This window comes from Oryzias latipes, chromosome 13 (assembly GCF_053564925.1).
Source record: "Oryzias latipes strain Hd-rR chromosome 13, Olatipes_Hd-rR_3.1".
In the NCBI taxonomy this organism is placed as follows: domain Eukaryota; kingdom Metazoa; phylum Chordata; class Actinopteri; order Beloniformes; family Adrianichthyidae; genus Oryzias; species Oryzias latipes.
Window position 1 is genome coordinate 36264120 of NC_136249.1, and position 141065 is coordinate 36405184.

The 141065-nt window shown below is 48.1% G+C and overlaps 9 protein-coding genes and 1 long non-coding RNA gene across 12 annotated transcripts in view; 8 read left to right on the forward strand and 2 right to left on the reverse strand.

Moving 5' to 3' along the window:
- Positions 1 to 20093: 20093 nt before the first annotated feature.
- Positions 20094 to 43589, forward strand: ece2b (endothelin converting enzyme 2b). Of its 2 annotated transcripts, none has more exons than XM_023962018.2 (19): positions 20094 to 20333; positions 28060 to 28146; positions 28491 to 28626; positions 29078 to 29293; positions 30937 to 31061; positions 32067 to 32213; positions 32602 to 32667; positions 32868 to 33056; positions 35333 to 35475; positions 36383 to 36497; positions 36606 to 36716; positions 36787 to 36885; positions 36957 to 37034; positions 37114 to 37217; positions 38619 to 38729; positions 40270 to 40337; positions 40779 to 40969; positions 41040 to 41135; positions 41711 to 43589. In XM_023962018.2, exons 1-19 carry the CDS (start codon positions 20301 to 20303, stop codon positions 41885 to 41887), a joined length of 2292 nt encoding a protein of 763 aa, XP_023817786.1. In that variant the 5' UTR covers positions 20094 to 20300; the 3' UTR covers positions 41888 to 43589. The 2 variants fall into 2 exon arrangements, with proteins under 2 accessions (XP_023817786.1, XP_078786043.1); XM_078929917.1 differs by lacking the exon at positions 20094 to 20333 and adding an exon at positions 26851 to 27850.
- On the reverse strand, positions 31488 to 34477 carry LOC144981679 (uncharacterized). The gene is made up of 2 exons (XR_013647240.1): positions 33713 to 34477; positions 31488 to 33575 (listed from the first exon to the last, which is right to left on the reverse strand). It is a non-coding gene; the product is annotated as an uncharacterized LOC144981679 (long non-coding RNA).
- Positions 43590 to 54860: 11271 nt separating the features above from the next.
- spcs2 (signal peptidase complex subunit 2) lies at positions 54861 to 59644 on the forward strand. Its single transcript, XM_023962019.2, has 5 exons — positions 54861 to 55013; positions 58077 to 58160; positions 58282 to 58442; positions 58550 to 58684; positions 58761 to 59644. The coding sequence occupies exons 1-5, from the start codon at positions 54972 to 54974 to the stop codon at positions 58945 to 58947; spliced, it is 609 nt and encodes a 202-aa protein (XP_023817787.1). The 5' UTR covers positions 54861 to 54971; the 3' UTR covers positions 58948 to 59644.
- A 346-nt stretch (positions 59645 to 59990) lies between these two features.
- abcg1 (ATP-binding cassette, sub-family G (WHITE), member 1) lies at positions 59991 to 69929 on the forward strand. Its single transcript, XM_004086595.5, has 15 exons — positions 59991 to 60176; positions 60669 to 60912; positions 63561 to 63678; positions 63748 to 63880; positions 64399 to 64449; positions 64528 to 64673; positions 65914 to 66037; positions 66197 to 66311; positions 66512 to 66645; positions 66760 to 66861; positions 67625 to 67793; positions 67868 to 67968; positions 68548 to 68706; positions 68779 to 68897; positions 69126 to 69929. The coding sequence occupies exons 1-15, from the start codon at positions 60114 to 60116 to the stop codon at positions 69352 to 69354; spliced, it is 2007 nt and encodes a 668-aa protein (XP_004086643.1). The 5' UTR covers positions 59991 to 60113; the 3' UTR covers positions 69355 to 69929.
- A 20131-nt stretch (positions 69930 to 90060) lies between these two features.
- On the forward strand, positions 90061 to 91093 carry LOC101164040 (olfactory receptor 52K2-like). The gene has a single exon (XM_011473257.3). The coding sequence runs from the start codon at positions 90061 to 90063 to the stop codon at positions 90982 to 90984; it is 924 nt and encodes a 307-aa protein (XP_011471559.2). The 3' UTR covers positions 90985 to 91093.
- Positions 91094 to 93922: 2829 nt separating this feature from the next.
- Positions 93923 to 95444, forward strand: LOC101163798 (olfactory receptor 4B13-like). The gene has a single exon (XM_004086606.3). The coding sequence runs from the start codon at positions 94068 to 94070 to the stop codon at positions 95049 to 95051; it is 984 nt and encodes a 327-aa protein (XP_004086654.1). The 5' UTR covers positions 93923 to 94067; the 3' UTR covers positions 95052 to 95444.
- A 9034-nt stretch (positions 95445 to 104478) lies between these two features.
- Positions 104479 to 105514, forward strand: LOC101163557 (olfactory receptor 52K1-like). The gene has a single exon (XM_004086605.3). The coding sequence runs from the start codon at positions 104572 to 104574 to the stop codon at positions 105508 to 105510; it is 939 nt and encodes a 312-aa protein (XP_004086653.1). The 5' UTR covers positions 104479 to 104571; the 3' UTR covers positions 105511 to 105514.
- Positions 105515 to 111378: 5864 nt separating this feature from the next.
- Positions 111379 to 114553, forward strand: LOC111948478 (olfactory receptor 52K1-like). The gene is made up of 2 exons (XM_023961800.2): positions 111379 to 112343; positions 114415 to 114553. The coding sequence occupies exons 1-2, from the start codon at positions 111379 to 111381 to the stop codon at positions 114551 to 114553; spliced, it is 1104 nt and encodes a 367-aa protein (XP_023817568.2).
- A 7522-nt stretch (positions 114554 to 122075) lies between these two features.
- On the forward strand, positions 122076 to 123411 carry or55e1 (odorant receptor, family 55, subfamily E, member 1). The gene has a single exon (XM_004085891.4). The coding sequence runs from the start codon at positions 122221 to 122223 to the stop codon at positions 123193 to 123195; it is 975 nt and encodes a 324-aa protein (XP_004085939.1). The 5' UTR covers positions 122076 to 122220; the 3' UTR covers positions 123196 to 123411.
- Positions 123412 to 137071: 13660 nt separating this feature from the next.
- Positions 137072 to 141065, reverse strand: part of arrb1 (arrestin, beta 1) — a 30193-nt gene continuing 26199 nt past the window's right edge. For both annotated transcript variants that reach the window (XM_023962016.2, XM_078929812.1), the window contains exon 16: positions 137072 to 137924. In XM_023962016.2, the coding sequence (XP_023817784.1) occupies positions 137819 to 137924 (106 nt within the window). In that variant the 3' untranslated portion in view covers positions 137072 to 137818. The remainder of the gene's footprint in view (positions 137925 to 141065) is intronic.

The window sequence follows — 141065 nt, forward strand, 5'->3', positions numbered from 1 at the left end:
TTTGTCCACACTGTGGTTGTGTTTGTCCACACTGAGGTTGTGTTTGTCCACACTGTGGTTGTGTTTGTCCACACTGAGGTTGTGTTTGTCCACTCTGAGGTTGTGTTTGTCCACACTGAGGTTGTGTTTGTCCACTCTGAGGTTGTGTTAGTCCACACTGTGGTTGTGTTTGTCCACACTGTGGTTGTGTTTGTCCACACTGAGGTTGTGTTTGTCCACACTGTGGTTCTGTTTGTCCACACTGTTTGTCCACACTATGGTTGTGTTTGTCCACACTATGGTTGTGTTTGTCCACACTGTGGTTGTGTTTGTCCACACTGTTTGTCCATACTATGGTTGTGTTTGTCCACACTGTGGTTGTGTTTGTCCACACTGAGGTTGTGTTTGTCCACACTGTGGTTGTGTTTGTCCACACTGAGGTTGTGTTTGTCCACACTGAGGTTGTGTTTGTCCACACTGTGGTTGTGTTTGTCCACACTGAGGTTGTGTTTGTCCACTCTGAGGTTGTGTTTGTCCACACTGAGGTTGTGTTTGTCCACACTGAGGTTGTGTTTGTCCACACTGTGGTTGTGTTTGTCCACACTGAGGTTGTGTTTGTCCACACTGTGGTTGTGTTTGTCCACACTATGGTTGTGTTTGTCCACACTATGGTTGTGTTTGCCACACTGAGGTTGTGTTTGTCCACACTGAGGTTGTGTTTGTCCACACTGTGGTTGTGTTTGTCCACACTGTTTGTCCACACTATGGTTGTGTTTGTCCACACTGAGGTTGTGTTTGTCCACACTGTTGTTGTGTTTGTCCACACTGAGGTTGTGTTTGTCCACACTGTTTGTCCACACTGTGGTTGTGTTTGTCCACACTGAGGTTGTGTTTGTCCACACTGTGGTTGTGTATGTCCACACTGAGGTTGTGTTTGTCCACACTGTGGTTGTGTTTGTCCACACTGAGGTTGTGTTTTTCCACTCTGAGGTTGTGTTTGTCCACACTGTGGTTGTGTTTGTACACACTGAGGTTGTGTTTGTCCACACTGTGGTTCTGTTTGTCCACACTGTTTGTCCACACTATGGTTGTGTTTGTCCACACTATGGTTGTGTTTGTCCACACTGAGGTTGTGTTTGTCCACACTGAGGTTGTGTTTGTCCACACTGTTTGTCCACACTATGGTTGTGTTTGTCCACACTGTTTGTCCACACTATGGTTGTGTTTGTCCACACTATGGTTGTGTTTGTCCACACTGAGGTTGTGTTTGTCCACACTGAGGTTGTGTTTGTCCACACTGAGGTTGTGTTTGTCCACACTGTGGTTCTGTTTGTCCACACTATGGTTGTGTTTGTCCACACTATGGTTGTGTTTGTCCACACTGAGGTTGTGTTTGTCCACACTGAGGTTGTGTTTGTCCACACTGTTTGTCCACACTATGGTTGTGTTTGTCCACACTGTTTGTCCACACTGAGGTTGTGTTTGTCCACTCTGAAGTTGTGTTTGTCCACACTGTGGTTGTGTTTGTCCACACTGAGGTTGTGTTTGTCCACACTGTGGTTGTGTTTGTCCACACTGAGGTTGTGTTTTTCCACTCTGAGGTTGTGTTTGTCCACACTGTGGTTGTGTTTGTACACACTGAGGTTGTGTTTGTCCACACTGTGGTTCTGTTTGTCCACACTGTTTGTCCACACTATGGTTGTGTTTGTCCACACTATGGTTGTGTTTGTCCACACTGAGGTTGTGTTTGTCCACACTGAGGTTGTGTTTGTCCACACTGAGGTTGTGTTTGTCCACACTGTTTGTCCACACTATGGTTGTGTTTGTCCACACTATGGTTGTGTTTGTCCACACTGTGGTTGTGTTTGTCCACACTGTTTGTCCACACTATGGTTGTGTTTGTCCACACTATGGTTGTGTTTGTCCACACTGAGGTTGTGTTTGTCCACACTGAGGTTGTGTTTGTCCACACTGTGGTTGTGTTTGTCCACACTGTGGTTGTGTTTGTCCACACTGAGGTTGTGTTTGTCCACTCTGAGGTTGTGTTTGTCCACACTGTGGTTCTGTTTGTCCACACTGTTTGTCCACACTATGGTTGTGTTTGTCCACACTGAGGTTGTGTTTGTCCACACTGTTTGTCCACACTGTGGTTGTGTTTGTCCACACTGAGGTTGTGTTTGTCCACACTGTGGTTGTGTTTGTCCACACTGAGGTTGTGTTTGTCCACACTGTTTGTCCACACTGTGGTTGTGTTTGTCCACACTGAGGTTGTGTTTGTCCACACTGTGGTTGTGTTTGTCCACACTGAGGTTGTGTTTGTCCACACTGTGGTTGTGTTTGTCCACACTATGGTTGTGTTTGTCCACACTATGGTTGTGTTTGTCCACACTGAGGTTGTGTTTGTCCACACTGAGGTTGTGTTTGTCCACACTGTGGTTGTGTTTGTCCACACTGTTTGTCCACACTATGGTTGTGTTTGTCCACACTGAGGTTGTGTTTGTCCACACTGAGGTTGTGTTTGTCCACACTGAGGTTGTGTTTGTCCACACTGAGGTTGTGTTTGTCCACACTGTGGTTCTGTTTGTCCACACTGTTTGTCCACACTATGGTTGTGTTTGTCCACACTATGGTTGTGTTTGTCCACACTGAGGTTGTGTTTGTCCACACTGAGGTTGTGTTTGTCCACACTGTGGTTGTGTTTGTACACACTGAGGTTGTGTTTGTCCACACTGTGGTTCTGTTTGTCCACACTGTTTGTCCACACTATGGTTGTGTTTGTCCACACTATGGTTGTGTTTGTCCACACTGAGGTTGTGTTTGTCCACACTGAGGTTGTGTTTGTCCACACTGAGGTTGTGTTTGTCCACACTGTTTGTCCACACTATGGTTGTGTTTGTCCACACTATGGTTGTGTTTGTCCACACTGTGGTTGTGTTTGTCCACACTGTTTGTCCACACTATGGTTGTGTTTGTCCACACTATGGTTGTGTTTGTCCACACTGAGGTTGTGTTTGTCCACACTGAGGTTGTGTTTGTCCACACTGTGGTTGTGTTTGTCCACACTGTTTGTCCACACTATGGTTGTGTTTGTCCACACTATGGTTGTGTTTGTCCACACTGACGTTGTGTTTGTCCACACTGTGGTTGTGTTTGTCCACACTGAGGTTGTGTTTGTCCACACTGTTTGTCCACACTATGGTTGTGTTTGTCCACACTATGGTTGTGTTTGTCCACACTGTGGTTGTGTTTGTCCACACTGTTTGTCCACACTATGGTTGTGTTTGTCCACACTATGGTTGTGTTTGTCCACACTGAGGTTGTGTTTGTCCACACTGTGGTTGTGTTTGTCCACACTGTTTGTCCACACTATGGTTGTGTTTGTCCACACTATGGTTGTGTTTGTCCACACTGTGGTTGTGTTTGTCCACCCTGTTTGTCCACACTATGGTTGTGTTTGTCCACACTGTGGTTGTGTTTGTCCACACTGAGGTTGTGTTTGTCCACACTGTGGTTGTGTTTGTCCACACTGAGGTTGTGTTTGTCCACTCTGAGGTTGTGTTTGTCCACACTGTGGTTCTGTTTGTCCACACTGTTTGTCCACACTATGGTTGTGTTTGTCCACACTGAGGTTGTGTTTGTCCACACTGTTTGTCCACACTGTGGTTGTGTTTGTCCACACTGAGGTTGTGTTTGTCCACACTGTGGTTGTGTTTGTCCACACTGAGGTTGTGTTTGTCCACACTGTTTGTCCACACTGTGGTTGTGTTTGTCCACACTGAGGTTGTGTTTGTCCACACTGTGGTTGTGTTTGTCCACACTGAGGTTGTGTTTGTCCACACTGTGGTTGTGTTTGTCCACACTATGGTTGTGTTTGTCCACACTATGGTTGTGTTTGTCCACACTGAGGTTGTGTTTGTCCACACTGAGGTTGTGTTTGTCCACACTGTGGTTGTGTTTGTCCACACTGTTTGTCCACACTATGGTTGTGTTTGTCCACACTGAGGTTGTGTTTGTCCACACTGTGGTTGTGTTTGTCCACACTGAGGTTGTGTTTGTCCACACTGTTTGTCCACACTGTGGTTGTGTTTGTCCACACTGAGGTTGTGTTTGTCCACACTGTGGTTGTGTATGTCCACACTGAGGTTGTGTTTGTCCACACTGTGGTTGTGTTTGTCCACACTGTGGTTGTGTTTGTCCACACTGAGGTTGTGTTTGTCCACTCTGAGGTTGTGTTTGTCCACACTGTTTGTCCACACTGTGGTTGTGTTTGTCCACACTGAGGTTGTGTTTGTCCACACTGTGGTTGTGTTTGTCCACACTGAGGTTGTGTTTGTCCACACTGTGGTTGTGTTTGTCCACACTGAGGTTGTGTTTGTCCACTCTGAGGTTGTGTTTGTCCACACTGTGGTTGTGTTTGTCCACACTGTGGTTGTGTTTGTCCACACTGAGGTTGTGTTTGTCCACTCTGAGGTTATGTTTGTCCACACTGTGGTTGTGTTTGTCCACACTGAGGTTGTGTTTGTCCACACTGTGGTTGTGTTTGTCCACACTGAGGTTGTGTTTGTCCACTCTGAGGTTGTGTTTGTCCACACTGTTTGTCCACACTATGGTTGTGTTTGTCCACACTATGGTTGTGTTTGTCCACACTGAGGTTGTGTTTGTCCACACTGAGGTTGTGTTTGTCCACACTGTGGTTGTGTTTGTCCACACTGTTTGTCCACACTATGGTTGTGTTTGTCCACACTATGGTTGTGTTTGTCCACACTATGGTTGTGTTTGTCCACACTGAGGTTGTGTTTGTCCACACTGACGTTGTGTTTGTTCACACTGTGGTTGTGTTTGTCCACACTGAGGTTGTGTTTGTCCACATTGTTTGTCCACACTATGGTTGTGTTTGTCCACACTATGGTTGTGTTTGTCCACACTGTGGTTGTGTTTGTCCACACTGTTTGTCCACACTATGGTTGTGTTTGTCCACACTGAGGTTGTGTTTGTCCACACTGTGGTTGTGTTTGTCCACACTGTTTGTCCACACTATGGTTGTGTTTGTCCACACTATGGTTGTGTTTGTCCACACTGTGGTTGTGTTTGTCCACCCTGTTTGTCCACACTATGGTTGTGTTTGTCCACACTGTGGTTGTGTTTGTCCACACTGAGGTTGTGTTTGTCCACACTGTGGTTGTGTTTGTCCACACTGAGGTTGTGTTTGTCCACTCTGAGGTTGTGTTTGTCCACACTGTGGTTCTGTTTGTCCACACTGTTTGTCCACACTATGGTTGTGTTTGTCCACACTGAGGTTGTGTTTTTCCACACTGTGGTTGTGTTTGTCCACACTGAGGTTGTGTTTGTCCACACTGTTTGTCCACACTGTGGTTGTGTTTGTCCACACTGAGGTTGTGTTTGTCCACACTGTGGTTGTGTTTGTCCACACTGAGGTTGTGTTTGTCCACACTGTTTGTCCACACTGTGGTTGTGTTTGCCCACACTGAGGTTGTGTTTGTCCACACTGTGGTTGTGTTTGTCCACACTGAGGTTGTGTTTGTCCACACTGTGGTTGTGTTTGTCCACACTATGGTTGTGTTTGTCCACACTATGGTTGTGTTTGCCACACTGAGGTTGTGTTTGTCCACACTGAGGTTGTGTTTGTCCACACTGTGGTTGTGTTTGTCCACACTGTTTGTCCACACTATGGTTGTGTTTGTCCACACTGAGGTTGTGTTTGTCCACACTGTTGTTGTGTTTGTCCACACTGAGGTTGTGTTTGTCCACACTGTTTGTCCACACTGTGGTTGTGTTTGTCCACACTGAGGTTGTGTTTGTCCACACTGTGGTTGTGTATGTCCACACTGAGGTTGTGTTTGTCCACACTGTGGTTGTGTTTGTCCACACTGTGGTTGTGTTTGTCCACACTGAGGTTGTGTTTGTCCACTCTGAGGTTGTGTTTGTCCACACTGTTTGTCCACACTGTGGTTGTGTTTGTCCACACTGAGGTTGTGTTTGTCCACACTGTGGTTGTGTTTGTCCACACTGAGGTTGTGTTTGTCCACACTGTGGTTGTGTTTGTCCACACTGAGGTTGTGTTTGTCCACTCTGAGGTTGTGTTTGTCCACACTGTGGTTGTGTTTGTCCACACTGTGGTTGTGTTTGTCCACACTGAGGTTGTGTTTGTCCACTCTGAGGTTGTGTTTGTCCACACTGTTTGTCCACACTGTGGTTGTGTTTGTCCACACTGAGGTTGTGTTTGTCCACACTGTGGTTGTGTTTGTCCACTCTGAGGTTGTGTTTGTCCACACTGAGGTTGTGTTTGTCCACACTGTGGTTGTGTTTGTCCACACTGTTTGTCCACACTATGGTTGTGTTTGTCCACACTGAGGTTGTGTTTGTCCACACTGAGGTTGTGTTTGTCCACACTGAGGTTGTGTTTGTCCACACTGTGGTTCTGTTTGTCCACACTGTTTGTCCACACTATGGTTGTGTTTGTCCACACTATGGTTGTGTTTGTCCACACTGAGGTTGTGTTTGTCCACACTGTTTGTCCACACTATGGTTGTGTTTGTCCACACTGAGGTTGTGTTTGTCCACACTGTTTGTCCACACTATGGTTGTGTTTGTCCACTCTGAGGTTGTGTTTGTCCACACTGTTTGTCCACACTATGGTTGTGTTTGTCCACACTGAGGTTGTGTTTGTCCACACTGAGGTTGTGTTTGTCCACACTGTGGTTGTGTTTGTCCACACTGTTTGTCCACACTATGGTTTTGTTTGTCCACACTATGGTTGTGTTTGTCCACACTGTGGTTGTGTTTGTCCACACTGTTTGTCCACACTATGGTTGTGTTTGTCCACACTGTGGTTGTGTTTGTCCACACTGAGGTTGTGTTTGTCCACACTGTGGTTGTGTTTGTCCACACTGAGGTTGTGTTTGTCCACACTGTGGTTGTGTTTGTCCACACTGTTTGTCCACACTGTGGTTGTGTTTGTCCACACTGAGGTTGTGTTTGTCCACACTGTGGTTGTGTTTGTCCACACTGAGGTTGTGTTTGTCCACACTGTGGTTGTGTTTGTCCACTCTGAGGTTGTGTTTGTCCACACTGAGGTTGTGTTTGTCCACACTGAGGTTGTGTTTGTCCACACTGTGGTTGTGTTTGTCCACACTGTGGTTGTGTTTGTCCACACTGTGGTTGTGTTTGTCCACTCTGAGGTTGTGTTTGTCCACACTGTGGTTGTGTTTGTCCACACTGAGGTTGTGTTTGTCCACACTGTGGTTGTGTTTGTCCACACTGTTTGTCCACACTATGGTTGTGTTTGTCCACACTATGGTTGTGTTTGTCCACACTGTGGTTGTGTTTGTCCACACTGTTTGTCCACACTATGGTTGTGTTTGTCCACACTGTGGTTGTGTTTGTCCACACTGAGGTTGTGTTTGTCCACACTGTGGTTGTGTTTGTCCACACTGAGGTTGTGTTTGTCCACTCTGAGGTTGTGTTTGTCCACACTGAGGTTGTGTTTGTCCACTCTGAGGTTGTGTTAGTCCACACTGTGGTTGTGTTTGTCCACACTGTGGTTGTGTTTGTCCACACTGAGGTTGTGTTTGTCCACACTGTGGTTCTGTTTGTCCACACTGTTTGTCCACACTATGGTTGTGTTTGTCCACACTATGGTTGTGTTTGTCCACACTGTGGTTGTGTTTGTCCACACTGTTTGTCCATACTATGGTTGTGTTTGTCCACACTGTGGTTGTGTTTGTCCACACTGAGGTTGTGTTTGTCCACACTGTGGTTGTGTTTGTCCACACTGAGGTTGTGTTTGTCCACACTGAGGTTGTGTTTGTCCACACTGTGGTTGTGTTTGTCCACACTGAGGTTGTGTTTGTCCACTCTGAGGTTGTGTTTGTCCACACTGTGGTTGTGTTTGTCCACACTGTTTGTCCACACTATGGTTGTGTTTGTCCACACTATGGTTGTGTTTGTCCACACTGAGGTTGTGTTTGTCCACACTGAGGTTGTGTTTGTCCACACTGAGGTTGTGTTTGTCCACACTGTGGTTGTGTTTGTCCACACTATGGTTGTGTTTGTCCACACTATGGTTGTGTTTGCCACACTGAGGTTGTGTTTGTCCACACTGAGGTTGTGTTTGTCCACACTGTGGTTGTGTTTGTCCACACTGTTTGTCCACACTATGGTTGTGTTTGTCCACACTGAGGTTGTGTTTGTCCACACTGTTGTTGTGTTTGTCCACACTGAGGTTGTGTTTGTCCACACTGTTTGTCCACACTGTGGTTGTGTTTGTCCACACTGAGGTTGTGTTTGTCCACACTGTGGTTGTGTATGTCCACACTGAGGTTGTGTTTGTCCACACTGTGGTTGTGTTTGTCCACACTGTGGTTGTGTTTGTCCACACTGAGGTTGTGTTTGTCCACTCTGAGGTTGTGTTTGTCCACACTGTTTGTCCACACTGTGGTTGTGTTTGTCCACACTGAGGTTGTGTTTGTCCACACTGTGGTTGTGTTTGTCCACACTGAGGTTGTGTTTGTCCACACTGTGGTTGTGTTTGTCCACACTGAGGTTGTGTTTGTCCACTCTGAGGTTGTGTTTGTCCACACTGTGGTTGTGTTTGTCCACACTGTGGTTGTGTTTGTCCACACTGAGGTTGTGTTTGTCCACTCTGAGGTTGTGTTTGTCCACACTGTGGTTGTGTTTGTCCACACTGAGGTTGTGTTTGTCCACACTGAGGTTGTGTTTGTCCACACTGAGGTTGTGTTTGTCCACTCTGAGGTTGTGTTTGTCCACACTGAGGTTGTGTTTGTCCACACTGAGGTTGTGTTTGTCCACTCTGAGGTTGTGTTTGTCCACACTGTTTGTCCACACTGTGGTTGTGTTTGTCCACACTGAGGTTGTGTTTGTCCACACTGTGGTTGTGTTTGTCCACTCTGAGGTTGTGTTTGTCCACACTGAGGTTGTGTTTGTCCACACTGTGGTTGTGTTTGTCCACACTGTTTGTCCACACTATGGTTGTGTTTGTCCACACTGAGGTTGTGTTTGTCCACACTGAGGTTGTGTTTGTCCACACTGAGGTTGTGTTTGTCCACACTGTGGTTCTGTTTGTCCACACTGTTTGTCCACACTATGGTTGTGTTTGTCCACACTATGGTTGTGTTTGTCCACACTGAGGTTGTGTTTGTCCACACTGTTTGTCCACACTATGGTTGTGTTTGTCCACACTGAGGTTGTGTTTGTCCACACTGTTTGTCCACACTATGGTTGTGTTTGTCCACTCTGAGGTTGTGTTTGTCCACACTGTTTGTCCACACTATGGTTGTGTTTGTCCACACTGAGGTTGTGTTTGTCCACACTGAGGTTGTGTTTGTCCACACTGTGGTTGTGTTTGTCCACACTGTTTGTCCACACTATGGTTTTGTTTGTCCACACTATGGTTGTGTTTGTCCACACTGTGGTTGTGTTTGTCCACACTGTTTGTCCACACTATGGTTGTGTTTGTCCACACTGTGGTTGTGTTTGTCCACACTGAGGTTGTGTTTGTCCACACTGTGGTTGTGTTTGTCCACACTGAGGTTGTGTTTGTCCACACTGTGGTTGTGTTTGTCCACACTGTTTGTCCACACTGTGGTTGTGTTTGTCCACACTGAGGTTGTGTTTGTCCACACTGTGGTTGTGTTTGTCCACACTGTGGTTGTGTATGTCCACACTGAGGTTGTGTTTGTCCACACTGTGGTTGTGTTTGTCCACACTGTGGTTGTGTTTGTCCACACTGAGGTTGTGTTTGTCCACTCTGAGGTTGTGTTTGTCCACACTGTTTGTCCACACTGTGGTTGTGTTTGTCCACACTGAGGTTGTGTTTGTCCACACTGTGGTTGTGTTTGTCCACACTGAGGTTGTGTTTGTCCACACTATGGTTGTGTTTGTCCACACTGAGGTTGTGTTTGTCCACACTGAGGTTGTGTTTGTCCACACTGAGGTTGTGTTTGTCCACACTGTGGTTCTGTTTGTCCACACTGTTTGTCCACACTATGGTTGTGTTTGTCCACACTATGGTTGTGTTTGTCCACACTGAGGTTGTGTTTGTCCACACTGTTTGTCCACACTATGGTTGTGTTTGTCCACACTGAGGTTGTGTTTGTCCACACTGTTTGTCCACACTATGGTTGTGTTTGTCCACTCTGAGGTTGTGTTTGTCCACACTGTTTGTCCACACTATGGTTGTGTTTGTCCACACTGAGGTTGTGTTTGTCCAAACTGAGGTTGTGTTTGTCCACACTGTGGTTGTGTTTGTCCACACTGTTTGTCCACACTATGGTTTTGTTTGTCCACACTATGGTTGTGTTTGTCCACACTGTGGTTGTGTTTGTCCACACTGTTTGTCCACACTATGGTTGTGTTTGTCCACACTGTGGTTGTGTTTGTCCACACTGAGGTTGTGTTTGTCCACACTGTGGTTGTGTTTGTCCACACTGAGGTTGTGTTTGTCCACACTGTGGTTGTGTTTGTCCACACTGTTTGTCCACACTGTGGTTGTGTTTGTCCACACTGAGGTTGTGTTTGTCCACACTGTGGTTGTGTTTGTCCACACTGAGGTTGTGTTTGTCCACACTGTGGTTGTGTTTGTCCACTCTGAGGTTGTGTTTGTCCACACTGAGGTTGTGTTTGTCCACACTGAGGTTGTGTTTGTCCACACTGTGGTTGTGTTTGTCCACACTGTGGTTGTGTTTGTCCACACTGTGGTTGTGTTTGTCCACTCTGAGGTTGTGTTTGTCCACACTGTGGTTGTGTTTGTCCACACTGAGGTTGTGTTTGTCCACACTGTGGTTGTGTTTGTCCACACTGTTTGTCCACACTATGGTTGTGTTTGTCCACACTATGGTTGTGTTTGTCCACACTGTGGTTGTGTTTGTCCACACTGTTTGTCCACACTATGGTTGTGTTTGTCCACACTGTGGTTGTGTTTGTCCACACTGAGGTTGTGTTTGTCCACACTGTGGTTGTGTTTGTCCACACTGAGGTTGTGTTTGTCCACTCTGAGGTTGTGTTTGTCCACACTGAGGTTGTGTTTGTCCACTCTGAGGTTGTGTTAGTCCACACTGTGGTTGTGTTTGTCCACACTGTGGTTGTGTTTGTCCACACTGAGGTTGTGTTTGTCCACACTGTGGTTCTGTTTGTCCACACTGTTTGTCCACACTATGGTTGTGTTTGTCCACACTATGGTTGTGTTTGTCCACACTGTGGTTGTGTTTGTCCACACTGTTTGTCCATACTATGGTTGTGTTTGTCCACACTGTGGTTGTGTTTGTCCACACTGAGGTTGTGTTTGTCCACACTGTGGTTGTGTTTGTCCACACTGAGGTTGTGTTTGTCCACACTGAGGTTGTGTTTGTCCACACTGTGGTTGTGTTTGTCCACACTGAGGTTGTGTTTGTCCACTCTGAGGTTGTGTTTGTCCACACTGTGGTTGTGTTTGTCCACACTGTTTGTCCACACTATGGTTGTGTTTGTCCACACTATGGTTGTGTTTGTCCACACTGAGGTTGTGTTTGTCCACACTGAGGTTGTGTTTGTCCACACTGAGGTTGTGTTTGTCCACACTGTGGTTGTGTTTGTCCACACTATGGTTGTGTTTGTCCACACTATGGTTGTGTTTGCCACACTGAGGTTGTGTTTGTCCACACTGAGGTTGTGTTTGTCCACACTGTGGTTGTGTTTGTCCACACTGTTTGTCCACACTATGGTTGTGTTTGTCCACACTGAGGTTGTGTTTGTCCACACTGTTGTTGTGTTTGTCCACACTGAGGTTGTGTTTGTCCACACTGTTTGTCCACACTGTGGTTGTGTTTGTCCACACTGAGGTTGTGTTTGTCCACACTGTGGTTGTGTATGTCCACACTGAGGTTGTGTTTGTCCACACTGTGGTTGTGTTTGTCCACACTGTGGTTGTGTTTGTCCACACTGAGGTTGTGTTTGTCCACTCTGAGGTTGTGTTTGTCCACACTGTTTGTCCACACTGTGGTTGTGTTTGTCCACACTGAGGTTGTGTTTGTCCACACTGTGGTTGTGTTTGTCCACACTGAGGTTGTGTTTGTCCACACTGTGGTTGTGTTTGTCCACACTGAGGTTGTGTTTGTCCACTCTGAGGTTGTGTTTGTCCACACTGTGGTTGTGTTTGTCCACACTGTGGTTGTGTTTGTCCACACTGAGGTTGTGTTTGTCCACTCTGAGGTTGTGTTTGTCCACACTGTGGTTGTGTTTGTCCACACTGAGGTTGTGTTTGTCCACACTGAGGTTGTGTTTGTCCACACTGAGGTTGTGTTTGTCCACTCTGAGGTTGTGTTTGTCCACACTGAGGTTGTGTTTGTCCACACTGAGGTTGTGTTTGTCCACTCTGAGGTTGTGTTTGTCCACACTGTTTGTCCACACTGTGGTTGTGTTTGTCCACACTGTGGTTCTGTTTGTCCACACTGTTTGTCCACACTATGGTTGTGTTTGTCCACACTATGGTTGTGTTTGTCCACACTGAGGTTGTGTTTGTCCACACTGTTTGTCCACACTATGGTTGTGTTTGTCCACACTGAGGTTGTGTTTGTCCACACTGTTTGTCCACACTATGGTTGTGTTTGTCCACTCTGAGGTTGTGTTTGTCCACACTGTTTGTCCACACTATGGTTGTGTTTGTCCACACTGAGGTTGTGTTTGTCCACACTGAGGTTGTGTTTGTCCACACTGTGGTTGTGTTTGTCCACACTGTTTGTCCACACTATGGTTTTGTTTGTCCACACTATGGTTGTGTTTGTCCACACTGTGGTTGTGTTTGTCCACACTGTTTGTCCACACTATGGTTGTGTTTGTCCACACTGTGGTTGTGTTTGTCCACACTGTGGTTGTGTTTGTCCACACTGAGGTTGTGTTTGTCCACACTGTGGTTGTGTTTGTCCACTCTGAGGTTGTGTTTGTCCACACTGAGGTTGTGTTTGTCCACACTGTGGTTGTGTTTGTCCACACTGTTTGTCCACACTATGGTTGTGTTTGTCCACACTGAGGTTGTGTTTGTCCACACTGAGGTTGTGTTTGTCCACACTGAGGTTGTGTTTGTCCACACTGTGGTTCTGTTTGTCCACACTGTTTGTCCACACTATGGTTGTGTTTGTCCACACTATGGTTGTGTTTGTCCACACTGAGGTTGTGTTTGTCCACACTGTTTGTCCACACTATGGTTGTGTTTGTCCACACTGAGGTTGTGTTTGTCCACACTGTTTGTCCACACTATGGTTGTGTTTGTCCACTCTGAGGTTGTGTTTGTCCACACTGTTTGTCCACACTATGGTTGTGTTTGTCCACACTGAGGTTGTGTTTGTCCACACTGAGGTTGTGTTTGTCCACACTGTGGTTGTGTTTGTCCACACTGTTTGTCCACACTATGGTTTTGTTTGTCCACACTATGGTTGTGTTTGTCCACACTGTGGTTGTGTTTGTCCACACTGTTTGTCCACACTATGGTTGTGTTTGTCCACACTGTGGTTGTGTTTGTCCACACTGAGGTTGTGTTTGTCCACACTGTGGTTGTGTTTGTCCACACTGAGGTTGTGTTTGTCCACACTGTGGTTGTGTTTGTCCACACTGTTTGTCCACACTGTGGTTGTGTTTGTCCACACTGAGGTTGTGTTTGTCCACACTGTGGTTGTGTTTGTCCACACTGTTTGTCCACACTGTGGTTGTGTTTGTCCACACTGAGGTTGTGTTTGTCCACACTGTGGTTGTGTTTGTCCACACTGAGGTTGTGTTTGTCCACACTGTGGTTGTGTTTGTCCACTCTGAGGTTGTGTTTGTCCACACTGAGGTTGTGTTTGTCCACACTGAGGTTGTGTTTGTCCACACTGTGGTTGTGTTTGTCCACACTGTGGTTGTGTTTGTCCACACTGTGGTTGTGTTTGTCCACTCTGAGGTTGTGTTTGTCCACACTGTGGTTGTGTTTGTCCACACTGAGGTTGTGTTTGTCCACACTGTGGTTGTGTTTGTCCACACTGTTTGTCCACACTATGGTTGTGTTTGTCCACACTATGGTTGTGTTTGTCCACACTGTGGTTGTGTTTGTCCACACTGTTTGTCCACACTATGGTTGTGTTTGTCCACACTGTGGTTGTGTTTGTCCACACTGAGGTTGTGTTTGTCCACACTGTGGTTGTGTTTGTCCACACTGTGGTTGTGTTTGTCCACACTGTGGTTGTGTTTGTCCACACTGAGGTTGTGTTTGTCCACTGTGGTTCTGTTTGTCCACACTGTTTGTCCACACTATGGTTGTGTTTGTCCACACTATGGTTGTGTTTGTCCACACTGTGGTTGTGTTTGTCCACACTGTTTGTCCATACTATGGTTGTGTTTGTCCACACTGTGGTTGTGTTTGTCCACACTGAGGTTGTGTTTGTCCACACTGTGGTTGTGTTTGTCCACACTGAGGTTGTGTTTGTCCACACTGAGGTTGTGTTTGTCCACACTGTGGTTGTGTTTGTCCACACTGAGGTTGTGTTTGTCCACTCTGAGGTTGTGTTTGTCCACACTGTGGTTGTGTTTGTCCACACTGTTTGTCCACACTATGGTTGTGTTTGTCCACACTATGGTTGTGTTTGTCCACACTGTGGTTGTGTTTGTCCACACTGTTTGTCCACACTATGGTTGTGTTTGTCCACACTGTGGTTGTGTTTGTCCACACTGAGGTTGTGTTTGTCCACACTGTGGTTGTGTTTGTCCACACTGAGGTTGTGTTTGTCCACTCTGAGGTTGTGTTTGTCCACACTGTGGTTGTGTTTGTCCACACTGAGGTTGTGTTTGTCCACACTGTGGTTGTGTTTGTCCACACTGTTTGTCCACACTGTGGTTGTGTTTGTCCACACTGAGGTTGTGTTTGTCCACACTGTGGTTGTGTTTGTCCACACTGAGGTTGTGTTTGTCCACACTGTGGTTGTGTTTGTCCACACTGTTTGTCCACACTGTGGTTGTGTTTGTCCACACTGAGGTTGTGTTTGTCCACACTGTGGTTGTGTTTGTCCACACTGTGGTTGTGTTTGTCCACACTGTGGTTGTGTTTGTCCACTCTGAGGTTGTGTTTGTCCACACTGTGGTTGTGTTTGTCCACACTGTGGTTGTGTTTGTCCACACTGAGGTTGTGTTTGTCCACACTGTGGTTGTGTTTGTCCACACTGTTTGTCCACACTATGGTTGTGTTTGTCCACACTATGGTTGTGTTTGTCCACATTGTGGTTGTGTTTGTCCACACTGAGGTTGTGTTTGTCCACACTGTGGTTTTGTTTGTCCACACTGAGGTTGTGTTTGTCCACTCTGAGGTTGTGTTTGTCCACACTATGGTTGTGTTTGTCCACATTGTGGTTGTGTTTGTCCACACTGAGGTTGTGTTTGTCCACACTGAGGTTGTGTTTGTCCACACTGTGGTTGTGTTTGTCCACACTGAGGTTGTGTTTGTCCACACTGTTTGTCCACACTGTGGTTGTGTTTGTCCACACTGAGGTTGTGTTTGTCCACACTGTGGTTGTGTTTGTCCACACTGAGGTTGTGTTTGTCCACACTGTTTGTCCACACTGTGGTTGTGTTTGTCCACACTGAGGTTGTGTTTGTCCACACTGTGGTTGTGTTTGTCCACACTGAGGTTGTGTTTGTCCACACTGTGGTTGTGTTTGTCCACACTATGGTTGTGTTTGTCCACACTATGGTTGTGTTTGTCCACACTGAGGTTGTGTTTGTCCACACTGAAGTTGTGTTTGTCCACACTGTGGTTGTGTTTGTCCACACTGTTTGTCCATACTATGGTTGTGTTTGTCCACACTGTGGTTGTGTTTGTCCACACTGAGGTTGTGTTTGTCCACACTGTGGTTGTGTTTGTCCACACTGAGGTTGTGTTTGTCCACACTGAGGTTGTGTTTGTCCACACTGTGGTTGTGTTTGTCCACACTGAGGTTGTGTTTGTCCACTCTGAGGTTGTGTTTGTCCACTCTGAGGTTGTGTTTGTCCACACTGTGGTTGTGTTTGTCCACACTGTTTGTCCACACTATGGTTGTGTTTGTCCACACTATGGTTGTGTTTGTCCACACTGTGGTTGTGTTTGTCCACACTGTTTGTCCACACTATGGTTGTGTTTGTCCACACTGTGGTTGTGTTTGTCCACACTGAGGTTGTGTTTGTCCACACTGTGGTTGTGTTTGTCCACACTGAGGTTGTGTTTGTCCACTCTGAGGTTGTGTTTGTCCACACTGTGGTTGTGTTTGTCCACACTGAGGTTGTGTTTGTCCACACTGTGGTTGTGTTTGTCCACACTGTTTGTCCACACTGTGGTTGTGTTTGTCCACACTGAGGTTGTGTTTGTCCACACTGTGGTTGTGTTTGTCCACACTGAGGTTGTGTTTGTCCACACTGTGGTTGTGTTTGTCCACACTGTTTGTCCACACTGTGGTTGTGTTTGTCCACACTGAGGTTGTGTTTGTCCACACTGTGGTTGTGTTTGTCCACACTGTGGTTGTGTTTGTCCACACTGTGGTTGTGTTTGTCCACTCTGAGGTTGTGTTTGTCCACACTGTGGTTGTGTTTGTCCACACTGTGGTTGTGTTTGTCCACACTGAGGTTGTGTTTGTCCACACTGTGGTTGTGTTTGTCCACACTGTTTGTCCACACTATGGTTGTGTTTGTCCACACTATGGTTGTGTTTGTCCACATTGTGGTTGTGTTTGTCCACACTGAGGTTGTGTTTGTCCACACTGTGGTTGTGTTTGTCCACACTGAGGTTGTGTTTGTCCACACTGTGGTTGTGTTTGTCCACACTGAGGTTGTGTTTGTCCACACTGTTTGTCCACACTGTGGTTGTGTTTGTCCACACTGAGGTTGTGTTTGTCCACACTGTGGTTGTGTTTGTCCACACTGAGGTTGTGTTTGTCCACACTGTTTGTCCACACTGTGGTTGTGTTTGTCCACACTGAGGTTGTGTTTGTCCACACTGTGGTTGTGTTTGTCCACACTGAGGTTGTGTTTGTCCACACTGTGGTTGTGTTTGTCCACACTATGGTTGTGTTTGTCCACACTATGGTTGTGTTTGTCCACACTGAGGTTGTGTTTGTCCACACTGAAGTTGTGTTTGTCCACACTGTGGTTGTGTTTGTCCACACTGTTTGTCCACACTATGGTTGTGTTTGTCCACACCGAGGTTGTGTTTGTCCACACTGTGGTTGTGTTTGTCCACACTGAGGTTGTGTTTGTCCACACTGTTTGTCCACACTGTGGTTGCGTTTGTCCACACTGAGGTTGTGTTTGTCCACACTGTGGTTGTGTTTGTCCACACTGAGGTTGTGTTTGTCCACACTGTGGTTGTGTTTGTCCACACTGTGGTTGTGTTTGTCCACACTGAGGTTGTGTTTGTCCACTCTGAGGTTGTGTTTGTCCACACTGTGGTTGTGTTTGTCCACACTGAGGTTGTGTTTGTCCACACTGTTTGTCCACACTGTGGTTGTGTTCGTCCACACTGAGGTTGTGTTTGTCCACACTGTGGTTGTGTTTCTCCACTCTGAGGTTGTGTTTGTCCACTCTGAGGTTGTGTTTGTCCACACTGAGGTTGTGTTTGTCCACACTGTGGTTGTGTTTGTCCACACTGTGGTTGTGTTTGTCCACACTGAGGTTGTGTTTGTCCACTCTGAGGTTGTGTTTGTCCACACTGAGGTTGTGTTTGTCCACACTGTTTGTCCACACTGTGGTTGTGTTCGTCCACACTGAGGTTGTGTTTGTCCACACTGTGGTTGTGTTTGTCCACACTGTGGTTGTGTTTGTCCACACTGAGGTTGTGTTTGTCCACTCTGAGGTTGTGTTTGTCCACACTGAGGTTGTGTTTGTCCACACTGTTTGTCCACACTGTGGTTGTGTTCGTCCACACTGAGGTTGTGTTTGTCCACACTGAGGTTGTGTTTGTCCACTCTGAGGTTCTGTATAGAAAACCTTAGTCTTCATGAATTGAGACAGGAGAACCTGCAGGAGCTTTCAGACTGATGTCTGCTGCACTTCCCACATGTGACCACCAGGGGGAGCTGCAGACCAACATTTCAAAGTATCTCAGAATGAGAAATGGTGTTTACTTATGTAGGTCCAAATCTTTACAGTCCCATTCACACACTGATTGAGGCTCCACTGCCGAAGATGGCGCCAACCTTCCCTCAGAGGAAAGGCTTCAGCCTCTGAACCTTTCAACAAATGAGCAGACAAGGCGGGAATCAAACCTGCAATGTTTTAATCAGGGGTCGACCGCCCTGCCACTGCCACCGCCCAGAAGAAACTGCAGCTCCACGTCTTTTCTGCTTTCATGAGCTTTGGTTTCTGAAAGGATTCACACTGACACTTAAGTTCTGCGGTTAGAAACCTGTAGAATTTATTTTGTTTTAGTTAAGTTTATTTTAGTTTTGTTTTAAACTAATTTCATAGCAACAAATGCAAATGTTTTCAATAAATACATTTATTATAATCCGTTTTAAAATCCCATAAATCTAAAAGGCTCCACTCTGGATTTCCTGTTTGACATTTTCATGGTTTCAACTTTCCAAATCTTTTAATCATCTTTGATCGTTTCTGAGACTAAAATCTAACGATTACAGCAAAAATAAAAATGAGACGAAGTTTGTCTAATAAACAGGTTCAGTTCTGATCCGATCTTCCTCTGCAGACCCACATGTTCCGAACCAGTTCGACCTGTCTGAGCCGACTCACCTGTTCCAGGTAACAGGAAGGAGCTGCGATCTGCAGGAAGCAACAGTTCTGAGGAATGCTGCCCTTTGACCCCGCCCCCTCCTGACATCATCCTGCAGTTCTAACACAGGGGTCTGGTTCTGATCCGTCTGACTGAACCGCAAGACTTCACTGATCGTTCATTTACCTTTCCAGAGGTGAACATGATGGCGCCCCAAAGGGGTCCAGCTCCAGGGGCCCCAAACACACAGCAGGGTCCCTCCCCCCAACCGTGACCCAACCCAGCAGAACCTGATGCAGAACCCAGATCCAGGTCTGCTGTCATTTCTTGTTCAACAACTTAGAGTTTGATTCAGTAAATCAACATTTCTGAGTTTCTTGATGCTCTAAATCCAGGACAGAAATGAGGCTTCGGTTCCTGTTTGTGTCTGGAAACCTTTTCAGACCCGTCACTCCTTCAGGTTCTGATCCTTTTCTGGATCTTAAGGGACCTTTTTTTAAGGTTATCAAACATTTCTGCTCTCATTTAGACCAGTGTTTCCAGCCCTGGTCCTCAGTCCTGCATGTTTTCCATGTTGCCCTGCTGATGCACACCTGATCCAGGTGATCATCATGACACACAGGTGTGTCTGAGCAGGTATGGACCGGATCAAAGCAGGACGGGGGTCCCTGAGGACCCGGGTTGGGAAACACTGATTTAGGCACTGGAAATGAACGGACATCTGTCCGTCCCAAAGATACCAGATGTTGATCAGAGGACGAGGGATTACTGCTCATGTCTGCCCAAGTGTCCTTGAGCAAACCAGAGTAACCCAAAGGACTCCCGACTGTCTGTCAGCATTAAACCGTCCGGTTCCACATCAAGATGGACAGAACTGAGGAGAACCCCAACAAACAGAGCAGGAGGTCCAAATGAGAACCGGGTCTGCAGTCTCCTCTCTGGTCCAGGTCCAGTCTATCCAGGAACGAGGATGTTCTGGCTGCAGTCTAATCCCAGCAGATGTTTCTGGGTCTGTCCTGATGGCAGGTGGACCAAAGGAACCAGGTTCTGTATAGACAGAATGAAGCTGAAGGAACCGGGTCCTGAACTTTAAAAAAGAACTGATCTGAATTAAAGTCTGGGTTCTAAAGAACCAGATTTTCTCTCCTCCATAAATAATCTTTAGAGAAAGGAGGATGAGACTAGATAGATAGATAGATAGATAGATAGATAGATAGATAGATAGATAGATAGATAGATAGATAGATAGATAGATAGATAGATAGATAGATAGATAGATAGATAGATAGATAGATAGATAGATAGATAGATAGATAGATAGATAGATAGATAGATAGATAGATAGATAGGAGAAGGTGACGTAGGCGGGTGGTGACGTCAGTCTCTCGGGGTGTGTTTGTTTGTGAGAGGAAGCGGCTGGTCGGTCGGCAATGGGCGGGGCCTGCGCAGACACGCACAGACTGAGGCGCAGACAGCAGAGATCCCGCTGGTGCACGCACACGCACGCGGTGCACGGACGGACGGCAGCTGCGAGGATGGACCCGCCGAGCGGCCGTCGGTAGCGCTCCATTTTCGGGCTCGGAGCTCCAGGATGAGCGTGGCGCTGCAGGATCTCCGGAACGCCGTGAGTACGCGCGCGCGCGCGCACTTCTCTGCGGCGGGCACGTGCGGCAGCCGCAGCCCGCGCGCCCAGGTGTGCTGCCGTGATGCCGGTGAACTGTCAATCACTGCTCACACTCGAGCGCGTGAACTCGTCTCGGGGCTGGAGGAGGGGGGGGGGCCCTCACCGTTGACGTCACTGATCGGTGTTCAGAAACCCAGCAGGTCTGTGGCTTCATCATCATCACCTTCATCCAGACTGCCTCGTGCTCCGGGCAGGAACATCAGCAGGAGAACCCTGGTGTTCTCCGGGATGTCCTCCTGCTGCTCCTCCCAGAACTTCTCCTCAGCTGGAGCTGCTTCCGCCTGCCGCGCGCAGGTTGGACCAGTTAGGGCTGACGGAGGGGGCGTGTCACCTCTGACCAACCGCTGACCTGGTTAGCTCCAGTCTGACTCCTCTCTGTTCACACCGTTTCCCAAACCCAGTTCAGAACCCTGACTGAGGGCCGATCCAGGGAGGTCCAACCGCCGGCTCAAACAGAACCTTCTTACCCAGGACAGCAAACGGTCCCTTCAGTCAGAAACCATAAGGATCACCTGCTGTGGGTGTGGCCTGTGGTCATGTGACCCATCCATAGTTTTTAGCTGATGACATCATCTGTGCTGTTCTAAAAGTGACGGGACAAACGGAACAGATTCATGTTGGACCGCGTCCAGTGGGACGGTTAGGGCTGAAGATGTAACCACCAAAGATCAAAGAACAGCTCACTGAGTGTTGACCCCCCAACGCCAAAGCGATCCGGGCTGCTGGCGCTGTACAACGGACCGCATGGTTGGTGAACTGGCCCGGCTCCTTTTGGTGTTAGCACGGCCTGGCTCTGTTTCTAGATGGTTCCAAAGGCTTGTGTTCCCTCCAGCAGACTTCCCTCTGAGTCTGACGTGGGAACGGCGTGTGGGCGGAGTCATGACTGTGTTCAGGTCAGTCAGATTAACTCAGGAAACAGGTCTAAAGGCGGGGGGGGGGGGGGGGGGGGAACCACCCACCTTCCTTTTTGGAGAATGACCTTAGTGTTTGTTGGACCTCAGGTCAGACGCGACGACCCACTGAATTCAAGAAACTACCCAGGATTCCCTCAGTAGTTAAGAGGGAGGAGCCCAGCGCCAAGCCCCCGTCCAGTAGACGGATGAGGGACATGCAGTGGACCGCCTGAGTCCTTCTGATAGAGGTTGGGTGGGACGTTGCCCACCCCCTGCCGGGTGCAGTGGTGCATCCCGACCAGTTCCGGCTTGGCGAGCCCCGGTCGCCGCGTGCTTTTACGGCGCCCCCTTACCTGGCCCTGAACTTAGGTACCCACTGCCCCCTCTCTCCCGTCTGTGGGAGGGACAGGGACCCCGCTCCCGGTGCAACTGTTAACCGGGGTGCACTAGCGATCTGCGGCAACGTCGGCTACCTGCCGTCCAGTCTTCAAACACGGACGAGGAGTCTGACAGCTGAACAAAATCCCAACCGTGTTTCCTGTGATGACGTATTCATTTATAGAATATAAATACATATATATGTTTATTTCTGCGACGATCACAGATTTTTCTTCTTAAAACTGGACCAAAACAGAGCGTTTCATGGTCATTTTTCCGGATCTGCTAAGCTGTGTCTCATTGTTTACTGACCTCTCCAAGATGGCGTCGCTCTGCTGGCTGGGGTCTGTAGACCTCAGGGGTTCTGTCCGCGTGGCGGTTCTGCTCTTCTGGGTGGATGCACAAACACAGCAGAGCGGTTCTTCTTTCTGGGTCAGAGTTTTGTTCCCATTTTTGTCTTTGAGGAGACATTTTATTTGCTGCAGATCGTCTGCCTGCTGTGATGCGTTCGGGTGCTTTTTGGGAAAATGCAAACTTCTGGTACTGGTGTTCGAACTGTGATTGAAATGTTCTCCTCAGTGTTGATGGCGGGCGTCAATGTCGGCCTCATTTTGGTTGTTTGGCTGAAATTACGAACAATTTAGAAAGTTCGGGGGGGGGGGTCACCGTGGGCCACATCAGCCCAATCAGAGAGTCTGACTCCACTCCCATTGGTTCTGATGTGTTCAGACTCCAAAATGAAGGTTCTGAACCGTCCTCGCAGCAGCCCCACAAACCTGACAGCCATGAGAAACCACGCCCCTTTGATGGAAGCCACGCCCTCTATGTTAAAGTCTAAAGAAAAGGAAACACCTTGTTTTAAAATCAGGAAGATTTTGATTTCAAATTCCTAAACAGAACAGATTAGATCTAAAAATAAAGACTAAATCCAGGAAAAGATTAAAAACAATTTGAACCCGTTTGTGACGGTAAAACGTTCAACTCTTTAATCTGAGGAACTTCAACTTTGTGTGTTTTTGAATGAAAGTCTCTTTTCAAACAAACATCATTGATTAGATGAAGCTCCAAGACGATGATGAAGAGGAGACACGATGAAGAGCATAGGCGTGAAATCAAAAGGTTCTAGTTTCAGTCGTTCATCAATCTGATGTCAGCCTGACGAGTTTCTTCATGAACTGCCCAAGTGTGTGCATGTGTGTGTGTGTGTGGGGGGGGCACTTGTTGGCATGTATGTGTGTGTGTGAGGGGGGGTGCATGTGTGTGTGTAGGAGTGCATGTGTGGGCTGGGCAGAGTTTAGTTTCCTGTCTGCAGCTCTGTGACTTCCTGTCTTAAGACGCCCAGTTTCCATCTGAGCAACAAGACAAACAAGGAGAAGCTGTGAGCAGCCAATCACAGCTTCTCCTTCATTCTGATCCTCACCTTCATCCTCACCTTCATCCTCATCATCATCTTCATCCTCACCTTCATCTTCATCCTCACCTTCATCCTCATCATTACCTTCATCCTCATCCTCATCATCACCTTCATCCTCATCATCACCTTCATCCTCGCCTTCATCCTCACCCTCACCTTCATCCTCCTCATCACCTTCATCCTCCTCATCACTTTCATCCTCATCCTTACCTTCATCCTCATCATCACCTTCATCCTCTTCATCACCTTCATCCTCACCCTCACCTTCATCCTCACCCTCACCTTCATCCTCATCCTCACCTTCATCCTCCTCATCACCTTCATCCTCATCACCACATTAATCCTCACCTTCATCCTCCTCATCACCTTCATCCTCATCATCACCTTCATCCTCCTCCTCACCTTCATCCTCATCTTCATCCTCAACATCGCCTTCATCATCACCTTCATCCTCATCTTCATCCTCATCATTACTTTCATCCTCACCTTCATCCTCATCATCACCTTCATCCTCCTCCTCACCTTCATCCTCATTATCATCCTCAACATCGCCTTCATCATCACCTTCATCCTCACCTTCATCCTCATCATCACCTTCATCCTCACATTCATCCTCCTCATCACCTTCATCCTCATCCTTACCTTCATCCTCATCATCACCTTCATCCTCACCTTCATCCTCACCCTCACCTTCCTCTTCATCTTCATCTTCATCATCACCTTCATCCTCACCTTCATCCTCATCATCACCTTCATCCTCATCCTTACCTTCATCTTCACCTTTATCTTCATCCTCACCTTCATCCTCATCATCACCTTCATCCTCACCTTCATCCTCATCATCATCTTCATCCTCACCTTCATCTTCATCCTCACCTTCATCCTCATCATTACCTTCATCCTCACCTTCATCCTCATCATTACCTTCATCCTCATCCTCATCATCACCTTCATCCTCACCTTCATCCTCATCTTCATTCTCATCATCACCTTCATCCTCACCTTCATCCTCCTCATCACCTTCATCGTCATCCTTACCTTCATCCTCATCATCACCTTCATCCTCACCTTCATCCTCACCCTCACCTTCATCCTCATCCTCACCTGTTCAGACAGCAACGTCTGTCTTTCTGTTCAGCGTTTGTGTTGGAGTTTCCTCTCATCATCTTCATCAGATAATGAAGCTCCTCCTCTCCCACAGTCTCCCTCGCTCATGTGACCTGAAGGTGGCGCTGTGAGGCCTAACAGCGTTTGTTGAGACGTTTGGGTCTCATGATGGCGGCCGTGGTGCAGAGACAGAGCGGTCTGATTGCAGGTTCAGTTTGCTCCCTGACTCCTCCTCGTCCTCATCCTCCTCCTCCTCTTCCTCCTCCTCCTAGCAGACTCTGCGTTCTCAGGTCAGACCATCTATGACCGTCATCTGAAGCAGGAAGAAGCTGTGTTTATCAGTATTTGCCCCGCCCACTTCATCAATCTGCACAAAATTACAGTTCTGTAAATTCCACCCACCTGTCAATCAAAGGATCCCCACCCCCAATGATGCCAAAACTTGAGCTTTAATAAGAAAAATAAAAAACATTGGAAAAAGTGTTTCACAGTGACAGTTGGACAGAACCAGAAACTGAAGAGCTCTGATGGGCAGACGGAAACCATCCCATAATTTAGAAGCAGAGACGGTGAACTCCGGCTGCGGGTCGATCCTTCTGGGACTCTGGAACGTGCTAACGGAACCGCTGAAGGTCCAGGACCCAGTTCTAGCAGATCAGAAGGAATGTCTCAGAACATTTTAGAGAAACTCATCAGGCTTAAGACCTTTGAAGGAGACGTGCTGAGGTCGGACAGAGCTGGACCCAAACAGACAGGTGGTATCAGAACCAAGAACCCAAAGCATTTCTGGTTATTGTGGGAGGTACAGCACCAAAAGGACTGACAGAACCTCCTCTGAGTGTTCAGAGAGCCAACAGACCCGGACTGCTGAGGATCCACGGAACCCACAGCGGTTCCTCAGCAGAACCAAAGGTTTGTTCTGTCGGGAATCTGGTGCCGGGCCAAGATCTTCATGCTCCTCAAAAACCGGATCCTGACGGTTGGAGAACTGCGTCCCACATTGGCGACTCAGTCAGAGGACTGGGATCCAGCAGAACCCGAACCCATCAGTCCGGGATCTCCAGGGCTGCATCGCACCAGAACTCCGGTTCCTCCATCTTCTGAGTGTTGTGAGGTGAGGACTTCTCTGCAGTCGGACTCTGAACAGACTGAAAGTGTTCTGCAGGATCTGGAAACGGGCCAAAGAACCAACAGGATCTGTTCTCCATGTTCCTGGGAGCTGATGGAAACACCACTTAAAGAGAACCATCAGAACCCTTTTAGGTTCTGACTTACCCCCCTCCCCCAGTCATGGACCGTTGAGACCAGCTCGGTTCTGGTTCTAATCAAAGAGGATGTTGTGGAATCTGCTGGAGCTGAAGACGAGGTAGATTTCTGCAATATCTGTCATACTTGCTGCGCCCCCCAGGAGATGCTAGCGCCCCCCCAGGATGAGCTTCAGTGTGGGTCGGCAGGTTACTGTGTTCAGGGCAGCTCCGCGGGGGGGTGGGGGGTGGGAACGGCATGTTCCCCGTGGCTCTGGCTAATTAAAGGCTTTGTTTCCAACAGGAAATGAAACTTCCTGCATGGACAGAGAAAGCACCACAAAGAGTCCCAGAGAAATGCCTGGCTCAACGGCGGGGCAGACGCTGGCTGGTTACTGTTATCGACGTCCGTTTGGTGGTTTTGGTCCTTGGAGGTTTTCACTGAGGAGGAAGAGGAGGCTGGAGGACGTGGGGCGGTCTAACTCCTGGAATGAAGGAGCTTCCTGTTGGTTTGAATCTGTCGGTGATGAAGAGCAGAGGAGACGTGAGAGAAGCTGCTGACCGTCAGACTCTGTCAGCTAAAGCTCTGATTGGCTGCTGCGGTTGCCATAGCAACGGCTCTCCAGTGGCTGACGGTCCTGTGAGTGTGAGACTTTCCTGTGGACAGAGTAGTGCGATCACACCATTGAATTCTGAGGAAAATGTTTGGCCTTTCAGACTCAAAAGAACAAAATAAAAGTTTCTTTTTCATGGTTGAATTCCTGAGGAAAACCGTCCTCCACTGACCATCAACCACAAGTCCATGACAGCGCCCCCTTGTGGCTCAGTTCCAGATCAACCAGCAGTGCGATTGTTGGGCACGTACACGTTTCCGATTCCCTGCTTCTTCTCCAGACAGTTCTGATGTGAGGCACCTGAACCAGGTGTGAGGGGGGGGGGGCTGCAGAGAAGTGGGTTAGCAGAGCTGGAGTCCTGAAGGAACCCGTCCCTCCTGTTGAGGGTCCTCCGGTCCTCAGAGCTCGGTCTCTGACGACCAGAGGGCAGTTGAGTCCAGAGACCAAGTCCAGATCCAGAGCGTCTCCCTGATGAAGCCCACCGGCAGGCGTGATCCAAAAGCAGACGGCGACTCAGGCAGCTCCCATGCCTACCGTTAGCTTGGCCCGTTTGTCTCGTCGCCATGGTAACCACATTCAGGAATGACACGATGAGCAACACAGGGTTTTTCCAGCGTGTGTGGAGGGTTCTGGGCACCTGAGGGATGTTGGGGTCATTCTTCAGGGGGACCCCGGACCCCCTTCACTGTGAAACCAAACAGCTCAGCATCAGAACCAAACAGAACCATGTGGAACCTTTGGGTTCTTTGACCCATTGCCCAAACTAAACTTAAACATCATTCCTTTAAATTAATTTCTTTCAGATAAAAACTGGTTTTAGGGAGTTTTTAATGTAGGATTTAATGCTTTTTTTAGGTTTAGTTGATATCTGAAAAAAGTGTTTTTTAAATCAAACCAAAATAGGAATCAGCGTTTAATGGTTCTGTAAGTGTTTGTTTATTCCTGAAATGACCGTACGGCAGCATCAGCCGGACGTCCCAAGAACTTCTCACACGCTTCACGCCACCCTGACCCCCGCAGAACAATGGTACGGTCCATTTCCATGGTGGTCGTCCCGACCTGTGAGACACACAGCCGCTCCTCTCTACGACCCTCCACGGACCCGGGCGACCCAAACCCCTGCAGAACCCGTATGGGTCAGCACCCATGCAGGGTTTACAGACTGGTTCTGGTTTCCTGGTTCTGGTCGGGCAGAGAGGTTACACTGACTGAAGCGGATCAGAACTGAAAGAAGCTGATTCACTTCAGCTGATTACACACGTGCACGCGCATTCGTCGTGCGCACAGTGACATCACCCTTCACTGGCAGATCGGCACGGACCCCCGTCTCCTGGCAACTGCCCCCCCTCGCCTGTGTGCGTCATTTAATAAGGAGAGCAGGGAGGTCGAGCGACATCAACAAGACTGTGCTGCAGGGAGAGAGAGGAAGGAAACAGAAACTTCCTGCTGGACGCCCCCCCCATGCTCACAGTGAGCGCGCTCAGAACGTCCCTCTGCACCTGCGCTGTCTGCCTCTATCAGCTGATGCAGTACTGGAAGGTGGTCTTTGACCGGACCTGACACATCTACGACACTCAGAACCGTACGGCGCCAGAATCCTCTGAACCGACCATTGAAACCACTGCTGGTGGCGTACCCGGGCCGCGTCACTTTACCCTGACCCAACACGGATCACAACAATCCAACCAGAACACCGAACTCTGGGCTCACAGACCGGCTGTGGTGAACCAGCAGAACAGGCCGAGGAAGAGGCGGAGCTTCAGTTCCTCTGAAATGACCAGCAGAACCGGCGCCATGACTCATGACGGCAGGTTCTTCAGCGGTCCCGACCTACACAGTTCTGCAGGAAATGCGCTTTCTCTGATTTGGATGATGGTGTTCTGATGATGCGGGACGAGTCATGTGACCAAAGGAGTCACGTGTGTGTCTGTCTTGTCAGGGGGGGCTTTAGGGAGAGTGGGAAGGAGCCTGCAGCCCCCCCAGCGAGACCTTGATCTGACATCCGTCTGTCCACAGATGTCCAGCTACAAACGCCAAGCGCTGGAGGAGGAGGAGCTTTCTGACAACCCCGGCGAGGCGGCCTCATCTCCTGACATAGTGGAGGTCAGTGAACGCAGCACACTGGAGGCCCAGGTCAGGGTTCCACTCCTGCAGCCAAACCTTGGGGGGTCTGAGTGATCCGATCGGGGGGGGGGTCACAACAACAAAGAGGAGCAGTGGGGGGGCAGCTTGTTTTGGCAGACAGCATTTGTATGTTGGGGGGGGGGGGTCACTGTAGTTCACTGAGTTTGTGCGTCACAAAGCCCCTCCCTCTCAGAACAGATCCTGGGGGGTTTGGGAAACAACTGCTCGCATAAAGTGAAGGAGGATGGTTTGTATATGATGGAGGGACTTGGTGATGATGGGCTTCTGCATGGTGGGTGGAGCTAACGTCTGCACCTGTTCAGGTGGGCTTCAGGAAGGGCGGAGTGGACTTTCTGGGCAGGAGGACCCAGTTGGAGGTTCTGCTCTCCGTCCTGCTGCTGGCGGCTCTCCTGGCTCTGCTGGTCTGCCTGCTGGTTCTTGGACTTCGCTTCAGCTCAGGTATCTGCATGAGTCCTCCTCTTCCTCCTCCTCTTCTTCCTCCTCCCCTTCTTCCTCCCCTTCCTCCTCTTCCTCCCCTTCCTCCCCTTCCTCCTCTTCCTCCTCTTCCTCCTCTTCTTCCTCTTCTTCCTCTTCCTCTTCTTCCTCCTCCTCTTCCATCTGAATCCTCTCTCTCGTTGGTTTATTCTTTTCCTTTTCTCAGTCGTCTCTCCTTCTTTTCTCATTTCTTTTACTTTCATTCAGTTCTTTTCTTCCGCCTCATCCTTCCATCTCTTGACCAGTTTTCTCCTCCTTTTCTTTCATCTTCTCTCCCCAGCATTTCTTGTTTCTTTTGTTTTCATCTTTCATCTCTTTGTCCTTTTTCTATCATTACTTCTCTTCAAGTCATCTGTGTTTCTTTCATCTTTTTACATATTTCCTGAAGTTTTTCCTTTTGTCTGCTCCTTTGTAGATAGTGGGCGTGGCCTATGCCTTTCGGAGGCGTGTATCACGGTGGCGAGTCAGATAGTGGAAGCGATGGACCGCAGCGTTGACCCCTGCCAGGACTTCTACCAGTTCGCCTGCGGCGGCTGGATGAGGAAGAACCCGCTGCCCGATGGACGCTCCCGCTGGTCCACCTTCAACAGCATCTGGGGGCAGAACCAGGCGCTGCTCAAGCACCTGCTGGGTACAGAGGGTGGAGGCTCATTGGGGTGGAGGCTCATGGGGTGGAGGATCATGATGTGGAGGTTCATGGGGGTGGAGGCTCATGGGGTTGAGGCTCATGGGGTGGAGGTTCATGGGGGTGGAGGCTCATGGGGGTGGAGGCTCATGGGGTTGAGGCTCATGGGGTGGAGGTTCATGGGGGTGGAGGCTCATGGGGTTGAGGCTCATGGGGTGGAGGTTCATGGGGGTGGAGGCTCATGGGGTTGAGGCTCATGGGGTGGAGGTTCATGGGGGTGGAGGCTCATGGGGTTGAGGCTCATGGGGTGGAGGTTCATGGGGGTGGAGGCTCATGGGGGTGGAGGCTCATGGGGTTGAGGCTCATGGGGTGGAGGTTCATGGGGGTGGAGGCTCATGGGGTTGAGGCTCATGGGGTGGAGGTTCATGGGGGTGGAGGCTCATGGGGGGTGGAGGTTCATGGGGGTGGAGGCTCATGGGGTTGAGGCTCATGGGGGTGGAGGCTCATGGGGGTGGAGGCTCATGGGGTGTAGGATCATGATGTGGAGGTTCATGGGGGTGGAGGCTCATGGGGTTGAGGCTCATGGGGTGGAGGTTCATGGGGGTGGAGGCTCATGGGGTTGAGGCTCATGGGGTGGAGGTTCATGGGGGTGGAGGCTCATGGGGGTGGAGGCTCAGGAGGGTGGAGGCTCATGGGGGGTGGAGGCTCAGGAGGGTGGAGGTTCATGGGGGTGGAGGCTCATGGGGTGGAGGTTCATGGGGGTGGAGGTTCATGGGGGGTGGAGGCTCATGGGGTTGAGGCTCATGGGGTGGAGGTTCATGGGGGTGGAGGCTCATGGGGTTGAGGCTCATGGGGTGGAGGTTCATGGGGGTGGAGGCTCATGGGGGTGGAGGCTCATGGGGTTGAGGCTCATGGGGTGGAGGTTCATGGGGGTGGAGGCTCATGGGGTTGAGGCTCATGGGGTGGAGGTTCATGGGGGTGGAGGCTCATGGGGGTGGAGGCTCATGGGGTGTAGGATCATGATGTGGAGGTTCATGGGGGTGGAGGCTCATGGGGTTGAGGCTCATGGGGTGGAGGTTCATGGGGGTGGAGGCTCATGGGGTTGAGGCTCATGGGGTGGAGGTTCATGGGGGTGGAGGCTCATGGGGTGGAGGCTCATGGGGGGTGGAGGCTCAGGAGGGTGGAGGTTCATGGGGGTGGAGGCTCATGGGGTGGAGGTTCATGGGGGTGGAGGTTCATGGGGGGTGGAGGCTCATGGGGGTGGAGGCTCAGGAGGGTGGAGGCTCATGGGGGTGGAGGCTCAGGAGGGTGGAGGTTCATGGGGGTGGAGGCTCATGGGGTGGAGGTTCATGGGGGTGGAGGTTCATGGGGGGTGGAGGCTCATGGGGGTGGAGGCTCAGGAGGGTGGAGGCTCATGGGGGGTGGAGGCTCAGGAGGGTGGAGGTTCATGGGGGTGGAGGCTCATGGGGTGGAGGTTCATGGGGGTGGAGGTTCATGGGGGGTGGAGGCTCATGGGGGTGGAGGTTCATGGGGGTGGAGGTTCATGGGGGGTGGAGGCTCATGGGGGTGGAGGCTCATGGGGGTGGAGGTTCATGGGGGGTGGAAGCTCAGTGGCTCCTCCTCATCGTTCCGTTTGTTGGTTCCCTCAGAGAACGGCACTTTCAATGGCAGCAGTGAAGCAGAGAGGAAGACTCAGTCCTACTACCTGTCCTGCCTCAACACCCAGAGAATCGAAGAGCTGGGGGCCCAGCCCCTCATAGACCTCATCACTAAGGTAACCCCCACTATGTGTCTCCATGGCAACTAAATCCCTCCCATCCAGGACCACCGGCTTGATAACGCCAATAACAAACAATGGCTCTGAGGGGAGTCAGAGGAGGAGGTCTGGTCTTCTGATGGTGGATGAAGGTCAGATGGGGTGGTGGGTGGTGGGGGGGCGGCGTTTACACCATTAAGTCAGTTTCTCTGAGTTCTTCAAACCAAAAGGTTTAATATCAGGGACTGAAAAGACAACCAGAAACTAAAATCCAGTTTTTAATCTGAAGTTAAGACTTCAGATTAAAAACTGGATTCATTTCTAATCCTCTACAGCAGGGGTGTCAAACTCTTTTTCACTGAGGGCCACATCAGCATAGTGGCTGTCTTCGAAGGGCCAGGTATAACTTATACATGTAACTAAATGTAATGAATTCATGTTAAATACTGTTAAATAATTCATTATTTATTTATATAACTGTTTTACATGACAATTGCAGTTACATAGAAACATATGTTTGCTTGTTACTCTAGCAAAAATCCTTTTAAATTTGATTCTGTCAGGTTAGGTGATATTGACAGTGTTTAAGTCCAAATGTATAGTTGCCCAATTCGATATTTCAAGTCTGATTCCCCCTAGATATGAATAGATACACACCATTTTTTTATTTTTATTTTAAGAAATCAAAAGCTTTTATGCTCTCGTGGGCCACATAAAAGGACATGGAGGGCCACATTTGGCCCCCGGGCCTTGAGTTTGAGTGTCTTGAGGGGGGGGTCACGGTTTTGCAGCATTTCCTGTCTGTGCTGGAACCCTGCTCTGAAGGGGAGCTACAGTCACATGACCACTGGAAGTAGATGACTTGAGCTGCCACACAGGTGTGGAGGGTTTATGCGGTGGTCTGAACAGACCAGGTGATGGTCACGGGAACTTCCACACGTTACAACAACACCCTCTAAACGGGTTAACCTGCTGAAACTTGCTGTGTTCTGTGTTGGTTCTGAACACCTGAACTACTTTCAGATCGGCGGCTGGAACATGACCGGGCCCTGGGACAAAGACAACTTCATGGAGGTTCTGAAGGTGGTCTCGGGTCCGTACAGAGCTCAGCCCTTCTTCAGCGTGGGAGTCAGCGCTGATCCCAAAAACTCCAACAGCAATGTTGTACAGGTGAGGCTGAAGAAGGTGACGTCAGGTTCTGAGCTGAAGAAGACAAACGTGAGAATTTGGTCAAAGATGAAAAGGTTTCCAAATCTTCTCCAGGCCTTTAGGCTCCTCCCTACTCTCTGATGCTCCGCCCCACTTCAACTGGTTTGTGCAGCAGACACCATCCTTTGGTCACATCCATCTGTCCCTCCCTCCTCCCTCCATCCAGAATGGAGGGAGGAGGGAGGGATGGATCTACATCAGAGTATCAAAGTGTTCTTTTCAAATCAGAACCACATTGGTTGGTTTTAAGGGTTTTCTTTGAGGTCATCCAACAGGAAGCTTTGAAGAAATCATGTTTACAGACCTTCAGCTTCCAGGTGAAGGTTTGACTCACCAATCTCCTCCACAGGTGGATCAGTCAGGACTCTTCCTGCCATCAAGAGACTATTACCTTAACAAGACGGCCAATGAGAAGGTGAGAATCCCTGAGGAGGAAGTTCTCAGATAAAACCACCTGACGGAACCCAAACGCAGGTTCCAATGAAGAGGTCTGGTAGGACAGTTTGTTGGAGCCAAACCTTTGGTTTAGACTGAAAGGGATGGACGTCAGAGTGATGTCATCACATTATGGCAGTTGTCTGACACCCGTTGACGGTGAGGCTGGTCCGGTTTCAGGTGCTTGCAGCGTACCTGGACTACATGGTGGAGCTGGGGATGCTGCTGGGGGGTGAGAAGAGCTCCACCCTGGTTCAGATGCAGCAGATTCTGGAGTTTGAGACGGCTCTGGCCAACATCACGGTACCACAGGACCAGCGAAGGGACGAGGAGAAGATCTACCACAAAGTCACCATCGCAGAGCTACAGGTGAGAGCAACAGCAAGCTTCAAACTCTCCTGCTGTCCAGAAAGATTTTATGTCTTTAGCCAAAGCTAAACCTTTCCTGAGCCGCAGTTACAGAAACAGCCGTCCGCGCCGTGATCACCTTTAGCAAAGAACCGCTCTTGTTGGGGGCTGCCCAGCTGCTCTAGATGGTTTTTTGGGGGGCCGCTCTGGTTGGTTCTGTGATGCACAGGAATTATCTGACTGAGGTTTCTCCTTTGTTTTTGTTTCACATTAATGATGGACAGAAACGACAGCAAAAACATGTTTGTGTGTTATTCTTGTGTGTTTGTGTGTGTGTCTTTGTCAAACCTCTGCTGCAGCTCTGCGTCCTTCAGGGCTGCAGATGCTTTAGGGGTTACCATGGCAACTGTTGCTATGAGTCTGCATTTCTGTTGGCGGGGGGGTTAGATAACAGGTCATTACATAAACATGGAGGCTGATGCGAACACGGAGCTCAGACTCTGCTGGGTTGAAGCTGTTGCTGTGGCGCAGTCTAAATTTCTACCATGAGAAATGGGACAAAAATATTCACCACATTTTGAGAGAGAAAAAACAGGAATGAAACATAAATCTGTGTCAATAAAGCTTTTTGTCAAAAAAGTGAAGTAATTCTTTCATCTCATTTCAGCATCCCCCACCTTCCTGTCCTCTTTTTTCCTGGTGTCTCCAACCTCAGCATCCTTTCACCATCATCATCATCACTGTTCTTCCTCTCATCTGCGTTGCTGCACTGATCTCCAGAACATCCACCATCTGTTTCCATTTCAGTTCCAGTTTTCTTTATGTTGCAAATATTATATCACAGTCGTCTTAACGAGCTTCGTTAACCGTATAAAACATATAATTAGTTGTATAATACAGGTATTGGATAAGCTAAACCAAACCTGGCATCCCTGCCGAAGACCCTCCTCTCTGTAAGGAACAAACAGCAGAAATCTCAGGGATGTCCACTTATGGTGGATGACAACAATAGAAAAACAATATTAATACGATATAGTATGAATCTCAGCGGGGGGATCAGGCCGCCCGGTTTCTGAAACCATCTTCCCTCATGGAGAAATGGATGTCATGAAAACGTGTTCCACTGATGGATCCAGTGATCCATCCTGGTCCCAACAGAAGCTCAGCATCTTCTTCTCTGCCTCAGAGTCTCTGGCTGCTCTCTCCTCAGTCTGCTGCACCTTTCCTTTGCTCTCACCTGGACCTTCCTCCACCTGCTGCTTGAACCTCCTCCTCCTCTGCTCCCTGGAGCCTCCCTGTTCCTCTGGAGTTGCTCTCATTCACGCACAGATTCTCTGTTTTTGTCTTTTTCCTGCAGGTTTTTAGACTAAAATAGCCCGTTTCCACGTGAAGTTAAAGACATGCACGCCAGAGCGCCCCTGCCGCCACGTCAACTTTCTGCTCTAATCACAGTCACAGAGTGTGTGGGGGAGGGGACCAACCCACAGCTACTGGGGGGGGCAGGTAGAGAGGAAAAGCAGGTAGAGGGGCGGAGCTTCACTACATACACAGACGGCTGCTTCCTAATAAATAAACCAGCAGTTTTCATTCCTAAAATAACACACATTAGTGGGCTTAATGGATTATCTAAGAAATGAAAAACATCATCAGAGTGAGTTTGTTTACCTGCTCTTGACTCTGAGTGTTACTTAAGGTTATGGTTAGTGGATAAAAATCAAAGTTTAGAAAGAAAAGAGAACAACCCTCCACAGACAAAGGTATGCAGGCGGGGTCTGAAATGACCCCCTAGGCACCAAATGGAACTGTTTGAGGAGTCAAATCTTTAGGACCATCTGCCATAAACGTTTGCACCTAGTTAGGGTTAGTCTGTTCATCAGCCTATTGGTGGATTTTATTCCCGCCCTTCTGCCGTTCAGAAGCAACGTTCAGTCTTTTTCTGTCTATTCAGTTAAATGTGATCCATTCTTAGTTTCCACTGATGTCTGATCATGAAGCCAACGGAAATGAGCAAATATTCATAAGTTATGTCTGTGCTGCGTTCAGGTCCAGAAAAATGCTGGGAAAATGTTGGGTTGGGGTTAGGCTGTCGCTCAACAAAACGTTTCCTGAATGTCAAAGCATCATCATCAGCCTTTTTTTGGATGGAGATGAGCGGAGCAGCTCTCCTCCAAACCTGCAGCTCTTTAGCATCTCTGATCTCTTTAGGTGCCCTCAGATCTGATCTGCTGTAAGCGTCTTCCTGGTAGCAGCAAAGACTCATGGGTACTGTCATAACAGATTGCCCTGTCTCGCCGTAGGCGCTGGCTCCAGCTGTGGACTGGCTGGAGTTCCTGACGTCTTCCTTGTCTCCACTGGAGCTGAACGACACCGAGCCGGTGGTCCTGTACGCCCGAGAGTACCTGCAGCAGGTGTCCGAGCTCATTAACAAGACGGACCGCAGGTCAGACGCCGCTACGAGTGATGGCCCATGCTACACACCACACAGATAAAGCATTGGATACCAAGTACTGATCCCGAGATCTGGTCATTTCTTACTGGTGATTTGGTTCTCAAACACATTCTTTGTCATCCTGACACAAACACTGTTCTGGAAACAACTTTAATGTACAAAGTTCAAACCAATCTTTCTAAAATCATCTGCTGTCTTTTTAATGAGGGTTTTAGCACAAAACACTGTAGTTACTCACCAGAAATAATTACAAATGACACATTTCAGTTTGCATTTATTAATTAGTAATTGAGACTTTAATAGAGTAGTTGATACTTAAATTGGTGCAGAGTTATCTGTATTTCAGGAGCTTATGGATGCTCCCATCACGGCCCCCCACACCCCAAAACCCAACAGAAGCAGGATTCTCTTATCGTTGAAATGTTTACGGTCAAACCACCTTCAGTTAAACCTCTAGTAGATCACAGCTCCCGACTATTTCCCCTCATTGGACTGACCAACATGAAGAGGTTCTGCTTTACGGGCTTCCTAAAATAGCTGAAATCTGAGTGATGATGTTTAAGGCGGGAAAACTCCCCAATAGTCACTTTATCCACTTTTCAACAATTTCAAACTTTTCTGTTGAAACTCTGAAAGTTTGAACCCTCAGAGAGAAACAGGTCCAGGATTCTAGAAAGAAAACAACAAGCTGATCCAAGATTTCTGTAGATTTACCAAACAGAAGACATTCTGTACAGGAGACGCGGCACGGAGGAGATTGATTGACAAGGTCAACAGCCAATCAGAACACAGAACAGCTGAACCCGCAGGAATAAAAGAATAAAGCAAACTTGCACTAAAAGAGAGATAGACTGGCCTCATTTTGAAACCTCAGAGTTCTGACCCGGTTCTTTCCCAGCCTGCTGAACAACTACATGATGTGGACCCTGGTTCAGAAGAGCGTGGCCACTCTGGATCAGCGCTTCGAGAACGCTCAGGACAGACTGCTGGAGAGCCTCTACGGAACCAAGAAGGTACTGTTTCACAGCAGCTGGTTCTGAAGACCAGCCTGATGGTTCTGATGGCCTGCTTCTGGCGGCTTTGTGACTGGGTCTCTGGTTGTTCCTGGTGTGCCGCTGCAGTCCTGCACCCCCCGCTGGCAGACCTGTATCGGGAACACCGACGACACGCTGGGCTTCGCTCTGGGGGCGCTCTTCGTCAAGGCGACCTTTGACAAGCTCAGCAAGGAGATCGTAAGCCGGCGGTCTGCTGCCACGGCAGGAAAGTTCTGGTTCCTCCTGTTCACCTGGCTCTCCCTGACAGGCTGAAGAGATGATCAACGAGATCCGGTCAGCCTTCAAACAAGCCCTGGACCGGCTCAGCTGGATGGACGAGCAGACGAGGAAGGCGGCGAAGGAGAAGGTTTGAGAAGCGTTCCTGCGTGTCAGCCATGCAGCACATTGGGGCTCTGAAACCCCATCTTCTGTCTGCAGGCCGACTCCATCTACGACATGATTGGCTTCCCAGAGTTCATCCTGGACCCCAAAGAGCTGGACGACGTCTACGACGGGGTGAGTGAGGCTGGCAGACGTCGCACTCTGCTGCCCCCTGCTGTCCAGCAGCAGCATCTCAGGCTCCGCTCTGTTTCAGTACGAGGTTTCGGACGACAGCTTCTTCCAGAACATGCTCAACTTCTACAACTTCTCAGCGCGAGTGATGGCCGACCAGCTGAGGAAGACTCCCAACAAAGACCAGTAATGCTGACGTGCACGGACACCACATGCACACACAGTCCCAGAAAAGTGCTGATGCTCTGAAACGTAGAGGTGTCTGAAGGAAAGGGGAGAACCTGGAAGGCAAAGCAGGGTTCTCACGGTTCTCTGAGGAGAACCTGTTCTGTGAATCCGTCAGACCTGTCTGGGGGTTCTAGCAGACTAGAAGGAGCTCCATGGAACCCTCTTTGAGGCCGCTCAGTTAGGGGGGTGACGATGACCTCATCACTGCATCACCGCGGTGATGAGGTCATCACGGTGCGGTTCTGATGCGGTTCTGCATTTGGTGCGTGATTGGAACTCTAATCAACACACTAAACACATTCATCTTTGCTGATGATTTACTTTGTCTGCTAGTCCTGTGTTCAGACTTCAAGGGTTTGTGGGGGAAACCTACGCTGCACACCCTCCCTCTACTCACACACACACATCCTCATTCTGCAACAGAAGTTTCCATCTGGCGAGGAAATACGACAAATTTACGGCGTTCTAATTATTCGTTTCCATCACAAGCTGCGTGCGTTCTTGAGACACGGCCGCCCGCCGGGGGATTTTGTGTTGGGGGGGGTATTACTGTTCTCCTTCACTCTGTAACACCAAACATGAATGTGCGCTGTTATATTTAGATGAATATCACTACATGTTTTGTTTGGGAACTATTTTTTGCAGCGTAACGTTACGTTCCTGTATAAACAGAGGCGGAGCCTCCTGCCCCGCGTTCTTCATGGGTGTCAGGCTCACGGCTACCAGAAAGGTGACAAAGTGTCTGCAGTCTGTTTATTACTTTAATATATATAATATTCTGAGAAGATGTCTGTACCAGAGAGCACAGGTGAAGCCTCACATGCAGCTAGAGAATCAACACGCACCCCCAACACACGCATGTGCGCTCCTTCCTCCTACACACGCAGCGCACTGACACACACATGACACTGATTGCCTGGGTCAGATGTGCTCAGAACCTGGATGTAGAGAACCTGGTCTCTGGCTCTATCCCACGATAAATCCACCATCAAACTTTAAGTTTCCTGCAGCCACAGAAACTGCCGTTTGGGCTACGGGTGTTCCTGGGTTCTGCTCAGACCCAGACTGGTACAAACCAACTTGGGATGTGAGGATGAGCGGAGGCCTTAGCTGAAGATTTTCCTCTGAATTAAGGTTGATGCCAAAATGATCAACCGTAATCAGAAACCCCCAAACCCAGAAAGGTCTGGATCTGTAATCAAAGTCCCGGGACGTGGAGACGGGACTCAGTGCTGCTGGGGGGGGTTTGGCCTGAGGTTTGTGACGCCCATTGATGGCTGGAAGCCCAGAAGGTTTGGATGGTTTAAACCTGATACTGAATGACCCTTCCTCGTCTCCTTCTCTCCTCTCCTCCTGCAGGTGGAGTATGACTCCTCCCACCGTTAATGCCTACTACATGCCCACTAAGAACGGCATCGTCTTCCCTGCAGGGATCCTTCAAGCCCCCTTCTACGCCCACGACCACCCCAAGTCTGTTCACCTCCACATCCCTGCTCTGTGCTCCTTCTTTCTCTCTTTTTGTCTCTCACTTTAAGAGTTCGCTCCTGAACAAGTACAACTGTTATGTGAAGAAACAGGTTCACTGAAAACCAAAAACGGGCTTTTCTGTGAAAATCTGCCGTCAGTAAATAAAGAAATAACAAAACAAGTGATAAAACGTCAGGAGAACATCAGTTGATCTTCCCCCAAAACACGAGGATCATTTTCTCTTTTAGGTCCTTTATTGAAATACTTGGAAGAATTATTGACATATCTCAGGACTTTTGTCACTTTTTCACATTTTCCTACTTTTGTGCACATCAAGGCTGACAGAGGGATCATCATATGCAGTCAAAACACACATGTGATGCGTAGTCATCTGCATATTTTTAGAACATGCCTTGCAGGTTCTGAAAGCGGGCGACCATCAAATGCGTCTCGTTTGTTTCATTTGTGGTAAGAAAAACCTGAAGGACTTTCCGCTGAACAAACATTAGTTTTTATTGATTTGAAATTATTTCAAATCAATGATATAGAAATAATACACAACAACAATACAATCATCAGTTATACGTTCATACAATGACGAATTAGGACATTTAAAAATATTAATAAATATTGCTTAAAGGGAGTGGAAGGAAGCGAACTTCTACCGTAACCATTTCATTAAATGATTTATCATCATCCGGTTCATAACTTTATCAGAATGAATTAAGAATCATAAAGTATCAATAAAGCAAATGAAAAAGAGGAATTACTTAAAATATTATGTAAAAAAGAACTTTTAGAAATCAACATGGCAAATGCAGATCAGTTATTCAAAATATATGCAGATTATGTTACTTAGAAAAGTCATGTATATGATTAATAAAAATAATACTATATCAGTAAAATAAACATTAAACTGCTTCAAAAAATGTTCATAGCAAAATTTGATCAAAAGTTAAAATATGTGCAAAATTATGTTTCATTAGGAAAAATCATGAATCAATTTTTCAATTTTTGGAGCAAGTGAAGTAATATCAATAAAAATCAATCAATTTAACCATGTCCAATAATTGATTAAACCTTTATTTTATTATTTTCTATTCTTTTTTATAATAAGGAAATGCTGTAAAGTCAAAATAAAAACGGGTCCATAAACATGAACAAAGCTCCTCTGACCATAGACGGATTAGAAACCAACTTTTCCTTTCAGCTTCATCTGATTCACGGTAGCTTCTTCACTTTTATGGACATTTGGTAGAAAAGCCAAACTGAGATTGGGCTCAAAAACAACCGTTTTCCTGAAGCTGCTGCTCTGATGGAAACCACAAATCCTGAACTGGATGTGGATCTCATCAGATTTGTCTAAACCATCTTTTTAATGGAAACAGTTCTAGTTTGTTCTCCAGATGGTTCTAACTTCACGTTAGTTGAGGACGCTCTGCGACTTCTGCTTGTTGACTTTTCTTGGTTGCTCAAAGCTCCTCCTCTTTGGACTCTCCTCTGGTTTTTAGTGTAACCCTTCTATCCATGTTTGTGCCATCAGGGCCTTGAACTTTGGCGGCATCGGGGTGGTGATGGGTCACGAGCTGACGCACGCCTTTGACGATCAGGGTGAGTCTGTGCTGCCTCCTGAACATCCTGGCCGATAGCGCCCCCTGCTGGTGTCAGTCATGTCTCAGCTCTTTGGTTACCAGAACCGCTGCTGTTACCAGGTAGTGCTGGTGGACTGAGAGGTCCTTAAGGTCACAACACTGACAGATCTGAGGACCGGAGCGAGCCACTGCCACAAGCTACAACCTAGCTACACAAGCTAACAGCGTAGCGTCCAAACAGTTTTATCCCTGACATTGAAAATGTGACTTTATTCTGCTCAAACTGTCTTGTTAGTTTGAAACCAAAGAGCATCGGTGTTCTGCGGGTTCCCCTAGTTTAGGGGCGAGAGCACCACGAGTCTGTTACGTTTCCTAAAAGCAGATTGTTGGGTCTCTGAAGACCTTCTGAGCGTTTATCTGTTCGTCCTTGTAAAGCACCGAAGACGTTTGCGTCTTTCAGGCCGCGAGTACGACAAAGAGGGTAACCTGAGGCCGTGGTGGCAGAACTCCTCTGTGGAGGCATTTCGAGTGAGAACGGAGTGCATGATGGAGCAGTACAACCGCTACACCGTCAACGGAGAACACGTCAACGGAAAGCAGACTCTCGGGGAAAACATCGCAGACAACGGGGGCCTTAAAGCAGCGTACCATGTTAGTGTCATGTCATCAGGCGTGCAGTAAGTACACACTGTTATCAAGACTCACCTGTTTTCACCTTCAGGCCTACCAGTCATGGATCCAAAGAAATGGACAGGAGAAAAGACTTCCTGCTGTCAATCTGACCAACGACCAGCTCTTCTTCGTGGGATTTGCTCAGGTGAGAAAACTGGTGTCCCTCAGAGATCCAGTTTATTTTTTATGAGGATTATTTTATAGATGCTAGAGTTTGATTCCTTGAACTGGAGCTGCAAAGACACTGACCTTGTTGGGACGTCTCTTCTGTGTTCGTCAATAAAAACAAACGGTGAAGATGTGGACGACTTGTCCGTCATCTGAAAGCTTAGGGGCTCAGCGGTGTAAACGCAGAGTTCCTTTCCTAGAGAACATCAGCTTGGAAAAGCAGAATGACCAAGACAGAGTAGAGGTCAGGTATGGCATATACCTTCTCTCTGGGTAGCGGGCCAGGTACGGCCGCTCAGTCGCCCTGCATGGATGTGCGTTTGGATGGGTGAGTGGGACAGCGAAGCGCTTTGAAGCAGTAAAAACCCGCCGTTTACCGTCTTTACACTCCACATTTTGACGTTGGTTTGTCTTCACAGCTTCAGATCAACACTGAGCAGCAACACCAATGTACAAAGTGTGAATCGGTCTTCCAGATGAAGTCATTTATCTCCCTGAAAACAGACAAACACGACCCTTTTGCCGACTTCCTCGGGCTTTGTCCCTCCTCAGGTGTGGTGCTCTGTCCGGACCCCAGAGAGCGCTCACGAAGGCCTGATGACTGACCCGCACAGTCCGCCCAGATACAGAGTCATCGGCACGTTGGCCAACTCTCCAGACTTCAGCCGCCACTTCGGCTGTCCGGAGGGCACGCCCATGAACTCAGGAAAGCCCTGTGAGGTCTGGTAGATGCACAGAGGGCGGGGTCCGGGGGTCAAGCCGACGGGTCTGGGTCATCTCATTACTGGAGGCGGTGTCTCGGACCTTCAGCCAGCCCCTCTTCCTTTCTGGACACCAAGAAGACTCCTCGAACTGATGAAGATGATGAAGACGACGTTGAAACCCGCTTTATTGCTGATTGATATTGATGAGCGTCAGTTCAGGTGTGTCTGTTTGGGGGGGGGGGCTGATAACGACATCACTGTGATGAGCTCATGCCACCTCACCTGTGACATATGTGAAGCAGGTGTTCACTGACTGGCTGGTAGGCGCAGAGGAATCAAACTCACAAACACTAAGAAATGAAGTCTGGAGGACTTTCTGAATGGATAATTGAATTGGTTTAATCAGAATGTTAGTTTTTTTCACTTTGAAACCATCTTTTCTTCTCATTCATCCTATTGATGCCCATTTGAAACCAGCGAAAAAGAGAAATGATGGATTCCAATGAAAATGCTGATTCTGCAGAGATATTTTTAGAATTACTGACAGCCCGTTAGCTTGTCTTTGAGACCTTTAAAACTGTTTATTGGGTTTTTGGATCATTCTTTCTGCGTAACAAGTGAACCGTTATGAAGCAGGAAGTAATAAGATAAGATATTCCTTTATTAGTCCCACGATGGGGAAATGTCCAGCAGTACAGGAACAGAGAGCAATATATATAATGTTCCAGCCGGTCCAGTAAACAGAAACCAAACTGACCCCACGGGACGCTAACAGTGCAGCGTGTGACCCTGAAACGGAGTTATGATGCCTTGAAGCCCCAAAATCTACCGGATGTTTTGCTGCTGATCTTTAGTATTTCACAGCTGCAGATTTTCCATGAAAGCAGCAGAAGTCTAACCCAACGCCAGCCGCCGACACCTTCAGCCAAAGTCAAACTGATCAGGACACATTTAGGAGCCGAGACGATCATGGGACCACGAAGCAGAGATGTTAGGAATGTCAGGAGAGAGAAGAGGTTTAAATGTCTTTCTAATCTGTGTTAAGGCAATCAGAAACCATTCAGTCCAGCTTGTGCAGAAGCGTTAACCAGCTGCTGGAACACCAGTCCAAGAAGATGTGATGCATTCAGGGGCCTCAGGATGAAGATCCCTCTGTTCTGTTGCTGTGCGTGTGTATTTGGTGTGTTTGTGCGCTTCGCCTCTCGATGACATCACTGTTTGGTATCATGCAGCTTCCGTGTCCTTTGTCCAGAAGAGCTGCTTCCTGCCAAAGACGTGTGTGTGCGTGCACGTGTGTGTGTGTGTTGTGGTCTGCTGAAGGTTTCTATATGTGAGGGCGTCGTGCATCGTACAGACGTTGGCCCAACCCTCCCTGTGATTGGTGGATTGTAAGAGCTGGGTTTCGTTCAGGTACCTGCAGGTGTTCGGTCTCCCAGCGGTCCCTGAATGCTTCAGCAAACCCTCTGTGGTTCGATGTAAAATCAGTCCTGACATGGACAGATGAAGGGGTGCAAATGTACCGGGTCCTTTTCTGTGTAAAGTAGACAAAGGCAGAACCGAGTGGTGTCAAATAAATGCAGCGTGCTAGAACTCTCTATCCTGAAGGGGGCGCCGATTCTCCAGCAGTGCAGCCTCAGAGCTGTGAGGATGTCATGGAGGTTTCATCATTTTCAGTTTGCTGTTAAAAATCTTGATGCAGAAAAATAATAAACAGTGAAGCCGCTGAACCTTCGTCTTCTGTTCTGTTTAATTCCATTCAGTTTGATTTCTATAGTATTAAAACAACAGTCGTCTCAATGGGCTTCAAACTGGTAGTTGTACAGTAAACATAAAATCCTAACGATCATGAAGTCATACATTATGTCAGACAGCCAGGACTCCTTGGAAAAGAGATTCTTAATCTCAATGGGACAATTCCTGGGTAAATAAAGGTTAAATCAAATAAAAATGATCAGATACGGTTGTGTTTTTCACGTACTAGAACCTAAGAAGTCAATTAACAATACAGACACTGTGAACTTCATTGAGCTAATGAAGTCATACAATTCAATAGGTAAAGGTTAAGCTAAACTAGCTAAACAGACTAAACTTAGGCTCTTAGACCCTCCTTCTCGTTAAGGAGTTGATGAAAACTGGGTTTTTCAAAGGTTTTTGTGGCATTTTTCTGATGATGGAGGACATAAATGTAGAAAATTAGGATTAACTGTTTGGACCAAACCAAAGAACTCAGTCCGTCTGCAGATGAACATTGGTGTGAACACAGACTGTCCACGAACCGAAGGCAGGAGGTGCTGCAGCTCCGTGTGTTTGGAGAGCACAACGGCCACAATGTGAATCTGAAGAACCACAAAGACGTTCAGAGTTCTGCACCCACCACTTGGTCTTCTTCATCTTCCTCACCATCAGAGTCATCCTCACGTCCCCCCCCTGTGCTGTCGGGCTGGACTCTGTCATGCTGTGACTCTGCAGTCGTGGGTGGATGTTACCACGAAGAACATAAGAGGGGAAGATGTTCCATGAAGATGGATCAGATAGAAAACATCGTAACCAGTTTGTTTGAAGTGTTTTTGAGGGTTGAGGAGTCTAGGACAGTGGTCCCCAAATCCAGGCCTGGGGGGGCCGCTGTCCCACACAGGAGCAGGTACGTATCAAGAAGGTAAGTATTCACTGTAGAAAACATCATTTTTATGTTTTTATTGAATGTTTATTTGAACATCTATGAACATTTCTGTAAACGTGCCAGTGTTAGCTACAATGTTAGTTTTTAACCTTAGTCCCGGGCAAGTCTTAGACGTAACCCTAACCCATTTCAGCTTCATATGTTCCCTTATTGGAGCAGGTGCAACACATGAAGGATTGTCTGGATTGTACATTTTAAAGTAACTATTTTAAAGTATTTATCATTTTCAGAATTCCAAAGATTGTAGGTTTCCAAGACAGAGCAGTGGTGGTGGGAAACTGGTTTCTTGGTAAATCTTTCCAAAGCCTTTTTGTGTAAAGAGTTGATCTGTTTGAGAGTAGAGTCCCTAGTGAGTGTCCAGATTGTGAAACAGTCATTCATGTGTGAAACACCATGGCGTGCAAAAGTATCCCCAACTTCAGACACATCGTCACAGATGGTCTGATGTGTCTGAAGTTATTCAAGAGTCTGACCTGGACATGGTTTTGAAAAGTAAGGGAGGAGTCAAGAATCACTCCAAGACATTTATATTCTTGAACCAATTCAAGCTCCTCGTTTCCCAAAAAACAAACATTGGAGTTGGTCTGTAGGTTGGGTTGTTTGGAGAAGGTCATACATACGGTCTTCTTGGTATTTAGAAAGAGACTTTGAGAGCCAGTCTTGGACTTGCACCACGGCTGAAGTAAGAGTGTGGCCAGCTTCATGTGAACTTTCAGCAGGTGTAAATATTACTGCATCATCAGCATACATTTGTATGTGGATGTTGTTGCTCTGGTAGATCATTAATGTCTGATGAGAACAGCACTGGCTCGAGTTTGGATCCTCTCCATAGGGGGATTTGAAACAGCTGACCACTACATATTGTTTTCCAAATAAAGGGTCACGTGTCTTCAAGACGATAATTACTTTGCTTTCCGGGACACTTTTCCGCTCTCCATTAAAATATAAACAGTAGTTTGTCAGCAGAGCTCCAACCTGAAGTTGTTACATCGATTTAGTTCAGTCGCCGCTGTACAACAATAGATGTTTAAAGTTTCAAACTGCAGCTGAAGATGTTGTGGTTTTTGTAAAGCTTAGACGTTAATAAATAAATGTCTGTAATCTGGTGATAACTACCATGACAATAAACAGAGAGGGAGCAGGAAAACTGAATTTTATATAGAAGAATTTTTCATAATTTTAGCATGTTTTTGTGTCTTTTTGTGTTTTATGTTGTGTTTTCTTAAAGGTTCTTTTTTGTCTGCCTTTTTTTATTTTATTGAACATTTGCAGAATATTGTGACGGAGGTTTAGGGCCACCAAAGAAAGAAAAAAAAAGTAAAAGTAAGAGAGAGAAAACAATCGTAATTTTATGAGATTAAAGTGGAAGTGAGTTTCCAGAGCAGCAAGTGAATCCGCACAGCAGCAGATCCACTAAACCCACTGAACAGGTGAGCTGAATGTTTATTGATAACATTCCCAATTTGTTTGATTTACGATTTATCAATGTTTTATTTATTGATGGGTGGTTTGCAGGATCTCTGCAGCCATGATGAAGACGTCTGTATCCCTGCAGGCAGATTCAATCCTTTCTTCCTCCTCCAAAGATCTTCACGTCTGTGTGACGCTTCCGTCTGAGGAGCAGCCCTTTTTGGGATTGTCAACGTTCTAATGCGAATAGAAGCGACTATTATCATTCATCTTTATTGTTTTATGTTGAAACGGGACGTTTCATCTGGAGGAGGGGCGTATGGAACACTGTTTACATCGGCATTGGTGTTCGGATGACGTGAGGTGACAAATGAACTTTTTTTATTTTATATTGAAAAGAAACAATTGAGGTTAACAATTTGTGACAATTGTATACAATTATCCAAAGTATGGAAAAGTAAAAAAAAGTACAGGACATGTACAAACAACAGATGCAAGATAGAATAAAATAATTTTTTTTTTTTTTTTTTTTTTTTTTTTTTAACTTGTCCTGTCCAACAGCTGGGCAGGCAGATGAGAGCTGAGGGCCTCTTGGGTTGGACATATTTTACTTTAACAAGAGGGGTTATTAATCTACAGACAAACCAAAGGTATGTCTGAATAAACCCCTTTTGTAATTGAGGCCAAACTTTATTCATTTCAAACATGTCTGAAAATCTTTGGTGTTGGACCGGACGGAAAAGGAAAGAAGGGAAGAAGAGGGAGGGATGTCAGAGGGGGGGGGAAGGAGGGTGATAATAGGAGGGGAAAGGGGGATAAGACCATGAAGCAGCATAAAGCAGACAGGTTTACTGGTTGTTAATCATTATGGTAAGGTTCAAATGTAAAAAAAAAACAAAAAAAAGGGCGGAGCCTGTTCACACACACTCAAATGTTATAAACACACCTGTTAGTTGCAAAAATGTCCACCTGTCGACATGTACACAAAACAGATAGTGTTCACACGCATACTTATGCCTTAAAACCAACTAGTGTGAAATATTTCAGTCATTCAGTCTGTTGAGCTAACACCTGTGCTCAGGTGAGTGTTTATGTTCTTCTAAAATGGATGGTGGAACGTGAAAAGAAGGAGGGAGAGTGCCCAGCCATCCCCACTCCAAGACCCCCACCGCACCAGCAGCGGCAGCCGGAATCCCCCCAACGCCACACGGGAACCGGCAGGGAACAACCGCCGCCCGGGCGAGCAAGCCCGCCACCCAGCCCAGGGCCAGCAGGACCGCCGCAAGGCCCCCAGAGCCAGAGAGCAGGGAGGCACGGAGGGAAAGAGAGCGCCGCCCCAGCCAAACCAGGAGAGCAGCCCCCCCGCCGCGCCGGGAGAACCCAACGCAGGGCCCCACCGGAGAAGGACGCCCACAGCCCCAGACGAGCACCCCACCACCACCCAGAAGTTCCGGGCATCCCCCCGCCCCAACCCCAGGTACGAGCCAGGACCCCCCAAGGGAGACCCACTCCGCACTCCAGGCAGCCATCCGCCCGGCCCACGGTTGGTCCAGGGAGGAGCGAGGCAGGGGCCCGCCGCCCCCGCCCAGAAGGGGGGAACCCCGGGGAAAAAAGAGGGCCCACAAGGGGTGTTGTAAATATGGCCCGACCAGGCTCGGCCACAGTTGGAAATTTGGCGGGGCCCAGCACTCAGGAGCAAGTACCAGAACCCACCCCCCAGGGACCAGACACCCCCGGCTCAGATGTAATGTGAACCCCCCCACCGCGCGGAGAGAGCACCGCCGGGCCCAGGAAGCCGGCACCCCGGGGACACAGCCGCCGTTGCAAAGGGGCCCGTTCCCCCCACCAGGGATGAGGCAGGGGACAGATGGTCCTAGGTCCCACCTTCCTTGCAAAATGTGTGTGCGTGTATGTGTGTTTGAGAGAGTGTGTGTGTGCATGTGTGTGTGTTTATGTTGGGATGTATATATTGAGGGGGGAGGGGTGTGTGTACTAAGGGGGGTGCAGTTAAAATTGGCGGGTAGGGCACTAAGGGGACGTCTCCTGATTACTCACAGTGACGTCCCCTCACCCTCCCCACCAAGGGGCCCTAAATGTCTAAGGTGCGGTTAAAATTGGCGGGTAGGGTGCTAGGAGGACATCTGCTGCTTGCTGGCAGTGATGTCCAAGCACCCCCCCTACCAAGGGCCCTACATGTCTAAGGTGCAAATAAAACCGAAAGAGGGGGGGCCCACTCCATACGGCAACCACAGGAGGGGGGGGGGGTCACTGCCTAGTAAACCCCCCCCCCCCCCCAAGGCTCTTCTAAATAAAATAAATTTTATTTAAAAAAAATAAAATTATTACAATAATACAGAATTAAAAAGAACTTAAATAAAAGAAATTCAAATTAAAAATAAATAAATAAAAAAGGGGGTTTACATGGACATTTTAATGATTCTTAACTTAGGTTGTTATCAAAAAGCTGCAAACTACATACAATACTTTGAAGTTCCATAGCAAATTTGTTTTCCATGAAGTTTACAAATGAAAAAAAAAGAGCAGAGTTCTTTATGAAACGTAAAAAAATATTGGTTTGATTTTAAGAAATCGACATTGATGCAAATAGAATTTACCCAAAATAATTACAACGTTTAAAATAAGTTCTGTGTTTCTGTTTTTTCTAAAATAAACCCAAAAATAATGTCTTTTATAGAAAAGTCTGCTAAACGTGGAATCTTGGGGAAAAGCCAATAATGTAAATTATTCCAAAAGACATTAGAATAAAAACATTTAAAGAAAAGATGCTCAGTTGTTTCAATCTCCACATGACAAAAAAAACAACAGTTTTCAGGAATTCCAAACCCTTTTCTTAGTAATGTAAATACCTGGAAAGGTTTTAAAGTGGAGGGATGGGGGGGGGGGGGGTAAATATTTAGTTCGTATTTGTTTCTTTTCTGAATAATTACAAATATTGGGTTTTAAAATTTGCATTTGAGAGGTAAGGAAAGGACGTTTCACTAAAATATTCTCCGATAGGTGACAGATGAACTTCAGGTTATGTGAATGAAAAGCAGAATAAAGCTGCAGCGGTCCTCTACACCCAAATGTGTCTCTGAGCTCCTTATTTTACAGATGAAACCAATGAGTTCTATCACTAGAGGAGACACGCCCGTTTTAGAAGCCTGACCGACGGTGGCGGAGCGCGACGCCATCTTGGTGAGGTCGACGACGCCCACATGACAATGATTTCCATTACTTTTAGAGGTGTCTAAGTAGCTTTTATATACTATATATATTTTTACATTTATAAATATTTATACATATATGTAAATATATTATATTTATATATATAATATATATATATATAGATACATCATTTGTTGTTGTTAAAGAAGAGAAACAGTCAGCCTTAGAAGCTCAAACTTTAATGAAAATGCATTGTTGCAGGACTTCTTACAAATAAAATAATTATTACTAAGAATAAAAAAAAAATAATTTGTAAACATTTAGGAGTTTTAGACCTCTTTGACATGTAATTTAAATTATTTAGAAAAACCCAACAATAAGTCAATAATAATAATAATAATAATAATAGTAATAATAAATCAATAGAAAGTCAATATAAACAATAAATAATAACAATACATAAATAATAAGTCTATTAATAATAATAATAATAATAATAATAATAATAATAATAATAGTAATAATAGTAAAATATTCAAAAGAAGTCCAAAAGTGAACAATAGATTTACCCTAAAAAACAACAACAACAACACAGAAAAACAATAGATTTATACTGATTCATGTGAGTGATCAGTTTGTTGATCATGTTCTGAACATATCCAGACTGTATTACTAGTTGGTACCACAGTGATCCATCTGGGTTAGCTCTTTTATTGCTAAGATCCACTTTTTCCTGAAGTCTGAATCCTTTGGAAACCTGCAGGAAAAGTTCAGTCACTGAGTCAGAAATGTATAAATCTATATTACTATAATAGCCTAGTATGCTGTATACAAGTTTAGCAAAATAAAATGTACATTTATGTCAAAAGCAAATTATACATACATCATGCAGCATATTGATAACAGCCCTGCACCATCATGAATGTCAACATGTGTTCTATTAATGAAGCCCCTGCAGCATTAAAAGAAAAAAATTATAATACTTACCTGTGAAATGATACACCTACCTCCTTCATGGACTCAGTTCTCTGATTTTGGCAGTTGAAACCCAAACAATGAACTGGTAGTATGCAAAAAATGTGTTCAAATGCTGCACTGACACTGAACCCCGGAAAGCCGGTGTGGTTACCGGATGTTCTCGGGTTGCCGGATGTTCTCGGGGTCCTTCAAATGAGTTATATCACTAGAGGAGACATCACGTGGTTCCTCATGGGAGGAGAGCACCGCCATCTTGGTGAGGTCAAGTTTTGAAGACCAAACCACTTTTTATAACATTTAATAAAGAGCTCTGTTTTTGCTTTCAATCACTTCATTATATGAAAAAGAAGAATGTCTTGAAATTGCTTAGTTTTGTTCAGAAATACAAACTTCACGAGTACCCCTAACTTAACTAGTATTAGACTATTTAGATTTTTTCTATGTTCCTTTATTTTATTTTGCTTATGTTTTTTTTATTTGTGTGTTATGTTCATTGTTTCTTTTTTTTCCCCTCTTTTGTTTATTTTCTATGTCAATGTGTTATATTTGGCAATGGTGACTGATCTTCCAGGCAATATTAATTACATCGTTATTGTTCGTTGTTAACGTTAATGTCATTGTTAATGTATGATACCGCAATTGTCAATAAAGTTTTTAAAAAAACTTATCGACGTTAACTCATTGGTCGTGGCAACTTACAGCCAATCAAATAGTGTGACGTCATCATTGATCGAAGGACCCTGAAGGACCCCGAGAACATCCGGTACCCACACCGGCTATGCTGATAATAATCTGATTTTGAGTCGCCAAAAGGTTCAGAATCTCTTTGTTTTTTTAAACCTATCCGGAAATAAAGCTTCACAAAAGGCTCCACATCTTTCATCTTTAAGCTAGACTCAGATAAACGCATAACTTTGGTGTTTTTTCCTCGTAAATCTATGACTTTCTTTCTCGTAAAATATAATACAAAAATGCAACTTTTCTAACAATACACTATAAGAATTCAACACAGTTCTGAATACAGAAATCAATTGTTTTCTTTTTGGCCTGCCTTGTTTTTTTTTTTTTTTTTTATAAACTTTATTATTCAACACAAATAGAACAAATATGTATGATAGATAGATAGATAGATAGATAGATAGATAGATAGATAGATAGATAGATAGATAGATAGATAGATAGATAGATAGATAGATAGATAGATAGATAGATAGATAGATAGATAGATAGATAGATATTCTTTATTGATCCCACATTGGGGAAATTCAATTGTCACAGCAGTTCCAAAGAGAAGAGAAAAGAAAAGTGACAGCTATGTGCAAAAGTGAGGGGTGTTCCCAAATGTGCAAGTATTCAAATACAAAAAATGTGCAAAAATAGAAAAAAGTAAGTAAGTAATAAATTATGTACACTATTACAACATAACACATGTTATGCCTAATAATAAAATTAAATAAATAAAGTAAAGACACAGAATGTACAGATGGGCTATGGATGTATGATTACCGGTTTGTACATCATATTTAAACTGCATTGTACAGTCTCACAGCTGTTGGGATGAATGACTTGCGGAACCGTTCCTTCCTGCATGGGGGGTGTAACGTCTGCCACTGAAAGAGCTGTTCAGCGCCTCCACTGTCTGATGTAGTGGGTGAGAGGTGTTGTCCATGATGGATGTTAACTTGGCCAACATCCTCCTTTCACCCACTTCCTCCACAGAGTCCAGTGGACACCCCAGGACAGAACTGGCCCTCCTGACCAGCTTGTTAAGTCTCTTCCTGTCCCGGTCTGTGCTGCCTGCTCCCCAACAGGCCACGGCGTAGTGGATAACAGAGGCTACCACAGAGTCATAAAATGTCCTTAAGAGAGGCCTGCACACTCCAAAGGACCTCAGTCTCCTCAGAAGGTGGAGGCCACTTTGGCCCTTCTTATACAGGGTATCGGTGTTTTGAGTCCAGTCCAGTTTCTTGTTGAGGTGAACACCCAGGTACTTAAAACTGTCCACTACCTCAATGTCCGAGCCCTGGATGCTCACCGGTGTGAATTGTGGTGTTCTCCTCCGGAAATCAATCACCATCTCCTTCGTTTTACTGGTGTTCAAGCACAGGTGATTACGCTCACACCAGTCCACAAAGTCCTTGATGACTGACCTGTACTCCAGCTCGTCCCCCCCCCGACACACAGCCGACAATGGCCGAGTCGTCAGAGAACTTCTGGAGGTGACAACTGCCAGTGTTGTATGTAAAGTCTGAGGTATAAAGGGTGAAGAGGAACGGTGACAGCACCATCCCCTGAGGAGCACCAGTGCTGGAGACCACCACCACCTCCAACACACAGTTGTGTAGCCTCACATACTGTGGTCTGTTGGTGAGGTAGTTGGTCGTCCATGCAGTCAGTCGTCCGTCCACTCCAGCCCCTTCCAGCTTCTCTCTCAGCAGCGCTGGCCGGATGGTGTTGAAGGCGCTGGAGAAGTCAGAGAACATGACCCTCACAGCGGTTCCAGCGTCCTCCAGATGAGTCAACGCCCGGTGCAGCAGGTAGATGACAGCGTCATCCACCCCGATGTTCGGCCTGTAGGCAAACTGCAGCGGGTCCGTTGCTGTGCTGACCACTGAGCGAAGGTGGCTGAGGATGAGCCTCTCCATGGTCTTCATCAGGTGGGAGGTCAGGGCTACTGGTCTGTAGTGGTTCAGCTCCTTAGCGTGTGCCATCTTAGGAACTGGAACCACACAGGAGGTCTTCCACAGGACTGGGACCGTCTCCAGACTCAGGCTCAGGTTGAAGATGTAAGTGACCTCCTCACAGAGCTGGTCAGCACAGTCCCTGAGCAGTCCAGGTCCGATGCCGTCTGGACCTGCAGCTTTCCTGGTCTTAAGTCGCCTCAGTTCTCTCCTCACTGGATCAGAAGTGAGGCAAAGGGGGGGTGGAGGTGGGGGGCAGAGATGGTACGGCTGTGGATGGGGGTGGTGTGCAGTGATGAGAGTGATTGGGGGTGGGGGTTGGTTTAGCTGCTGGGCTGGAGATGTGTGAAGTGGAGGGGGGAGGGCTGGAGTCAAACCTGTTGAAGAACAGATTCAACTCGTTGGCCAAGCCCTGGTCTTCATCAGATGACAGGAACAATAGTCATAACAACAATAATGTCAGGGGATGGTACATGTATTACAAAAAGATTACAGATGCTGTGCATTAAAAATATTCAGAGACAGACAGTTTTCATAAACATGTATGGCCTTTTTGTTTAAACTATTAGAAATAGTATGTAAATAAGATTCTAATTCTTTAATTATTAAAGGGGAAAAAAGTTGTGATGAAGAAAACTTTGATTTATGAATATGAAATTTACCAAATATTATAATTAGATTGATTGCCAATTTTACATTTGATCTTATATTTTTTCGTGTAGGCCAAATATGATATGTTCAAATTTCATCTGATATTGTGAATCTAATTTATAATTTATAAAACGTGCACAATCTTTCCAAAGGTTTTTAGTAATATTACAATTCCAATATAGGTGACTGATTGTTTCTGGGTGTTCTTTACAAAAGGTACAGTTGGGGTCAATAGTCTTCTTATATCTGATCATGTATTGATTATTATGGGATAGATTCTATGTAGGAGTTTGTAGGAGACGTCTCTCATCTTGTTGATAATTAATAATTTCTGATACAGGGTCCAAACATTTTTCCAGGGCAAGTCAGGAATATTTTTCTCCAAAAAAAAAACAGCAGAGGAACAGAAATGACATTTTGCTGAAACACGTATGATCTTGTTATTTTTTCGGGCACAGTTGAAACAAGATTTTCCAATAGTGGTGTCACTTAGAGACATGAAGGGAATATTTGCATCAAGTACAGTATTTTTAAAGAGTTCACAGATTTCATTAGTGACAGCATCAAAAACAATGGCATACTCTTTAGGAGGAACAGCAAGGTTGTATTTAAGGTTAAATTCTTCATATCTAAGTAATTGACCATTGTGGTTAAAGAGCTGAGCCACCAGTAGGATATTATTGTCAAACCAATTATTGTAAAATAAAGATTTGTTCTTGTAAAGGATACGTTATTCCAAATAAAAAACTTATGAGGGGAAAAATTGTGTTTATAGATAAGTGCCCATGAAAGAAGAGTTTGTCTGTGAAAAGCAGAGAGTTTCACTGGAATTTTGTCGATATTATAATGACAAAGCAGAAGAAAATGGAGAAAACCTACGTTAGCAAACATGTGATGAGGGAAAATATTCCAAATGGAGAGTGGATTTTTTAAATATGACTTAATCCAGTTTATTTTAAAAGTATTATTTAAAGTAATAAAATCAAGAAAATTTAGGCCTCCTTTTTCATAGGAGTTCATTAATACAGATTTTTAAAAATAATGAATACGGTTTTTCCAGATGAAGTTTAGTAGCATTTGATCAATAGATTTAAGAGTCTGATTGTCCAGGTGCAGAGAAAGAGCGGATAAGTAAGTCTAGAAATCCCTTCTTTTTTTTTTTTTTTTTTTTTTTTTTTTTTTTTTTTTTTTTTTTATTGAACAATTGCAACTTACAAAACAAAATCCCTTCTGCTTTGGAGAGTCAATCCTTCCTCTCAGACTCAGGTCTCTCTGCAGCCATTGGTTAAAACGTTTCTTGGCTTTATCAATGAGGGGAGTGAAATTTAATGAGCATCTTCCTAAATTATTTTGGGAAATAATAATGCCTAAATATGTTACATATTATTTTAAAGGAATGTTGCAGATGGATTCTAAAGCTATTTTGGCCTGCCTTGTCGCAGGAAACGTGACAGCGCGATGACGTAGAGGCGTTTCTCGGTTTTAGCCAATCATATTCCTCCAGATCACAACTTCCGGTTCTATACTAGCAAAAAAACAAGATGGCTGCTGCACGTAACGGAAAGAGCGGGCTTCTGGAAAAGGTAAGGTTTAAAGTTGACCGTTTCTCCTCCTTTTAAACACGAAAGTTTCACGTTGCCGCGTTGGTCGGACTCCGGTCTTCCGGTTTTCCCGGTTCTTGATTAAATGTGAAGGTTCTTGCGGCTCCGCTGGCGGCTAATGCTAACGGCTCTGGAGTTCAGCTCATCACCATTGGAGGGGGGGGGGGGTCTCGGAACGGTACAGAGATGATGAAGCCGTGCGTGTGCGCGTGTCAGGCCTGCCTGTTTCCGGTGGTTCTCATCACCAACCCCTGTTCTGTGAATATCTCCTTTTATCTACGTGAACTGAAGGAGGGGGGCGTGGGCTGGATCTGTCCGCGCGGGGTAGATTCTGACCCGGGTCAGATTCAGGCACGCGCCGCGCAGATGTTTTCATTATTCATCCCAAACCGTAAAGTATGCACCTATGCGCCACGCAGTCCCGCGGGCCGTGAACGCACCACGATCAGGAGCACAGACCCACAAAGTGACTCGTGTAACATCCCATCTATGACTCATTTAAATGACTACTAACATTGTTTCTAATATTTTATTCAAGGGAGATTTAATGCAGAGAAAATGTATTTAGTTAACTAATAATTATGGCTAAATATTTCATTCACATGTGTAATTATATGAACATTTTATGTTTTTCACAAAGAAATGATTTTGTATGTAAACAGTGTTGAATCTGCACTAACTAAACGTGGTCACTTTAGAGACTTTAACAGGATCCTCAACCTTTATTATTGTAGTTTTATATTGCTATTATTATAGCTTTGCTGACATTTTGGTGCATTCTCCTGGCAAACGGGAAAATGTTGTCATTTGAACATAGTGTCAATGTTTGTGCAATATTTGTTAATAAAGTTCCTTTGGAGAAAAACAAAACAAAAACCTGAGCGTGAGGCTTCATCATCACCTGTGCATCAGGTGAAGCAGAACGAACAGAAAGCAGCTTGTTTATGCCTGAACTATGACCTCTGCATTTCCAGAGTACTTGGGTGTCAGAAATGAGTCTGGCGTTTTATTAAGATTATAATTCAAAATATCCGTGAGACGCTTGAATGAACTTTGGTGAAACTCCAGCAGAAAATGAAGGATTTGTCCTGTTTTGAATGAAACTACAGGGCTCGACATAGCCATTTGTCCGCTGGCCCGGTCCTGTTTTTCGAGCAGTGCGGACCACAAGACTTTACTTTTCACTTGTCCGCTCGGGCCACTAAAATATCTAACGGTTTATATATTCTTCACCTTTTTCAATAAAGTTAATTTTGCGAAAACGTGTAGATTTACCTCGTCTTCATAATTTAGTTTTTCTGCTAGTCCTGTGTTCAGACTTCAAGGGTTTCTATGGGAAACCTTTCATCACTTCTCCTTCTCTCCCGCCTGCACGCGCGCGGCTTTCACTGCCGAGCACCACGCGGCACGCGCTCACTACTTTTTTTTTTCAAACTTTATTGAATGTAACAATTCAATACAAAACAATGTTAAACAGCAACAACGAAGGCACAAGCCAGTGGGTTATTATTACATTTGATTATAAATCCGACACCGTCACTGAAGAGAGACTGAAGCATGTCAGAGATGTGGAAGACATGGCAGGAATAGATAGGAATATGTTGGATGGAGTAGTGGGTATAATTAGTAGTATGGACAGCAAGATATTTAATGAATGCATTGAAGATGAAACTGTATCCACTAAGCTTTAAGCTGAATGTCAAAGAATCAAAGGCAACTCCAAATACCTGAATCTCAGACTCAAATGCAGTAGAATGTTAAACTACTTAATTTTGTTTTTCTTTACAACACTGTAAGCAGTAAGTATTTCTAGTTAGCTGAATGATCTCAGTTAGACCTGCACAATATGAGGAAAACTCGCGATATGCGATATCAGAGATTAAAATTGCGATAACGATATAATTTGCGGTATATAAACAAACAGCAAAATAACCAAATAACCATTCCCAGTTTAAAAATTATACTCCAAATGACCCACGTTGACATAGGTTACAAACATCTAACATAATAGGGCTCCATCTGATTGGTCAACAATGTGAAGGCGTCCATCCGATTGGTCAAATGCATTAAGGGATTTATTTGATTCGTTAAATGGTTCAAGCTGCCATTAGATTGTTTTAACACATTTAAGGTTTATGATTTATTGCGATATTTGCCGTTAGAAGCAGCATGAAATCTTCTGAACTAGTGTTTCCTACTACACTGCAGTGCTCTCTTCAAAACATCTGAAACAGACTAGAGCAGATTTAAGTTTGATATGGTCTATTTTCAGTCATTGAAAAGTGTAGAAATAAGTGATGTCACCAGAATGCACCATATTAAAAGTTTCTGGGGGGGCATGCCCCCGGACCCCCCTAAAGTTGCAAGCACCTGCGGAGCGGCGGGTCCCGCTATGCGCGGTTTCGGGCCAGTAACTTTCAGGCAGGGCCAGTAAGTTTCAAAAACTACTGGCCCTGTGGGCCAGTGCAAATTTCTGGGCTATGTCAACCCCTGAACTAGAGACGTTTTTCTGCTGTGGATGCTGAGGGATCAGGATCAGGATGGATCACTGGATCCATCAGAGGAACAGATCATGGATGTTCTGGAGATCCAAAGAGGGAAGCAGGTGGAGACGTTTGAGAGGAGGAACAGTGATGATGATGATGATGATGATGATGATGATGATGATGAAAGGATGCTACCAGAAAAGAGGAGGAAGACCAAAGAGGAGGTTAATGGATGGAGGAGGATGAGTCCCCCCCCCCTCTAAAGGGAGCAGCTGGAAGACAGGCAGATGTGTGATCATTCTGGGGTCATGTAGCGTTGGGATCTTGTACGGCTGGGATCTTGTACGGTTGGGATCATGTAGGGCTGGCGTGAGCAGCAGCTGGGGTCACACGTGAAGGGGATCACGGATCTTCTGGGTCACTGAGTAATCTTTGATCCTAACGTTTACTGCAGTCGTGTCGGAGTGTTTATCTGGAAACTCTGAGGGTGAATGAATTTGGGTTTTCCTGCTGACTTTCACAATAAAAGCTGAAATAACAGAAACTGTTTGTGTTTCAGTGGAGGATCGATGAGAAGCCGGTGAAGATCGACAAATGGGACGGCGCCGCCGTAAAGAACTCTCTGGACGATGCAGCTAAGAAGGTCTGATGTGTTGTTGCTGAAGCAAGACGTTGATCGTCGATCAGGTTGATCGGACCTTGTTTGTCTGAAGCTCCTCCCACTCCGGGAGAATAACTATCTGCCTCTGCTGCGCCCCCTTCAGGTGCTGCTGGAGAAGTACGGTTACGTGGAGAACTTCCAGCTGGTGGACGGCCGTCTGCTCATCTGCACCGTCTCCTGTCTGTTTGCCATGCTGGCGCTGGTCTGGGACTACCTCCACCCGTTCCCCGAGTCCAGACCGGTGCTGGCATGCTGCGTGGTCTTATATCCTTCAGAGCGCCGCCGCTTCACGGGCCTGATCTTTGATCCAAAGGAATGAAAAGTTTTCATTTGTGAAGCCTGAGGCTCCGCCCTTAACTCCGCCTCCTTACGTACTTCATCATGATGGGCGTCCTGACCCTCTACACCTCCTACAAGGAGAAGAACATCTTCCTGGTGGCCTTGCAGAGAGATCCTGCCGGCATGGACCCTGACCACGTCTGGCAGCTGGCCTCCTCCCTCAAACGGTCAGAACCCGGTTCTGCTGGGAACCGTTTACACGGAGGAGTCCAACATGGCTGACGTGCTCGTGTCTTCCTGCAGGTTTGACGATCAGTACAGCCTGAGGGTGTCCTTCACCGACGGGAAGACGAGACGCTCGCGCGAGGCCGACTTCACCAAGTCGGTGTCGGCGTTCTTCGACCAGAACGGGACTCTGGTGATGGATCAGTTCGAGAAGAGCGTTTCCAGGCTGCACGACGCGCTGGCCTCCGACAAGAAGACCAAATGAGAGCAGCAGCGCGCGGAGGCCGGCTCACTGCGGCCTCCTTCGCCTCCATGGTTCCTTGGCTTCAGTTTGACCTCCAGAAACATCGGATCCGTCTATCCAGAACCTGAAGCTGCAGATGAACTGAAACCAAAGAACCGTCATGATGAAGACCTCCAGATGTTCTTCCTCCAGAAGAACTTTCAGGGACTTTCAGGCTGAAGCTGACGCTTTGGGTTGACCTCCCTGTGGGGTCATCGTTTCACAGGTGGGAGGAGCTATAGAGGAAGTGGGTGTGGTCATCAGATCTGTCCGGTTAAGGCATTTAATAAAGCAAGTTTAAATAGAAAAAGTATCTTAAAAACCAGTTTTTGTGTTAAGATTTCTGTTGGACCCCCCCCCCCCTCCATAGACAGGAAGTGGACTTTATTTTGAAATAAAGTGGGAGTTTCCAGCAGAGCGGCGCTTCACGTGTGAGCCGCTGCAGTTCACATGTTCTGCCAGCAGGCGGCGCCAGCCGCTGCCCTGACACCAACGTTTAGGCTTTTACTTTGAAAGTCTTTCGAACTGAAACGTATCGGGGATGTTAGATATTTCTAAATTAAAGTTAAAAATGAACAGTTTGTTTACTCATATTTCCACTTCAAAGCTGATGTCGGTTAAAGAAAAAACATTTTTTATGGCTTGAAAGATAAAAAGTAAAGGACTTGAAATGAAAAAAGACTGTCTGCTGCTTTTGCTTCCAAAAAAAGAATTCTGGAGGCAGGAGAACCACAACATGGCAGTTAAATGTTCTTAATGGTTCTATCAATCCACTCATTCAAAGAGGTCAAAGGTGACATGAAGACATTTGGAGGAAGCGTTCAAAATGTTATGGATGTTCAGAACCAGGGCTGCTCCAGAGTTCGGATCCGTGTTCTTGCTGTTCTGCAGCGTTTTACCTTCGGACCCCCCCCAGTGGTGGTTCTTGGGCTCCGTGTCTGGATCTTGAGCAGAGCAGCTGCAGCGTCTTTAACCTGTTTGAACTTCATCCAGACAAAACTTAAGGGGCGGGATCACAAACCAGCTGAGCAGCGGCAGGAGGCGGGGCTAAGTCCCACACAGGGATCAGTGCTGGGCGGAGCCTGGGCTCAGTGGCTGCAGCCGTGAGTCTGCAGTCACACGGCGTGAGGAGGAGACGGCGAGCTGCCATGGCCTGTCTGATGGCGGCCTGGTCCGTGCTCAACCCCAGCGAGACCAACGCCATCCTCATGGTGAGTTCCGCCGTTAGCGGTCAGCCTGTGGCAGCGGCAGAGAGGTTCTGATCCGGCAGAAACCTGTTCATGGTGATGAGCTGCTTCGGTTCCCTGCAGTCGTTCAGAACGTCACACCCGAGAGCTGCAGGTGTGAAACCGTCCGCTGACGCACAGCCCTTGAGCACAGATGTTCCGCTGATGCTGAGGTCAAAGTTCTTCTGGACTGGTTCTGGTTTGCAGACTCCAGGCTTCACAGCTGCAGGGATTCTGCCCGATTCTGTTCGGATCACGTAGAGCGCTGGTCCGGTCTGGATCTCAGGACTCAGACTGTGTTCAGTTGGTTCTGTGTGGGGAGTTTCTTCTCCCACGCTGTGGGGAGGTGTCACGGCGACAGACCGCCTTGTGGTCGTTTGGGTTCTTCATGGTTCTTCAGAACCGCTGCTCCTCTTTTTGTCTCCAGAAGGAGGAGCGACCCGCTGTAACCCCCATCTTCTTGAATCTGTCCCTCAGAACACCAACGGGCCCCCGGACCTGATGCTGGACCCGCGGACGGTGGGCGTCTGCCTGGACGAGGTGGTGAGGTGGCCGACCGGAACCACGCAGACGCCGCCGCTGACGGGACACCTGAAGAGGGCGGACAACAGCCTGACCGAGGCCCAGAGGTTCTCCTCGTTACCACGGAGACCAGCGGTCAACATCGAGTTCCGAGATGTGTCGTACTCCATCAGGGAGGGGCCCTGGTGGAGGAAGAAAGGTACGCTCTCCCCGGGAGCCGTCCCCCTCCGTGGGTGAGAGCACCGGGTCACGAGGAAGTGGCTTCAGAGTGCGATCAGGTCCAGAGGAGATCCAGACTCTGGTTCAGAGAGGAGGGTCGGGTTCTGGAAGCTCCCCGCTAGAACTTCTCTGCAGATGTAGGAGGTTGTAGCGGCAGCGTCCCGCTCTGACGGGAATCCTGGGAAAATGGGGAGTTCAGAGAAGAAGGACGGATTGTTCTGAAGGTTCTTATCAGAGCCGAGGCTGGAAGGTTCTGTGGTGAAGGCTGAGGCGCTGAAGACGCTCCAGGATGGGGAACACATACAGTCAGGAGGATCCAGGCCCGTTTCATCCTCACTCGGACCTCAGCAGAACCTCTGCGACGGTCTGGAGAAGGATCCAGACCAACGTGGGAGCAGCAGGGACGGGGATCCAGGGAAGGCTGGTGTTTGGGTTCTGCTGGATTATCAGACGCTAATCTGTTAATCTGAGTCAGCGTGTTCTGCTGGAAATAGCAGCAGGTCAGATTAGGAGACGTCCATGAGAACCGCGGTTCAGATCCAGGTCTGCAGGATGGGTGGCTGCTGTTCTGCTGACAGGCTCCGCCCACTTATGTTGGTCTTGATGACTTGTTCAGAAAGAACAACACTCGGATGATGAGAGGTTTTAGATGAATTCAGTATTTATGGAGTTTCTGAAAAAAGGCAGGAAAATGTTGGAAGTGGGCGTGGCCAGATGGACGGTGAACATCAGGTGGACTGAAGGTTCAGGAACTTAATTACAGCTTCATATTTCAAAGAGGAAACCAGTTCATTCATCTGATTCACTAAACAGGTTTGGACTCCGATGAGAACAACAGATCCTGATCTGTTCTCTCAAAGTCTACGATGACGAACAGAACCTGAAAACCCGGAGTCAGGTTCCCGCCTTTATGCACAAAGAAAGAACGCTGCAGAAACGCCTCCGGTTCTCAGGAACACCAGTCTTTCTTTAAAGAACACAAAACCACACCGGAACACTTAGAAAAAAATCACTAAACATGACGGAAACAAGTAGAAAGAAAAAAACGCAGTTTAAAAGGAAGCAAAGGAAGTAGAACCCTTATCAGTATGCACACATATACATATACATATAGTGGTACAAATACAGGGGAGGGGGCGGTACAACAAATGACTAATCTCTGGGAATATCTCTCAGAATATCATAAACTGTTACGGCTTCATGTCAAATGATTCATCTTCTGGATTTTAGGTCTAACTTTGTTGTTAATGAAGGTGAAGCTGGGCTGATGTTTCTGTATTTGTTTTTGGGAATTTACCGAGTCCCACAGTAAACAAGCAGAACTCTGCCCCCTGCTGGCGGTTCCAGGGCAGAACTCTGCCCCCTGCTGGCGGTTCCAGGGCAGAACTCTGCCCCCTGCTGGCGGTTCCAGGGCAGAACTCTGCCCCCTGCTGGCGGTTCCAGGGCAGAACTCTGCCCCCTGCTGGCGGTTCCAGGGCAGAACTCTGCCCCCTGCTGGCGGTTCCGGGGCAGAACTCTGCCCCTGCTGGCGGTTCCAGGGCAGAACTCTGCCCCCTGCTGGCGGTTCCAGGGCAGAACTCTGCCCCCTGCTGGCGGTTCCGGGGCAGAACTCTGCCCCCTGCTGGCGGTTCCAGGGCAGAACTCTGCCCCCTGCTGGCGGTTCCGGGGCAGAACTCTGCCCCCTGCTGGCGGTTCCAGGGCAGAACTTCTCGTAGACGATCCAGTTCATTTTATTGTAAAAACCTGATTTCAAACTAGATAATGTTCTAAAGACAGACCTAAGTGGAACCAACAACCCAGAACACAGCAGACCACCACCTACTGCACAGAGGTCAGTCGGGTCTTCATGGTGTCAGAAGAACCCACTTCTCCTCCAGAGAAGGAGGTTCTGAACAGAGGAAACCAAAGCAGTTCTTGTGGAGAACCAGGAGGTTTAGAGAAGGAGAACTTTCTTCCAGAACCACATTCTCTGTTAAACTGCAGAGTTCTGCAGACCCGACCCACATCGGCCCAAAAGACCAAACTTGATCCAGGAGAAAAGAGGCAGAGAAAGGATAGTTAATGCTCCATCCATCCATCATCCATATGTCCATCATCCATCATCCATTCCTCTAAATATACGTTGGACAGCTCAGACTAATGTCTGCAGAATAAGGAAACAGAAAAGTCTTAGTGGTCCTTCAGGAGTTGATCTGCTTCCATGAGGTGCATGCAGGTTACCATCGGTTACCATCGGTCACTCTGGAATAAGTCTGCTTCATCCTATTAAATCTTCTAATCTGATTAGCCAGAGTTTGTTGTATCTTTACTTTCACCTTCGCCATTCTCTCGCTCATTTGTCATCAACTTCTCCTCAAATCTCTTCATAGCAGTTAGCAGGAACTTTTGTGTGTGTGCGCGTGTTTGTGCGTGTATTACCATCACCCAGAACATCTCAGGACGTTCTTTTAGGTTCTAGTTGTGTTCCGCAGGCGGTTGGTTTTTAGTTTGGTTCTTTGTGAGAACTTTAGCCTGACCCGCTCTGGAACTCTGGGAACTCTCCTGCCGCAGGTCCTCAGAGCCTGACTGAAACCAGAGGTTCTGCAGAGCGGCGGGGAACCTCAGCTTCGGTTGTTTCTGCCGTTTTAGGTTTCAAAACTCTGCTCAACGGGATCTCCGGGAAATTCACCAGTGGGGACCTGGTGGCCATCATGGGGCCCTCGGGGGCCGGGAAGTCCACCCTCATGAACATCCTGGCTGGGTACAGGTGGGTCCCATCCGCCTGAGACAGTTTCATGGTGACAGAGGAGCTTCATCGGTTTCTCTGGACCTGCAGGGAGACGGGCATGAAGGGGCAGATCCTGATCAACGGTCAGCCCCGAGACCTGCGCTCCTTCAGGAAGGTGTCCTGCTACATCATGCAGGACGACATGCTGCTGCCCCACCTGACCGTGCACGAGGCCATGATGGTACGCTGTGACCCCCAGGAGGCGAGGCCTTCGCCTATGCCCACTAGAACCCATAACTCCGCCCCCCTCCACACACACACATTCTTATGAACGTGGTGAAATGAGGACACAGCATCTAGATAGCTAGATGATGACTTTATTAATCCCACAATGGGGACATTTCATAAAAATGACATTCATATTAAATAATTAAGAATATTAACTTCTGCTTTACAATTATTATTGAAATTATTATCGAAAATGAGATTCATAATAAATAAATAAATATTAAATACTACTACTCATAATAATAACAATAATAATAATAAAATATATACAAAAATATGTGGTCAACTGCAAATGCTCGATTCCTTATGCAACCCACCGTTGTCAGATTTTTTTTGTCTGCCCTTCGTCCCAGCATGCCTCACTCTGCCCTTCGTCCCAGCATTCCTCACTCTCTCACCAATCCTTTTGATCCCCCCCCAATAAGAACTGGTCCCCAGTAGTGCTGAATACGGGTCTCTGTGTGTCTGCAGGTCTCTGCCAACCTGAAGCTGCAGGAGAAGGTGGAGGCTAGAAGAGAGATGGTGAGCTTCAAACCCCAAACCCATCTCCTCATTTTCAGTCTGGAAATCCAGCCTGATGGTTCTGGTCGTGTTCATCAGGTCCAGGAGATCCTGCGCGCTCTGGGTCTCCTGGACTGCTCCCAAACCAGGACGTCCCGCCTGTCGGGGGGTCAGAGGAAGAGGCTGGCCATCGCCCTGGAGCTGGTCAACAATCCTCCAGTCATGTTCTTTGATGAACCTACAAGGTGAGAAGACCTGAGGAAGTTCTGGAACGTTACTGCACAGCTTCACAAAGCAGGCAGGAAGTTCCTCTGCATTCAGACCCTTCAGAATAAAAGACTTCCAACTCGAACACGAACATTTTCCATAAGAAGCCTCAAAGACTGTGTGGTGGACTCAGATCTTCATGAACATTCAGGCAGAGATGAAGGCAGTTTGGACTCTTCATCTTCCTCGGCTCCTCCACAGTTTTTCTCACGATTCTATCCAGAGATGTTTCTGTCTTCTGGGTCAGAGCAGAACACCAGGCACCACAGAGGTTCTGGAACCAAATCATTTCCATCCAAAACTGATCCAAAGTGTTTTCAAATGTTGGAATCGGTCCAGAACCAACTAGAACCTGTTGGCATCTGAAGTCCTAAATGGGTCGGGTCCACAAGTTTCTGCAGGGATTCAGAACTTTACTTTATGCAATGTTTTTTTAAAGGTCTCTCCAGTTTGGTCCTCAGAACTGGAACGGGTTAAGTAACCCAAACCCTCAGAGGGATGTTCTGATGGATCCATTCAGATCCACGAAAACTTTATTTTGTTAGTCAAAGTTTTCACATCCAAATATCATCTGTAAGAAAAGCTTATGATGTGTGTGTGTGTGTGTGCATGCGTGTACCTCTGTATGTGTGTGTACCGGTGTGTCTACCTGTACATGCGTGTGTGTACCTCTGTGTGTGTGTACCTGTGCATGCGTGTACCTCTGTATGTGTGTGTACCGGTGTGTGTGTACCTGTGCATGCGTGTACCTCTGTATGTGTGTGTACCGGTGTGTGTGTACCTGTGCATGCGTGTACCTCTGTATGTGTGTGTACCGGTGTGTCTACCTGTGCATGCGTGTGTGTACCTCTGTGTGTGTGTGTACCGGTGTGTGTGTACCTATGCATGCTTTTGTGTACCTGTGTGTGTGTACCTTTTATGTGTGTTGTGTGTACCTTTGTGTGTGTGTGTGTGTGTGTACCTTTTATGTGTGTTGTGTGTACCCGTGTGTGTGTGTGTGTGCGTGTGTTTACCTCTACGTGTGTACCTCTGTGTGTACCTGTGTGAATGTGTACCTGTGTGTGTTTGTTTGTGTGTATCTGTGTGTGCATGTGTTTACCTCTGTGTGTGTATCTGTATTCATGTGTACCTGTGTGTGCGTGTGTACCTGTGTGTATTTTTGTGTGCGTGCGTGTGTTTACCTCTGTGTGTGTGCGTGTGTACCTGTCTGCGTGACAGCGGTCTGGACAGCTCGTCCTGCTTCCAGGTGGTGTCTCTGCTCAAAGCTCTGGCCCGGGGGGGTCGGACGGTCGTCTGCACCATTCACCAGCCCAGCGCCAAACTCTTCGAGCTCTTCGATAAGGTGACCTCATCAGACACGTTTCCATGGAAACATGCCACCACTCTCTCTGGCTGAGTGTGACGTGTTGATCTGGTTCTGGGCTTCTGTTCTTGCCGGGCTGGTGCTGTTCCGGGCCCGACAGAACCCTCCGAACATGAAGAGTGTGTCTGTGTGTTGCAGCTCTATGTGCTGAGTCAGGGTCAGTGCATCTACAGGGGGAGGGTGTCCCGCCTGGTTCCGTACCTGCAGGGGCTGGGCCTGAGCTGCCCCACCTACCACAACCCTGCTGACTTTGGTGAGCTCCACCAACACTGTCCCGGGGAGGGGGGCACAAAGACCCCCCATCCTCTAAACAGCAGAACGGTCTATGTGGTCTATATCTACAGTGGGTTGGAGTCTAAATGTAAACATTTCCTTCATTCTCACAAATGTGTTCAGAAGTACGGGAAGCAGCGCTTTACTGAGTTTAAGCTGCTCTTGTCTGCTGCTCTGCAGTCATGGAGGTGGCGTCGGGGGAGTACGGGGACCAGATGGTGAGACTGGTGAAGGCAGTTCAGGACAGCAAATGGGAGGAGCATCAGACGGACGCAGACGGAGACCCTAAACTCCTGTGGCAGCGCGTGGAGGAGGTAGAAATCCAACAGACCCAAACGTCTGAACGGCGGGGCTGTTGGTTCAAGGACAGAACCACGCGGTCCGGTTCTGTCCCTGAACGTTCTCTAAGCAGAGCTGCTGTTCTTCAGGAGAGCTCCTCGTCTGACGGCTGCCACAGCTTCTCTGCCAGCTGCCTGACCCAGTTCAGCATCCTGTTCCAGAGGACCTTCCTCAGCATCCTCAGAGACTCGGTGAGCAGCCTGCCTCCTCCTCAGGTTCTCCTCCGCTTCGGTGGTACCTCACCTCCTCAGGTTGTCCGCTGCACCAGCTCCATCTTTGTTCTGTGTCGGCTGTCGTTCACGGGTCTGAGTCCGTTCATGTCTTTGTTTCCTCCTGTCAGCTCTTTGGTCTGAGTTGGGACTCAGTGTCGGTCGTAGTCTTCTGGTTAGTCCACGTCTTTTGGTTTCCTTCTTCATGTGTGGCGTTTTTCAAATGTGAACTGGATCTTTGGCTCAGACGTAGAAAGACGTGGCTTTTTGGATCTTTTCAGAAATGGCGTTTCGCCCTCGCATGGTGTCTGTTGGTATCGGTGTTCCGCCGCTTTGCTGCGGTTCACCTTTGGTAGCCGAGTAGCAGATTTTGGTTTTGTTGTCCTTTCTGTGTTTGGTTAAGCAGTGTGTTCTGCGTCCTGATTGGCCGCTGACCCGTCAGTCCGTGTCCTCCCTGTCAGTTTGCTGAATCTCCCTAAATCTTTGATCAGATCTGGACTGATTCTTCTCCAAAGGTTCTAACTTTGAGAGAAAACAGTCGCCCGTGTGCAGTCCGTGGTTTGAACCCTTCTACTTCATGGATTTAGTTTATTGCGTGTTTATTTTAGAAGGTGACTCTGTGAACCAAAGTCCTCATGATGGATGAGAGAACGTCTGTCAGTTCAAACCATGAGGCCAGTGTAGCTTGTTGCCCCCAGGGGGCGCCCTACAGGGAATGTGGCTGAGGCTTTGACTGGTTGATCAGGTCCTGACTCACCTGAGGATCTCGTCCCACATCGGGATCGGCGTCCTGATTGGTCTGCTGTACCTGGGCATCGGAAACGAGGCCAAGAAGGTTCTGAGCAACTCGGGGTTCCTCTTCTTCTCCATGCTGTTCCTCATGTTCGCCGCTCTCATGCCCACCGTCCTAACGTGTAAGTCTGCGTGTTCTCCCCCGGCATCTCCGAGGGGGCGGGGCTCTGATGTTCACCTGTGTTTGTGATGGCAGTTCCTCTGGAGATGGGCGTCTTTCTGCGGGAACATCTGAACTACTGGTACAGTCTGAAGGCTTACTACCTGGCCAAGACAATGGCGGACATGCCCTTTCAGGTGAGGCGTTCCACACACCTGAGTGAAGGAACCAAAACCCAAAGTGACAAAACCATAAACTAAAGAATGACCCGTTCACCGTTCACGGCGGTTTTTCTCTTCGGTGTTTAGTTATGGTGTTCCTCAGGGCTCTGTCTTTGAACCACGACTGTTTTCATTTTTCATTTTTTTAAAAGGTTCCATTTCTGTCAGCCAATGCAAAACAAAAGGTCATATTTTACAAAAACACAAGTTTGTGTTTTTAAGTGACTGAAAAAAAGGATTAAACCAAACAGGAAATTCTTCCCTTTGGGGATAAATGTTTTATTGTAAAGAAAAAGTTGAAAAAAATCCAAGTTCTGTTAATATTTTGATTCAATGGAAAGTAAGAAAATCTCTGGATAAACTGCAGCTGATTTAAAGAAACAAAGTATTTCAGATGTCGGAGGAGCAGTGAATGCAGCACGACTGGAGTCTGGGTGGATGACGGGGATCCGATCTGTGATGTCCCCGTGTCTGAGCCGCTGACGGACGCCTGTTTGTGTGAGTCTCCGCTCAGCACACAGACTCACAGCTGGGGTGTGGTTGTGGGCGGGGCAGGTGGCGTTCCCCCTGGTGTACTGCAGCATCGTGTACTGGATGACGGCTCAGCCTCCGGACGCCGCGCGCTTCTTCCTCTTCCTGTCTCTGGGGGTCCTGACGTCTCTGGTGGCGCAGAGTCTGGGTCTGCTGATCGGAGCCGCCTCCACCTCCCTGCAGGTCTGCGCCCCCCCCACACACACACAGCTCCTGTTTGCTCTCAGACTCGCTCAGGTGGGTTTGTTCCTGCAGGTGGCCACGTTTGTGGGTCCGGTCACAGCCATCCCGGTTCTGTTGTTCTCTGGGTTCTTCGTCAGCTTCGACACCATCCCCTGGTACCTGCAGTGGATCTCCTACGTCTCCTATGTCAGGTGGGGGCGCTGTTTGACAGAAAACACAGATGGATCCTCTGGGACTGGACGTTCCAGTTCTTGTTTTGGGCCCAGAGACCCAGAGAAGCAGTCTGGTTCTCCTCATCTGGACCAGATCTCTGGTTTCTCTGTGGAGCCCTGCTTGTCCCAGACGGGTACTGAAGCTCTGACGCTCTGTCAGCAGGGGGCGCTGCTGCTCACACCGCTCAACCTGCTGCTGCGTTTCAGGTACGGCTTCGAGGGCGTCATCCTGTCCATCTACGGGTTGGACCGGGCCGACCTTCACTGCGATGAGAACGACACCTGTCACTTCCAGAAGTCGGACGCCATCCTAAAGGAGCTGGACATGCTGGACGCCAAACTCTACCTGGACTTCCTCATCCTCGCCATCTTCTTCCTGTCTCTGCGGCTCATCGCTTACTTCGTCCTGCGCTACAGGCTCCGATCTGAGCGGTAGACCGGACCAGCAGCTCCAGTGGACACGGTTTCATGAGATGGTGGATCAGGACCAGAGCTGGTCTCTGGTTTCCTGAAGCTGTCTCTGTGCCACGACTTAAAAGTCTGCAGGAAAACGTAATCCTGCTTTTCAGAATAAAAGCCTGGCTATCAGATCCACCTGTTTCAGTCAAAACGTCTGAAATAATAACAGCAGAAGATGAAGACCTCCTCCACCATAATACTTGCTCCATCCAGGGGCAGCACCTCCTTCTTAAAGCTGGTTTCAAACCCAAACTACCTGGAGCCAGGTCAGTTCACCAGGTAACCACTGGGGGGTTGTTCCACGTGAAGTCCGCCTCCATTCAATATGATGTGAAACATCCTCAAACTAGAAAAGTGAATCAAAACAAACATCTTTGGAAAGTTACTTCATGCAGAAAAGAACCGCAGTAGAACAGGAAGAACCTTCACTTTCAAAATAAAAGAAGTCTGTATTTAACAGAGTCTTCACTGGAAAGCCACTCTGCATAGCATGGTGACCGACTCATGAATGTTATGATGATGATGCTGCTAATAAAGTTATAAACAGTGAAATTCTTGTTTATTATTTTATTTTGAAAATACCAGTATAATGACGACTGACTTTTATTTTGTAGTGTCCACACTTCAAAAGTTAGAGGAGGCTGAAGTTGGCGTTCTGAGCCTCCAGTTTTTAGCCATAAAGTGAAATTTTTTTTTTTTTTTTTATTGATGCAGAACAAAAGTGACATACAGCAAAAGAACAAGGAACAATAAACTGTACATCAAATGTTCAAAATAAACGCCAGGGGATATACAAGCAAAAAAATAAACTTACACTAAATTATACAGCTGAGCTAGGTGATACGTTTTAATAGCTTTTTTGTTTGTACTGGGGGAAATGGAATGTAACTAACATCTAACTTGGGCTAGAAAATCAAGAAAATAAGGAGCTTTATTGCTGAATTTAGATTTGTGAAAATAATACTTGGTTAATAAAATTAGAAGATTTATTAAATAAAATTGAGATAAAAATGTCTTATCATAATTAATGTAACCAAATAAGATGTTTTTCCAGGTTAAATTAAAATGTGGATAAATTTGAGTTTTTATCAAATTTGTTATTTTGTCCCATATTTCTTCAGTGGACTTGCAGGTCCAAAAGAAATGCACCAACGTTTCCTCAGACTGAGAACAGAAAGAACAGTTTTTATCAATATCCCTGTTTAGCCTTTGCATATACTGATTTGTTGGATAAAACCTATGAATGATCTTGAACGAAACCTCTTTCACTTTGTTGTTTAGAAGATATTTGTTTGGCAGAAGCCAAACCTTTTCCCAACACATTTGACCATGAAGTGAAGTCCAGAAAGTTCTGGCCGGGGATTCAGTCTTTAGCTCCTGCTGGAACAGTCTTCGGATGGTTTTGTTTTGATTTGTCAAAGCAGAGAAGCAGAGTTTTCCGACAGCAGTGTCTGTCACGTGAAGCTGTGGTTGGGGAGCAGATGGAGTTCCTTTATAAAGATAGGTGAGGTTGAGGGAAACGGCATCAAAAACAACTGAAAAGTCCTTCATAGAAACAGGGATCTGGTAGAACTGAAGGAATTCGATGTAAGTGTAAAGTTGACCTTGTTGATTGAATAATTGACTAACTAGTCTGATATTATTATCAAACCACTGTTGGATAAAGATAGTTTTGTTTTTGTAAAGAATATATCTATTGTTCCAAATGTAAAACCTGTGAGGAGAAAAATTATGTTTATAAATCATGGACCAAGCAAGTAACATCTGTTTATGAAATGAAGACAGTTTGATGGACGCTTTGTCGGGTTTGTATGAGCAGAGCAGGAAAAAGTCGAGGCCACCAACCTGGGAGAAAATATAATTGGGAATGAAGTTCCAGAGAGTTCGGATTTTTCAAAAATTTTCTTATCCAATTAATTTTAAAAGTCATATTTAGGGTACTGAAATCCAGGAAGTTCAGACCCCCACTAGTGTAATCATTCATTAGAACAGATTTCCTTATATGATGAGTTTGGTTTTTCCAGACAAAGTCGCATAGCAGTTTATCAACAGTTTTGCTAACGATGTTACTGACATAAAGAGACTGAGCGGCATAAATGACTCTGGAGAGCCCTTCAGCCTTGGAGAGGAGAATTTGACCTTTAATGGAAAGGTCACGCAAGAAGAGCCAGAGGTTAAACCTCTTTTTCATTTTATCAATAATTGGAAAAAAGTTAGTATTACCTCTATCATTTTCAGTTTTTGATATTATTATGCCAAGATATGTGACTGATGTCTTTACAGGAATATTAAAGAGTGAATCCGAATCACAAGATTTAATTGGGAGGAGTTGACGTTTTTTCAGATTTAATGAAAGACCGGATGCTTTGGAAAGGGACTTAATTATATTTATTGCTAATGGAATTTGTGAGCTGTCTTTAAGAAAGAGAGTGGTATCATCGGCGAGCTGACTTACGACAATAGATCTAGCAGCGATGGAGATCCCTCGTAATGGACTGGATTTAATGTGGTCACAGAGAAGCTGAGCTACAAGAAGAAATAGATATGGAGATATGGGACAACCCTGTCTAATCCCACGTTTTATATCAAACCAGGTGATGAACCATGTTTAAGTTTAATAGAGCAGGTGGCATTGTTGTAAAGAGTTTGAATAACTTTGAAAGAGTTGTAGTTAAGCAGCTTTACTGCCACCTACAGGACAACAGCCACTTTGAAGACTTTCAGTCGGGGTTTAGACCTCACCACAGTACGGAAACTGCACTAGTTAGAGTCTCTAATGACTTGTTATTGGCCTCAGAAAAGGGACTACTTTCTATTCTGGTCCTGTTGGACCTCAGTGCTGCCTTTGACACTATCGACCACGGTATTTTACTCCATAGATTAGAGCAGGACATAGGGATCAGAGGATCTGCTCTCCAGTGGTTTAAATCCTATCTGTCTGATAGGTATCAGTTCGTTAATGTAAATGGCCATTCCTCTCAGTGCACTCGAGTCAACTATGGAGTCCCACAGGGCTCAGTCTTGGGACCGATCCTGTTTACGCTTTATATGTTACCCCTAGGAAACATAATCAGGAAACACAGCATTAATTTTCATTGTTATGCCGACGATACGCAGTTGTATTTATCCATGAAGCCTGACCAGAATGACCAGATAGAGAAACTGAACGCCTGCATCAGTGACATCAAGACCTGGATGACAATTAATTACCTCCTCTTGAACCCAGAAAAAACTGAGGTCATTATACTTGGTCCTAAAAACCTCAGAGATGCTCTGTCTGCTCAGATAGTCTCCCTGGATGGCATAAGTATAGCCTCCAATTCCACAGTTAGAAACCTTGGGGTCTTATCTGACCAGGATTTATCATTTAAGGCTCACATATCTCAGGCGTGTAGAACTGCCTTTTTTCACCTGCGGAATATTGCTAAGATCAGAAATCTACTTTCTAAGAGTGATGCTGAAAAACTCATCCATGCATTTGTTACGTCGAGGCTGGATTACTGTAACTCTTTGTTAGCAGCGTGTCCTAAGAGTTCCTTAAGAAGTCTCCAGCTTGTTCAGAACGCAGCTGCTAGATTGTTAGCTGGAACCAGCAGAAGAGATCACATCACTCCTGTGTTAGTTTCACTCCATTGGCTCCCAGTTGATTCTAGAATCAAGTTCAAGATCCTCCTGTTAACCTATAAGGCCTTACATGGAATGGCCCCGTCCTATATTAAGGACCTCATAGTCCCTTACCAACCAATCAGAACACTTCACTCACTAAATGCAGGACTGCTTGTGGTTCCTAGAATTAGTAAAAGTACGGTTGGAGGTAGAGCGTTTAGCCACCAAGCCCCTGTCTTATGGAATAAACTCCCAGCTCATGGAAGAGAGGCCGACTCAGTTTCTACATTCAAAGCTAGACTGAAAACATTCATCTTTGGACAGGATTATTGTCAGACTAGTTAGTATTCAGAGATTATTTAACTTAATGTTAGTTTGTTTAAATTAAACTTAATAATAACTATTTCTTTTAAAAGGCTGCTAGAAGTTGAAGCTGGGGTAACTATGGTGCACTGGGGTTCTGTCCTCTTTCCTGTTTTTACTTCTACCCTTCCTCTCTTCTATTCTTGATCATTATTCATCATTTAGTTCTCCATGCCTCTGTTTGGTACAGTGCGATTCATGTATTGTCCCTCTTTTCCTCTCCCCTCCTGGGGAGTGGGAGTGCTTCCAGACTCCAGTTGGCTCATCCGTGCTCCAGTTCCTGACCGTTTACCTCGTCTCTGCTCCTGCTCCTACACCTGGCTGTGGTTCCTGTCTCCGGCTCGACTCGCGCCTTTGACTGTCCCGATAACCACGGCTGGATGAAGCTCGTCTGCTGGACTTTTATATATGTAGTTGTAGATTTAGATAAGTTAATTCTTCTCTAAGAGTTCTGGTAAATCGCCTGTCCGTCCTGGGGGAGGATCCCTCCTTCATGGGGACACCCCTGAGGTTTCGTCGTTTTTTCCGGAATCCGGTTTTTTTGGGAGTTTTTCCTTACCGCGAAGGGGGGTCTAAGGGCAGGGATGCCAGTATAGCTTAGTCAGTTTGTTAGTTCATTTTAGTATTTTTCTATTGAACTCTTTGTATTCGTGATCCTTTTGATTTCATGTTTTACTTCGAAGCCCATCGAGACGACTGTTGTTGTGATTTTGGGCTATACAAATAAAATTGAATTGAATTGAACTTTGCAGAAGTAGTCACCAAAACCAAATTTTTGTAAGGAGCGATACAGGAAGTTATGTTCTACTGTATCAAAGGCCTTAAAAAAGTCCAGAAATAGCATAAAAGAGTCATGTGCAATTAGATAAGAGTAATCGAGTATGTCCAAAACTAAACGAATGTTGTTTGTGATATGTCTGTTGGGTAAAAAACCTGATTGTGATTCATCTATTACTGAGTTAAGAACAGATTTAATTCATTTAGCAAAAACTAAAGCTAAAATGTTATAATCATTATTAAAAACACAGATGGGTCTCCAATTATCAATATAGAGTCAATCTTTGTGTGGTTTTGGGATAAGAGTAATAAGTCCTTGGGTCAGACTCCAGGGTCAGCTGTCATTAGAAATACTTTCGTTGTAAACTTCCAGTAAAAAGGGCGCCATCTGCTGGTAGAATAAAGTATAAAATTCAGAAGTTAATCCATCAGTTCCTGGAGATTTCTTTGTTTTTAACATCTTGATGACGTCACAGACTTCTCCACGACTCACTGGATCATCACAAAGTTCTTTCTCAGAGTCTTTCATTGTTCTGGTTTTGTTTAAAGAATTCAAAAACATTTCAGCCTCTATTTCAGAATATTGTGATGAATACAGATTCTCATAAAATGATGAACAATAGTTGGAGATTATTTTAGCATCACTACAATTTATGTCATTAAATTTTAACTCGTTAATAGTGTTTATTTGTCCTTGATGCTTCTCCATTCTAAAAAAATAAGAGGAGTTTTGTTCTCCCTGCTGGAGCCATTGTTTTCTGGATGTAATAAAAGCTCCTTCTGCTTTTCTTTGATAAACTTGATCCAAGTCTTCCTGTAGTTTGATCATTTGTAGTTTCTGCTCATCTGACAGCTGTCTGGAGGTTTTTGTGATAGTACTGAGATGCCTGTCATGCTTTCTTAGTTTAGCTAAGTTGCCACCAAATGTTCTTAAAAACTTGGCTGATTCATATTTAAACAACTCCCAGTTAACGGAGAAAGAGTTCTCCAATTTGGCTTTATTAAAAAATGTTGAAAGAAGATCTTTAATTTTTGTTTGCACTTCTGTCATTTTGAGCAGCGAGTTGTTTAATTTCCAATAATGAGATTTACTGACATTTTGTGAGGGACATAACAATATCTATACAGACAGCTTGATGGTCACTTAGATGTTGACTGAAATATCCTTATCCTGTAAATGACTAGAAATGAACCAACAGTCTGATGGAGAAAAGGCTGTTCTACATTTATGACTCCGTGTAGAAGATGGTATCTGAGGATGTTTGAGTCTCCAGACATCCACCAGTTTAAACTGTTCCATAAAAGATTTGAAAAATATATTTTTGCGATTATGATTCGAGGGGGGCCACCGATCAATCTGAGGGTTTAAAGTCATATTAAAATCTCCCCCCACAATAATTGCAGAGTTTGGAAATTTCTGAAGCCATTTTTTCAATGTACTCTCAATTATAAGAAATAGTTGTTTATTTTCTGTGTTCGAGTTGTAGCCGTATATATTGAAAATAATTATGATATTATTATTGTAATCAATAACTTGCCCAACAAAGTGCCCTTTAGCATCAGATTCTGTAAGCAGAACATTCCCGTTATATTTATGTTTTAGGGTTAAAACTGCTGCTGATTTTTCAGAGTGATGAGAAAACCATAAACCGTTCCCCCCCCCCACCCCCCACTGTGTTTTCCAGACATTTACATCAGAACAAACAGAATGAGATTCCTGACAAAAGAAAAGATCTGCATTCAGCTGCTTAAGAAATAAAAATATAGCTTTTCGTTTGATATTACTTCTTAACCCCCTGGCGTTGAGGGAAACAATAGACAATGAAATATTTAGAACAAGAAAAAATCCTCTCAAACACTAAGAAAAGAAACGTATCCTCTGAGCTTAACCTGCACAGCAGTAAATGCTCAACAATGTTTTGTGAATACTGAAGGTATTCAAAACATTTCCGAAAGAGGAAAAACTGAACTAAGCCCACGTCAAAAGATTCTGGTTTTGTGTTTCCAAGTGGGCCTCGGTAAATTAGAAGTTCAGTCAGATCCATCCTGTTTCTGTTTTAGTGAGTTAACAACAATGTCAGAGGATCACATGACCACCAGTGACCTGATGACCTGACCTCTTGACCGTTGATGAAGGCTCTGAAGCTCGTTTTCCCTCCTCTCTGGCTTTTTGGATGAGGGGCCACACTTTCAGCCGGGCTTCTCTGACAGCTGTGGAAAGATCCTCGGCAAAGCGGAGCTTCTTCTCTGTTTTTAGCGGCTCTCCAGACGGCATCTCTGTAGGATCTTTGGGAGAACCGGATGATGATCTCTGGGGCGTGTGCTGCTGGGATTGGGTTTCCCAGGGCGATGTGTGACATCAATGGCAGAGAAAACCTGCTGCAAGTCTTCTACAGTGATGCTCTGACAGATCTCAGTGACCTTCACATCTTCATCAGTGACACCAAAGAGTTTCAGGTTCCTCCTCCTCGAATATGACTCCAGATCCAGAACCTGGACCTGAAGAGCTGCCATGGTTTTGTCTTCATTCTTCAAACGTTGGTCAACATCTTTCAAAGACTTTTGTGTGTCTTTTATTTCGTTGCATGCAAATTCTAAGCTTCTTCTTATCCCTTCAATCTTCAGCGTGTTTTCATCTGTCTTCTTTGAGTTTTCATTTATTAGCCTTTCCAATGAGTCGGCTCGCTTGTTTATCAGCTCAGATAAAACAGCAATGACTTCATTTGAATCAGAAGAGCTTTGTCCAGCTGCCAGCAAAGCTTTTTTTGCAGCTGGGGGCCTACTTGGAGTTTTAGGAAGAGGAGGGAAAGCTTCCATGTCTGAAGTTGGTGACGGTTTGGTGTAGTCATGACACGTGGTGGTCTTCAGGACTGCAGCTTTTTCGCTTTTTTGCATTCTCTTTCTTTCTCGACTGAACATCAAGATAAAAAATAAAAAGATCCTTCTCTTCCAGAAAAATTTTGAGCTGTTTTCTTGGTCTTTTGGATGAAATAGATGTTATGTCCCATAACTTTTGCAGGAGCTCAGAAGCTACGTACCTACGCAGACGCCATCTTGGCCGTTCTCCCGCCATAAAGTGAAATTTTTTTTTTTTTCTACTTTATTGACAAACAACAACAAAACAATACAATAACAATGTGAATGTCACAGGGGAAATTGCAATGTGTACATATTACAGAAAATATAAGAAATAAAACAAAAAGTATATAAGTATATACACACACATATACAACATAAGACAAAAAGAATCATTATTTCAAAAATCTTTGGGGTTTAATAAATTTTAAATTTTTCAAAAATTAAAGTAGTTCTAATTGCTTTTTGGTTTTGCAGATGTTTGACAGTGGTACAATACTGATTTATTTCACTCAAAAACTGCTGGAATTTAGGTTTGGAGTTTGACCATTTGGCTTTATGGATATGAAATTTTGCCAATAATAAAAATAATTGTGTAATGAAAATACAATCTTTGTCTACTTTGACATTAAGGTAACCCAGAATAATGTCTTTATCTAAAAATGTAACAGTTTGTTTAGTTATATTTCCAATATAGCTTCCAACTTCAATCCAAAACAGATTTGTATGTCTGCAGTCCACAAACAGATGATAAATAGTTTCCTCCTGAGTTCCACAGAATGAACAAGACAGGTCCATGTCCACAACAAATCTACTCAAAGTTTTTTTGGTAGGATATATACAATGCAGTATTCTGAAAGACACCTCTTTTATTTTGTTATTTAGACAGTATTTATTACTAATAGTCCAAGCATATGTCCAGTTTATGTCCACAAATTTGGACTCCCAATAAAACCTCCCAGCAGGTAAGGTTGAGGTATGTAAAAGATTTCTTATTTGCTTATTGGAAACTGAATGAACACAAATATCCACATTGTCCAAAAAAATTGTCTGGGTTCTTAATTGACTTGTGTTATAAATCCCTTTAAACAGTTGAAGTAGACTGGTTGGAACGGCATCTAACACTATGGCATATTCTCTGGGTGGAACAGGAATACTGAATTATAAAAGAAATTCTTCATACGTCAGAAGATGTCCATGAGGATTGAAAAGTTGTCTGATTAAAACAATATCATTATCATACCATCTAGGGAAAAAAAGTGATTTATTCTTGTATTGTACATTACTGTTATTCCAAATAAAACAAGTCGTTGGAGAAAAATTATGCTTATAAACGAGTTTCCAGGCCAGCAGGGCTTGTTTGTAAAAGTTTGAAAGTTTTGTGGGTAATTTTTCAATTTTATAATTACATTTTAGCAAGAATTTAAGGCCTCCCATTGTGTCAAATATATATTTGGGAAATGCATTCCAGATATTGTCTTCCTCTTTCAATAACTGACTTAGCCACTTTATTTTAAAAGAGTTGTTTAAAGTTTCAAAGGTTAATACATCCATGCCCCCATGTTTTCTGGTGTTACATAAAACATTTTTCCTTAAGTAATGACATTTTTTCCTCCAAATCAAATCAAATAATGTTTTGTTTAATAGGTTCCAGATGTGTTTTGGCATTTCTAAAGACAGAGACACATAGACAGATCTAGAGATTCCCTCAGCTTTAGATAACAGAATTCTACCGTTCAGAGAAAGATCTCTCATTAACCACATGTTATATCTTTTGATAATTTGTTCAGTTATTGGCTTGAAATTAACTTCACTGCGATTTTTTTCATTTTTATCAATAATTATACCAAGATATGTAAGCGAAGATTTAACTGGAATACCGTTGATTTCTGGTGAAGCACAATCTTTTAGTGGAAACAGGACAGATTAGTTAAGGTTCATTTCTAAACCAGAGACTCCAGAAAAGTCCTTGATTCCTTTAATTGCATTTGTTATTTCATGTTTATTGGCCAAAAAAATTGTTGTGTCATCTGCTAGTTGAGAGAGTTTAAATTCTCTCCCCAAAGCTGTAATACCACCAAATGGACATTTTCAATATGAAGGGCCATAACCTGAGCAACTAGTAAAAAGAGAAAAGGGCTGAGAGGACATCCCTGCCTTATCCCTCTGTTAATGTCAAATCTGGGAGTTGTGCCATGTGCCAGTTTAATGGAGCTGTTGCATCCATTGTATAGAACCTCAATTGCCTTTAAAAATCTTTTACCAAATCCAAATTCTTTAATAACTCGAATCATGAAACTGTGACTAATTGTGTCAAATGCCTTGTAGAAGTCAACAAATAAGATAAAACTATCATCTTTAATATATTCATTATAATCAATCATGTCAAGTATTAATCTGATGTTGTTGGCAATATTTCTACCAGGCATGAAACCAGATTGTTCTTCATCAATTATGTTATCCATTCCTGGTTTCAATCTTTTGGCAAAAATAAGAGCAAATATTTTAGCATCATTGTTTAACAGACTAATTGGTCTCCAGTTTTCTGTGCATAATTTATCTTTTTGTGGTTTGGGGATGAGTTTGATGAGGCTTGTCTGAGAGTTGGGGGCAATATACCAATGTCTAAAGCTTCTTCAAATACATTTGATAGAAAAGGGGTCAATTTAGCAATAAAGAATTTATAAAACTCACTTGTTAGTCCATCATTACCTGGACTTTTATTATCTTTAAGAGATTTAATACAGTCTTCAACTTCCTCTGTCTTAATTTTCTGGTCACAAGTCTTTTCAAAAGTTTCACTGACTTTTCCAATCTTATCTTTAATATTGTTAAAAAATAATTCAATATCTTCTTCTCTAAAGCAATCTTTGGTGTAAAGTCTCTGATAGAATTTTGCAACATATTGAGAAACCTTTTTTGTATCTTCACTTATTGAATTGCCAATTTTAATTTGACGTATACAGGAAATTTCGAAATTTCTTTTTTCTAAGTTGAAAAAATATTTAGTACATTTTTCACCTTGTTCTAACCATTTTCTTCTGGATCTAACAAATGCTCCTCGTGCTTTTTCTTCATATACTTTATTCAATTCTGATTGCAAAGAAATGAGTAAGTTTTGTTCTAGATCAGATAAATTCGTTTTTTCATTGATAATCATTATTTTTCTTATTAGTTCTGACTCACTTTTTTGTTTTGCTTTAGCAATTTTATTCCCAAATGATATTGCCAAAGATCTTATTTCATACTTCATTAACTCCCAACTATTTGAATATTTTTTTAATGTAAAGGCTTGTTTCCAGTATTTATCAATTAGTTTTTCTACTCCATCAGTAAATTCTTTATTGTTTAATAGTAAATTATTCAATTTCCAATAGTCTCCGTTGCATTTGGGTGCATCAGTTTCCATATTAATTTTAATGGACACTGTATTGTGGTCTGAAAAAACATTGGGTATAATCTCAACGGAATCAACTGTTTTTTCTATGTCATTAGAAATTAGCCAAAAATCAATGCGGGAACACTGAGATCTGTCCTTATTGCTCCAAGTAAATATTTTCTTATAAGGATGTTTATGTCTCCAAATGTCAATCAAATCAAGTCTATTACATATGTTTTTCAACTCTTTTGCGTCTTCTTTCCTGGGTGGAAATCTATCAAGGTGGCCATTCATTACAGCATTAAAATCTCCTCCCCATAAAATCTTAGTGGTGGGATACTTTTGTAGGAGTGTCTTAATTTTTTTTTCCAATGTTAAAAAGATTGTATTGTTGTTTGTTGGATTATTGGAGGCATATGTATTAATTAAAATAAAATAAAATTGGTCAAAATTCACTACAAGAATAATCCATCTCCCATTTTTGTCAATTAAATGCTCAAGAGTGCGGCCTTTAAATTTGCCCTGTAAAATGATTACCCCTGCTGACCTGTTGCTACCAAAAGAAAACCAGACATTTTTACCCCATTGACTTCTCCAAAACTCCCTATCTGCTTCAGAAGCGTGTGTCTCTTGAATGAAATAAAAGTCTGCATTTTTATTTTGGCAATATAAAAAAACACATTTTCTTTTCAGTTGGTCTCTGATACCCCTGGCATTCACCGTTAGAACAGATAATGACATGAACTATAAGAACAAGAAAAAAGAGAAAATTAACTTAGGAACTTCCTGGTTTTGTTCAGGAACCGCTGCACATATTCAATATGCCTTAAACTTTGAGTCTGTTTTATACTGTCATACTGACCTTTACAAACATATTTCAGCTTAACTCAGTATTTCCTTGCCGTTTACGAAAGCCCTGTTTCCAATGAAATAGGCTTTCTCTCCTTTCTTCCTGGCTGCCTCCACTGCTGGCCAAAGGCGGCTGCGAGCTTCTTTATAAGCAGATGTGAGATCTTCCTGGAGACGAAGATGATGATCCAGTAGGTAGACGTTCTTTTTAGAACTTTTCCACAGGAGATCTCTGGCCGATCTGGACAGGAACCTGATGATTATGGGCCGGGGACGTTGATTGGTTCCATTTCCACTGGGCTTTCCGACTCTGTGTGCGATGTCGATTGCTGAAACCACCACTGCAGAGTCTTTGGTTGGTAACATCTCTTTAAAAATGTCTTGGACTCTTGATTTGACATCCTCTGGATTTCTTTCAGGGACACCAGACAGGCGTAGATTCACTCTTCTGCTGTAGCGATCTGCATCATTCATTTTGGTTTCCATCTCTCCAACCTTCTTTTCCAGCTCTTCACGTTGCTTTTTCAGGCTCTCATTTAGTTTTTTCAAGTCCATGACCTCCTGATGGCAAAACTCAAGCGACTTCTTTAAATTGTCAATTTGGACAGTATTGTAATGCACAGCTTCGTCAGTTTTGTCTGCTCGTTCGTTAATTTTTTCGGTAACTGCTTTGATGATGGTGGACTGAAGCTCAGACAAAGTCGGCTCCGTTGCAGCGCTTTTCTCAGGATTATTTTGCTTTTCTTCTCCTCTCACCTTCTTGGGGGGATGTTTCATAGGTGTATTTGGCATTGAAGAGCATTCTTCATCATCCTTCATGTGACATGCATAGGAATGGGTCTCTCTGATGTTTCGTTTTTCCTTAGAAGCATCCACTTCCATATTTTCCAAAGAGCTGCTGCGGTTGAGAGAGCCGCGGATATCTTTTGATTTCTTCATCATTATTAGTTTGGATTTCGAAATATTAATTTGAAAAAACTTCACGGAAAAACTTTTTCTGTTGTTTCAAGGCAAAGGGTCGGCGAAAAAAAACAGTTTGTGCAGCGAATTCCAAGTTTTAAGAACTCACAGAAGTTTCTTACATGCGGTCACTGTCGCGGTCGCCATCTTGGCCACAGAGGTCTGGTCTTCGCCATAAAGTGAAATCTATCACACATGAGCACTTCCTGTGATGTCACAGGAAGTGCTGCACCTGCTGGTGGACCTCACAGGAAGTGCTCCTAGTTTAGACATTCTGCTGCCCTCTGGTGGCTGACAGCAGCAGAGGTTGAACTGTTCTGAGCATGCTCAGTGCAGCTGTAAGTTGCCTGTGAAGAGACATGAGGTGGGAGTCCCCCCTCCCGCGGCCACCGGTGAAACACCGCCACTCATCCCCTCACCCGGCGGAGGCCAGCCCTCTTCAGGAAACATCAGGAACCAGGAGAGGATCAACGATCTGAAAAGATCCGAGTGGAAGCAGTTTTCAGATTTGGTCTGTTTGTCTCGTGTCCAGCAGGTGGAGCTGTTCTGCAGAATCTGCTCACCTGAGGAGTGTCATTCTGCCCGGGTCAGAGGTCATCCGTCTCAGTGTTACACAGAAACAACCTGAGGCCTAAAACAATCAGACAAAAACAACTTTTGGTGAAACTTCATCAATTCGGGTCCTGAGAAAAACCAATTCAAAGAAAACTTTATAAGAAATGTCCGGTCAAGGAAATCTCCCCTTTTCAGTTCAGGAAAGAAAAGCAGCAAAACTGATTAGCTGTTTCTGTTTCCACTTCCTGTCAGCCGATGAGGACTTCCTGTCTGGAGATGTCTTCCTCACTTTCATCTTCATCTCAGAGTCTCTTGTGGGTCCCTCAGCTGCTGCCTGATGCTCGGCTGGAAGCCAATGAAAAAGGCGATGAAGACGAGGTTCAGCTGTCTGGAGGAGGAGCTTCAGAGGAAGGAGGCGCAGAGCTTTGACTCCTCCAGGAGCTGATGGTTCCTGTCTTCGTGGTTCGGGTAGGTGGGTGTGGCCTCTGGACGTTGGCTCGCTCCCCCTCAGTAACGGCCAAGTTCCTGGACGTCAGCAGGAACGTGAAGACCCAGAGCTTCCCAAACAGGCTGGATGGGGGAGGAGCTCCTGCACAGATCCTTCAGGCGCCGTGGAGGATGGCGCTCCAACATCAGCATCTGCATTCAAAACGTCATCACTCTCACGGGCCCACACCATGACACCATCGCCACCCTGCTCTGACATCGCCCACAGAAAGCCCGACCGTCTCCAGCTCCAGCTGGACGGGTTTTCCCGCCCTTTTCTTCTTAAAACAGACGCAGACGGGTCCTGCTGACAGGAAGTCATCTCATTACAGATTTTCTTAATGGTTACACACAATTACAAAAACCGGGTTCCATTTCTTAGAATAGAATCCCAATTATCCAAACAGCAGTCAATCAGCAGAATTCCTAGATTGTTGGCAAAAGGATTTTTTTATTCAAAACATACACATGTTTGTGAAAATGCTGTTCGTTTTCCTTTAACAGCACAGTATTGCAGACAGACACACGTCTGTGATGCAGAAAAAACACGACTGTAAAAAAACTCATTTTAGGAAATCACGTGTCAGATGTTCGGCCAGACATTTTTATGTCATGGAACATTTCCTTACAGCAGGGGCCCCCAAATCCAGGCCTGGGGGGCCGGTGTCCCACATGTTCTCCAACCAACCTGCCATTGAAGCTCCTCATTGGCTGAACACACCTGATCCAGGTCATCAGCAGCAGGTAAGGCAGCGGTTCAGGAAAACCAGCAGGACACCGGCCCTCCAGGCCTGGATTTGGGGGCCCCTGCTTTACACAGTGACAAATCCCCCCCTGCACAGGAGCAGCTTCTATTTGATCACATGCCTGCTCCATGGTCTGAATGAGGGGGGGGGGGGGGGTCATAGGGCCGTCCACCGCCATGCTGGAAACACTCTTCCATTGGATTCAGGAAGGGGGGGGGGGGGGGGGTATGGGGGAAGGTAGCGATCACGGAACCAGTTCTGTGCCAGATCGGCTGATGGACAGAGACATTGTCCCAAACGACATTTACTGCATCTGGTCCGTTTGGTTTAATGCCGTGACACCTGTCAAGAAATGCAAGTACTAGATTTACATTATAGGGCCCCAGATTTACATTGTGGGGGGGGAACCCCATTTTGTGTGGTAGCAGCGCAGAGGGTGGTGTTACCCCCTTCGTTGCCCTGGGACATTGGTGATTGCGTGTTTAAATGAGCTCATGTGTGCTTCCACACCTTGTGGATGTGAGGATCCAGTCTGTTCTTTTGTGTGGTCGTCGGCCATCCGGGGCTTTGTAATGACCAGGGGCCTCATTTCTAAAGGTTGCGTACGCACAAAAGAAGGCGTACGCCACTCTCAATAGTTTTTTTTTTTTTAACTTGTCCTGTCCAACAGCTAGGCAAACAGATGAGAGCTGAGGGCCTCTTGTGTTGGACATATTTTATTTTAACAAGAGGGGTTATTCATCTTCAGACAAACCAGAGGTGTGACTGAATAAACCCCTTTTGTAATTGAGGCCAAACTTTATGAATTTCAATCATGTTTGAAAATCTTTGGTGTTGGACCGGACGGAAAAGGAAAGAGGGGAAGAAGAGAGAGGGACGTTAGAGAGAGGGGGGGGTAGGGGGTGATAATAGGAGGGGAAGGGGGATAAGACCATGAAGCAGCATACAGCAACAAGTTTACTGGTTGTTTATCATTACGGTACGGTTCAAATGTAGTACAGAAAGGGCGGGGCCTGTCCACACACACACTCAAATGTTATAAACACACCTGCTAGCTGCAAAAATGTCCACATGTCAACATGCACACAAAACAGATAGTGTTCACGAACGCATACCTATGCCTTTAAATCAACTAGTGTGAAATCTTTCATTCATTCAATCATGCAAACTATTAGTGCAAAGGTGAGCTAACACCAGTGCTCAGGTGAGTGTTTATGTTCTTCTAAAATGGATGGTGGAATGTGAAAAGAAGGAGGAGGAGCGCCCAGCCACCCCCACACCCAGACCCCCGCCGCAGCAGCAGCGGCAGCCAGAATTCCCCCAACGCCATACGGGAACAGGCAGGGAACAACCGCCCCCCGGGCGACCAAGACCGCCACCCAGGCCAGGGCCAGCAGGACCGCCGCGAGGCCCCCAGAGCCAGAGAGCAGGGAGGCGCGGAGGGAAAGAGAGCGCAGCCCCAGCCCAGCCAGGAAAGCAGCCCCCCCGCCGCGCCGGGAGAGCCCAACGCAGGGCCCCACCGGAGAGGGACGCCCACAGCCCCAGACGAGCACCCCACCACCACCCAGGAGTTCCGGGCATCCCCCCGCCCCGACCCCAGGTACGAGCCAGGACCCCCCAAGGGAGACCCGCTCCGCACTCCAGGCAGCCACCCACCCGGCCCACGGTTGGTCCAGGTAGGAGCAAGGCAGGGGACCGCCGCCCCCGCCCAGGAGGGGGGAACCCCGGGGAAAAAAGGGCGGCCCACAAGGGGTGTTATAAATATGGCCCGACCAGGCTCGGCCATGTTGGAAGTTTGGCGGGGCCCAGCGCCCAGGGGCAAGGACCAGGACCCACCCCCCAGTGACACGAACACCCCCGGCTCAGGTGTAATATGAACCCCCCACCGTGCGGAGAGAGCACCGCCGGGCCCAGGGAGCCGGCACCCAAGGGACACGGCCGCCATCGTCAAGGGGCCCGCACCCCCCACCAGGGAAGGGGTAGGGGACAGATGGACCCAGGTCCCACCTTCCTTGTAAAATGTGTGTGCGTGTATGGGTGTTTGAGAGGGTGTTAGTGTGCATGTGTGTGTGTTTATGTTTGAGTGTATATATTGAAGGGGGAGGGGTGTGTGTACTAAGGGGGGTGCAGTTAAAATTGGCGAGTAGGGCACTAAGGGGACATCTCCTGATTACTCACAGTGATGTCCCCTCACCCTCCCCACCAAGGGGCCCTAAATGTCTAAGGTGCGGTTAAAATTGGCGGGAAGGGTGCCAGGAGGACATCTGCTGCTTGCTTGCAGTGATGTCCAAGCACCCCCCCTACCAAGGACCCTATATGTCTAAGGTGCAAATAAAACCGAAAGAGGGGGGGCCCACTCCATACGGCAACCATAGGAGGGGGGCCACGCCCAAGTAGCCCCCCCCCCCCCCCCCCCCCCCCCAAGGCGCATCGCAGGCTAGACCCCCCACCCCCTCACCCTAATATGAGGTTATATGAGGAAGGGGGTAAGTTGGGGACAGCTGGTAGACTGTCCCCCGGTGGTCAAACAGCCGTCCCCCAGCCCACCCCCAGCAAAGGGGCCAGGGCCACCCAGCCCAGGGGCTCCACCCCCGGAGGCGCCGACACCCCAGGCCCGGCACCACCCACCCCACACTGAGAGAGAGGAGCCAGAAAGCGTCGCCCCCCCCGGAGCAAGCCCAGGCCCCCACCCCCAGACGCCGGCCCTAGAGGAGCTCTGGTCAGGCCTCGACGGGACCGAGGAGGCCAACCGGCCGAGGCAACCACTGATTGCCTCAGCGGAGACCCCGACCCGTTAGCCCCCCCGACCCGTACCAATAATGGGCCCCCCCAGAACGCCCCCCCACAGGACAGGGCCGACAAGCCCCCCACCCCACCCCACCCCAGACCCCGCAGCCGAAGCGGGTGACACCCAGAGCGACCGGGGGCCCCGAGAGGGTTGTCCCGTCCCGTCCCGACCCGCCACTCTCAATAGTTGATATTTATAAAAAGCAAACTTGACGGGAAAATGTGCGGTCCTTCACACAAGCTCTGACCCTCATCAAGAGGGGTCAGCTCTGGTGTCCCCCCACCCCACCGTGGCAGACACACTCTGGCGATGCAGCGCTAGACGTTTTTTTGCCTCGACTTTGATGTCCGACCATTTCTTTTTTATTTCAGCCACGGTCTGAGGTTGTGAGGCTACAGCATTTACGGCTGATGAGAGACTGGCGGCACTTATAGGGGAATCCCATTTAAGTGGAGTGGTGACTGACTGAGGCGGAGGGGGGGGCACACCGACGCGCCAGATGCACCGTGTGACACAGGTAAGAGAAAATATTAAAATGAATGCAGTCAAGTCACATGTATGCAGGCTACACAATTACAGATTATTAATATAGAACAATTTTATTTTAGCTGCTGGGTGTTCCAGCGGGGCCAGTGGTTACGATGCTGCAGCTGAGCAGCCGTCTGGACCCAGCGTCTCCACGGCACGCGGCTCTCAACCCTCCAGCAGTGGGCGTTTCCTCACCGATGCAGTCCTTGAAATGCAGAGGGACGTCAGTAGTTCAATCAGAGAGGTGGCCAAGGAATTGGGCGAAATCAAGACTGACTGAAATAAACTGCACGATGAGGGAATTCTTGAATAAATCATATTTTCCACACCTCTTGTTGTTCTTTACAAGCGACGCATCACTTCCAAACGCTGGCGCACAGCAGCAGCAAATGGCTCAAATGCGTGGGGATGGGGTTCAGGGTCGGGGCCTACACAGCAATCGGCGCCAGGGGGTAGAGGCACGTTTTGAAGCTGTGCCACATTGTGTAGCACAGCACATGCCAGCACGATTTGGCACACACTGTCACTTTCACGTGTTTCTTCCATCTGCCGACGGTGTCGCCATTTCTCATTTCACCCGTTTTTGTGTGTACGCCTGGGTCAGAGCTTGAATGAAGGACCGCACATTTTCCCGTTAAGTTTGCTTTTTATAAATATCAACTATTGCGAAGAGAGTGGCGTAAGCCTTCTTTTGTGCGAACGCAACCTTTAGAAATGAGGCCCCTGGAAGTGACCTCACAATCCTCATCTGTGTCTAACGTGTTGAAATGGTTGTTTGGGTTCACAAATCACTGTGTGTAATGTTTGTGTGTGACATTGTGCAAATCGGTGAAGGTGTTTTGCTGCAAGTCCAGATCCTGTACGATCAGAACCAAGGAAATGAGGACTTTCTTAGAATCCTCGAGTTTACTTCTGATGAAGAAACTTCCAGAACCGTGAAGCTGGTAACCTCCCCCAGAGGCTGAGCTGAGCCCTCTGGGGTCGGAGGTCGCCTCATCAGCCACAGTTTCCATCCTCGGAGACAGGCGGACCACAGAGACCAATCAGGAGAACAGAGGTCCAGCTGTCCTCGGAGGAAAGTCGGCTAATGACCTCCCCCCAGACCGGCAACAACAACAGCAGAGCACAAGGGAGCCATTAGAGTCCTTGCTGTTGGTTCTGACCTTCTGTGTTTGTTCTGGATGAAGTTCTTGGGTCAGATTGGGCTCATATGTTCTTTCTTACAAACATGGAGAACCTCACAGAGAAACCACTGTGGTTGGTTCTGTACCGTCGTTCGTTTACAGGTAAACCCAGAACTTCCCCTCCAGAACATCTGGTCGTTGGAACCCAGAGTCCGGTTGGTTTGTCTGTTCTGTGCAGAGGCAGTCCGGATCAGACCATTGCCGGTTCTGGACCAGCATCAAGCTGACTCCTCTGGTCCAGGTTCTGAGCCTCAGTGAGGAGCGGGCTTGTACCCGGTGGTGAGAGGGATGAGGAAATGGACTCCTTCATGCTTGATCTCCTGAACCCTGTGGCCTTTTTCTAAAATCTATCCCTCCACAACACACCCGCCTCCCTGTTATCCAACACATTCAGCCCCCCAGGAGGCCCTTTCAGCTCCAGGACCCCCATCAGCATCCAGACTTTTGGGGGTTCTCCTCGTGGTTCTGCCTCTGATCTTGCCAGGTCGTCTTCCAGAGTCAGAACATTTTCCTTCAGGTTGGAACGTGGAGCTTGCTGCCTTCAGGCACTGAAGAGCTGCAGGACGGGTCCTCTCAGACCCATGACCTGATCACAGTGTTCCTTCGGCTGTGCAGAACGAAGCATCATTACAGCCAGCAGCAGTGGATGCAGTTTGTTTTCACGGACAGGAACAAGGTCTCCTCTGAGTTTAGCATGCCTGCACTGCCTCAGGACGAAGATGTCCAGTGGTCAGACCTCCTGAGCTGCTCCCTAACCCAGCAACAGATCTTCTCGGAGGTTCTCCGAAATGTCTGAGCTTCACCCCGATCTCCAAGAGAGACCCTGACCCCAACTGAGGAAGGACCATGTCCTGCATCTCAGTACACCCACAGGTTAAGGGGCAACATGCATGGACCAGCAGACTGGAATGCTCAACCAAGAGAGTCTCAGTGAGACCTCCACCCACTCAAACATCTTAGACCTCTTCTATGCAGAAGACCCCACCCCGTCCAGGCTCTGAGCGACCCCATCCAAGCCCTATCCACCCCATCCAGGCTATTTAGGGGCAGCTGTGGTGGGGACCTGTAATCGTAAGATCGCAGGTTTGATTCCCCCCTCACCCACCCATGTGCCACGGTGCTGGGCTGGACACTGAACCCCACCGTGCCTCTGGTGGAAGGTTGGCGCCGGTGTTCAAGTGAACGGGACTGTGACTGTGAAGCGCTTTGGGCCTTCGAGGAAGCTAGAAAAGCGCTGCACAGGTAGACACCGTTAGGCATCCAGACCCCATCCACCCCGTTCAGGCTCCAACCGACCCCCCCACACAGAGCCCAAAAGGCCCCATCCCCAGACAGGTTTCCTGTGAGGGGGAGGAGCTCTGCATCCCAGTCTGGCAGCAGGATCCTTTACCTGCAGACGGGACGTCTGGACTCTGCAGCTGCTGGTGTTTTGGGGATTCCTCTGACAGTTGCGTCACGCAGCAGCAGCTGCAGCTGCAGCTGCTGCTGCAGCTGCAGCTGCTGCTGCTTTTAAAGCTGCCGTCCAGCCTCAGTCTGCAGACGATCCTCTGGCCACAGACCTGCAAGAATTTCTCCTTGTGTGCTCCAGATGAAGCAGAACATCCAGATGAACCACACTAAAGTGTCTTACTTCATTCTTGCTGCTTACTTGGACCCGGGCCCCCTCAGGTTCCTGTACTTCAGTCTGGTCCTGGTCCTGCTGCTCCTCATCGTGTTCTGTAACGTCCTCCTCATCGCGGTGATCTGCGTGACCCGGAGCCTGCATGAACCCATGTTCCTGTTCCTCTGCAGCCTGTTTGCCAACGAGCTGCTGGGGAGCTCCGGCCTGTTCCCCTTCCTGCTGCTGCAGATCCTGGCGGACGTCCACCGGGTCTCCGCCCCCCTCTGCTTCCTGCAGGTCTTCATCCTGTACCTGTACGCCAGCGTGCAGCTCAGCAACCTGGCCGTCATGTCCTACGACAGGTATCTGGCCATCTGCTGTCCTCTGCAGTACAAAAGCCTGATGACCTCCAGCAGAACCGGCACTCTCCTGGTTCTGGTGTGGTTCTATCCACTCCTAGCCGTCATGGTTCTGGTGTCGCTGACGTCCAGCTTGCAGCGGTGCGGGAATATCATCCACGGTGTCTTCTGTGACAACTACTCCATCGTGAAGCTGGCCTGCTCGGACACCACCTTCATCAACGTGTACGGCCTCGCCATCCTCTGCCTCCTGGTGGTTTTTCCCGCCCTGCTGATCCTCTACAGCTACTCCAGCATCCTCCGGGTCTGCCTCTGCGGGTCCAGACAGACCCGCCACAAAGCCGTCAGCACCTGCACGCCCCACCTGGCCTCCCTGCTCAACTTTTCCTTCGGGTGTGTGTTCCAGATCGTCCAGAGCCGCTTCGACATGAGCGGCGTTCCCGGCGTGCTGCGCGTCCTCCTGTCCGTGTACTACCTGACCTGCCAGCCGCTCTTCAACCCGGTTCTCTACGGACTCAACCTGACCAAAGTCCGCAGTCTGTGCGGAAGGATGTTCTGTGGAGAGAGCTGATGCTCCCCCAGAGTTTGTTTGGAGAACCTTCTGATAAACGTTCTCCTGTCGGCGTGCAGAGAACGTCCAGGTCTCGTGTTAGTTCCATATCCTTCATAGTGTCTGTGTTGGAAACTGACTTCTTGGGTTCTTTTGTCATCAGACACGGTTGTGTTCGTCTCATCCTGGACATGATTCGATTCGTATCAGGGATGTGACGAACACAACCGTGTCTGATAACCCCACACATTGGACTGTCCGACCCGTTGGTCATTTCGGACTCTGGACGCCTCGAAGGACATCATCCCGCTCATAACACGGTCACTTACAAAAGAAATATATATTAAATCAATTATTAGTGCTTTCATCCTGTCATTTTGAATGCCCAAATCATTGTTTATTTTTATTTTTTTGACAATTTGAGATGCGGCGTGGCACGTTGTCATGGTAACAGGTGCTGTATGAGGACAAACCAGCAGAGGAAAGTGGTTTATCTGCTGATTGATTGATTTCAAGCATTGTAGTCAAAGCAATAAAAGAATTTACACAGATTTATCAAACTCAATACAGAAATGATGAAATGATGAAAAAAATGAAAATAAAACAAAACAAAAAAGTCACTTGAGTCACATTTGCTTATTAAATACAGTGATCATTAACTAAAGTCAAGTAGAGTTTGATTTATTGCTTGAAAAAGAGCGGGAAGAAGTGATCTTATATAACCACCCCCCCCCCCCCCCACTGAGTTCATTCATTTGATAGTTATAGTAATCCGGTTCTGATCCGATAGATTCTGTTCAAGTTACTAAATCCAGTGTCTATTAATGATTTATCATCAGAAAACATTCATTCATGATTTCAGTAAACAGTAACGGTACCGATATGTAATAATCATTGATTATCATCAGAATACATGATAACATTAAACCAGTAATTATTGCTACACATTGCAGATCAATAAAGAAAATCAATAGTTACTGATTGTAATTCAGACATTTCAGTGATCATTATTACACAATGTAATACTTATTGGTTGTAATTAAAAGATCTTTGATTATTTCACCACATTCAAGTTCACACATGGATTTGGAATTATTCAAACACCTGTTGATCCTTTAAACCTCTTATCTTTTTATCGTTAAATCAGAGTTTTCTTGAATATCTGAACATTGTTTGAGCTCATTACTGAACCCGTTCCAAAGTTCAGAACCACACAGACACAGAAACTTTATGTTCCTCCTTCATTTTCTAAGAACTGTTGTTGAATGTTGAATGGTAACGATTTCCCACTGACTCTGTAAAAAGGTTGTTGGTATAAAAATCCACAAAGTCAGACAGTTTTTCTTTATTTCAGAGGAAATTTCACGTCTTCCCGCTTGTTTTTGTCCAGAAGATGAAGTTTGTTTTAAAGAAAGTCCGTCAATAGTTTCTAGACTGCTTTGAATAAAGAAATATTATCTCTGATCAACAAACAAACATTTAGTCGTGAATTCATAGTAAAATGATGCAGAAACACATGTTCTGAGTTAAGGCCGCCCTTCAGGCCGTGTGCACGAAACGTCTTCTTTTGGTGTCCATGATCACTTTCAGTGGACACCCTGTAGCCAATCAGAATCCAGCTTTCCCCCAGGTCATGGTGGTCGTCGCTTTCATCCGGATCATTCCAGAACATCAACAGTCTCCTTTGGCGGCCAACATGTCATGGAGGGGTCATTGGAGGTCATCAGTCTGACTGACACTCATGGACTCTGGCTCCACACAGCCAGCAAGGCCAAGTGGGCCGACGATGTGGACCCCAGATGGGTGTGTCTGCAGTTTTCATGGTGGGCCCCACCTGTGTTTGCCACGATGGCTGTAGTGACCACTGAGTGGGCCAGCCAGACCACTGAGTGGCCACTACAGCCATTGTGGGCAAACACAGGTGGGGCCCACATTGGCTGCCCACTTTTAAACCACATGGGGCCCACTTGGCCTTGCCAATTGGCTCCTTAAAGGGGCTCCTGGCTCCATCCACCAGGATTCTGATGTTCGAGGGACTCCGTGGAATTCCAGAACGTGGACCAGGTTTCATTTCCACACTAGTGTGAGATGAAGTCTAATCTGAAAGTCAACATTTAGAAGAACCACGAGGACATCCAGTCGGTGGGCGTCATGAGATACTAACAATAGAAGAAGGATGTGTCCAAAATCTCTGTATGGTCCATATTTTCTGTTCAGTAACACCACAGACTGGGGGGGGGGGGGGGGGGGGGGGGCGCGTCCATCCCCCAAACTGGGCTGACGGCGTCTTCGTCGTGGTCAGCGTAGGCCGATCATGAGCGCTTCTTTCACAGCTTTATGGGTTCTAGACTCAGCGTTTGTCTGTCGTTGACTCAGTGTTTGGATCACATCAGGCTCACACAGTGAGGCCGTCTCCCTGGAGGGGGCGCTCATGAGCTCACACTTCAGTGGTTGCTAATAAAGTTAGTCTGTTTTGAGCGAACCGACCGTAAAAATGGCGGATGTTCAAACGCGACACCAAGGCTGGAGCTTTGGCGTTGGAAACGTTTCAAAAACAGGAAGAGGAAGACGAGGACTTTTACTCTGAAGTCTCAGACGTCTTTGTGCAGACTGACAGAGGCGGGACTCCAGCGGGGTTCAAACCTCTGTCCAACACTTCCTGGAACCACAGCCAATGGAGCCAGAGCAGTTCACCTGCACACCACCAGGGGGCCGGTACCTGACTCCAATCCATCTGGATTTACTCCAAAACAAGAGTCCAACTTCAGAATAAAAGATTTAAAGTTTGACTTTATTTTTATGGAAACTTTGAATAAACTTTATTGTTTCATTTCACAGATCCAAGCAGAGTTTAAAATGGAGGCGTGGCCTAATTCCTTTGAACCTCTAAGGTCAGTTTATCGTTTAGTTTCTTCTGATTGGTTCCAGGATTTTGTGTTCCATTACCACCCCTCCCCCATCTAAATCCCATCTGGTTTTAGCTCCAGTTCTGACAGGCCGCAGCCCCCCCCCACACACACACAGCTATAAAAGCAGCCGCTGACTTCAGGACTCGTTCCTTTGCTCCGGTTGGAGGTGAGGGTTTAGGGGGTGTGGGGGGCATCATGGAGGCAGGTCTTCCTCTCAGGGCTGCAGAGGTGCTGAACGCCTCTCAGGTGGGGGTCTTCTCTCTGTCCGCGTACCTGGACTTGGGGCTCCTGCGGTACGCCTGCTTCCTGCTGGTTCTGGGCGTGTACCTGCTCATCGTGTTCTGTAACGTCCTCCTCATCGCGGTGATCTGCGTGACCCGGAGCCTGCATGAACCCATGTTCCTGTTCCTCTGCAGCCTGTTTGCCAACGAGCTGCTGGGGAGCTCCGGCCTGTTCCCCTTCCTGCTGCTGCAGATCCTGGCGGACGTCCACCGGGTCTCCGCCCCCCTCTGCTTCCTGCAGGTCTTCATCGTGCACGCTTACGGGGCGGTGGAGCTCTTGAACCTGGCCGTCATGGCGTTCGACCGCTACCTGGCCATCTGCCGGCCGCTGCAGTACCACGCCCGCATGACGTCCAGGCGCGTGGCGGCGCTCCTGGCGTGGACCTGGGGCCTCCCGTTCTTGGCCATGGTGGTCTCTCTGACACTGATTGTGCCTCTGCGTCTGTGCGGCCGCCACATCCACAAGGTCTACTGCGACATGCACTCTGTGGTCAAGCTGGCGTGCTCAGACACCACCGCCGCCAACGCCTACGGCCTGGTGGCCACCTTCAGCACCATCCTGGGCGCGCTGCTCTTCATCCTCTACAGCTACGCCCGGATCCTGGCGGTGTGCTGCTCGGGGTCCAGGCAGACCCGGCAGAAGGCGGTCAGCACCTGCTCGCCTCACCTGGCCTCCGTCCTCAACTTCGCCATCGCCGGCAGCTTCGAGGTTTCCCAAAGCAGGTTCAACATGGCGCACGCGCCGGACGTGCTGCGCGTCTTCCTGTCCGTCTACTTCCTGAGCGCCGTGCCGCTCTTCAACCCGCTCATGTACGGCCTGAAGATGAGGAAGATCAGGAACGCCTGCGTGAGAATCCTGAGCAGGCGACTGGAACGCCATCTTCATCACAAGGAGTGAGGAAGAGGAGAAGAAAGTCTGCTGAGGAAGAGGAGATGAGGGTCTAATGAGGAAGAGGAGATGAGGAAGAGGAGATGAAGGTCTGCTGAGGAAGAGGAGATGAGGGTCTGCTGAGGAAGAGGAGATGAGGGTCTGCTGAAGAAGAGGAGATGAGGGTCTGCTGAGGAAGAGGAGATGAGGGTCTGCTGAAGAAGAGGACATGAGGGTCTGCTGAGGAAGAGGAGATGAGGGTCTGCTGAAGAAGAGGAGATGAAGGTCTGCTGAAGAAGAGGAGATGAAGGTCTGCTGAAGAAGAGGAGATGAGGGTCTGCTGAGGAAGAGGAGATGAGGGTCTGCTGAGGAAGAGGAGATGAGGGTCTGCTGAGGAAGAGGAGATGAGGGTCTGCTGAAGAAGAGGAGATGAAGGTCTGCTGAAGAACAGGAGATGAAGGTCTGCTGAAGAAGAGGAGATGAAGGTCTAATAAGGAAGAGGAGATGAGGAAGAGGAGATGAGGGTCTGCTGAGGAAGAGGAGGTGAGGAAGAGGAGATGAGGGTCTAATGAGGAAGAGGAGATGAAGGTCTGCTGAAGAAGAGGAGATGAGGGTCTAATGAGGAAGAGGAGATGAGGAAGAGGAGATGAGGGTCTGCTGAGGAAGAGGAGATGAGGAAGAGGAGATGAGGGTCTGCTGAAGAAGAGGAGATGAAGGTCTGCTGAGGAAGAGGAGATGAGGGTCTGCTGAGGAAGAGGAGATGAGGGTCTGCTGAAGAAGAGGAGATGAAGGTCTGCTGAAGAAGAGGAGATGAGGGTCTGCTGAGGAAGAGGAGATGAGGGTCTGCTGAGGAAGAGGAGGTGAGGAAGAGGAGATGAGGGTCTGCTGAGGAAGAGGAGATGAGGAAGAGGAGATGAGGGTCTGCTGAAGAAGAGGAGATGAGGGTCTGCTGAAGAAGAGGAGATGAAGGTCTGCTGAAGAAGAGGAGATGAAGGTCTAATAAGGAAGAGGAGATGAGGGTCTGCTGAGGAAGAGGAGGTGAGGAAGAGGAGATGAGGGTCTAATGAGGAAGAGGAGATGAAGGTCTGCTGAAGAAGAGGAGATGAGGGTCTAATGAGGAAGAGGAGATGAGGAAGAGGAGATGAGGGTCTGCTGAGGAAGAGGAGATGAGGAAGAGGAGATGAGGGTCTGCTGAGGAAGAGGAGATGAGGAAGAGGAGATGAAGGTCTGCTGAAGAATAGGAGATGAGGGTCTAATGAGGAAGAGGAGATGAGGAAGAGGAGATGAGGGTCTGCTGAGGAAGAGGAGATGAGGAAGAGGAGATGAGGGTCTAATGAGGAAGAGGAGATGAAGGTCTGCTGAGGAAGAGGAGATGAAGGTCTGCTGAAGAAGAGGAGATGAGGGTCTAATGAGGAAGAGGAGATGAGGAAGAGGAGATGAGGGTCTGCTGAGGAAGAGGAGGTGAGGAAGAGGAGATGAGGGTCTAATGAGGAAGAGATGAGGGTCTGCTGAGGAAGAGGAGATGAAGGTCTGCTGAAGAAGAGGAGATGAGGGTCTAATGAGGAAGAGGAGATGAGGAAGATGAGATGAGGGTCTGCTGAGGAAGAGGAGGTGAGGAAGAGGAGATGAGGGTCTAATGAGGAAGAGGAGATGAAGGTCTGCTGAGGAAGAGGAGGTGAGGAAGAGGAGATGAGGGTCTAATGAGGAAGAGGAGATGAAGGTCTGCTGAAGAAGAGGAGATGAGGGTCTAATGAGGAAGAGGAGATGAGGAAGAGGAGCTGCATCAGGGGGTCTGACGTTTCCATAAAGATGAAGAGTGCTGACCTCAGCAGAAGGTTGGGGAGGAACTCGGACCTTCGTGGTTCCAGCAGAAGAACGGGGGTGTCAGCGTCCTGCCTGAGGATACGCTGACACACCAGCAGGAATCAGACCTGCAATCAGCGGTCGGCCGCTCCACCTCTTTCCCACAGCCTCAACAAGTGAAGGACTTTTTCTAAAACCAGCAGAGAATGTGTTTCAGCAGAACGTAGAGGATGGGATCAGAACCGCCTGGAACACAGACGTCCCTCTGGACTCAAACCTTCTCCTTAAATCTCATTAAATCTGTTCGTCACATTTGTGTTTTCATTTCTGCTTCAGATGTTGGTGATGAGTGAATCTTGGAGGAACGTTCCTCAGATCCTCCAGATCTCCGCTCAAGAGAAACGTTTTTAACTTGCTGTTAAAAAAGGTCAGAGGTCACGGGTCAATAACATTCTAAAACATTTCATTCTGTTTTGGTTTAATCCATGTGTTCACCTTTGACCCCTGTGACCTACTTTTGACAGAGTTGAAATGACAGACGTGTCAAACTAAAACTTGTGTTCATATTTTTGCAAAGTGTCAACAAAATATTCATTTGAGAACTGGACTGAGTGGCCCCGCCCCCCACAAAGTCCCGTAGACTTCTATTCTTCTAATCCTCCTGTTTTCTGTAGTTATTCGTGTTTTGAACTGACCAATCAGATGCCTCAGAAAAAGTAGGTGGAGCCTGTTGGCCTGTTGGTTTGACAGATTTCATGTACCCAATTTCAAGTGGAAGGGGTGTGGCCTTCCAACAAGTTCACTCCTGATAGAATAGAATAGAATAGAATAGAATAGAATAGAATAGAATAGAATAGAATAGAATAGAATAGAATAGAACTGCTGACCTGCCCAGGGTGGACCCCCCCCCCCGCACCCAGCCTGGAACGGCTCCAGCGGGTTAAGAACACGGATGCCTGGTGACGCAGGTGGACAACCTGCTTCCTTTCTGGTTGCAGTCAGAGGTCAGAGGTCAGAGGGGACTAACCCCACCTCTCCACTGACTCCCCGTTGGCTGATTAGCCCCCCAGCTCCACATTCAACTGCACCCCACAGTTTGCAGATGACAAACTGGTGGGGGGCCTGTCACTGGGTTGAGGTCCTATAGGTCAGAAGGTCAGGGGTTAGAAACGACCCAGTGGGGTCAAAGCTGTGGGGGGTTCTGTTCACCGTCTTCTCTGAACCAGTTCCAGACCTGGTTTGTCATGAGTCCACCGTCCTCAGGCGCTCGTTTTCATCATCACATCCTGATCAGCAGTTCAGAGAGGATCTGTCGTCTCCCTCGGTTCCTCCTCTGGAAAATTCAGACGGAGAACTCTGCTGACCCTCTGACCCCTCAGGTCACTGCAAAGGCGGCGGAAGGATCTGAGTCTCAGAACCGCGTCTCGAAGGTCACATGACCCAACCAGTTTCTTCTTTTTGAACTTCTGCCTCAAACTTTCAGGAAGCTTGTGCATCAGCTGTTGCATCATCTGGCTGTGGCGGTAACCTGACGCCGATGGGCGTAATTGGCCGTCAGAAGCCGAGTGTCCGTGCAGACTGCGTCCTCCGAGTCTCATTACTGCGGCCCCGCCGGGGTTCATCAGCTGTGATGGCGCCTCAGCTGAGCGGCGACCTTCAACAACAGACTCCCTGCGGGGCTTTGAGACAAACGCGGTTCTGGAAACTGTGGCCTCATGTGGGATGAAAACCAAGGCAGGATATTTTAGGAATCTGGGTTATGTTAGACGCAGAGAAAACAAAGACGACAAAAAAGAGAAAATGGAGTCTGAACATGAAACAGTGATGATTCTGAAGGAGATCCCAGTCAGACCGATGTGTTTCTATGCCGAGGACTCTTCTCAGAATAAAACACTCAGCACTGGCTGCTCAAATTCTTTTCATTGTTTCTTCCTGTCAGAAAAAAGATTTATACCAAAGTCATTATAGCCCAAACTAAGGAGGCTTCAGGCCTTCCACCGGAGTCACCTGGTCTCCTTCCAGAGGAGTCTGGATTAAGGTTTCTAAACCTCAGACTGCAGCTTCATTCCTGATCTGACAAAAGGTCAAAGCATCAGCAGATCCATAGGGCTTGTTGGCTTCCACGTGAACGTCACAGCTTCCAGCTGAAGCAGCTGGAGGACATGGTCGCCTGTAGCCTGACGGTCAGGGATCAGCTGAGCCACAGGAAGTCTGTTTGATTCCTGCAGTTTCAGATGAACCAACGGCTGAAACGGCTCAAAGGTGGAAACTTCTGTGTTTTCATTTTCTCAGAAACACTAAAGAAGAATGAAGAAGGTTGCAGCTTCTGCTCCTGTTCCAGTTCCAGTTCCAATTCCTGTTCCAGTTCCAGAGGTCAGAATGGTCCCATGGATGTCTAGTATCTTCCCTCTACAGTTGTCTTGGACACAGTCTCCAACAATCTTGGACAAACTTTGGTTAAATGTCTGTACGATTCTAAATGTTGTTTGGAATGGAAGGGTCATTCCAGAGAACGATGGCTTCACTTCCACGTCTTTATGGGGTAAAGCTGTGGTGGATTATATTGTGACCCCCCCACGCAGGTCTAAATAGGTTGTTGAATTTAAAGTCCTCCCTACTTTGGAGCTGGTAAAAAGTAATGAGTCTGATCTGAAGAACCCAATTGACGACAGAAGTAAACTCCCTGATCATGCAGTGCTCTATTTTTTCATTTCAAACCAAACAGACGTTATAAATAAAATGCAAGTTGGTTTCCAAATGAGAAGCCAACCAGAAAAGTGCCTGTTCAGTTTCTGGAGTCAGAAGTCTGTTGTGAGTCTCTACATGAAACTGGTCTTCAGCTTAGGGAAGGTGACCAAACAGGAAATCTGAACCTCTGTTAGGAATGGTTTAGTAAAGTTTTAAACAAAGAAATGGATACAAATAGACTAAAACAGAACTATAAAAGCAATGAAGGAATATGTAAAAGTAAACAACCTTACTGGAATAATGAACTGCAGAGTCTATGGGAACAATTGTGTCATGGTGTCGATGACGTAACAGACCCAGTTGCTGAAACCCAGAAGTAAACTCAGACTCAGGAACTTGGTTGTAAGTTTAATCACTATTAAATGTCCAAGGAATAAGCGTTGAGCTTGGAAGCAAGAGAGTGTGGCATGAAACTCCAGTGGGGAATCCGGAAGAGCGTCTGTGGATCTGCGCCGCCGGGAAGTCAGTGAGCGCGAGGACGCGCAGTGGCGAGCGATCCCGAGCGCAGTGAGGAGGACTGCGTGGCTCGAGTGGCTTGAGGCGTGGAGGAACCAGCGGTACCCGTGGAGGAACAGACCTGAAGGCCTAGAACAAGGCAAGGTTAGGGCGTAGGCACCGGAGAGAGTGTAACGGACTGGCGTGGAATGCTGGGGTGGATCTCCTTAAGAAGGTCTGCAGGTGAAGAGATGATGAAGGGCAGCTGCTTCCAAGCAGGGAGCAGGGAGGGGGAAGCAGCTGACGGCGGCACCGTGACAAATTATGTCTAGCAGAGAAAAAGTGTTTCAAATGTAAAGAAAAGACCAGAAAGGAGTGCTTCTTACTGTGTTTAAAAACTGTCAGAGTGATTTAGATCAACAGTTCAGATGATAGAAAAGACGTTTCAGGAAGGACAAAGCTCTTCAGCTACAGCTGCATTGGCAAAATAATCATTCGCAGCTAATTTAGAGGGAAATCCATCAGCTTGGACCTAAAAGTAGAAGGCCAATTCCACATGAGATTCTAACAGACTCTGGAGAATCTGTCTTTCTAACAGAGCAGCTGTTAAACAAGTGGGAGTCAGATTAGAAGAACTTGTTTGCCTGGAATAGATGTTCCCACCTGTTGAGCCAACCTGAGGAGACGGATCAGGAAGGCCAAGTTGGACTACAAAAGAAAAATAGAGGACCACCTGTCCAACAACAACCCTCTGCAGGTGTGGCAGAGACTACAACACCTGACCAACGTCAGGGGACAGACCAGCACCGAGACACACTCCAGCGCTGCACTAGAGGAAGAGCTGAACGCGTTCTTCTCACGCTCTGAGACCACACCACTGCAGTCTGCAGTCTCATCACCTCATCCTCACTCTGCCTCCAGCTCTGAACCCCTGTCTGTGCAGGACGTGGCACGGATGTTCAGCAGGGTGAACCCCAGGAAAGCGGCTGGACCTGATGGAGTTACTGGGAAGGTTCTGTGGGCCTGCGTCCACCAGCTCTCCCAGGTCTTCACAAAGATCTTTAACCGGTCTCTAGCTCAGACTTCCATCCCTGCTTGCCTGAAGTCATCCATCATCATTCCAATACCCCAAACCTCATCCACAGTCTGCCTCACAGACTACCGTCCAGTTGCACTCACTCCTGTCATCACCAAATGTCTGGAACGGCTGCTCCTGGGACACATCAAAGACTCCCTCCCTCCAACCTTCGACCCCAACCAGTTTGCCTACAAAGCAAACAGATCAACGGAGGATGGCATATCCATCACCTCCACACTGCACTGAGCCACCTGGAACACAGAGACGCCTACGCCAGGATGCTCTTTGTGGACTATAGCTCAGCCTTTAACACAATCATTCCTGACATTCTGGTCAACAAACTGTCTGACCTAGGACTCCACCCACTCACCTGTACCTGGATAAAGGACTTCCTACAAACCGACCACAGACAGTCAAACTTGGCCCCCACTTCTCCTCCACCCAGATACTGATGACAGGCTCCCCACAGGGATGGGTGCTGAGTCCTCTGCTGTACACAGAGACCAGCCCACACCAGCAACACCATAGTGAAGTTTGCAGACGACACTACTGTGGGGGGGCTGATCTCTGGGGACGACGAGACGGCCTACAGAGACAAAGTCCTGAAACTGTCCAGGTGGTGTCAGGCTAATAACCTCATCCTGAACACCACCAAGACCAAGGAGATCATCCTGGACTTCAGGAAGAACGGAACAGATCCACCCCCACTCTACATCAATGGAAACTGTTGGAGAGGGTCCACAGCTTCACCCTCCTGGGCACCACCATCTCTGCTGACCTCACATGGTCCATCAACAGCATGGCCGTCAGCAGGAAGGCCCAGCATGTGAAGCAGGAGCTGCTGGTAACTTTCTACCGCTCAACCATCCAGAGCACCCTGTCCTCCTGCAGCACAGTGTGAAAGTAAAGACGGAGCAGAGGATCATCGGCTGCCCCCTCCCCTCACTGAAGGACATCTACCAGACACGCAGCCTCAGCAGGGTGACCAGCATCATCACTGACTCCACCCATCCTGCTCTCCCTCTGTTTGATCTGCTGCCCTCTGGAAGGAGGTTCAGGTCCATCAGAACCAGGACGAACAGACTCAGGAACAGCTTTTATCCGCAGTCAATCACCATACGGAATACACACACTTCCACCAACTACACTTGTAAAAATGCTAAATCACTGACTACTACACATGTGTGCAATAACTGACTTCTGTGCAATAACACACAATATTCATATGCTGCGCTCATGGCTCATGTTCCAGTTTCTGTTCCAATTCCAGTCCGTGTTTGGTTTGACTCAAACTACCGTTTTGTAATTCTGGTGTAAACTCATTTACCAGATCCAGAGTTTTTAGCCCAATCTGGTTCTGACTCTATTTTCATTTAGACAAGAAGAGATGAACCTGTTTGGAACTTTGAACTCCTGCCCTGAAGATCAACCGAAGGTGAATCCACGGCACACCAAATTCCAAACCAGTGATGGTCTGGAAGCTCTCAGGCAGAAGAAGCTGGAGAAGTTCAGAAAAACATCCAAGAGTCCTCTTCAAAGTTCAGAAAATAAGGTCAGCTCCACCACCTCCTCCAGGAGGATCCAAAGGCGTTCCCAGACCAGCAGAGACTTCATCTCTGAGTCAGGCCTTGACTCCAGTTGGACCTGTCCGTTACGAGTCAGTGGAAAATCTTGAGTGCAAGGAAAAGACCGTCTGGCTCCTCTCAGGGAGGAACAGCAGCTCTTCTCCAAGGTCCTCCAGGAGGTCTGAGCTCTAAAGACCTTCTCTGGTTTTCTGCTGGTCATGTGAACCAAACTCCTGTTTTTCCACAACCTCCCTGCCCCATAAAATCTTCAGAGGGACATGGATGGAGACCTCCGAGTACAGACAACTCTCTGAAAATCTTTACATGATCCTGTGATGTTCATGAGTCCATGAATTGAAGCAAACATGAAGCTGTGGTTTCTCTTGGATCTGCAGGTTCTGGTGTGGACGGAGGCTCAGCAATGATGGCGTTCCAATGGAGCATTTAAGTGCAAAAGACGGTCAGGACTTCTTCCTGGACCTGAAGCCACCTGCTTGTTCTTCACGAAGAGCTGCCAGATGAAACCTGGAACCTCAGAAGGTCCGACTTCCTTTTGGTTTTAGTCCAGAACAGACTTTGACAAACAGCTCAAAGGAAGGAAGTTTGATTATTTACACTTTGATCTAATCTCGTTCTCTAATGAAAACCCAGCGGCCCACCCGGAGCCGTGACCCGTGATCGGTGACCCGTGACCCATGACCCATGACCCGTGACCCATGCGGTGCATGAGGTGCAGTTCACCTGAGCCTCACACCTGGACAGACTCTGAGGATGGAAACATCAGCGGCAGGAAGACGATCCTCATCATTCATGTCAACACTTTCATGCCGAATGGCTTCCCTTAAGAGCTCTAACATTTCCAGATGCTCTCCATGCACGTGCATTCTCCATGCTCTCTTTGTGCACGTGCATTCTCCATGCTCTCTTTGTGCACGTGCATTCTCTGTGCATTCTCCGTGCACGTGCACTCTTCATGCAGCTCCACTGTTTGTGCACTTGGATTCTCCGTGCACATGCACTCTTCATGCACGTGCATTCTCTGTGCATTCTCCGTGCACGTGCACTCTTCATGCAGGGTTCAACATACCTCCTGCAGCTGAGTTTTCAGCCAATAGCAGCTGCAGTCAGAGAAGATAAAGCTTCAGACCTGAGCTGATCAGACTCAGGTGGGGGGAGGAGTCACCTGTGAACACCTTTATCTGGCGAGCTGCAGGTTTCTTAGTTCTCACTTCCATCTCATTACGTTTTTGTGGATGCATTTCCTGCAGTTCGGTTCTGCAGAACTTGTAATTTTTAAAATAATGAATTAAGTCTTTAAACATGGTTTCAGGTTTGTGACCTCCTGCTTTGCTCAGATGATCTCCTCATCATGATTCCGGTTCTGCTGGACCAACCACGGCTCCATCAGGTCATCTGGTGGTTCCCTTTCCGGGGCTCCAGCTCCAGATGACCTCAGTCTTCCATTAATGCATTTTTCCCTCCAGCAGCTGAAATCGAACCTTTATTCTGAAAATCTCTACAGGTTGTAGGAAAATCAGTTCAGAAGTTTGAAACTTTATTTCCAGTCAGTAGTTCAGAGGAATGAAAATCACCGTCTGGATCTTCTTGTTGTTGAGCTTCAGGTCAAAATCTTCAATTCTGTGTTAAATGTGAAAAGTCCTCAGAACCACTTCAGCCTAAAGCTGTCTGCTCCTAATAATGCACAGAAACCGTGCGTGTTGGTGTTTGTAGTGTCTGACTCTCTGCTGGATCCCCGTCTCTCCTCATTCATGTTCTTCCAGCTCCTGTTCCAGCTGGAGCTCCTCCTCTGTGCAGCTGCGGTCCAGATGTGCAGAAGTTCTGGTTCTTGAGTTTGTCCATCAACTGAACTGAACTGGTTCTTTTCTCTGTCTGAAGGCTGGGATTGGATCCATAGGTCAGGATGGAGAACGGGTCTTTCCACACGTACTTCGTGCTGAATGGCTTTGATGAGCTTGGCGTGCTGAGGCCCCTCCTCTTCCTGCCGTTCTCCTTCGCCTTCCTCGTGTCTCTGTTGGCCAACGGCCTGCTGGTGTACGTGGTCTTCTCCCAGAGGAGCCTCCATCAGCCCATGAGCGTCCTGATTGCTGGCATGGCGGTTGTGGAGGTGTGTCTCCCGGTGTTCTTCGTCCCCAACATGCTGCTGAGCTTCCTGTTTGGCTGGAGGGACATCTCTCTGATTGGCTGCCTGACTCAGATGCATTTCATCCACACTTTTGGAGCCTTTCAGACCACCTTCTTGGTGTGGATGGCTTTGGACCGCTACTTCGCCATCTGCAGGCCGCTCTATTACCACCAGCAGATGGCGCTGCAGAGCTTCATCAGGTTCGTGGTCCCGCTGGTGCTGAGAAACGTGGTGGTCATCACGCTGTTGGTGGCTCTGGCAGGAGCGCGCTCCTTCTGCTCTGATGTCATCCATCACTGCGTCTGCGAGCACATGGCCTTGGTGGAGCTGGCCTGCGGAAGCACCGCCCTCAACAGCCTGGCGGGGCTCATGGCCATCTTCCTCATCCCTCTTCTGGACTTCCTCATCATTTCTGCATCGTACATCGTCATCTTCAGCACTGTCCTGAGCTCCGCCCGCTCTGGCGGGAAAGCCCTGCACACCTGCGTCACTCACATCATGGTCCTCAGCCTCAGCCTGACGGTGGCGCTGGTCGCCTTCCTGTCGTACCGGGTCAGAAACAGTCTGCCCACTGCGGTTCGAGTCTTCTTCAGCACCATGTACCTCCTCTTCCCCAGCTGCGTCAACCCGATCATTTACGGGATCAGAACCACCGAGATCCGACAGCACATCATGAAGACGCTAACGCGTCAAACCCGAGTGAGCGGGACCTGTTGACCTTCCAGCCAAAGGTACCAGGATGTGACCCAAAAGGTTCTACAGCTGTTGGTCATGAAGGGCGGAGCTCCACGGGAATCTGCTGCTCCTGGACATAAAGTCACACCGACCGTCTGGTTGGACTTTCTAGAACCAGTCAGACAACCAAAGCGTCAGAACATTAAACCAGCCAGAACCTGCTGGTTGGTCATCAGGCGTGTAGCGGTCAGCCAGCGTGATGCTGCTCCTCCACAGGGTCGGGGTAAAAAGAACCAGAAACCCGAATCCAAATCGGTCCAAACCAGAAAGAAGAAACCAAACTGCCAAGGTGGTTCTGTTTGATAAAGTTTAGTGTTCCAGAGGAAAAGTGGAGCATTTAACCTCAGGAAGAACCAAGACCAAACAGAACCAAGTCAGAATTCAGAAGCCGAACTTGACCCGCAAACAGAATGAACGACCCGGTCCGACCCGAACCTGACAAACAGTAGGAAGCAATCACACAAAGTCAGTGGCGTTCAGCACCAAAGCTCCACAACCACAGCCTCACAACAACACTGTGGGGGTGGGGGACAGTCCAACCCCCCCGGGAGTGAAGACCCCAGGTCCCTGTAGGTCACCTTTGTGCCCCGCACAGGTCGGACCATTCTGGTCCAGTCCTGCTCCGTCACCTGACCTGTTTTCAAAGCGTTTCCAGTGGTTTTTTAGTGATGATGACGTCGTTTTCTTAGCTTCATCTAAAACCTTTTTTTCAATGTTTTTATTTAATACAGGGGACAGCGCATATTAATAAACATTTCTGTCAATATGCCAGAGTCAGCCAAAGGGCTGTTTCACATCTGCAGTCCCTATAGAGGGTAAAATCCCCCTAAAAGATCCAAATAAAATGACATATTCACACAACATTACATACATACATTAAACAATACATTCAATAAAATTAACAGTTATCCTAAAAACAAATTAGTGATAAAACAAATCATAATCAGACAAATTTAAGAACATATGCAGACATAAAAGACAGTAGTGAGGATCAGTGAGAGGAGGTTTACTCAGTGATGACAGCTCTGAGTCTCAATGAGTCATTTCTTTAACCCGTGTGCTATCCTAGGCACTTTGACATTGGGAGTTGGGTCATCTAGACCCACTAGACAGAGCTCTGAACCTTTTTTCTTCAATGGTTTGTGATCTTCACTGGTGTCCATGGATTACATGAAGTCTTTCCACCTTTATCCACCTTTGTCATGGTAGGGAGAACACGTCAATGGAAGGGGGGGGTCATCTAAGATAGCACAAGGGTTAATTGTGTCTTGAATAAATTATTTGTGTTTTGATTTCTGATAGAAACATGTGTGAAGTTCCACTCAGTAGCAGCTCCAACAGAAAAAGCCGTCTGACCAAAAACGCTTTCCTGAAGGGAATGATCCAGTCTCCTCTGACTGCAGTCTGAGTTCTGCTGTGATTCTGCTGTCCGGATGTGAACAAACGGATGAAGAGGAGGGGATGAAGAGCCATGAAGGATTTAGTACATGAGACAGAGATTTGAAAAGGTGACCATGTTTTCCCAACTTAAGGACATAGATTCATTAGCACCTCACAGTTGTGGGCGGGACTGGTGACCCAGAAGTAAGCCTCCACTGATTTCCCATCATTCCAGATTCCAGATGAGAATAATGTCAGTTGCTGCACCAGAAACATGAGTTTTGTCAAACTCCTTGTCCATCATTGAATAAAGAAATTCTCTGAAACCCAGTTTTGATCTTAAATTCTTTTATTTGTCCTCCATCTTCTGAAAATGCTGCAGCAACAACCACATTTCCCAGATCAATAAAGTTTCTTTATTTCATCTTAAATCAGAGAGAAAAGTTTCAGATTTACAGGAAAATGTTTTTTTATTGTCAGCAGGACAAAAGCGGTCTGTGCCAGAACCCCCACGTTCCATTCAGAACTCCTGGACCTGAGCCCAAAGTCCGGCCTCACGAACTAACGAATCAGAACCTTCCCAAGAAGTGATGCGTCAGCTGGGAGTCGGCCAATCACAGCGTAAGGCAGAAGATGAAAGAAGACAACAGCGTTGGAGTCAAGCAGAGATCACGCTGCAGAGTCCAAACGGGTCTAAGCTGCTCCTGCAGCTCAAAACAAATCAAAATTATTATGAAGCAGCCAATTGAACAATACAACACTGTTAGAGTTCAAATATTGTGAAAATGTCAAAGCTATACCTAACCCTTGTGTTATCCTAGGTACTTTAACATTGGGAGGTGGGTCATCTAGACCAGTGTTTTTCAACCAGTGTAGTGTGCCGTGGGAGATGGTCAAGTGCGCCCTGGGAAATTCCCCTCATTCACTGATCTAAAAACATTTTCCATCTCCAGGAATTCAGCTCTTTGTTCATCCAAACAGGCCCTGATAAAACACTGAGTAGTTAGGAATATAAAAGATCTTAAAATTACTTTTTCTTTGTGTTTATTTAATTCTATTAAAGACATTTTGATAAGAATGACGGTACCACGATTTAGCTGCAGATATAACTGTGTAAGGAAAAGTCCCGCCCCTTTAACTGTCTCCGCCAATCATTCTTGAAGGCTTAATCACATGTCATCAGTCTGACCAATCAGAAGTGGTTAAAGTCTTCACTTCCTTGTTCTTAATTCTGCCGATAAAGTCGCTCAGTTCTAACAAAAATACCAGCTAGAGCTCGTCTTTAGCTGGTGGTTCATCTCTTAGAAAAAAACAGCCGCAACTTCCTGCTTTTTCTGCCACAATTATCAGAAAAATCCACGTGAGATTGCAGGGGGGGGCTGTCGATCAATACAGACCATGAATTTCTGCTTTTTTTTTTTTTTTGGATGCTGGTGTGCCGCGGGATTTTTGTCAGGGTTAAAGTGTGCCGTGGCTAAAAAAAGGTTGAAAACACTGCTCTAGACCCACTAGACAGTGCTCTGAACCTTTTTTCTTCAATGATTTGTGATCTTCACTGGTGTCCATGGATTACATGAAATCTTTCCACCTTTATCCACCTTTGTCATGGTAGGGGGAACACCTCAATGGAAGGGGGGGGTCATCTAAGATAGCACAAGGGTTACAGGGCTGGAAAAAAGGGAGTAAGGATATTTTGTCAGTTAGAAACTGGAGCAAATGGATCTTAGGCTGCAGAGCGTCTGGTTCAGCTGTCGCATTACTAACATCAGTCAAAACACACAAACACACTCTCTGCACACACTGGACATACTGGCAGTGAATCCAGATCAGACTCTGACATCTTCTACACACATGTCAAATGAAGCTAGAATTGATTTTCCAAAATAATCTGAACTCACTCCTTCTTTCTCTTTGGGCTTTTCCCATCAGGGGTCGCCACAGCGAATCATCCTTTTCCACCTCACTCTATCATGGACATCTTCTACCCTAACGTTAGCCAACTTCATGTCCTCTGTTAAGACATCCATGTATCTCCTCTTTGGCCGTCCTCTTGCCCTCCTGCCAGGCAGTTCCATCTCCAACATCCTTCTACCAATATATCCACTATCCCTCCTCTGAACATGTCCAAACCATCTCAGTCTGGCTTCTCTGACTTTGTCGCTAACACAGGCAACATGAGCCGTCCCTCTGATGTACTCGTTCCTTATCCTGTCTAACCTGGTCACTCCTAAGGAGAACCTCAACATCTTCATCTCTGCTACCTCCATCTCAGCCTCTTGTCTCTGTCTCACTGCTACCGTCTCTAACCCATAGAGCAGAGCTGGTCTCACCACTGTCTTGTACACCTTTCCTTTGAGTCTTGCTGGCACTCTTCTGTCACACAACACTCCTGACACTTTCCTCCAACCGCTCCAACCTGCCTGCACTCGCCTCTTCACCTCTTTTCCACACTCCCCATCACACTGAACTGTTGACCCCAAGTACTTAAACTCCTGCACCTTCTTCACCTCAGCCCCCTGTAACCTAACGCTTCTACCTTGATCCCTCTCGTTCAGACACATGTATTCTGTCTTACTACGACTGACCTTCATGCCTCTTCTTTCCAGAGCAAACCTCCACCTCTCTAGCTGTTCCTCCACCTGCTCTCTACTCTCACTGCAAATTACAATGTCATCCGCAAACATCATTGTCCAGGGAGATTCCTGTCTTACCTCGTCTGTCAGCCTGTCCATCAGCATAGCAAACAAAAAAGGACTCAAAGCTGATCCTTGGTGTAGTCCCACCTCCACCTTGAACTCCTCTGTCTGACCTACAGCACATCTCACCACCGTCATACTTCTCTCATACATGTCCTGAACTACTCTGACATACTTTTCTGCCACTCCAGACGACCTCATACAGTACCACAGCTCCTCCCTCGGCACCCTGTCATACGCCTTCTCTAAATCTATGAACACACAATGCAGCTCCTTCTGACCATCTCTGTACTTTTCCATCAACATTCTCAAAGCAAAAATGGCATCAGTGGTGCTCTTACGGGGCATGAAACCATACTGCTGCTCACAAATCTCCACCTTCTTCCTAAGCCTGGCTTCCACTACTCTTTCCCACAGCTTCATTGTGTGGCTCATCAACTTTATTCCTCTATAGTTGCTGCAGTTCTGCGTGTCACCCTTGTTCTTAAAGATTGGGACCAGAACACTTCTCCTCCATTCCTCAGGCATCTTCTCACTCTCTAGAATCCTATTGAACAACCTTGTTAGAAATTCCACTGCTGTCTCTCCTAAGCACTTCCATACCTCCACAGGTACGTCATCAGGACCAACGGCCTTTCCGCTCTTCATCCTTTTCAGAGCCTTCCTAACCTCATCCTTTCCAATCTCTGCTACTTCCTGCTCCACAACAACCACATCTTCCTCCCTTCTTTCCCTGTCATTTTCCTCGTTCATCAGCTCCTCAAAATACTCCTTCCATCTTTTCTGTACACTCTCTTGGGTTGTTAGCACCTTTCCATCTCTGTCCTTAATCACCCTTATCTGTTGCACGTCCTTCCCATCTCTGTCTCTCTGTCTGGCTAGCCTGTACAAGTCCTTCTCTCCTTCCTTTGTGTCTAACCTGTCATATAGCTCATCGTAAGCTTTCTGTTTGGCCTTTGCCACCTCTCTCTTCACTCTACGCTGCGCTTCCTTGTACTCCTGTCTACCTTCCTCAGTCCTTTCTACATCCCACTTCCTTTTAGCCAACCTCTTCCTCTGGACGCATTCCTGTACTTCCTCATTCCACCACCAAGTCTCTTTACCGTCTTTCCTCTTTCCAGATGACACACCTAGCACCTTCCTACCTGTTTCCCTGATAATCTCTGCTGTAGTTTCCCAGTCATCTGGAAGTTCATCCTGACCACCCAGGACCTGCCTCAACTTCTGCCTAAATTCCTCACAAGTTTCTTCATTCTGTAGCTTCCACCACTTGGTCTTCTTTTCTGTTTTCCCTCTCTTCTTCTTCCTGACCTCCAGAGTCATCTTACACACCACCATGCGGTGCTGTCTGGCTACACTCTCTCCTACCACCACTTTGCAGTCAATAACCTCTCTCAAATGACCTCGTCTACATAGGATGTAGTCCACCTGAGTACTCCTACCTCCACTTCTGTATGTCACTCAAAATAATCTGAACTCACTAATTGGTGGAAAATCTGAATGGAATGATTCTGATCCAGATCTCAGTCCATCCGTCCTCCCTGCCATCATTTCCAGGATTCAATGAATGAACTCCAGACTCAACAGCTTAAAGCAAATAACTAGAAAAAGAGACAAATCAGCCAGTTTTTGAGGTGAACTGATCCAAAAGATTCGGCTCCCTAAAGCTGTGAATCCCATGACTTCAGACAGTTCTGACCCCCCAGGAAAGACCGGAGGCAGAAGATGAGCAGTTCTCTGTGTTTCAGGCGGATCCCGGGTGGAGGAGGTGATGATGAGGATGGAGTCTCTGAGGGACAACGTCACCTCAGACACGTCCTTCATCTTCGTCAGTGGTTTCAGTGAGCTGGGGCCGCTGAGGCTCGTCTTCCTCATCTTCCTCATGTTACTGGTGTCCCTGTTGGCTAACTGCCTGCTGCTCTTCGTCATCGTTTGGGGGTGGAGCCTCCACACGCCCATGTGCGTCCTCATCGCCTGCATGGCGTGCGTGGACCTGAGAGTCCCGCTCTTCTTCTTCCCTGACGTTCTGCTCCCCAGCAGGTGGACTTCTCTCAGCAGGTGCCTTCTTCAGATGTTCTTCCTTCACTTCTTCGGTTCCTGTCAGTCCACGCTGCTGTTCTGGATGGCGCTGGACCGCTACTTGGCCATCTGCAGGCCGCTGTCCTACCACCAGCACATGTCTCCGCGCCGGTTCCTGAGGTTGGCGGTTCCTCTGCTGCTCAGGAACCTGCTCATGGTCTCGGCGGTGGTGAACCTGGCAGCGTCTCTGTCTTACTGCTTCAGGAACGTGATCCGGCACTGCGTCTGCGAGCACATGGCGCTGGTGGAGCTGGCCTGTGGGAGCACCGCCGTCAACAGCCTGGTGGGGCTGACGGCGGTGCTCCTCATCAGCGTGCTGGACTTCCTCCTCATCATCGCGTCGTACGTGGTCATATTCTGCTCGGTGCTGCGTCCAGGAAGAGCCGGTTCCAGAGCCCTCCACACCTGCACCACCCACATCATGGTGATCTCCGTGACGCTGACCTCCGTCCTGGCGGCCTTCATGTCTTATCGGGCCAGAGACCGCCTCTCAGCACCGGCTCGGATAGCTGTCAGCACCCTCTACCAGTTTCTGCCCAGCTGCTTCAACCCCATCATTTACGGAGTCAGAACCTCTGAGATCAGACGACGCTGTGGCGCGCCGTCCACGAGTCATCCCAGCAGACCTGAGGCCCGTGGGGGGCAGCTCCCCCCCCGTGGGTGTGAAACAGTCAGGATGCAGAGACTTCTTCCCTTCTTTCCTTTTCCGTCTGGTCCAACAAAAAACTGTGACAAATATAAGAAATATAAAAAAATTTAGCTTAACCCTTGTGCTATCTTAGATGACCCCCCCCTTCCATTGACGTGTTCTCCCTACCATGACAAAGGTGGATAAAGGTAGAAAGATTTCATGTAATCCATGGACACCAGTGAAGATCACAAATCATTGAAGAAAAAAGGTTCAGAGCTCTGTCTAGTGGGTCTAGATGACCCCACTCCCAACGTTAAAGTGCCTAGGATAGACCAAGGATTACATTACAAAAGGGGTTTATTCAAATGTACTCCTTGTGTTTCAGAAGATTCATAACCTCATGTTGTATCAGTAAAATCTGTCCAACACAAGAGGCCTTCAGCTCTAATCTGTCTGGACCAGTTAGAAAATAATTAAAAAGCCGTAATAAGTGCTAGGTTTATTCCAAGTCATATAAAGTTGACACTCCCTGATACAGTGAATACATTTCTAAAACTAACGACATACAAAATTCTGTCTAAAATATATACATTTATAAGAAATATTGGAAACCAACACATTGCCAACAGAGAAGTGGGACTCAGACTTGGGTTTTAATACAGACGACTCTTTTTGGTCACAGATTTGCTCAAACACTTGTAGACTAACCAAAAGTCTGTATCTGCAACTGATTCCATTTAAAACTTCATAGAACTCATTACACAGGACAATGGATGTTCAAGATGGTCTCAGAGAATCAGACATTTGTGGGTTTTGTAACAGCCACACCCCAGATCATAATTTGCATGCACTGTGGTTTTGCATGTCGGTCTCCTGGTTTTGGTGTGTGTACATCTATCAACCTGGTTCGACATCCCTATCACAGCCTCGCCATCACTTTGTGCACTTGGTGACACGAACGCCATCAGTATAGAGGAAAGATAGAAATCCGTCATCTTTACTAACCCTAACCCTAACCCTAAACAAAAGTAGCATCAGTTGTAATCGATACCAGGTCAGCGGGGGACGTGTGATGGGTCCGGGGTTCAGGCACCTGGGAAACAGAGCTCCCATTGGGGACCTGGTTGCCTGGGGCTCTGTTCTACGGCCCTGGGGGTGGTGATTCTACGGCCCTGGGGGTGGTGACTAGACCTGCTCCTCCATGGCTGAGTGGTCTTGGGGGGGCTGGTGTACTCTGTGGTGCCCCTGCCGCACTGTGTGGCGGGCCTGGTGCCTCGTGCTCGGGTGGGGGTTTTTTGGGACAGGGATACCATGCATGGTAGAGCTTGACAAGTCTTCCTCTTTACACATAACACCTCACCAAGAAGCCTGGGAGTTGATAGTAGGGGGGGGGGGGGGCTAAACCAAATAAATAAATGGATAAATAATAGAAACAAATGTAAATCAGTCAAAAGGGGGGAAAAATAAATACATAAATTAAAAAAAAAAGCAATTGAGCAATTGAACTCTCCCAGGGCCGGCGCCTGGGGGTGGGGGCCTGGACTTGCTCCGGGGGGGGCTCCTCTCTCTCTGTGTGGGGCAGTTTGCCCACCGGGGGACAGTCTACCAGCTGTCCCCAACCTCATATAATCTCATATTAGGGTTAAGGGGTGGGGGGTTTAACCTGCGATGCACCTTGGGGAAGGAGCTACTTGGCAGTGGTCCCCCTCCCATGGTTGCCGTATGGAGTGGGCCCCCCCTCTTTCGGTTTTATTTGCACCTTAGACATGTAGGGCCCTTGGTAGGGGGGGTGCTTGGACATCACTGCCAGCAAGCAGCGGATGTCCTTTTAGCACCCTACCCGCCAATTTTAACCGCACCTTAGACATTTAGGGCCCCTTGGTGGGGAGGGTGAGGGGACGTCACTGTGAGTAATCAGGAGATGTCCCCTCAGTGCCCTACCCGCCAATTTTAACTGCACCCCCTTTGTACACACACCCTTTACTCCTCAAAATATGCATTCAGAAATACACACACACACACACACCCTCACAAACACACACGCATTTCGCAAGGAAGATGGGACCTTGGACCATCTGTCCCCTAACCCATCCCCGGTAGGGGGTACTGGACCCTTGGCAACGGTGGCCATGTCCCCTGGGTGCTGGTTTCCTGGGCCCGGCGGTCCTCTCCCCACGCAGGGAGGGGGATCCCTGAGCCTTCTGGCGAGGCCAGAAGCCGGGGATCATATCACACCTGAGCCGGGGGTGTCCATGTCCCTGTGGGGTGGGTTCTGGTCCTTGTCCCTGGGTGCTGGACCTCGCCAAATTTCCAACTGTGGCCGAGCCTGGTCGGGCCATGTCTACAACACCCCTGGTGGGCCCCCCTTTTCCCCGGGGTGCCCGCCTGCTGGGCGGGGGCGGCTGGCCCCTGCCTTGCTCCTTTCTGGACCAACCGTGGGCCTGGTGGGTGGCTGCCTGGAGCGCGGAGCGGGTCTTCCTTTGGGGGTCCTGGCTCGTACCTGGGGTTGGGGCAGGGGGATGCCCAGAACTCCTGGGTGGTGGTGGGGTGCTCGTCTGGGGCTGTGGGCACCCTTCTCGGGTGGGGCCCTGCGTTGGGCCCTCCCGGCGCGGCGGGGGGGCTTCTCTCCTGGTTGGGCTGGGGCGGCACTCTCTTTCCCCCGTGCCTCCCTGCTCTCTGGCTCTGGGGGCCTTGCGGCGGTTCTGCTGGCCCTGGCCTGGGTGGCGGTTGTCCCCTGCCTGCTGCCGTGTGGCGTTGGGGGGTTCTGGCTGCCGCTGCTGCTGCGGCGGGGGTCTGGGTGTGGGGATGGCTGGGCGCTCCTCCTCCTTCTTTTCACATTCCACCATCCATTTTAGAAGAACATAAACACTCACCTGAGCACAGGTGTTAGCTCACCTTTGCACTAATAGTTTGCATGATTGAATGATTGAAAGATTTCACACTAGTTGGTTTGAAGGCATAAGTATGCGTGTGTGAACACTTTCTGTATTGCATACATATTGACATGTGGACATTTTTGCAGCTAGCAGGTCTGTTTATATCATTTGAGTGTGTGTGTGAAAAAATAAAAAAAAATGTAAAAAAATGTGTTTGTTTTGTTGCTGTGTGAACTAAATTATATAATTTAATTTACTTACGACACTTTTATGTTTTAACTTTTTGATGTTGACTACCCCCCCCACTCTAACCCCTTTATCCCCCATCTCTGACATCCCACTCTGTTTCTTTCTCTCCTCTTTTGTTTCTTTTTCCCATCCGGTCCAACAAGGAATGCATACAAATACAATTTTTATAAATAAAGCTTAGCCTCAAATACAAAAGGGGTTTATACAAATATACTCTGTCTGTCTGAAGATCCATAAACCCCAGTTGTAACAATAAAATCTGTCCAATACAAGAGGCACTCTGATCTGATCTGCTATCTCAGCTGTTGGACAGGACAAGTTAGAAATTGTTAAATTAAAAAGAATGCAGACTTTCCTGCAACATAGAATCAGCAGCAGATTCTCAAGATAACCTCTGAGAACTCTTAGGCAGAGAATGTGAGATCAGGTTAAAGCGACCCACAAAGACTCCAGGTGAACTCCAGATAAACTCTAGATGGATCCCAGGTGAACTCCAGATAAACTCTAGATGGATCCCAGGTGAACTCCAGGTGAACTCTAGATGGATCCCAGGTGAACTCCAGGTGAACTCTAGATGGATCCCAGGTGAACTCCAGGTGAACTCTAGATGGATCCCAGGTGAACTCCAGATAAACTCTAGATGGATCCCAGGTGAACTCCAGGTGAACTCTAGATGGATCCCAGGTGAACTCCAGGTGAACTCTAGATGGATCCCAGGTGAACTCCAGGTGAACTCTAGATGGATCCCAGGTGAACTCCAGATAAACTCTAGATGGATCCCAGGTGAACTCCAGGTGAACTCTAGATGGATCCCAGGTGAACTCCAGGTGAACTCTAGATGGATCCCAGGTGAACTCCAGGTGAACTCTAGATGGATCCCAGGTGAACTCCAGATAAACTCTAGATGGACCCCAGGTGAAGTTGTGTCGTTTGTTGAGTGGACGGTGCTTGAAGTTGCCGCTCACAGAGGAGGTCCAGATCATAGTTCAAAGGATTCCAGAGCTGCTCTGATCATAAAAGATCATCCAAAGATTTTTGAAAACAGCAGATGTCCAGCAGAACCATCAGAACCCAGTGGGTTCTAAGTTTATCCATCTACTGTTCAATACCGCCGGGAGGGGAGGGGGCATGAGGAGGAGTCACTAAACGGGCATCTACTTTTGACCACTTTTATGCTTTTACTCTGTTTTCAGTGAGTGTGATTATTTTATGGTTTTATTACTATTTATTACTCAACTACTTTTTAAATTTCTATTGAATGTTTTTGAGGAGCAATGGATGGACATGCAAGTTCCCTCGGGATTAATAAAGTACTCTATCATTTATCTACTGTCTGGAGAAGTTTTCTTCATGAAAAATTGAAGCTAAAATTCAAATATCTGAGATGGAAACAAGAGAATCAAGAAAACAGGACAATGCTGCAGAAAAATGTCTGATTTATTGTAAAGTACCTTAAAAATAAAAAAACTGGAATTCTAAAATGATTTGAATGTTTCATTTCAGGGCTGCACGGTGGCGCAGTGGTTAGCACTCTTGCCTCACAGCAGGAAGGCCCCCAGTTCAAGTCGCGGCTGGGGGACCAGAACCTGAACACCTTTCTGTGTGGAGTCTGCGTGTTCTCCTTGTTCATGCGTGGGTTTTCTCCGGCTTCCTCCCATTGTCCAAAAAACATGCTTCATAGGTTCATTGGTCGCTCTAAAATGTCCTTAGGTGTGATTGTGGTCCTGTGACAGACTGGAGACCTGTCCAGGATGTCCCCTTCCAAGGGATAGGCTCCAGCAGCCCCGTGACCCAGAAAGGGACAAAAACGGGTTTAGAAGATGAACGATTTCATTTCCTGAAAAGTAAAATACATTTAGAGCAAGAAGGAAATGTCAGTAATTGATGTTGTTGAAGGTTTTGAATATACATTTAAATGAAAATAACAAAACATACACCTTAGTGTGTGAGAACAACAATGCAGAAATGTTTCCTTAATTATTGTTTTCACCATATTTTCATCTCATGAGGACGTACACCTCACAGGTTTAGTAGAATGCTCCAAATCAGTTGATGAACCTCTGGGGAGCAAAAGCTGCTCCTCCCTGAGCTGCAGCTGGACTGCTGCTCCCCGCTCGGTTTGGATTAATGGGCCGTTGTGTCGTCATAACGGCCCAGTAGGGCATGATGCCCATAGCACAAGCCCCTGATCTGCCCCCCCACCGTGCACATCAGCTCAGGTGCAGCAGACGCATGGCGGCGTTCCCCGCATGTATTCATGTCCTAAATGTTCTCCACATGCTCTTCTCTCTGACCCAGTCTGAAGCTTTGCCGTCCCGCATTAACCAGAGAAAAACGGGATTCAAACCAACCACCTTTTGATTATTTCCTGCATGAAAATAGAAACTTTTCATGAAGTCCTGGAGGCCGAGCAGGCCGGATCCTCATCCCATCGTCTCTCAGTCTCAGTCTGGCCCTCCCCGGAGCTGCCATGGTGGTCCGGACCGCTCCAGCTCCAGGTTCCCGCCTTTGATTCAGGTACCAAGTCACGCCACGCCGCTGAAATCACACCGCAGGACCTCAGACCACGTCTGATTTTGAAAATACCGTAAGTGTGTGGAGTAGTTAGCACACGTGCTTTACGGACAAAGAGGAGAGACGCTGGAAACGTGGACTTCACAAAAATGATCAGGTGTGGATGCGAGGAGGACAGGATAACTCCCAGCATGCAGCAGCGAGGTGATTCATATGTTTAACTATCCGGCTGGTTGTCAGAGGATTTCCATTATGTTTGTAATTGCAGTTTTCACGGTGGACCAAATAAACCTGTTAGGAGAACCATTTGTGTCCGTGAAGTCACAGGGTCCATCCTTACTGAGTTTATAGAAAATATGTCCTGGTTTCAGAACAGGATCCAGATGGTTCCAGAGTGAATCCAGGTTTGGAAACGTGAATCTGTTTCAGAGTCTGACCAGTTAAAACGGTTCTGCTGAACAGTGGGTTCAAATGAGTCCAGAACCCGAGCTGATTCATCTGGAACTACTGCCTGACCTTCAGGTAACCAATCATGAATCGTCTCTCTTGAACGTTCATGAGAGAACCTTCAAAGGAGAACCCTCGTAGACAACCCTCATGTGTGAAGCTGTGGACTCAGTCTCAATAATTGGTTGGTTCCAGATGAAGCTCTGGAGAATTCCGCCGTTTCTGCATCAATTAAACAAACCAATTAGAGCCGTGCTGCCTTCAGGACCCGCCGTCCTGTGGGACAACTGGACGATGACTACAAAAGGTGCTGAGAGGCGCAGCCACCATTCAGTTGTCTGCCGGTGGTCTGTGGGTGAGTAAACGCTCCTTTTGTAATGTAACCCTTGTTCTATCCTAGGTACTTTAACGTTGGGAGTGGGGTCATCTAGACCCACTAGACAGTGCATTGAACCTTTTTTCTTCAATGATTTGTGATCTTCACTGGTGTCCATGGATTACATGAAATCTTTCCACCTTTATCCACCTTTGTCATGGTAGGGAGAACACCTCAATGGAAGGGGGGGGTCATAGGATAGCACCAGGGTTAAATCTTCCATCCTCTGTTCCTCTGTCATCAAGAACTTCACCAGGATCCAGATTGGACTTTAGTCATCATGTTCTTCTGGCTTTTATTTTGGAAAATCAATCCTCAGCTCTTCCTTCTATTCTTCCAAAGTCGTCAGCCTTCACTTGGATGAAGGAAAGGGTTCTGAACGGTTATGGGCCCATCAGCTTCACCTGAAAGAACCAAACAAAGCTGATCCGGTCACTGAAAGAACATCAAAGAAAAACGAGGGCCATAAGGAACAGAGGAGGACCTCCAAAAATCTGAGTTTAGAAAGGAGAAAAGAGGCACGTGGAGGAACTTCCAGAGAGGTGGAGGAAATCCAGACTCCAGGGGCCTCATTTCTAAAACTTTGCATAGGATTTGCGTCAGAAGTGGCGTACAGATGAAACACAGAAATATTGGGATTTATAAAACCGTGCGCACGCACATCCTATGGATCTTTCCCTTAATAAATCACAACCGATTCTAAATGCAGCGCAGCTTTTGAGGCTTCATGACACGCCCATAGTTGCCCATAAATAGTCCGTGAAACGCCCACAAATGAATATTCATTGATTGGGAAACCATGGCAAACACAGAGAGGAAATAAAAAAACGTAACTTCACTCAATGTGAAGTAGAAGTTATCGTTGGCGAGGTGGAAAAGAGGAGAAAACGTTGTTTGGAGGGCACAGTGTGGGCATTACTAATGCCAAAAAGGCACGTGAGTGGCAAACGGTGGCAGACGCTGTAAATGCTTGTCCACTGGGGAAAGTTGTTTTCATAGTAAAACATTTCTTCATAAGCTACAGAATTATGGTATTCATGCATATGCCTTTAGTTTGTTTTATTTTTGATAAAACAATGTATGGCGTATGTCTCAACCATTCAGAAAGCAACAAGAAATTACATTTGCTGATCAATTTCCCATTTCCACGTGGATTATTACCGACATCTGTAGCTTGTCAGATGTAATTAAATGGATGGAAATAAAATGCCCCATCACAATGCGTAATGACGCACAATGGCTGATGTTGAGCTCTTAGAAGATGTGGCAAATGGAAGAATTCAGAGTGAACGCATCTTTAGACAGCAAGAAGACTTGCTGGCAAACGAGGACGAGTGGCTCATGAGCCGGTTCCGACTTCCTCCAGCCGTCCTGTTGGACCTCTGCGGGCTTTTGGGGGGGTGTCACCCGGTGCATCTGGCGCGTCGGTGTCCCCCTGCGCCTCAGTCACCACTCCGCTTAAAAGGGATTCCCCAATTCTTGCCGCCAGTCTCTCATCAGGAGGGGTCAGCTCCGGTGTCCCCCCCCCCCCCCACACACACACCCGTGGCAGACACGGGTGTGGGGGGGGGAGGGGGGGGGTCAGCGCTAGACGTGTTTTTGCCTCGACTTTGATGTCCGACCATTTCTTTTTTATTTCGGCCACGGTCCGAGGTTGTGAGGCTACAGCATTTACGGCGTCTGCCACCGTCTGCCACTCACGTGCCTTTATGGCATTAGTAATGCCCACACTGTGCCCTCCAAACAACACTTTTCTCCTCTTTTCCACCTCGCCAACGATAACTTCGACTTCACATTGAGTGAAGTTACGTTTTTTTTTTATTTTTCTCTCTGTGTTTGCCATGGTTTCCCAATCAATGAATATTCATTTGTGGGCGTTTCACGGACTATTTATGGGCAACTATGGGCGTGTCATGAAGCCGCAAAAGCTGCGCTGCATTTAGAATTGGTTGTGATTTATTAAGGGAAAGATGCGTAGGATGTGCGTGCGCACGGTTTTATAAATCTGAATATTTCTGTGCGTACGCACGTCCTATGTTTCATCTGTACGCCACTTCTGACGCAAATCCTACGCAAAGTTTTAGAAATGAGGCCCCTGGCTGCCTGGAGTGCGGAGTGGGTCTCCCTTGGGGGGTCCTGGCTCGTACCTGGGGTTGGGGCGGGTGGATGCCCGGAACTCCTGGGTGGTGGTGGGGTGCTCGTCTGGGGCTGTGGGCGTCCTTCTCCGGTGGGGCCCTGCGTTGGGTTCTCCCGGCGCGGCGGGGGGGCTGCTCTCCTGGTTGGGCTGGGGCGGCGCTCTCTTTCCCTCCGTGCCTCCCTGCTCTCTGGCTCTGGGGGCCTTGCGGCGGCCCTGCTGGCCCTGGCCTGGGTGGCGGGCTTGGTCGCCCGGGCGGCGGTTGTTCCCTGCCGGTTCCCGTGTGGCGTTGGGGGGATTCCGGCTGCCGCTGCTGCTGCGGTGGGGGTCTTGGGGTGGGGATGGCTGGGCACTCTCCCTCCTTCTTTTCACGTTCCACCATCCATTTTAGAAGAACATAAACACTCACCTGAGCACGGGTGTTAGCTCAACAGACTGAATGACTGAAATATTTCACACTAGTTGGTTTTAAGGCATAAGTATGCGTGTGAACACTATCTGTTTTGTGTACATGTCGACAGGTGGACATTTTTGCAACTAACAGGTGTGTTTATAACATTTGAGTGTGTGTGTGGACAGGCTCCGCCCCTTTTTTTTTTTTTTTTTTTTTTTATTTGAACCTTACCATAATGATTAACAACCAGTAAACTTGTTGCTTTATGCTGCTTCATGGTCTTACCCCCCTTCCCCTCCTATTATCACCCCCCTACCCCCCCTCTCTCTAACATCCCTCTCTCTTCTTCCCCTCTTTCCTTTTCCGTCCGGTCCAACACCAAAGATTTTCAGACATGTTTGAAATCAATAAAGTTTGGCCTCAATTACAAAAGGGGTTTATTCAGACATACCTTTGGTTTGACTGAAGATTAATAACCCCTCTTGTTAAAGTAAAATATGTCCAACCCAAGAGGCCCTCAGCTCTCATCTGTCTGCCCAGCTGTTGGACAGGACAAGTTGAAAAAAAAAAAAAAAAAAAAAAAAAAAAAAAAAAAAAGAAATGAGGCCCCTGGTTTAAAACTAGAGTCCAGGTTCGGAACCAGCAGCTTCACTGAGATGGACAAACATGGAGGTTTCTTCACAGTGAAACCACTGGACAGGTTTTCACAGGAACCACAGGAATTGTACATAGTTCCCCAACGTAACCATTTTTAACACATCATCCTCATGTTCTCTGATCTCTGCTTTTCATTTTAACCTGGTTGTTCTTCCGCGAGGATCTTCTGTTGAACCTGAAAAATCAAAGTGTTCTCCGTGTTCTCATGCAGAGGATGACACTTCAGCTTCTTCTGCTGGTGTTCCAGTGAAGCGGCGCCATGTGGGAGGCCGCCATGGATGGGAACTCCTCCCACAGCAGCTTCGTGTTCAGGTGTTTCCCAGAGCTGCACGCTCACCGCCGCCTGCTGGCGCTGCCGTTCTTCCTGTCCCTCCTGTCGGTGCTGCTGGGGAACTCTGCGCTGATCCTCGTCATCCGGCGGGAGGAGCGCCTGCGCGGCCCCATGCACCTCCTCATCTGCGCGCTCTGCTTGGTGGACATCCTGGTGGTGGTGGCCATCCTTCCCAACATGCTGCTGGGCCTGACGCTGGACCACAGCCGCATCTCCCTGGCGGCCTGCCTGACTCAGATGTTCTTCACGCACTTCCTGTCGTCGGTGGAGTCCACGCTGCTGCTGACCATGGCTCTGGACCGCTTGGCGGCCATCTGCGAGCCGCTGCGCTACCGCTTCATCATGGACTCCTGCATGCTGCTGAGGCTGCTGCTCTTCACGCTCCTGCGCAGCGGCTCCATCATGGCCACGCTGGTGGCTTTGGCGGGTTCTCTGCGGTTCTGTGGCTCTAACGTCATCCAGCACTGCTACTGCGACCACATGGCGCTGGTCAGCCTGGCGTGCGACAGCACGGACAGGAGCTGGAGCGCCGGCGTGGCGGTCATCGTCTGCTTCGTCGGCGTGGACATCCCCATCATCTTCTTCTCCTACGTGAAGATCCTGAGGGTTGTTCTTCGAGCCGCTAGAGAGGATCGCTCGAAGGCGTTCCACACCTGCAGCACTCACCTGATGGTCATCATGTGCTTCTACCTGGTGGGCAGCGTGGCCTTCCTGTCACGTGACCTTTCCTCAGGTGTCGGCGCCTTCATGGGGGTCCTGTACATCCTGCTTCCTGCCACAGTCAACCCCATCATCTATGGCATCCGCACCAAAGAGATCCGCAACGGTCTGCTTCGGCTTTTAAAGGTCAGAACAAGGAACGGCTCTCAGAAGACGTCCCCTGAAGGAAGGAGACGGTCCTGAGCGCATTCCGGTTCTTCATCCAGAACGCTGAGATCGTCACAGGTGTCCCGACAGCAGCGGAGTCTTCTTCGCATCGCAGAATGAGCGGGAACCTGGACGGCAGTGCTCCATGATGGTTCCTCACAGGGCTGACATCAGAACACTTCCATTCTGGTTCTCCTGTGTCTGAGTGGCTGGAACGTTTGGTGGTTGAGCTCTGAGCTTTGAATGAATAAATGGACATCAACCCAGAAGTTCAGGAGTTTTCATTTAGACACAAACGTTCTAACGTTCCTCCAACAGGTTCAAGTCTTCCCAGAACATTGCTTGAAGGAGATCAAAGCTAATAATCCTGAAATCTAAAGAAAACGTCCTTAAATTTACCACAACATTCAAAAATGAAATTTAAAAATAGTTCCTCGGATCCCTGAAGAACCGATCACAGTTCAGTTTTACCAAAATCGTCTGATTTTGGTAAAACTGAACCTGGATTTTTCTGGCGCCGCCCGGAGCAGCAGCCTGTTACAGCAGCTCCCTCTCTGTCGTGTGTTTTTCTGACTATTCTATTTTCTGACTATATTCTTATACTATACCATGGGTGTGCAGTTTGCGAGACTCGTTTTTTGGCTCTTTTTTCTCGCTGGACTGCTTCTATTGACATCGGGGGACCCGACAGCCGTGGATCCATTGTTTACACGCGTAGACAGCTGCTCGCGTACCACAACAGCGGGCTGCACTACGTGGACAGACCAGACATCCCCGCCGAGATCAGGAAGAAAAGAAGAAGAGGATGCAGAGCAGGAGTTAGGCGCCATGAAGGGAGAAGTCGGTATAAACCATGCCTGCCGACTGTCGTCATGGCCAACGTGAGATCTGTTTCTAACAAGCTGCAGGAGCTAACGGCGCTAACTCGACTACACAGAGAGTATGGGGAGAGCAGCATCTTGTGCTTCACAGAGACTTGGCTGGATGATCTTTCCTCTGACGAACATGTCTCCCTGAACGGATTTCACCTCGTGAGAGCGGATCGGACAGCTAGAGAGAGCGGCAAGAGGAAAGGAGGTGGGTTAGCGATGTTTGTGAAGGACAAATGGTGCAACCCGAGACACATCAGTGTCAAGGAGAGACTCTGTACGCGGGACATTGAGCTGCTGGCTGTCAGACTTCGGCCATATTACCTGCCGCGTGAGTTCTCGCATGTTATGGCGATAACTGTTTATATCATCTGCTAACGCAGAGGTGGCCTGTGAGCTTCTTCACACTGTGGTGTCTCAGCTGCAGACAGCACACCCCCACTCTTTTTTTCTCATATCCGGAGACTTTAATCATGCTTCACTTTCCTCCACTCTCCCAAACTTCACCCAGTATGTTACGTGCCACACCAGGAACAACTAGACACTGGACCTACTGTATGCAAATGTGAAGGATGCCTACAGCTGTTCCCCCCTCCCCCCACTAGGTTGCTCAGATCAGAACCTGGTTCACATTTTGCCTGTCTATAAACCCGTGGTGAAACAACAACCTCCAACTAGAAGATCTGTGCGAAGATGGACAGAAGAGGCCAGTGAGGAGCTGAGGGTCTGGTTTGAGACCACAGACTGGGAGGTGCTGTGTGGACCGCATGAGGACATCGACAGTCCGACACACTGCATTACAGACTACATAAACTTCTGTGTGGAGAACGCTGTGCCCACCAGGACGCTGCAGTGTTTCCCCAACAATAAACCGTGGGTGACCCCTGAGCTGAAGACCCTGTTAAACCAAAAAAAGAGGGGACAAAGAGGAACTGAGGAGGGTGCAGAAGGAACTTAAAGTGAAGATTAAGGAAGGCAAGGGGAATTACAGAGGAAAGGTGGAGATCCAACTACAACAAAAGAATGTGAAAGAGGTCTGGAGAGGCCTGAAAACCATCTCTGGACTCAACACAGACAATAGGTGCAATCAGGGTGACCAAGAGTGGGCTAACGAGCTCAATTCATTTTTTAATAGATTTGATGCAGGGCCCACTCCCCCCACTATAACCCAGTCATCATTGGACCACTCGAAACCCCCAATATGCCGGTCTCAGCTGCCACCCCCCACCTACTTATCAACGTCTGTGCCATCACACATCCCCATGACAACGTTAACACCCCCCCCTCTACAATCCCCTACTTTGCATTGCATAACTGCCAGCACCCAAACCCCCCCACCCAGCCTCAACATAACAAAGGAGCAGGTGAGAAGAGAGCTTCAGAGGATCAAGACCAGGAAAGCCACAGGTCCAGATGGCATCTGCTCCAGACTGCTCAGGGACTGCGCTGACCAACTCTGCCTGGTTGTAGCGTCCATGTTCAACCTGAGCCTCGACATGAGGAGGGTCCCTGTGCTGTGGAAAACCTCCTGCGTGGTCCCAATACCAAAGACCGCACAGCCAAGGGAGCCCAACCATTACAGACCTGTGGCTTTAACGTCTCACCTAATGAAGACCCTAGAGAGGCTGATCCTGAATCACCTCCAGCACCAAGTGAGCCCAGTGCTTGACCCCCTGCAGTTTGCTTATCGATCAGGCATTGGAGCGGATGACGCTGTCATCTACTTGATGCACAGAACTCTGCTGCACCTGGAGGAACCTGGAAGTACTGTCAGAATCATGTTCTTTGACTTCTCCAGCGCCTTCAACACCATTCAACCATCACTGCTGAGGGGAAAGCTGGAAGGTGTTGGGGTTGACAACCAGCTGACCTGGTGGATTGTTGACTACCTCACCAACAGACCACAGTACGTGAGGCTCCAGGACTGTGTGTCTGCCCAGGTGGTCTGCAGCACGGGGGCTCCACAAGGGACAGTGCTCTCTCCTTTTCTTTTCCCCCTCTACACATCAGACTTCCACCATTTGTTTTTTATTTATTTTTTTTTTTTTTAACTTGTCCCGTCCAACAACTGAGCAGACAGATGAGAGCTGAGGGCCTCTTGTGTTGGACATATTTTACTTTAACAAGAGGGGTTATTAATCTTCAGACAAACCAAAGGTATGTCTGAATAAACCCCTTTTGGAATTGAGGCCAAACTTTATTAATTTCAATCATGTCTGAAAATCTTTGGTGTTGGACCGGACGGAAAAGGAAAGAGGGGAAGAAGAGAGAGGGACGTTAGAGAGAGGGGGGGTAGGGGGGTGATAATAGGAGGGGAAGGGGGGTAAGACCATGAAGCAGCATAAAGCAACAAGTTTACTGGTTGTTAATCATTATGGTAAGGCTCAAATGCAGTACAAAAAGGGCGGGGCCTGTCCACACACACACTCAAATGTTATAAACATACCTGCTAGCTGCAAAAATGTCCACCTGTCGACATGTACACAAAACAGATAGTGTTCACACGCATACTTATGCCTTAAAACCAACTAGTGTGAAATATTTCATTCATTCAGTCATGCAAACTGTTAGTGCAAAGGTGAGCTTACACCTGTGCTCAAGTGAGTGTTTATGTTCTTCTAAAATGGGTGGTGGAACGTGAAAAGAAGGAGGGAGAGTGCCCAGCCATCCCCACCCCAAGACCCCCACCGCAGCAGCAGCGGCAGCCGGAATCCCCCCAACGCCACACGGGAACCGGCAGGGAACAACCGCCGCCCGGGCGACCAAGCCCGCCACCCAGGCCAGGGCCAGCAGGGCCACCGCAAGGCCCCCAGAGCCAGAGGCCAGGGAGGCACGGAGGGAAAGAGAGCGCCGCCCCAGCCCAACCAGGAGAGCAGCCCCCCCGCCACGCCGGGAGAACCCAACGCAGGGCCCCACCGGAGAAGGACGCCCACAGCCCCAAACGAGCACCCCACCACCACCCAGGAGTTCCGGGCTTCCCCCCGCCCCAACCCCAGGTACGAGCCAGGAGCCCCCAAGGGAGACCCGCACCGCACTCCAGGCAGCCACCCGCCCGGCCCACGGTTGGTCCAGGGAGGAGCGAGGCAGGGGGCCCGCCGCCCCCGCCCAGGAGGAGGGAACCCCGGGGAAAAAAAGAGGGCCCACAAGGGGTGTTGTAAATATGGCCCGACCAGGCTCGGCCACATTTGGAAATTTGGCGGGGCCCAGCACCCAGAAGCAAGGACCAGAACCCACCCCCCAGGGACCAGACACCCCCGGCTCAGATGTAATGTGAACCCCCCCACCGCGCGGAGAGAGCACCGCCGGGCCCAGGAAGCCGGCACCCCGGGGACACGGCCGCCGTTGAAAAAAGGGGCCCGTACCCCTCACCAGGGAAGAGGCAGGGGACAGATGGACCCAGGTCCCACCTTCCTTGCAACATGTGTGTGCGTGTATGTGTGTTTGAGAAGGTGTGTGTGTGCATGTGTGTGTGTTTATGTTGGGATGTATATATTAAGGGGGGAGGGGTGTGTGTACTAAGGGGGGTGCAGTTAAAATTGGCGGGTTGGGCACTAAGGGGACATCTCCTGATTACTCACAGTGATGTCCCCTCACCCTCCCCACCAAGGGGCCCTAAATGTCTAAGGTGCGGTTAAAATTGGCGGGTAGGGTGCTAGGAGGACATCCGCTGCTTGCTGGCAGTGAGTCCAAGCACCCCCCCTACCAAGGGCCCTACATGTCTAAGGTGCAAATAAAACCGAAAGAGGGGGGGCCCACTCCATACGGCAACCATAGGAGGGGGGCCACTGCCTAGTATATCCCCCCCCCATGGCTCATCGCAGGGTAAGCCCCCCACCCCCTCACCCTATTATGAGGTTATATGAGGAAGGGGGTAAGTTGGGGACAGCTGATAGACTGTCCCCCGGTGGTCAAACAGCTATCCCCCGCCCCCCCCCCCCCCAGCAAGGGGGCCAGGCCCACCCAGCCCAGGGGCCCCACCCCCGGAGGCGCCGACACCCCAGGTCCAGCACCACCCCCCCACACAGAGAGAGAGGACCCAGAAAGCGCCGGCCCCCCCCGGAGCAAGCCCAGGCCCCCACCCCCAAACGCAGGCCCTAGAAGAGCTCTGGTCAGGCCTCGACGGGACCGAGGCAGCCAACCGGCCGGGGAAACCGCCGATGGCCTCAGCGGAGACCCCGACCCGTCAACCCCCCCTGCCCCGTACCAATAGTGCCCCCCCCCCCTCCCCCAGAATGCCCCCCCACAGGACAGGGCCGACAAGACCCCCCACCCCACCCCACCCCAGACCCCGCAGCCGAAGCGGATGACACCCAGAGCGACCGGGGGCCCCAAGAGGGTTGTCCCGTCCCGCCCCAGAGCCAGGGAAGGGCCGATCCCAGCCCCAGGTGTAGATGGGAAGCCCATCCAGCGCCGAGCCAAGCCAGACCGCCACCCCCCCCCCCCCCACCACGCACCCCCACACCCAAGCCCAGAGGACCACGCAGCGCCCCAGCCCGCCCCACCCAGGCGCTGGACCCGACCCCCCGACCAACGGAGCCCCCACCACCCCCTGCCAGGCACCAGAGGCCCCGACCCCCACCCCGGCCCACGGCAGAAGGGCAAGGAGCAGCGACGACCAGGCCCCCCCCACCCCCTAAGTCAGGGGTCGGGAACCTATGGCTCGCGAGCCATATATGGCTCTTTTGATGGTCACATGTGGCTCGCAGACAAATCCTTAATTGTACTTTTTTTTTTTTTCATTAGACCAGTCCTTCCCGGGCGCGATGCGATGCCAGAGGCGCGCAGTAGTAGCAGTGCTTGGAGAGAAAACTATCAGTTACTATTATCTATTATTTCACAGAGTTTGTACCAGCCGGAAACCTGTGAATTGCCGTGCCTAAAACTGACGCTCCCGACTTTGAGGAAGAGCGCGCAGTTTCGGGGACGGGATGTGTGAGGAAGAAAGCAAAGGGTGGGGGTGGGGGGACAGGCAACAGGTGAATCGCGCAGGGATAGTAAAAAACCCGCTGTCCGTCACTCACTGCAGCGTGTGAGTGTGTGTTTGGTTCCATGTCTGTGACAAGGACCACAGAATGGCGAGGACTCAGATGCAGAGTTCTTGGAAAACTTTTATTCCTGAGAACCTGAGATAGGCGTAGGGTTTGGTAAACATCTACACATGATAATCAGGCACAGGACAGAGGGAGACACAGACCATAAATACATATGAGGAGGGACAGCACAGGTGGGAACGATCAGGGATGATTAGGTCTACAGCTGTGGGGAAAACAGACATGAACAGGAAAGGGAGGAACTTTCAAAAGAAAACAGGAAGCGACACACGAGGACACAGATGTTAGACAGGAACTTGACGAAACATGACAGTACCCCCTCCCTAAGGACCGACACCAGACGGTCCAAGAGCCCCGGACCCGAAGAAGTCCGTCAGGAGGGACCTGTCCTCGATGAAACGCTCCGGAATCCACTGGCGGTCCTCTGGACCGTAGCCCAGCCAGTCCACTAGGAACTGCCGACCACGACCCCGTTTCCTGACGGCCAGGATCTTCCGCACCGTGTACACCGGTCCACCCCCCACCATCCTGGGCGGCGGCGGGGGCTCTGAGGGAGGCACCAGAGGACTGTCCACCACCGGCTTCACCTTGCTGACATGGAACGTAGGATGAACCCGGAGGGACCGGGGCAGACGAAGACGAACCGCAGCTGGGTTGATGACCTTGGCGACAGGAAACGGCCCCACAAACCGGGGAGCCAGTTTTCTACACGGGACGTGTAGGTTGAGATCCCTGGTCGAGAGCCAAACCTTCTGTCCGGGTCGGTAGATGGGAGCGGGACGCCTCCTGCGGTCCGCATCCCTCTTGACCCGATCCTGTTGACGAGCCAGGATCTGTCGAGCGGCCGCCCAGATGTGATGGCAGCGACGAACCAGGGCGTGAGCAGACGGAACGGCGACCTCCGTTTCCACCTCCGCGAACAGAGGAGGATCGTAGCCATGCACGCACTTGAAGGGTGAGAAGCCAGTGGCCGAGGTAGGTAGAGTGTTGTGGGCGAACTCCACCCACACCAGGAGTCTGCTCCATGTCGAGGGGTTCTGGGAGACCAAGCAGCGGAGGCCAGTTTCCAGCTGCTGATTGAGGCGCTCAGTCTGGCCGTTGGATTCAGGGTGATGTCCCGAGGATAGGCTGACCGTGGCCCCAATGAGTCGGCAGAACTCCTTCCAGAACCGGGACACGAACTGCGGTCCCCGATCCGACACAACATCCCTTGGGAACCCATGGTATCGCACGATCTGGTGCATGACGATCTCAGCCGTGGCCTTGGCCGATGGCAATCTTGGCAGGGCGATGAACCGGACCATCTTGGAGAACCGGTCCACGACAGTTAAGACGGTGGTGTGACCCCGTGAGGGGGGAAGACCAGTGACAAAGTCCATAGAGATGTCAGCCCATGGTCTGGAAGGGATGGGAAGGGGCTGAAGGAGTCCCATGCGACGTCCGGTGGAAGATTTATTCCGGGCACAGACTGAACACGCCGCAACGTACTCCCGGACCTCCGACCCCATGCTTGGCCACCAGAACCTCCGAGAGATGGCGTGCATCGTCCGCCGAACTCCCGGATGACAGGAAAGCAGCGAGGCGTGGGCCCAGTGAATCACCCTAGAGCGTAGCGACTGAGGAACGAACAGACAGTTCTTCGGGCATCCACTGAGCATCTGCACCCCGCTGTTAGCCTGCTTCACCTCAGATTCTATTTGCCAGGACACCGCTCCAACCACACATGACAGTGGGAGGATAGACTCAGGTGCTTTGGCAACAGGCGCGGGGTCAAATCGACGGGACAAAGCATCCGGCTTGATGTTCTTGGACCCCGGCCTGTAAGAGAGAACAAAAGAGAAACGGTCAAAAAACAGTCGCCAACGGGCCTGGCGAGAATTAAGTCTTTTGGCGTTCCGGATGTACTCCAGGTTTTTGTGGTCCGTCCAGACCACAAAGGGGTGTTCGGCCCCCTCCAACCAGTGCCTCCACTCCTCCAAGGCCACCTTGACCGCCAGCAGCTCACGGTTGCCGATGTCGTAGTTGCGTTCGGAAGCGGAGAGACGCCTGGACAGGAACGCACAGGGATGCAGCTTTCCATCCTGCTCCGACCGCTGGGACAGGACGGCCCCAATCCCCTCATTGGAGGCATCCACCTCCACAACGAACTGGCGACGCGGGTCCGGCAGAGTGAGCAGCGGAGCCGACGTGAAGCGGCGTTTCAGGGTCCGGAAGGCAGCCTCTGCTGCAGGCGTCCACCGGAACTGCACACGAGGAGACGTGAGTGCATGGAGGGGTGCTGCAATGGAGCTGAAACCCCGAATGAAGCGTCTATAAAAGTTTGCGAACCCCAGGAACTGCTGGAGTTTCTTGCGGCTGTCAGGTGACGGCCAGTCCGTCACAGCGCTGACCTTCGCCGGGTCCATCTCAACCGTCCCTGCGGACACTATGAATCCCAGAAAGGCGACGGTTGAGACATGGAACTCGCTTTTTTCTGCCTTGACATACAGATGATTGTCCAGAAGGCGCTTAAGGACCGCAGAGACATGGGTGACATGAGTGTCCGGATCAGGGGAGTAAATTAGAATGTCATCCAAATATACGTATACAAAGTGGTCCAGGAAGTCTCTGAGGACGTCGTTGATCATGGCCTGGAACACAGCAGGAGCATTGGTTAGTCCAAAGGGCATTACCAGATACTCGTAATGGCCCCTGAGTGTGTTGAACCCCGTCTTCCACTCGTCCCCCTCCCTGATCCTGACCAGATGGTATGCGTTTCGGAGGTCGAGTTTAGTGAAGACTTTGGCCTGCTGGAGCTGGTCAAAAACAGAGGACATGAGCGGCAATGGGTAACGATTTTTAATTGTAATGTCATTGAGGGCGCTGTAGTCAATGCAGGGCCTAAGGGACCCGTCCTTCTTCCCAACGAAGAAGAACCCAGCCCCGGCTGCCGAGGAGGATGGACGGATTAGGCCTGCGGCCAGAGAGTTGTCGATGTAGTCATTCAGGGCCTGGCGTTCTGCCGCTGAAACGGGGTAAAGACGCCCTTTGGGAATGGTGGACCCTGGAACCAGGTCTATGGCGCAGTCATACGGGCGATGGGGAGGAAGACTCGAAGCTCTGGACTTGCTGAAGACCTCACCCAAATGGTGGTAACAGGCGGGAACTGTACTCAGCTCCGGGGTCCCGGTCCCTACAGCAGGACGAACAGGAAGTGGGTTAATGTTCACAGAAGTTCGTTTACCTGCGGACCCAGGACTCCGGTGTTCTTCACAGCCCGACCCCCATCCCAGGATTTTCCCTGATGACCAGTCGACCTGGGGTCCGTGCTGACACAGCCAGGGGTACCCCAATACCAGGTTCCTAGAAGAGCCCTTAAACAGGTAGAACGGCATGACTTCTGAATGGTCTTGGATGGACACTTGAAGCGGTTCTGTGGCGTGCGTGATTTGAAAAAGACCCCTTCCATGAAGGCCACAGACCCGGACGGGACTGTGCAGGGGACGAGGCTCCAGTCCTAGGTCTTTTGCCAGCATCCAGTCCATTAAGCTGACATCGGCCCCTGAGTCTATAAGAGCTGTGAGGGATGTGGTGATGCCACGGTGTGTTACCTCTAGGTGTGTGAGGCTTCGTGTGGGTCTGCCCTCGGTTGCGACGTGACTCACCCTTGCCGAGTCCTTCATAGGACAGAAAGGAACCAGATGACCGAGCTCTCCACAGAAGAAGCACCGCCCCTCTCGCTGACGGCGCTGTCGTTCCGCCGCTGAGAGCCGTGCTCGGTTCACCTGCATGGGTTCCCCCTCCCCTCCCCTAGGGGGCGAGCGAGGCGGGTCGGCCGGAACCTGGCGGAAGATCCGCCTCTCCGCGGCCTCGGTTCCTCCAGATGTCGCTTCCCCCATGGGACCGCGGCTACACCGGGAGGCCAGTTCACGGATCCTATTGTCCGTGCGAACGGCGAGAGCTATGAGGGAGTCCAGATCTGACGGTAAATCCAGGGGTATGAGCTGCTCCTGGATGCGCGGCGCCAACCCCTTCAGAAAGACGTCGTACAGCGCCACCGAGTTCCATCCGCTCTCAGCCGCCAAGGTGCGAAAACGGACGGCGTACTCACAGACCGAATCCCCTCCTTGGCGTATGCAGGTAAGCTCCCGCGCCTTATCCCTGCTGGTAGATATGGGGTCGAACGTGCACTGAAGAGCCTCTTGGAAGGCGAGGAGAGACATGCAGAGAGGGGAGTCGCGAGCCCACTCGGCCATGGCCCAAGCTCGAGCCCTCCCCGAAAGGTGGGAGATCATGAAGGCAATCCTCGCCCGGTCTGATCCAAAAGCATGGGGGGAATGTTCAAAATGAATCGAACAGTCTGTGAGGAAGTGCCTGCATAATCCTGACTCTCCTGAGTAACGCTCGGGAGGAGCGATCCTGATCTCCGAACACCGGGCAGGCGCGGGCGGGGCAGAAGCCGGGACGGCTGAAGAGGCTCCCGGGGGCGGGTTGGTCAAGGGCTGCCTTGGACGGAGTTCCTGGACTTGGGAGGTGACCTGAACCATGTGGGCGGCCAGGGACTTCTGGAAGTCCTCCTGCTGGGAAAGGCGAGCCTCCAGGCGTTGTAGAACGGCAGCTAGAGTGCTGCTCTCTGCTGAGTCCATTCTGGCCTGATTATACTGACAAGGACCACAGAATGGCGAGGACTCAGATGCAGAGTTCTTGGAAAACTTTTATTCCTGAGAACCTGAGATAGGCGTAGGGTTTGGTAAACATCTACACATGATAATCAGGCACAGGACAGAGGGAGACACAGACCATAAATACATATGAGGAGGGACAGCACAGGTGGGAACGATCAGGGATGATTAGGTCTACAGCTGTGGGGAAAACAGACATGAACAGGAAAGGGAGGAACTTTCAAAAGAAAACAGGAAGCGACACACGAGGACACAGATGTTAGACAGGAACTTGACGAAACATGACAGTCTGTCTCACATCTAAAGAACATTCAGACCTAAGATCACGTTTAAAGTCTCAACGCCTGCATGAAGCAGAAACTCACCACGTATCAACCAGACCAGACCATCAGCAAAACTACCACGAAAAATACTCATCATTTATTAGCAACAGCATAACAATGTTATTAAAAATAATCCACAGACTTATTGTACTTTAAAAATGTTGAAATTACATCAGGAGTTGCTGAATTAATTGTACGGCGTTTGTTGTGGTCTGCAGTAACCAGAATAAAGAATCCTAAAAGAGGTTAAGTCTCAGTGCCTCAGTGTGGGAAAGGGACACTACATTATTGTATGGCTCTTTGGAAATTACATTTAAAAATATGTGGCGTTTATGGCTCTCTCGGCAAAAAAGGTTCCCGACCCCTGGCATAAGTCATGGAGTTAGCTATGGGAGACCAGAGAGACCGAATTCTTTCAAAGTTACTTGAACCTTGGGCTGACATTTTTTCCAAGCTGATATGATCAAGCAGCAGATTTCTGTGTTGACTTATATTTATATTTTTCTTGCTTTTCCAATTTATTAAAATAGTTTTTTTGGCAATACAGAGAGTTATGAAAATGATAGAGCCTAATCCTCCTTCTACATCGATGGCACTCATGTCACCAAGCACACAAAGTGACGGTGAAGCTGTGATTGAAACCTTAAGCCAGACTGATAGATCGGCACATACCTGCTGCCAGAGAGCCTGGACAGGCGTGCAGAACCATAGTGCATGCATGTAATTGTCGGGTAGATTACTGTCACAGTGCTGACAAATGTCTGAGTTACTGAGACCCATCTTGAACATCCTCTGTCCAGTGTAGTAAATTCTGTGTAGAGTTTTGAAATGGATTAGCTGCAGATTTGGACTTTTTGTCATTTTAAAGGTGTTTAGACAAAGTTCTGACCAAAAACTTTCATCTGTGCTGATGCTCAAATCTGCATCCCATTTTGTTGTCGGAAGTGAAATATTGTTATCTAAATTACATAAAAGTTTGTATATTTTGGAGAGTTTTATTCATTGAGAAATTGATCAGAGTGGTAACTCCATCTGGTAGCTTTAAATCAGACTTCTACCATGACTCAAACAGCTGCCACATCCAGAAGTTCTCCGATGACACAGCCATCGTTGGACGCGTTTCAGAGGGAAACAATCTGGAACACAAGAAGGTGATCAAGGACTTTGTGGACTGGTCTGAACTCAATCACCTTCACATCAATGCCACAAAAACGAAAGAGATGGTGGTCGACTTCTGGAAAAAGGCTTCTCAGCCTCCCCCCGTGGTCATTCAGGGACCGGACATGGAGAGGGTGGATGTGTACAAGCAAACTGGACTGGTCAGATAACACAAAGGTCCTGCACAAGAAGGGCCAAAGTCGCCTCCACCTCCTGAGGAGACTGAGGTCCTTTGGTGTGTGTGGGCCACTACCTTCTATGAGACTGTCGTTGCATCAGCAACTTTCTATGCTGTGGTCTGCTGGTGTGGAGGAATCAATGAAAGGGACAAAAAGAAGCTGGACAAGCTGGTGAAGAGAGCCAGCTCTGTCCTGAGCTGTCCCCTGGACCCAGTGGACTATGTAGATGAGAGGAGGATGCTGACCAAGCTGTCCAGCATCCGGAACAACCCCTCCCACCCCCTGTATACGACAGTGAGGACTATGAGCAGCTCATTCAGCCAGAGACTGCTGCCCCCCCAGTGCAAGAAGGAGCGTTACCGGAGGTCCTTCATCCCAACAGCAGTCAGACTATTCAACAACACGGTCTAGGACTGATGAACACCGCTGCTGATATTTGTTGCCTCATTTAATCCGTTATTTATACTGTACTTTTACTTCCACCTTGTATTATTACTATTTTTATTCTTACTCATTGCTACTTTATTTTTCGTATTTTTCCAATTGCTATTCTTGTTGTTTTTGGCTGCTCTGACAACCCAATTTCCCTCCGGGGATCAATAAAGTCCTATCTTATCTTATCTTAAAATCATCTTTAGACAGTAAACCGTAGGATTTGGTCCAGATCCTACGGTTTACCGTTAAGACGGCGTCACCCTTATGAAGGAGAACGTGACGTGAGGTGGTACCGTCTCCACGCTCAGTTAAAGGTGTGTAACCCTTGTTCTATCCTAGGCACTTTACCATTGGGAGTGGGGTCATCTAGACCCACTAGACAGAGCTCTGAACCTTTTTTCTTCAATGATTTGTGATCTTCACTGGTGTCCATGGATTACATGAAATCTTTCCACCTTTATCCACCTTTGTCATGGTAGGGAGAACACCTCAATGGAAGGGGGGGGGGGTCATCTAAGATAGCACAAGGGTTAAGGATGTCTGACCTTCCGCTCTGACCTCTGATTGGCTGCTGTGATCATGTGACATGGACCAGAACATCCAGACTAACTTCAAGTTTTGCGTCTCCGTATTGATGGACGTGTGGACCGGCAGTTCCATTAGAAACATCAGACGATAGAAAAGATCTCATTTCATTCACGTGAAAATCTAAAAAATGTTTGTTTTTACAGATGATGATCAAAGCAGACGGTGAATCGGTGAGCTGACGCCTCCTCTGGATGATGTCACCACCATGTTTACCGCCCAGGAGCCTTGAAGAAGTTCTGCTTGTGTTTGTTTGGTTCTGTTCCCTCAGAGAGGAACCCCAACTTTCTTTTACTGATGACAATGTTGTATTCCCCAGGAATAGAGACACAGTGTCTTCTGAGAGCTTTAAAACAGAAGCTCATATCATGTGGAAGAGGACTGGGACTCCCACGCCTCCGCCAGGAACCAATCAGGTTCCTTCCTCAGAGCCGCTCCTTTTACAGCTGACAGACCAGGAGCTGCAGAGGAGGCCGAATTTTTCATCGGATTGTCATATTTTCCTGAAAGATCTGGTGGTTTAGCCTGCAGAAACTCCACGGGAAAAACGGCGTCATGAGTTTGCGATGGAGGCAGTGGAGCGCCCCCCGGGGGCAATGGAGTCAAGTCTAGCTCTGGAAGAAACGACGGAGGAACTCAAAGAACCCGCAATGTTTTTTCACAACTTTATTGTTTTGTTTTTGAGAGCTAATTGAAAAACCTGTTCATAGAAACGGACCGCCGTTTGTTTCCAAGGCAGCAAGTTGGGCCGCCATCTTACCCCCAAGTGAGTCTGAAGGTCACATGACCTCCAATCACAAACAGTTTGGGGTTAAGAAACAGAAAATCCAAGATTTTCATCACTTTAAGGTGTGAAAAACTGGAATGTCAAAAAAACTTTGAGTGGGTTTTCAAAAGAACTTCAGGAACCAAACGGATCAGAACAGAACCGGTCCTGCATCACCTCATATTTTTAGCTCTTTAACCTGAACTCTGGTCTGTGTGCAGAACGTTTTACAAACACGGAATATTCATGATACAACAGATCAAAGGAACTACAGGAACACTTCATGCACGTCTCCACGGGTCAACTGGTCCTGCAGAACTCCAGATCATCCGGTTCTGGCAGCATCAAAAACCTCCTGAAGCTAAAGTCAACGACACCCGACTGCCTTTGGGTCCTTAATGAAGAGAGAGAGTTGAAGCATGCTTCCCGCCGTGGCCACAGCTCCAGCCTGGCGTTTCCTCCGCCAGGAAACCGGGCCGCGGGGTTCTAGCTTTTTACAGCCCTGCAGGACGCAGGAAGAGGACGGACAAGGACAACACACGAACACGGCGCCAACACCAGGTGTCCCGACTGTGGATGAAACTCCGGTAGCTCCACGCCGCAACCGCTGCGGCGCCCGGCCCTCCTTGTCTTTATCTGTCCTCTAGTTTGGGCGAGTCCACCGGCTCCTCGTCCTCGTCATCCTTCGCTTCGGTTAGCCGCTGCCGCGCAAAGTCCTCGAAGATGATGTCATCATCGCTGCGACGGACAACAAAAGAGAGAAACATCAGCAACAGATACCTGAACCATGCTAAAACCTGACGCTGTGCTCACGTCTAAAACCATGCTAAACCCGGAAACCAGGCTAAAGATTTGATCTGGACCTCAGCTTTAGGCTGAAAACCAGATCCTTGTGTGTCACTGATGATGTGGTTCCAGCTTTGCTGGGACTGGATCTGGTGGTTTAGCCTGCAGGCTGAGTGGAGTGACTCTGTGTTTTATTTTTTATTTTATTTTTTTATACTTTATTTATCCCATAATGGGAAATTTGTTCTCCGCATTTGACCCATCCCCTGGGGGAGCGGTGCGCTGCAGCCGAACCACGCTGGGGAGGCAGCAGCGTTAAGGGTCTTGCCCAAGGACCCCCACTGGGTGATGTTAATTGCTCGCCATTGATATGGTAATTGCCCCCAGTACCATTGAACTGAATCCTGTGTGGTAGCTTTTCACCTTACCGACCGACCATGCTACCTACCCACAGGTCCTCAGCAGCAGCAGCCACAGTAACACTAACAGCAGCAGCAGCAGCCACAGTAACACTAACAGCAGCAGCAGCCACAGTAACACTAACAGCAGCGGCAGCCACAGTAACACTAACAGCAGCAGCCACAGTAACACTAACAGCAGCAGCAGCAGCCACAGTAACACTAACAGCAGCAGCAGCCACAGTAACACTAACAGCAGCAGCAGCAGCCACGGTAACACTAACAGCAGCGGCAGCCACAGTAACACTAACAGCAGCAGCAGCCACAGTAACACTAACAGCAGCAGCAGCCACAGTAACACTAACAGCAGCAGCCACAGTAACACTAACAGCAGCAGCAGCAGCCACAGTAACACTAACAGCAGCAGCAGCCACGGTAACAGTAACAGCAGCAGCCACAGTAACACTAACAGCAGCAGCAGCAGCCACAGTAACACTAACAGCAGCAGCAGCCACAGTAACACTAACAGCAGCAGCAGCCACAGTAACACTAACAGCAGCAGCAGCAGCCACAGTAACACTAACAGCAGCGGCAGCCACAGTAACACTAACAGCAGCAGCAGCCACAGTAACACTAACAGCAGCAGCAGCCACACTAAAAGCAGCAGCAGCCACAGTAACACTAACAGCAGCAGCAGCAGCCACAGTAACACTAACAGCAGCAGCAGCCACAGTAACACTAACAGCAGCAGCAGCCACACTAAAAGCAGCAGCAGCCACAGTAACACTAACAGCAGCAGCAGCAGCCACGGTAACACTAACAGCAGCAGCAGCCACGGTAACACTAACAGCAGCAGCCACAGTAACACTAACAGCAGCAGCAGCAGCCACAGTAACACTAACAGCAGCAGCAGGAGCCACACTAACAGCAGCAGCAGCCACAGTAACACTAACAGCAGCGGCAGCCACAGTAACACTAACAGCAGCAGCAGCCACGGTAACACTAACAGCAGCAGCCACACTAACGATAACAGCAGCAGCAGCCACAGTAACACTAACAGCAGCGGCAGCTACAGTAACACTAACAGCAGCAGCAGCCACAGTAACACTAACAGCAGCAGCAGCCACACTAACAGCAGCAGCAGCAGCAGCCACAGTAACACTAACAGCAGCAGCAGCAGCCACACTAACACTAACAGCAGCGGCAGCTACAGTAACACTAACAGCAGCAGGAGCCACAGTAACACTAACAGCAGCAGAAGCCACAGTAACACTAACAGCAGCAGCAGCCACACTAACACTAACAGCAGCAGCAGCAGCAGCCACAGTAACACTAACAGCAGCAGCAGCCACAGTAACGATAAAAGGAGCAGCAGAAGCCACACTAACACTAACAGCAGCAGCAGCCACACTAACACTAACAGCAGCAGCATCCACAGTAACACTAACAGCAGCAGCAGCCACAGTAACGATAACAGCAGCAGCAGCAGCCACAGTAACACTAACAGCAGCAGCAGCCACAGTAACGATAAAAGGAGCAGCAGAAGCCACACTAACACTAACAGCAGCAGCAGCCACACTAACACTAACAGCAGCAGCAGCCACACTAACACTAACAGCAGCAGCAGCAGCAGCCACAGTAACACTAACAGCAGCAGCAGCCACAGTAACGATAACAGCAGCAGCAGCAGCCACAGTAACACTAACAGCAGCAGCAGCCAAAGTAACACTAACAGCAGCAGCAGCCACACTAACGATAACAGCAGCAGCAGCCACAGTAACACTAACAGCAGCGGCAGCAGCCACAGTAACACTAACAGCAGCGGCAGTCACAGTAACACTAACAGCAGCGGCAGCCACAGTAACACTAACAGCAGCAGCAGCCACACTAACGATAACAGCAGCAGCAGCCACAGTAACACTAACAGCAGCGGCAGCCACAGTAACACTAACAGCAGCAGCAGCCACAGTAACACTAACAGCAGCAGAAGCCACAGTAACACTAACAGCAGCAGCAGCCACACTAACACTAACAGCAGCAGCAGCAGCCACAGTAACACTAACAGCAGCGGCAGCCACAGTAACACTAACAGCAGCAGCAGCAGCCACAGTAACACTAACAGCAGCAGCAGCAGCCACAGTAACACTAACAGCAGCAGCAGCCACTGTAACACTAACAGCAGCAGCAGCCACAGTAACACTAACAGCAGCAGCAGCCACAGTAACACTAACAGCAGCGGCAGCCACAGTAACACTAACAGCAGCAGCAGCCACAGTAACACTAACAGCAGCGGCAGCCACAGTAACACTAACAGCAGCAGCAGCCACAGTAACACTAACAGCAGCAGCAGCCACAGTAACACTAACAGCAGCAGCAGCCACAGTAACACTAACAGCAGCAGCAGCAGCCACAGTAACAATAACAGCAGCGGCAGCCACAGTAACACTAACAGCAGCAGCAGCCACAGTAACACTAACAGCAGCAGCAGCCACGGTAACACTAACAGCAGCAGCCACAGTAACACTAACAGCAGCAGCAGCAGCCACAGTAACACTAACAGCAGCGGCAGCCACAGTAACACTAACAGCAGCAGCAGCCACAGTAACACTAACAGCAGCAGCCACAGTAACACTAACAGCAGCAGCAGCAGCCACAGTAACACTAACAGCAGCAGCAGGAGCCACACTAACAGCAG

Bases quoted from the DNA above. Each gene is read 5' to 3' on its own strand.
- ece2b (XM_023962018.2), top strand. From the start codon at position 20,301: ATGAGCGTGGCGCTGCAGGATCTCCGGAACGCC. The intron at 33,057-35,332 runs GTGAGAGCAACA...GTCTCGCCGTAG, and splicing joins TCACCATCGCAGAGCTACAG to GCGCTGGCTCCAGCTGTGGA. The intron at 41,136-41,710 runs GTGAGAAAACTG...GTCCCTCCTCAG, and splicing joins TCTTCGTGGGATTTGCTCAG to GTGTGGTGCTCTGTCCGGAC.
- spcs2 (XM_023962019.2), top strand. From the start codon at position 54,972: ATGGCTGCTGCACGTAACGGAAAGAGCGGGCTTCTGGAAAAG. The intron at 55,014-58,076 runs GTAAGGTTTAAA...TTTGTGTTTCAG, and splicing joins AGAGCGGGCTTCTGGAAAAG to TGGAGGATCGATGAGAAGCC. The intron at 58,443-58,549 runs ATATCCTTCAGA...CCGCCTCCTTAC, and splicing joins CTGGCATGCTGCGTGGTCTT to GTACTTCATCATGATGGGCG.
- abcg1 (XM_004086595.5), top strand. From the start codon at position 60,114: ATGGCCTGTCTGATGGCGGCCTGGTCCGTGCTCAACCCCAGCGAGACC. The intron at 64,674-65,913 runs GTGAGAAGACCT...TCTGCGTGACAG, and splicing joins TTCTTTGATGAACCTACAAG to CGGTCTGGACAGCTCGTCCT. The intron at 66,646-66,759 runs GTAGAAATCCAA...GCTGTTCTTCAG, and splicing joins TGTGGCAGCGCGTGGAGGAG to GAGAGCTCCTCGTCTGACGG.
- LOC101164040 (XM_011473257.3), top strand. From the start codon at position 90,061: ATGAACCACACTAAAGTGTCTTACTTCATTCTTGCTGCTTACTTGGAC.
- LOC101163798 (XM_004086606.3), top strand. From the start codon at position 94,068: ATGGAGGCAGGTCTTCCTCTCAGGGCTGCAGAGGTGCTGAACGCCTCT.
- LOC101163557 (XM_004086605.3), top strand. From the start codon at position 104,572: ATGGAGAACGGGTCTTTCCACACGTACTTCGTGCTGAATGGCTTTGAT.
- LOC111948478 (XM_023961800.2), top strand. From the start codon at position 111,379: ATGAGGATGGAGTCTCTGAGGGACAACGTCACCTCAGACACGTCCTTC. The intron at 112,344-114,414 runs GTGTGAAACAGT...CATCCCCGGTAG, and splicing joins GGGCAGCTCCCCCCCCGTGG to GGGGTACTGGACCCTTGGCA.
- or55e1 (XM_004085891.4), top strand. From the start codon at position 122,221: ATGTGGGAGGCCGCCATGGATGGGAACTCCTCCCACAGCAGCTTCGTG.